This window comes from Oenanthe melanoleuca, chromosome 2, assembly GCF_029582105.1.
Source record: "Oenanthe melanoleuca isolate GR-GAL-2019-014 chromosome 2, OMel1.0, whole genome shotgun sequence".
In the NCBI taxonomy this organism is placed as follows: domain Eukaryota; kingdom Metazoa; phylum Chordata; class Aves; order Passeriformes; family Muscicapidae; genus Oenanthe; species Oenanthe melanoleuca.
The window spans coordinates 56929082-57073260 of NC_079335.1; the positions used below are offsets into that span (position 1 = coordinate 56929082).

General features: G+C 39.3%; 5 protein-coding genes across 7 annotated transcripts in view; 2 read left to right on the top strand and 3 right to left on the bottom strand.

The window, feature by feature from the left end:
• Nucleotides 1-8740: 8740 nt before the first annotated feature.
• Nucleotides 8741-35013, bottom strand: FBXO15 (F-box protein 15). 3 transcript variants are annotated; one of them, XM_056484709.1, is made up of 11 exons: nt 34914-35013; nt 33616-33705; nt 31447-31560; nt 29447-29551; nt 25646-25888; nt 25184-25393; nt 23231-23360; nt 20864-20946; nt 19594-19739; nt 13973-14097; nt 8741-10843 (listed from the first exon to the last, which is right to left on the bottom strand). In XM_056484709.1, exons 1-11 carry the CDS (start codon nt 34931-34933, stop codon nt 10574-10576), a joined length of 1536 nt encoding a protein of 511 aa, XP_056340684.1. In that variant the 5' UTR covers nt 34934-35013; the 3' UTR covers nt 8741-10573. The 3 variants fall into 3 exon arrangements, with proteins under 3 accessions (XP_056340684.1, XP_056340686.1, XP_056340685.1); XM_056484711.1 differs by lacking the exon at nt 33616-33705; XM_056484710.1 differs by lacking the exon at nt 33616-33705 and having other exon boundaries at nt 31447-31563; nt 34914-34985.
• A 987-nt stretch (nt 35014-36000) lies between these two features.
• Nucleotides 36001-41935, top strand: TIMM21 (translocase of inner mitochondrial membrane 21). The gene is made up of 7 exons (XM_056484713.1): nt 36001-36221; nt 36262-36561; nt 37760-37822; nt 37921-38018; nt 39283-39356; nt 41094-41199; nt 41293-41935. Exons 2-7 carry the CDS (start codon nt 36267-36269, stop codon nt 41383-41385), a joined length of 729 nt encoding a protein of 242 aa, XP_056340688.1. The 5' UTR covers nt 36001-36221; nt 36262-36266; the 3' UTR covers nt 41386-41935.
• Nucleotides 41936-77096: 35161 nt separating this feature from the next.
• Nucleotides 77097-92516, bottom strand: LOC130250043 (cytochrome b5). Its single transcript, XM_056485351.1, has 5 exons — nt 92166-92516; nt 82674-82802; nt 80979-81008; nt 79014-79048; nt 77097-78180 (listed from the first exon to the last, which is right to left on the bottom strand). Exons 1-5 carry the CDS (start codon nt 92439-92441, stop codon nt 78102-78104), a joined length of 549 nt encoding a protein of 182 aa, XP_056341326.1. The 5' UTR covers nt 92442-92516; the 3' UTR covers nt 77097-78101.
• Nucleotides 92517-95997: 3481 nt separating this feature from the next.
• Nucleotides 95998-114627, top strand: C2H18orf63 (chromosome 2 C18orf63 homolog). Its single transcript, XM_056485354.1, has 14 exons — nt 95998-96131; nt 96790-96868; nt 98268-98324; nt 99629-99740; nt 100676-100717; nt 101659-101735; nt 103121-103230; nt 103873-103969; nt 104065-104150; nt 104710-104893; nt 106378-107454; nt 108446-108562; nt 110158-110245; nt 113170-114627. Exons 1-13 carry the CDS (start codon nt 95998-96000, stop codon nt 110212-110214), a joined length of 2229 nt encoding a protein of 742 aa, XP_056341329.1. The 3' UTR covers nt 110215-110245; nt 113170-114627.
• Nucleotides 114628-138563: 23936 nt separating this feature from the next.
• Nucleotides 138564-144179, bottom strand: part of DIPK1C (divergent protein kinase domain 1C) — a 12919-nt gene continuing 7303 nt past the window's right edge. The window contains exons 3-4 of the mRNA XM_056484459.1: nt 142317-142481; nt 138564-140671 (exon numbers count right to left, since the gene is read on the bottom strand). Coding sequence (XP_056340434.1) covers nt 140456-140671; nt 142317-142481 — 381 coding nt within the window. The 3' untranslated portion in view covers nt 138564-140455. The remainder of the gene's footprint in view (nt 140672-142316; nt 142482-144179) is intronic.

Here is a 144179-nt window from a genome sequence, read left to right on the forward strand (position 1 = left end):
TCCCCAGTTAACTGAAGAAATGTGAAAGTAATGACACTGCAGCTGCTGCTACTATGGGGTGGAATTTCTGGATGATGATGCTAACTTGCTGCATCATCCTTGCTGTCTCTAGAAGAAGCTAAGCTGAAAGAACATGACTGGGGAGCTACTTGCCTATATCTGCATGTGACATTCCCAGGGAGAAGTTGCTGATGCACATTGCACCATTCTTGGCCCAGAGTATCTCTGCCTAAGGAAGTACTTTCCACAGCCTTACATTCTCTTAAAATGCAAACTAGGAAATGCATCACCTATAATATCAACAGGAGTTTTCTAAATCCAACTAATAAAATTAACCAATTTCAGTGTCAATTATAAAATTCCTTTTAAGCTAACTCATTAAACTCACTTATGTGCTCTCATTAAATTCCCCTTCATGCTAATGTTCTTTAGTGGCAGGAACACACACACACACACAGACACACTAAGGCTCAGTGAAGTTTCTTGACTGTTACCATGCATGACCACAAGCCCCAGCATGACCAGGTTATACACACCCTGCCAGAAACCCTCCTACACTGGGGTTTTCCTGGGAGTAGTGGCTCTCTGAGGGGAAGCCCTTCCCTTGGTGCTGGGATGCCAGGCAAGGATACTTCCTGGGACTGAGTGTCCTCAACATTCCTCTTGTGGGGGTGATTTTTCAACTGGATACCCTTAAGGGACCCTTTGGGCAAAGCAAACCCAGGCACCCTCGAGAGAGAGGGGCTTGGGAAAGGGGGCCTGTTGTTGCTTTTGTGTACCTCCATAACAATCAGAAGATGCCACAGAAGTTAAATTTAACTTCTTCACAAAAGCACCCCCATCTTTTCTCCCTATTTTATACTCTGTTCCTCTAGTTGAGATAAATCTCACATGCCTGTGTGACTTCTCTTGCTACCCCTCAAAGTTATGGAGTACAATGTAAAAATGAGCATTAGTGAAAGTTTCAGGGGGGAAGTGCTGATTTATGTCCTTTAGAGAGAATAGATGACTAGAAAGTTTACTATGTCCCTGTTGCCAGATTGCAGCTACATATTAAATTAATGCTTCAGTTCACATATTCCTTACAAATGACTGAAATCTATTCTATAACCTGTCCAATTCTGCCAGTAGTAAAAAGAAGCTACCCAAGTGACATACTTGGTATAAACTTCACTGTTGTATAAGTTTATATTACATGGCAATCTTCTGTCTCTCAATTGCTGTAATCCACTGGGCAGCTACCATTGTTTTCATCAAGGACATCAGGAACTGCCAACATGACTGCTTAAGATAGTTCCATGCTTGTGGGAAGAGATCAAACAAGATTTATGGTAGTAACTATGTGGCAAGACAATTTGCCTGACACTGATGAGGCTAAAAAAGATAAGGCAGCTCCCAGCAGCAAACCTGCCAAATAATTCAGCAGATAAATGAATCCCTCTATGATCCCCTCTATGAATACCACTAGGATTATGATAAAACAAATGCAGAATTTGATGTCAGTGTGGGAAGAAACAGGTAAAGAAGCAAAAGCAGTAGAACAAAATAAGAGAAAAAGAGATAAAGATTGAAGTACAAAACTTTTTTCCACCTTCAGCTGCAGCCCTTACCCATGTTGTTACACACAGTGACCTGCATCTTGCAGATTCCTGCTGCAGTTTCCAAGCTGCAAAGAGTAGTATATATTGGCTATGTGTACAAGACCTACACCACTTTCCCTGAATCCCTAACAGTGTCCCATAGCAAAGGAGATGGGTAGCATCAGCAACACAATTAAATCACAGACAGGCTTGTCAAAAAACTCCAGCAAATTACTGCCCAGGAAACTGTTCATGGGCAAACTTTGCATTCTGAGAGATATGCTGGAAATAAAACAATTCACTTCTCCATAAGTATTACAACAGACCAATGCATTCCATGGGCCATCCACAATTACTTTCTGCTTCTACCTGAACTCCATCACGCTTTTGGGATTTGTGCCATGACAAGCTCTTTACTCTACCTTGGTCCAAGAAAGTTCATGTCTAAGGCAAAAAAGGCCTTAGATTTATCTCACAGATTTCCATGAACCTTAGTGAGCTCCCTGTTACTAGAGTCATTTGTTACCTTCATGGGAAAGAAAGAAGTACCTGAAGGAAACCAAGGAGGGGGAAGCATTCATTATCCTCCAAGAGAGCAGAACTTTGGAACTCATACTCTTTGGATGAAGTCATAGACATATGAAACACTGGTAGCAACCTATGCTCAACAGTTATTACGTTCATCCTATTTTATAACCCCTTAGTAGCAAAGAAGGCCTTTGCTTCTCATACCAACACGTTTACAGGAAATAGCAGGAAATTAAAGCAGCAGGCAAGCATCTGCAAGCCAAAGTCATTAAATGGAAAGAGATTACAAAGATGGCCAGACCATTTTATGTTAGATCAGCTATTTAGGTATCTTACAAAGTACCCTAACAGTAGAAAAAATGAATGTTTAAACTGCAGGTGACCTTGCACAGGTGCCAGCTGCTGCCTTTGACAGATACAGAGTGAATTGTCATGGGCCATTCTCTGTGAGCAAGGCTTTGTGTGCACATTAGTGTATGTTACACATCACATTGAAACAAGAAAAAGGGAATGAAAAGATTAGACTGCTCTACATGGACATGCCAGGAATGTCTAATGCTTGGTGCTTCCACAGGACTAGAAGAAAAAATCTTTAAGGGAATAAACCAAGAATTATTTGCTACAAAGATGTGATTAGGCCTTCAGGAAAAAAAAAAAAAAAAAAAAAAAAAAAGAAAAAACTGGGGGGTAGGTAAGAGATATCTTTTGACTTAAATTCACATTGGGGTCTTGAAAAAAAACACAACTTCCAAAAACTCAGTCCTTGGAAATACATTTAAATTGCAGATTTAAATAGGCAGCAAATTATTTACAGGTAGAAAAAGTTAGGATTACTTGTTCATCAGTTTTCACAAACAAATATACACATATGGACTACCTAGGTAAGAATGTTAACATTATGAGAATATAAATCTAAAAGAGCTTGATAGAAAGTATTTTATAATTATTAATTATGGGTATATAAGGTTCTGTTACTTTTTTCTTTAAAATAGAATAAATTACTTTTTTGAAGAGGAATCTCAGAGAAAGGTATAGTAGCTCCTACAACATTTGGATGGTATGAAATGCTTTCAGTTACTAAGTCATAAATTTGAGGTAGTCTGGTAAGTGTCCGTAGATATTCTGGCCAAAAAAGTGTGATAATTAAGACTGTTTTTATGTGACTATTCAAGTATTAGTTGGAAAAAAAACATTTGCTTAAACAGAATTTTCAACAGTCAAGACAAAATATCAACACAAATCAAAAATTTAAACTTCTTCTTCATACTGAAGGTAATTCTGTCCAGTTTCACTGCAAGACAATTTATTTGAGCTCTCGCAGACATAGGCCATTATAAAGGACATCTTTACGGAAAATCTTTACTGGAAATCCTCACTGCTGAATTAGTAGGAATAAACATAAAGAGCTGAGCTAAAGCTCCAACCAAAACTCCAGTTTTAATAAATCCTGGAATAAATGTCCCATGTAACACAAATATGGATGTGTAGTCTGACTTGCAGATGGGACTCTTTGGATTTCAAAATTTGCAGACATTTTCTCTTTGCACTGTAATATTACAGTACACAATTTGCACAAAATTACTGCAGGTGCAAAATGAGGGATCAAGGCATAGCAGAAGAAATGAAGGAGAGCTCTGTGACAGTACAATTAAATTCCACATATAAGTGCACCAAGTAGCTGAAATGGAAGGCCCAGTTATGCTGTATTTGCAAACAGTGATTGTGGGGAGATGCCAGAAAAAAGCCTCTGTCTCTTGAAAGTAATGAACTTTGTGGCAGTTTTTTTCCCAGTTCTGCTTGCTGGCTAATGAGAATGAGGCAATGTACTTATCAGTAATGGATACATTCTGAATTCATGTTTTTTAGAAAGAGTTCACTGCAGGTTGGCTCTTAACAGAACAGAGCTGCATAAAACAAGTTTGCACAAATGCAAACTTTTTCATATACTGTTCAACAACAAACAGGTTAACTACCACTTCAATCCAAAAGAATACCCTAAACCAACCCACAGAGGTCTCCAGCTGCATTTATGATCTTTCAGAAATACGGGCAAGAATCCTTGTGCTCCACAAATTACTACATAGTTACAAAAAAGAGTGAAAATTGAAGGCCAAAGTAACTGCCTTCTGCTCATGCTTTGAATATTTAACTTGTAAACATGAAATGCTGAGTTTCTAAAGAAAAGCACACTATCAATTACTTCTACTACTTCCTAAAGACAGTGTAGTTCACAATTCAGTCTTTACCATGTGTCCTACAATATGTGAAAGCAAGCGCAAAACTTGAAATTAAAAAATTACTAAGCACTTGTATTACACCATTGCTTATTAAATGTCTGTTCAGGATGGCAGAACACTAGTCTTACAAAGTTCTGCCTTTCCTCAGACACAAGCATTCCATTAATTACTCTACAGTAGAATTAAAACTTAAATTTTAAGATCCTTATATACATGTGTCATTAGAACAAAACATGGTAGATGTGTTGTATAGTTACTACAATGAGGTTTTTTTTCTCAAAAATATTGTTTTAATTACAATCTCATCTAGGTAGCAAACCCAGAAAAAATTTATTTAGTTATGGAGTACTTTACTTCTTTTTAAAGGTTTTTGTTAAACGTTTTCACTAGGTACACAAGTGTATCTGTCTTTGCACACTTCTATCAGAAAAGGCAAAATTGTAATCAAGATGTTAAAAACAAATGAGAAAACAATGAACAAAGACCCACTGATAATCACAAATAACTAACTTTATTCATTATTTCCAGTTTTTTCAAAAAATTGAGAGTTTTCAGTATACTTTCTAAGGTTTTAGGGTTTTGTTTGGATTTTTTTTAATCTATAATCTTTATTTTCAGATTCTTCTAAATATCAAGAGGGGTTTTTCTGCCCTGTTTCTAAGTATTCTGTTTCTTTGGTACAGAAGAGAGATTGATGATTCTGAGCTCTGATATGGTAAGCATTTGCATTAGCTTGAGGGGTTTGGTGGTGATATTTTTGTTCAATTGTTAAATACTTTACAACCCCTGCAGATTTAAGTGTTTTATAGTATTTCAGTGAATAAACAGGGCATAACAGAGTTATTACACATTTTTCTCTACCTTGCATTTTTTGGGTAACCTTTCATCAAGACTGCTGAATTTAACTTTATGACTGATTCAGGATGGAAATAAATGTTAACACATATTCTAAGTGGCCTATATACAGAACAAAAGTAATTCTACCTATCAACAGATGATCAGTGTCTGACTGAGAAGCACATTTCCCTTCAAAAGGCTCATCTCTCTTCAAAAGGAGATCAAGAACTTAAACCCAGACAGAATAACTCCCATTTTAGTTTTATTCAATACATTTAAAAGCCTTACAGTTTTCAACTTCATTATAAACCCTTCTACAACTGAAGTGGCATTAACATAAAGTATCGTTACTCCTTTTTCACTAACATTTTTAGAGGCACAGCATGAGAAAAGAATTTAAGCCATTTAAGAGTCTGAGAAAGAATAGAATAAGCAGTGCTTTGACATTCAGAATGAAAAATTCCTCACCATACCCAGCTCTCTAGTGATTCTTGTTGCCACTGTTTCCCCCTCTGATTTATGATGGATGCAAGAGACAGGATTTAAGTTTTCATACTATGTCCTTCCAACTCACTAACAGAGATTAAAACCCATTACTTGTTCTCACCTTAGCTTCTAGAAACACCATTTTTTCTGTACGGTTTCTAATGCAATTATGTCTGACCTCAGATTCAGCTATCACAACTTAGACACAGCAGATCAACTGAGGCATAGTAACATGCAACAAAGGCAGAAGTGCAAATGCATTTACCTAAATCTCCTACTAATTGTCTGAGTACATTGAACACCCTGGTAAATACAAGGTAGGCTACTACATAACTGTTGCCAGGCAGTAAATCATTCAGATATACCTAACATATAAAACTTGATCACTTGCCTAGATTCTCAACCTGAAACAGAATTAATCTGTTTCATTTGACGGTATCCTATTCATAGATTTCTCTAAGCACTCATCCCCAGTATCAGGTAGGCATGTACCTGGGGGGAAAAAAAAGAGGAAAGGAAAAAAAAAAGGAAGATAGTCCTTATCTCAAAAAGCAAGCACATGACAATGAGAACAGTTTCAACAAAGACGATACCTAAACACCTAGTGGATGAATGAAAATCAAAACATACTTGCTAAACAGGGAGAGAGGCTAGGAAGGGAAAAGCAAAGTCAATGAGACTATCCACCACACAACTGCTTTGCATATTAAATCACAGGTACCAAAAAGCACATTGGAACTTAAATGCATTATAAAAGCAATTGCAAAAAGAAGGGAAGAAAAACCAAAGCAACTGAAAGGCCAGTTGGAAGAAAAATACTGTGATTACTTGCCTATGCTACAAAGACTTCAGAATATATAGCAGCTATTAGCTTCCCACTATAGTAAGCCAACTGCAGTAAAGAGCAATGATTCCAGAATGGCACTATTAAAATTAAAGACAATTGTTCAGATTACATAAACCAACAGTTCCAGCTTGTATCAATGGAAGATCACATTAAATGCCCAAAAATATTTACAAATTGCTCATTGAAGACATTTTACTTTCAGAAATACCTCCTAAAATAATTTTTAAAAAATAAAGAACACAGAATACAGAAGCATTTAGGTAGACAGCAGACCTCCAGCAAAACAAAGATAACTGGCAAAATTAACATTTAGTGTAGTTCTATTAGACGACAACTCCTCTACCATTACAATAATCTCATGAAAGCCCTTTCACTCTTTCCCACTGATTCCTTTTCAATGCAATTTAAACTCATTATGTTAAATGAACACTTATATTCGCACTAAAATAAAAATAAGTACTGTTTTTATGCTTCCCTACCACGTAAATCACCCTCTAAAAATATCAGTTCTGTCTGTTGCAGAGCACTTAAAGGGGCTACTCTGTTTTTAATTGGATGAGTTGATACCTGAAGTGCACAAATACAAGTGAAGTCTTTAACTTACAAGTGTTTATACTTCCTCCCACGGAAATTGTCTTACTACTTGTACAAAGGATAAAATTACAGCAAACATATTGCTCTGGCTTCAGTATGCAATACAAAATTATTAAAAGCGGCTGCAAGAAATCCTGAGACATTAAAGGAAAAATGTGCTGTAAGGCATATTGCCATGATCAGTTGTGACATGACCAGATTTTACCTGGTGCCTCCATCTTTCCTGTTTGTTCTAATCATTGTCTTTCATAGAACAAGAATCTTTTACTGTAGAGTGGTACATGCAAGTCACTCTACCATCTTTTAAACCAGGTATATAAAAGAGGACTTAGAAGACTAGATGATGATTTTATCAAAGCATCAGTTTTTGGAACAGATGCTTTCTTTCATTAAATGGGCCAGTACAGTTAACCCACTGTAAACCCTTTCCTTTGTGGAGGTTCAGCGTGTCCTTACCTATATAAAGAAAGCAAGATGCAAGTTGAATGGAAGCTTGAGTTAAGGCAGACATAACTTACCAGGTTTGATCATACAGGTGGTAGCTACTGAATTTACTTCTGCTGTGCAAGTTAAAAGCAACTGTCAGATGAAATCAAAGGAGTGGCATAAATATGAAATCAAGTTTAGATCCATCTGAGGCCTGTTTCAGGACACATCATTCATATCCTCAGAAAGGACACAATTATAGTCAGTGAAGATACAGGAGAAAAAGCTCTGCAACAGTTGGGCCCATTTTTTAAGATCTTGGAAGAGTTTGCTTGGGTAGGCTGAATACAGATGTTTATGAACAGCAGAGGTAAGCCAGCAAACTGAGGAAACTGCTTTGCTGTCCTGGTTTGAAAAGACAGGTGTGCTAGGGAAAGCAGGGCCTTCCCTTGAAATGGAGAAAGTAAAACCCTCCCTCTGAATTAGTATAATTTTGAAATTAAAGGGCTCTTAGACAAAGATATGGGAATAGGAATAACAGTTCTTTACTAATATATATAACAAGGCAAACCAAAATAACAACAACTATGAAATTAACAACAAACAGAACAGGTCTTTTCATTGTAGGCACTTTTCCCTCTGGTGCAGCTCACCATTGGCAGTGAGCTCTGGCAGGTTCCCGGTGGGCAGGGGCGGATAGGGCAATCCTGCCTGGCTTGCAGGAGTGCTGGGGGTGATGGAGGCTGTGTCCTGGACGGGGAAGGTGGAGGAGAGACTCTGCTCACGAATCCCTGGAGTGTCAGTTCTGGAGCTCCAACTTGATGCTTGCAGATAGCAAACTGAAGCAGGAGAGCATCCTAGCAGGGGTGCTGGGTCCAACACTAGGAGAGCAGTTCCCAGCATTGGGATGGTGGGGGGTGCAGCAATGACTGTTTTCCTCTGAAGCCAAAAGCGAACGAGCCAGCAACTGTCCCCCACCCTGCTTCGAATCTTGTGGTGCTCCCTCCTTCCCCTGCCCTGGCCCACCAAGAGAAACTCTCAAAACAATAGGAAGGCTCTCCCTCCCCCCATCTCAAGGACCTAGCCACCAGTGCTCCTTAGCATGACAATGGGAAAAAATTCCACAGAGAAAAGGAAAAACCGACTCGCAACATCTGCCTTGTATCAACGTTTAGGTTGACAGTGCTGCTAAAGACTTACTCTCATCCTAATCAATTCAGTTAGGAAACTTTCAGGCTACTAGATTAGCCTGTCAGGGGTAGGGACAGCATACTCGTGTTTCACCTCCAACAGTGATGCCAAAATTTTCTACAAAACATTCAATTGTATAAAATAATCAAATACTTTACAAATTGAAGTCACTTATGAAAGGAAATACTTTACTTTTATTTTAAAAACCCTAAATTCAGAAATGTTGGAAATACAATAAAAAATCAGCTAGAATGGACAGTGACAGACCTTTCATCATTTGATGGCTGCTGGGTGCCCATTGCCTTTGGTAGCTTCATAGCAGGGAAGAGAAGATTCTCGCACATTTCAAAGGAACAACGTAGCCAGAACATTTCTACATGTTTGTTTACAAGCTTAGCAGTAAGGCCAAAGACATTGGGACTGAGCTACCATTTCCTTGCTAAAGCTAGTATCCCAAAGACTAAATTTGGGCAAAACCAAAAATCTACACTGGCCACTTGTCTGTGCAGATCACTTTCAGTGTCTGTTCTGGCATTCATCACACCCAGCCCACATGTTAACATGTTTATATCACTTCAATGGATCCCTGTGCCCACCAGCAGTCAGTAAGAAAGACGACAAAATGCAGCTGATCGTTCTTGTTAGGTTAGCAAACGACCAAATGCAGAAACATCTCTGCTGCTTCTTTAGGTAAGGTTAACAAGGTGAACTAGAACTGTATCTGCCTCACCTTATTGTCTTTGAAAGTTAAATTAAGAAACAACTCTCTGGATGTAATATCTATTTACCTCTGTAGCATAGAAGACAAGTGCTTACATACGAATATTGTTGGCACAAATCAAGTAATGTATGTAAATAGAGATTTTATTTTAAGGAAAACACCAAAATAAAGTCAGAGCAGTCAACCACATAATTGTCCTTGCTAGGTAATGACACTGGACTCACAATATCATGTAATTATTTTAATTTTTTTTATACAGGAAGCAGAAACTTCTAAAGTTACACCAGGAGCTGGAAAGATCAGGCACATATATTAAATTGTTATACGGATTCATATTGTTAGATAAACACTATCAGATATGCATTGTTTTTGAAACAACTGAATGTTACAAGCATTCAGTAAGAATAGACATCAGCTCAGGCTGGGTGGTAACTGTGACACTTATACCTAGGTCAATATGTGAGGCAAGTATCTAGGCTCAAATCAGACAAGGTTAGAACATGGGAAAACAGAACAAACAGGAATTTAAAGAATGTCAAACGGATTTTACACATTACTTTTGTAATAAATGCCTTGACTGACATTTTTCAGACCTGGACTTCCCATCTACCTTTCAATCTTTTACTAAAATATATTTAAGTGAAGTTTTTCTGGGAAAAGCATTTAACTAAACCTGTCCTTTACCAATAGCACTCCCAACAAACCTGGAGGGAACAGCACACATGCTGTTTTATTACTAAACATAAAAGTTAATTTTCTCAAAACCAGTGTAGCTTATGTAAGGTAAGGCATCTTCACAGTATGGCTCTCAAAAGAAGCAATTCCTTAACCATAGTAACAAGTCTCTATAAAGAAAAATATTCCTAAAATAAATTCAATATAGCCAGTGAGAAACAGTGTGACTCTGTAATATTCAACAGAGAAGAAAACATCTTACTTTTATCAACGTCTCTTCAATTCCTCAAGCGCCTATTAAAAAAATTAGGCAATTGCACTTGTTACTGGAAAACTTGCAGAATAGTCTTGCTTGTTGGTGTCAATCTTAAGCATAAGAGGTTTATTGTGTTTGTTGTGGGCGGGTTGTTTGCTTGGTTTTTAAAGCAAGGAAATTAGTGACCTAATTAAGTCAGTAGTTTGTTCCATACCAGATATTTACCTTCTTAGTGCTTACATAAAGCACCAAACTGACTACAATATACTCCTTGGTTTCTTCCAACCAAACAAACTCAAGACAGACTTTACCCTCTGCATCTGAATAGTCTGCAGTATAGATATGGCCCATGTAGTCATAAAGGCCAGATGACTTGGTAGACAATTCCATGCGGACTGGAGCACTAAAACACCAGAAGGGCTTTCCAGTTTCATCCAAGAGAGTCAGATCCATCACAAAGCAGTCCTACAAACACAAGCAAAAGAGATTATTTCCCTGTGTCATGGGAATCCTGGGAATCATGTCCCTGATTTTAGAAGAAATACCAAGTGTTCAGAGAGTTTTGTACAAAGGCTAAAACCTGAAAATAAAATTCACTGACCTACTGCAACAAATACTTACTTAGAAGTTTCCTACAGAAATCAAAATTGTAACCTACAGACATCAAACACTGTGCTACAGAAGGTACCACTGCCAAACCAAATCAAACATTATTTCTTTAACATTTTTAAGCCCTAAACATCTGTTTCTCAATTATTAGTTACTTTACCATTAAAATAATGGCAGTCCCTTCAATATGAGAAAGCAACTTAAGTTTAAAGTCAGCTGCTGAACTTGTATGAATGCAGCAATGTTTGTAGTGATACTCAGGGACCACCCAAGGCAGTGCACACGCGATTATCCTTCCAAACCAGCTGTATACAGTACATTTTAAAAGGCACGTAGTTTCAGTTCCCAAACAGGTTATTTTTATCAATAATCTAGATGTAATTCCTCCTCTTACAAATTCTTGAAAATATTTCTTTATAAGATTACACAATTAGATAATTTCAAAATGTTAATTCCAATTCTTTGGTCTTTGATAGTGTCACATATCCCTTGTAAGCATAGGAGTTGTGTGTCATTGTTATTATCAGCTGTTCCTTATTCTTACGAGTTCTGAATCACTAATGAATCAAATTATCTTAATTGTGTTGTATCTGTGCTCCAAAAGCATAAACAAACAACACCACATATTCCATGCCAAAAAATTTCATTTGGAATGCTTTATTTCCCTGTACTACATAGCTGTGCTTCTGTTGCTCTAATATTGCTTTCACTATTACTTTACTTCAATCAAACAACACAAGGGCAGATGGCACAAACATGAGGCAAAACGATACACAGTTTCCCTATGCTTTTTACTGTAGACTATGCTGAAAATACAAAATTCAAACCAAACCTAATGATGGTGTAATAACTTACATGAGCTACAGAATCACTGGGAACAAGAAAGAATTACTATTTTCTGGTCTGTCAACTTGCCTATAAAAGACCAATCATGTAAAGTAAAGCAGGGTGGTGTTGGGTGGGGAGAGGGTGGGGTCTTCCCATGCATTTCTGTCCCAGTTCTAGTCAGGACCAGGTTAATTTTTGCAGTAGCCAGGAGGAATCATGGCTAAGACAGGGAGGTTGTATCCCCTCATTTCCAGGGGCAAGGAAAGGGCTTTTTTCTCAGTGGTCAGGGTATGGTGGTTGTGCTCCACAGTAAGCACATGAGTGGCATGGTCAGGTTGGGCTCCACAGTGAGCATTTGCATGTGAATCACTTCCCTCTCTTGTACGTTCTTGTTATTAATATTGCTGCTACTCTCCATTTTCTTACCTCATTGCTGTAAACTGCTCTTATCTCAACCTTGATCTTTACCTTTTGTGCCTCCAGTTCTCCTCTCCAGCCCAACACAGGGGAGAGGAAGGAGAAAGCAAGTCAATAGAGTGTGATTTGGAGTGGTTACAGTGAGAACAAACTGGAGAGTAACGTTCCTAAGCCATGACAATTTCCAACTACCTATACTTCAGCAATTAATTTTTTTATTAAAAATCCCAGAAGTGCCAAGAAAGCTTTTGGGTTTTTTGGTTTTTCTTAGCGTATTAAACAAAACTCAAATAAATTCAAAATAGTGCAATGTCCTACTTCTGTGGCTGATGTTATTTGGCCTTTACATGCTTTAAGAATTTTAGTGACTTACAGTAAAAACTACACTGAATTCAACTCACAGCTATATGTTGACATGTTCCATCTGTCACCAAAATGAGGGGTTTAAAAAAAAAAATACTGTATTCATTATTTTGCCCTAGAAACAAATATTCAATATATTTTATGCTGTAAGCACGTAAGAGAGACTAAAACTGAAAAACTAAAGACTATAGCTACAGCTCTGTTTCCTCTGACAGATAACTTCCTAAATTCTCATGTACTATTCAGGATTATTTTCACAAAAAATAAAAAATAAAAAAATTCTGCCAAGCAGCTGTTAATCCTACAGAATCACAGAATGATTTGGGTTAGAAGGGACCTTTATATGTCATCTAATTCCAACTCCCCTGCCTCACCATGCTCAGCATGGAAAATTTTTTTGCTTTTTTTCCTCACAATGTCCAATTTAAATCTACCCTCTTTCAGTTCAAAAACATTGCCCCTTGTTGTGTCACTACATGCCTTGGTAAAAAAGTCTCAAACAGTATGCCATTCCTCAGTCACATAGGATTGGCAGAAACAACAGTTTTATTTGAGGTTTTTTTCAAAAGAAGTGCCAAAGTTGAAATCAAGTATTGAACTAGATGGTTTTTCAGCAGTGCTTAAATTACATTCATCAGAATTTTAATGACTTTTAAAACATTCATGCTGATACAGTACATTTAAAAAGATGTGCCCTCACCACTATTGCAAAAGCTACAGAACTACTCAAACTTTGGTTGAAATTATTATTTTAGGAATTTTATCCCATAGAATATGTGAGCATCCCTCTGAAAAATAAAGGGCTAGTCCAGCTGACTGATGTACCTTGATTGGAGCTAGGTGCTGACTGTGTGGACGTGGACTGTAGTTTCTGCCTGTGTCCACTGGAATTTTAACATTCCCCAACAGTTCCTAACTTTCACTGCATATACAGCACAGAAGTACAGAGCATTTCCCCAGAGGTTCAAGGCTTATTGCTTGCAAAAACACCCCAAACAAGCAACCAACCAGGAAAAAAATAAACAAAACAAACCTCTCACACCAAACAAAAAAAAAAAACCTCACAAGTACCTCTGCAATACATTTTTTCGTTCAACATTTCTAAGCAGGGCTTAGGTCAGTCACAGCATCTCTGCTGAGTAATTACACATACATAATGGGTCTATCATGCAATCCAGAGTCTATGAGATGCAGGAGAAAACATTTTGCCTCAAAATTCACATATTTTTTGGAATATTGGAATAGAGGTTTTTCTCTCATTACAGACACTTTCTACAAATCAAGAATTGTTTAAAAATTAGCATTTTTAGGATGCACAAACATAATTCTTATGAAGTTTAGTGGCAAGCACTTCCAGAAATAAAAAGTATTTCTGACCTTTACATTGCCTTTAAACACATCTGTTTCCCAGCATATGCCAAGTGTCCCAATAATAGGCAAGTGTTTTCTATTATCCTGTAAGTTTACAACTGTGAGCTTCAGGTATCCATTTTCAATGTCACCTGAAAATATAAATATACAACATTACAGCAGTATAAATCAAATTCATCCCAAGTACAGTGTAAATGTTCTCTTATCTTCTTTCCATGTCTTTTTCTTCCCATTCACCAGTAAGTAACCCTGGAATACACCAACAGCTAACTATCAAGCACATTATAGAGAAATTAAATTGCAGTTCAGAGCTTTAAATCTGTGATCCACAGTAGAAGCAGCAGCTAAAATATTTTGTATTTCTTAGTATAAAAATAAGAATGCCATCTAAAGAACTTACACAGGGATGCATGGAGTAAATTCCACATTCAACATTTCAATTGCACTCCACCAGTGCCTCCACCACTGCCCATTCCCCAGAAGTCAAGCTCAACACTAACACACGAAAAAAAATTATGAGGTACCTCACCTAGTCTTTTTTTTTTTCCAATTTACTTAAATCTCTCAGCTCTGACTGCAAACTCAAATAAACCAACACAAAGGGTATACAGATAACTATTACTCCTTAGAAAGGATATTGCATCATTTAAATTGACATGCAATATGACTTGATTTGAATCAAGTTTTTAAATCATGGATTTTTCCTTTTTTAAAAAGCTTTCCAAGGTCTCTTTTTTTTTTCAGAATTACTATGATTTGTGATTTTTTTATTACTACATATAACCATATTTCTTTGGTGTCTCTTCCTCTCCTCTCAGAAGAGATAGACCTTTCATTTTTTATTGTCTTTTTTCCTTTGCTATCAGAGAAGGAAAGTTAACCAAGAAGTCCAACAGTAATTATAACTTGGAGTACATCACTGTTAACACGATCCAACTTCAAAGAAAAGTGAAAATAAAAGCATCACATCACTGACAAGCAGATTTCTTGGTAGGACATCCCTTAAACAAGTTTCCTTGAACAAGGGATACTCTCAAAAGAGCTAAACAAAAGCACTAGAGACCTCAGTGCAAAAAAGAAAGTATCCAGCACTTGCAGGAGACAGATGGGAAGGGAGAGAAGGAATTCCCAGGAACATAATGCTTGTCAGGATCCAGTAGCAGGTCTTGAATGGTAAGGTAACAAGGGAAGGGGCTTGCAGAGGTTTAAGATGCAAGTGACAAGAGTGAAAAAAATAAGTGTTTTGGTGTTTTGCCTGTGATTCTCAAGCCCAAGTAGCAGCATGAGGCTACAGACAGAAGAAGCAACATCAGAAAGGCTGGCTGTTAGTTAAATGGCTGCATCCAGCATGCAGTGGCAGCAAAACCTCTGCTTGGTGGCTGCTTGAAACAGTTGGAGGCAGTGATGGAGAAAGAAAGCCCACACTTTAACACAGAGGCCAAAAACTTCTCTGAATTGGTACTGTAGAGCCAAGCAACTCCCAAGATACAGCTGGCCACAAACCAATGCTGGAAAGGCATCACTCACCAGTGGGGATATACTATACAAAGAATACTTACTCTTGGGAGGATGCAGCCCAGCACATAACAGAGAACAGCAGCTGCAGGTTTTTTAATACAGACACTGTCTGGAATAGGAGTGGGAATACAGCAAAACCAACATGACTACGCCCATTTTTTAGGAAATATTTTGTATGGTTGAAGGAAAATTCAATCCTCCAGACCATGATACCCACTGTTCTTGCAGTGAAGTGCAAAAGAAATCAGCAAGGAAAATGTAAGCAGAATTCATTTCCAGGATCCAGCTCAGAGTAGAAAAGGGCCATTAAGTTGATACCTGTCCAAATGGTTCCACTCCAAAACCTCAGCAAACCAAATACAATGACAAAATTTCAATTAAAGGTAAAAAAAAATCTTATTTAAATAGTTTACTGTCTAACCACTGGACACATTTAAAGCTGGGTTTTTATTCAAGAGACTTGAAATTATTAGTCAACAAGCATTTTTCAAAATGACTATTTGGTTATCCACAATTCCAATCTGAATGGAAGTGGCTCTTGCTCTTACTCATTCAAATCAAATGAAGTTTGAATGGAACAAAAATGGATTGAAAAAAGCATTCTGCTAATAAATTAAAGAAGCCCAGGACATCACTACTGCATGGCATTAATACATCATAGCTAAACAGATCAGTCAGATAAGGTGTGTTACAGTAACTTCTTAATGTTAGCCAGAATGGAAATAGGCAACAGATCAGGAATCTGAAGGCAAATTATTAATGGGTTGGTTAATCCAGTCTTGATATGTTTGGGTTTTTTTAACATAAAAGCTCCATTGCAGTCCTCACATTCAAAAGGAAGGAAAAGTCTGCCTAGAAGCAAGCAAGAAACTGAAGGCTAAGCACTGAAATCTCCCCTTCCTCACCCCAGTCAGATGAGAAAATGAAATTAAAAGGCAAAACAAGCTATGTTAAACATACAAAGAGAAACACAGAGGAAGCAAATTGGGCAGGGCTTTCTTCAGCCTCATTCAGACTTTGTTTCATTGTCCCCATATAATATCTTTAGTCCTTGGTTTATGCAAGGTAGCAAAGCAAAAGAGTAAGCAGCAAAACAGCAGAGTAAGTTACAGGGAATAAATATTTCCAAATAAAGGTAATACCAACAAAGAGAATACATATCATGTAGACAGACCTCAGGGGAAAGGAACAAATAGACCAACAGTCCCAAAGCACTTATTTCAACTAAAAGCCAAGGAAGTTTGTTTTGCTAACCAAGCCTTTACAGCAAGTTGTCATTTGATTGGGATTTTCAGAGGAAAAGCTGTGCTTAACACATTCTGGTGCCAACAACCAGCCTTACCACACTGAAATTGTTATTTAAACTTGCAAATCAATCTTCAAGGTCAAGCAAAACATTTCAAATGTCTGATATGAAATTTTACAAACAAATCTTAAAAGCTCTCTAAATACACAAAAATTAACCCTTACATTTTGCAAGCAAAAATCAGTTTACATCAACAAGAAATGACATTAAAAGCGAAAGCTTAAACTATCATGTAGCTACAAAGCTGTGCTTAAAAAGTTGAAAACCTAGGTAAATACATCTCAAATATTCATTAAGAAGGTGGATTCATGACTTCTGGCAGTCATATGAAAAGTCCGTTGTAACTTCCTGGAAACAAGGAAAGTTTTCTAAATATTTTCAATTCAGTTACAAAGTATTTAGCATCTTCACCCTACAATATCTGTCAATGAGACCATATTACCAATTCTGTTTACATGAAAGGGAGCATAAAAAAATGTTAAACCCCAACCAAAACAGTCAGTTACTACAATGCAATTATAGTAACAAAAAAAAATCTGAAGCCACATACATTCCCTCTGCTTGGTTCAAAGAAGTGAGATAACCTTTTTTAATTTAATATTAAGAATTCTGCAAAAATAATTGAAAATAGAGTAGTAAAATGAAGCACTATATTAAAGACACTAACAAAAAAGCAGACAAAAAGTAATCTTCAACAAATAATTCAGTTATTCTGCAAAATACAAATGGGCATTCTGTGGTAACCTAGGAATGCCTAGATCTTCCTAATGAAAACCAATAAATAAGTAAAACAGTGTAATAGCTGACAATTGATCTGTGCCTCAAGTTGTGGAAACTGCCATAGGCATCTATAATCTAAAATAAAACTGGACTGGCTAGAGAATTTTCAGAAATAGCAAGATTTCTCAGTATTCTGCAGACTTCCATACTTCAGAAGCCTCCCAGAGGATGAGACAAAGAGCATTATTAGAATAGAGCCTAAAAACAAAAAACAAACCAACAACCACAACCAGTTTGGACAAACCTGGGCCAGCCACATTCAGCAACACCATGTTCAACAAAATGAGAAAAATTAGCAACAGATTACAATGAAAAAGGTGACAGCAGACAGCCATATGCTGTCTCACTACACCGTTTTTGGAGGAAGTCAAACATTTTCCATAAGGAATGATTGTGCAAGTACATGGAAGGGACTAGATGACAAATGAGCTTATTGTCTGCAGAACCATGTCTTCAGCTGTCTGATGTCCTGTGAGACCAGAATCTGGTAGCTGTCACACTGATGAAGGTCACAAAACCAAAGCAATTCAGAAAACACTTGTGAGCATAAATAGATTCTGCAACTTGGAAAGCAAGATGGCATCACAACTGCAGCTTATGGACATCTGCTTCAATTTGCATAAACATCAGCTTAATCTTTTGTGGAAGTAGGTTCTAAGTAGCATGAAATTGACACCAAGAAAGGAAGTGTGGCACTTAATACTTCTTCTTGTGCAACTGTATTGCTAGGAGCATAACATTTTCATTTTAGAAGACAAAACATGATGTTCAGCTAAATAAGAAAAACCAACACAATCCCAAAAACCCAACCCTCTGGCCAATTTTGAGAAGATTTTTTTTTAAGAACATAAAGAGGACTCTTGTACTGCTCAACACTTGAGGTAAGATTTCTTGCTACATGCATAGACTTTCAGTGAAGTTTAGCCTTTGAAGTATTCCTTTAATTCAGGCTTGGCTCTTTTCTGGAATCTGAAAACGTGTATATTTCAGGTTCAAGGACTACAGCACTCCACACTGTACAAGGCTGCAGTCTAAATGGCAGTTCTTGGAATCAGCAAACACAAATGAGAAAAACCAAACCACATCACGGGGAAATTCTGTAGCCCTGTAGAAGTACTCACGCCTGACAACAGCACCCTCTACTGACAGAAAAACAGTATGTTCTGAAATCCACACCGCTCAGGAGTGCCAGTAAAAAAAAATACTGGGGAGCAATAATTAACTCACAGTACTTAATTCTAAATTAAATTAATGACGGTGTTTAATTTTAATATTTTAGTCTGTCTCTGCTTACAGAAAGACAGCTGTGTAGCTGCTGGAATTTATGCTGAAGCTATGTCAAAAGAGATCACCCATGTATTTTTCAAAACCCCAGTACAATTATGAACTTGAACTGTATGACAACAACAGGGATGGACAATCATGTCTCATGGAAAGAAGTGCTGAGTACAGAATGAAGCAGCAGTTAAAAACAATGAATGAAGTTGTTTACCACGCAGTGAAAGGATGTCAAAACAGGCAACCTTAAGCTCACCAAAATAAAAGCTACATATCTTAAAGTTCATAGTAACTTCTACAAATTTATCTATATATTTAATCTGTCTGTGTACCCAAAGTATACTTGAGGAGAATTCTACAGAAACAAGCTTCCAAAATGTATGAGGACAAACTGCCTCTCCTTTATAAAACACAAGTGAAAGAAACATCAACCTGTACCAAGAACTGTGCCGCTGCCTTATTAATGGAGCACGGAACTAAAAGAAAAGACCCTGAAAATCTGCAGAATTTGTGTCCCAGGCCTGACACTGGGTCAATGCAGTCACACTTCTTACAGAACAGGGTTAGGACACCACACAAAGCACCATGCAGGTATAAAGAAACCACACCATGAACAGAAAGATAGCTTACTCTTAAAATTCCATTTCAGTTTCACCCCTTAAAACAGAGAAACTGGATGCAAGAAGGAAAGATGTAACAGCAAGCATCATTTTTAAAACAGACATTATTGTTCCATCAACTTTACGTTTTCTGCAGAAGAGGTACTTGAATGATCCACACAGGTACATGCAGTTCCTGCCATGCAGATCAAGATGCAGGGTGTAGTCATGCAGTCCATATTCTGAGTCAATATCATCCAGTAAAGGTTTATTAGGTGGAGGAACATATTGACTTGAAAAAAAACAAAAAGCAGAATTTAGCAAGGGGGAGATGACTTAACAGAGATATAACACATAGCCCTACATTGAGAGTGTCATCTTAAGACAGCTTCAAAATCAAACATCTCTAGCTCATCACGCCATTTTTTAAGCTAATACAGTTTCTAATATTGCTGATCAGCTGTTCAGCCTAGCCAAAGGCAGAAAATACAGCAGTCAACTTTAAAAGGTACACCTGTTAAACTTCAAGACAAGGACTTGTCTACGTAAAAGCATCAGTTTAACTAGAAATCTGAAAGCCCACTAGCTCTAGAAACTTCCCTGAAATACCAATTATTGAAATAATTCTGCATATTCCTAACTAAATAACTACTGCACACATGAGACCTAAAGAGACCACATGCCAGAGGCAACTGTGCAACTTCTACATAGGATCTAATTTGGTACTAAGGGAGATGGTGTTAAATCTTACATTCCGTGTGAGAAGAGCCACTCTAATTATAGTGGGCATTTAAGACTACTGGTAGATACAACAGTATCTGACCAGAAAGCTGCGTGGGAAATAAATTCCCCAAATACTATTCTAAAGCTTAAAAAAATTCGTATTTTTAAACAGTTTACAATGTATAAACAGGTATTATATTATACATTGGAGTATACACACATACAAACACTTCATTGGAAACCCAGCTACTTTCTCAATAGCAATAAAAGACAAATGCAGGCACCTCATCAGTTTACCAGAGCTTTCCCCCCGTCTTACACAGCCAAAGATTACTCCCCTAATTCCTGAAATGTCTCTCTCTTTTCTCTGTTTCAGATAGAAAGAGAAAACAATAAGACTGCTTGTGGAAAGGGGAAAAGTATATGCAGTGTATTTCTAACTTTCTCAATACACCAGATCCTAGTACACTTGTGTAACTAAATTCTCTCCTTAACAGCAAAACAATGGCAATATTTTAGTATGAAAATGCTTCTACCATTTTGTATTTAGTTACTGTAACTGTTGTTTATATCAAACAATAGTTAATTACTGCCTAAATATAAACCTCTTACCAGCAGCCAATTTTAACTGTAAAACTCAAAGCTTTATTCAAAAGGTTATCTTTATTACCCACAAAGGAAAACCAAACTTACACAGTAGCAGAACCCAAAATGCTTCTCTCAAGAAGTTGATTATAATGAAGATTCGCCATAACAAAAGCAATTTCATTTTTCTCCTGAAAAGTTAATTAAAAGTTGATGTATTTTCATCTGGAAATTCTTTTTTTTCACAAGGTCTTTCTGAGCATTAAAATTCATAGATAAATGCTGCTGCTTATTACTCTGTCAATTACTATAATAATGTTAGTAATAGCTTGCTTTAACATGTGGACTCCTAAAACCATTACTGTCTTTTTATAAGAGTACAGAATATATATAAAAGACTGCAGCATTTCTGTATTATGGGGAAAGAGAGAGAAACTACCTATGCCAAGGCAAAAATTACAAGAGCAATCCAAAAATTGTACTTCCCTAGCTTCTACTTACCACTTTAAAAAAAGATACCTAAACAGAATCAAATGGCATTTACTCCCCACTACTGAAGCATCAAGTTTTCTTTTTTATTTTCTTATGTAAGGAACTATTTCCAAAGAAGACTAACATCAGTGAGGAACACAGAATTACTCAACAGAAATTGTGAATTTCAAAGTAAAAACTGTGTCTTCACCAGATTATTTACTCCCAGCGAAACATTAAAAACATAACCTTCTATAGATGTCTATATAGCCAAAGCAAACACCAATGTGAAAACTAAAGAGATAGAGGTCTGCATTTTCTTCAAGAAGACAATGTTAGGACACCAGGTTTTTTTCTTTAAATACATTTTTTAAATCCTACATTTTCAAACACATAAGTCAATAAGAAAGTTATTTGCTGCCAGAAGTCTATTACTCTCCTGAAATGTGGGCAACTACTGTTTTCATCTCTCTGGGTACCAGAAAATGACATCCTCTATTCAAACTTTTGGCTTTTTAACTACTGTATTTTTATAGTGCAAAATTATAGCTATAAAGGATTTAACTAGGGAGATCTATCAATCACATAATTTCTCAGTCTTTCTCTATCCAAATACCAGGAGGCCTACGTAACCTGCCCTTGGTTTCTGTTACACAGTTATGTGCAAAAAACCAAGATGTGTGGCATTTACAATTATTACACCCACTGACACTTAACTACCTCATTTTACTCTGCCTACACAAAGAATAAGAGCTGCTGTTCAGAAAAGCAAGCAGGGCAAATACACTAGAGTGGGGCACTCAATTCTCAGCAACTACATGGAACTTGGTTATGACTGAACCATTTCCAGCTGCTGAAAGAGTTCTCTTTCCAAGCATGGATGAGACCAATGCATAAGCAAGACCACAGAGCCAACAATACAGGGACATCAGTCTACGAAACTTCTGAAAATACAAGAGAAATGGCTATTCATTTACAAGAGATTTTCACAGACTGAAACAATCTGTGACAGGTTTATGCTGGTCAGGCTGTTTCGAGTTTTTCCTAGAAAATAGACTAACTTTTACCTTTAAGTAAGAGTGAAAGAATAGTCCTTGTGCGGTTTTAAACATTGGTGATTGTAAACATTTGAGACAGCATGCTTGCAGCTGAAAATTAGACACAACTTTGAGCAGCTGCTCACAGCCTCCCTGAGCATAGTTCTTTGCCAGTGCCAAATAACCTAAGTCTACGTTAATACTATGGCTGAGGGGGTGGAGGGAAAAAGGGCCGCCACCTCTGGATTCAGATCACGAGCAGAACACCTGAAACAGCCTTCCATAACACCCAGCTCTACATAGCTACAGGCACACAGGTCCTAGTGCATTCCATGCAAAGATGCAAATTCCTTTTGTGTAGAAGTCTTCTTCAGATGTTCTGCACTGCCCTCTAAGTGTCTAAAGACATTCATCTCTTCACCCACCCTACAGAGGCTAGCTGCTTAACTTAGAATCTTATTACCAAGAATTTAATATCCCCAAAAGGGCACAATTTACAGCATTCCTACTGCTGGAGTAGGATATAGCTACCTGATGATGTAGATTAAAGCTAATTTGCTATGTGGGAACTCATCACTTTGAGTGATATGGACAGATAATGGCATGAATCAGAGGAAGAAGCAACCTCTCAAACCATTCTATCGAAAATTACTCTAGGATATCAAACTTGGGCACGTGAAGACTGTAAAAAAATAAAATTGAACACAGTATCTAATATAGAATCATACATAACAGATCTTTTAATTAGAAATGGATTTTTTTTAAAAGCTCTTTAGGATACAATAAATCATCCATTCACTGTCCCCCCATGTTTTGTGGTTACTAGTTTAGACAAGATCTTTCAAAATCCAAAGGGGATAAAAAAGCAAGAAAACAAAAAAAGCTATTCCCAAACACAAACTACAAGCCAAAAAAACAACTTTTCCTTCAAATCATAATAAAACACTGAAACAAAATGTTATCTTACCTTCCAAATTCCTACTAATAGTCCTGGACTCAGACTGAAGAGCTGGACAAACTCATCAGCACCAACTGCTACGCTACTTTCAGTCAGGTAAGCAAGATGATATTCAGCAATCAAGGAAAATCGACGAGGCCTTTGAAAAGAACATACAGAATGTAGCAAAAAGGCTATGACTCCTTATCCATATAAAAGTTCAGCCTAATTTCATTTTTAACTCTGAAGTCTGACCAGCAGCACATGATAAAAATGGTTTTGAAAGCATTTGGCATGCAGAATGATAAACTATACATTTGATCAACTACAGTGTACTAGCAGGATCTCAATCCCTAACAAGAAAAAAAAAAAAAAAAACACACACTAATGACCTGCTAAAACATTCTTAAAAAAAGAAGAACTTACATACTTGCCCAGTTTTTCAAAATACAGAATTACTTTAAAATTTGTTTTCGATACTTTATTGATACTAGATGCAATCACTGAACATTTATCACTGTGAAGCAAAATTCAAAGGAAAGAATCAAATTGTGCATATAATAAATTAAAAGTTTGTGTTACAGGAAGCTTTCCTTTTTTAGAATTTTTTTCTGTATTTTACCTATTATTAAATCCATTTAGCTCCAAAACACTTAAAGATAAAGTTCATGGACACTCTTACTAACTGATGATATATTAAAAAAAAAAAGACCAGAAAGTAGAGTTTGTATTACCTTTTCAGAATTAAGAAAAATATTTCTAAAATCCTTTTCAAACTTAGGCTCTTATTATATTCAAAACATTCCCTAGATGTCCATGTAGTATCACTGTAGCATCACCTACAACTCCACACTGAACACTGCCTGGGATGGGGCATCCACAACCTCCCCGGACAACCATTGTCACTCCACCCTCACAGTAAAAAATTTCTTCCTAATCAACATCAGCCTTTTCCACCTTTAAGTCAATCAGGCATGTCCCTGCACTACTGCCTTCCAGTCTTAACAATGACATACTGAAATTGGTGAAACCACTGCTTTCATCTATAGTCATGATTTCTAAAAACTTGTAACTCTGTGAAATAAATACATCAACTGCCTGCAAGCTTTCTTTTTTATTTTCTACATATGACTCATACTCTTGGTAACAAGAGCTACAATTCCCACATAATTTGACTGCAAAACTTGTTCGGCTAACTTTATACAAAGGTTTCTCCTGATATCTTTAAGTAAATACTTTGCTTCTGGTTGAGCAACCAGGGGTTTTGTAGGTGAGCAGTTCTCTCTTTTCCAGAACTCTATGCTTGGGGGATTTGTATAAGAAAAACATAGATGACACTGTACCTACTGTACACATATGCCCAAATGTGTGCAAAACCCCTTGACAGCAACCAAATACCTCAAATAGACACTTCTCATTTAAATATATTTTTAGAATATAATGACAAAAACCATTGTACACATTTAAGTTAAAAAACAAGGGACATGCTGTGGACTGTGTGACTTCATATGCATGTACTGAAGATTGCACACATTGTTAAACACCAAGTTCCCTAAATTCACATACACACCTAACCAGACACAAAATAAATTTTAACAACATAGACTACCCGATTGTAGCCACATAAATGCTAATGAACTTTTCCAAGCTAAATTTCTCACAATAAATTCTCCTAGATTTACATTTTTCTTTTGTACTTGTGTCTGTCTTAGATTCAGCTTTCCAAGTCAGGACCTATCAGTCTGCATATCCTACCAATAGCTACATTAACCTATGAATTACTGTTATAGCTTGCTGGATTATACCGTTTCTTGCTAAAAGGCTCTACCAAAGAAGAGAAGAACATAGAAAGAAATACTGCAGGGAGGCTTTCTAATGAGAAGTTAACTTATTGAGTCAAACAAATGTCAGCTAGGCCCTACAGATCACATTATCAACCAGTTGCACCCAAAAAATCCTCATAAATCCTATGTTTAAACTCACCCATTCTTGTTGGGAGGTCTGCTTTGGTCAGGAAGCAAAGGTGTAACTCCAAACAGTTTTAGGGTTGACAGGATGTCTAAGCACGGCCAGTCTGTACCATACCAAAGTATGGTCACAGATGTGTCCTTAAATGATAGGTTTGGCTTCTCTACTACATGCTCTTTTCCATTTTTGTCCTTTAGAACAATTATCCAACACAAGCCAGAGACTCTGTTATTTAGGAATTGAGAGGGAAGAGGGGTGTTTAAAAACAAATTCCCAAAATGATAAAACAAACTATGCTTTCAACAGAATTGTTCAATTTCTACTGCTACTTATGTTCAACAGTTTCAGACACTTATAGATTATCACTGTATCTTCCCATTATGGTATACATTTTGTGGCTCTAATTCTACACCCCCCAAGTCATTAGCATTTGGTACATTGTTCTCAAGTAAATCTTTGTGACAAGGCATTGCTTACTTCATAGCTTCTTTGTTTTTAGATGGAAGACCTGTATAAGGATCTAGAAATTTAACAAGCCGCATTACTCTAGCTTTGAAGGCAGATGTTTGTTTGAAGATGTATTCTTTCTTCCAGTACCCAGGCTTTTTATCGTGTTCGGCAGCACAGCCCAAAGAAACAGTTTCTGTTTGCTTAGACTTCATTTTCCAAATTGTCCATTTTGGATGCAAAGAACTGGAATAGAGATTCAGCCAAATTCCACTGAAAATAAAAATGGAATAGAGAGGAATAAATTTCAAGAATAGTAATTTCATTTTTTTTTATATGCACATTTCAGCTGCCACTGAGCATGGTGTTAGCACAAAAACAATCTTGTCTATCTTCCTGAAAATATGGGATCCAGGATGAAGCTCTGTGACAGCACAGTCATAGTCAGAAAATTAAGTGAAAACTGATAAAGGTTAAGCAAAAAAATTTGAAAATTCCATCCCAAAACAATGATGTGTCCTCCTCACAGTAAGTCAGCTAATAGAGAAAGTGGTTTAATAGCTCCTATTCAACAAAGATAATCTATACTCTTCAAGTTTCTCAAATCCAGTGAAAGTGGGGTGGAGGAAGACAATTAGAACCATCTTTGGTGGTACCAATGTCATATCAATCCCTTCTGCACTCTTTGGAAAAGCAAAGACATGACTTTCTGAAGTCAAAGAAATATGTGACTGCAATGATGGGTTCATCCCTTTCACGCCAGGAAAACTATGAGGTCACATTTTAGCCCCCTACACCCCAACAACCTCTAGGGCGCTTCACAGAATATTGAGTACAGGAACCTACAAGAATTCAAAGTTATCTGTGAATACAGGTTGCAAAAAAGTTTTCTAATTTTGAAGTGCTAGACACACAGTTTACATAACTGCAGTAAAGAAAATGAATAGCAAGGGCAACAAATTCTTAAGAGACATTTTCTATCATTTATCAGCAAGATTACCTTCACCAGCTCTCACTTATCCTCAGGCAAACTTACACTAGTGTGTATTGTATGGCATCTTCCCCTCTCCTTAAAGCGTGCAAGGACTAGATCCATCCCACACTGCCTCCTACCCATCAAAACCATTCTCAATTCATCAGCTGCTGAAAGTCCCCACATGCTAAGAGCCTGGTTATTGACGCAGACATACTCAGGAATTTTGCAAAAACCTTCCAGCCTGCTCTGGAGATATATACAGAATTCCCTGATGCCATTTTTTGAGACAGAAGTGTCTAAAACACACAAACCAATAAGCTACCATGACTGGTAAGGGTGGGTTCACAGTCAACATCAGTTTTCAACCTTCCTTTCACCAAAAGCAGGGTGGGAAGGGTAACAAAGAACAATTCCATAACTGAAACGAAGTTTTAAGATATTTCTATTTTAAACGGCAGCCAAGTTACCAGATGGTATAAAACATTTCTGATGGAGGGAGGAAATTCTTTTTTAACTCTAAAGCAGTTTAGAATTGTCCAGTGATGAAAAAAAACGGAGAGATGTCCTTAACATAACATCACATGGGGAATTTGAGCTGTGTATCATCCAAATGGTCTTCATCAGCCCAAAAGTCCAGTGAAAAAAACCTCCTATAAAACTCTCCTGTTAACTAGAAGATGCTTCCCAAGGGAGACATCCTTGGATGGAGAGAGATATTCCACATCTTCCTCTATGATGCTGAAAAGACAGGGCATAGTAGTATGCATCTCTTGCATTTTGAAGTTTCAGATTCAGGAAATTTAGTTGACTGAAGACAGACTAATGACAAACACCTACCATCCTCATTCTCAATAACATATTGCTTCTTTCTTTCCCAAAACAGTGTTGTGCAAGCAAAGAAATTAGTTGAAGAAACTCAGAAATTCAGCTAGGGCAGGGAAACATAGAAGAAGGTTAAGAAGGACTTGGAATTAGAAGTGTTTAGAAAGGTATCACTGCCCCTTCATCCTCAACCTCTGAAGAATCCAGGGCAGATAAATCAAAAAAGCATCCAACAGCTAAGCACAAGTTGGCCAATTTCACAGTAGAATACAGCCCTTCTTGCCCCAAATTGTTAATACTCATCTCAAGGCCTCTTACTGGACATTACTATAACAAGGCAAACAAACCTTTTATTGCTAATTCAAATGCCAGAATCAGACACATCATCATCAGTCATCACTCAACCACAACAGCAAAAAGACCTTTCCCTGTGCTCTCACTTCCTCTCACACAAGCACCTTCTACTGGTGATCAGAATCCTCAGGCTTTTGCAGGCAGATTATATCTGTGAACTGCTCACACTGCATGATAGGAAGGCTGGAATGCCCCATTCTGGGGCAAGAAGGGTGCAGAAAGGAGGGGTCAAACATTTCCTTATCTTCAACAGTTATATTGGAGACATCAGTGCGAAGAACTGCTCAAGTGCACACATTATATGAACAGCCCAAAGACAAATCACAGCATCAGGCAGCACAGACATACCACAATGAAAGACTGATGGTCCTGTTGCAGACAGCACCTTGTACATCCAGGACAGCAGAAACATCCTAAAAAATATATTCAGTCTAAAGAACAAGGTCAGATTTGTCATAGAAATATGCAGGGACTTCAATTAAAGCTTCTGTCCTTTCACTGCAAGATTCAGGGTCTTGAGAAGGTCCATGAAAAATCCATCAGGAAAAAATGACCTGGTCCCACTGAACCAGTCAGGCTCCTAGATAAGGGAAAGTAACTCTTACCCAAGTCCCATTTGTGCACATACACTAATCTCCGTTGAGATTAGAAAATGGAAACAGACATCATCGAGATGGAGAGAGATGAATTATCTTCTCCTGGACAGCCACAGTGATTTTATCCTGCCTTACCACCCTAAAGTGGAAAACACATACCAAGATTGGTAATTTGTGTTAACTATGCAATTTTTATCTACCCTTACCTGCTGAAGGTCTCAAAACCTAAATCTGAATTAAGATCTTCCCCTTAAATTCATCAGTTCTAAAGGCATCAATGCCAAGGTAAAAATTAGTTCACCACACAAGTTTTAGCAAATAAGAGAGAAATAGATTCATAACAGATATAGCAATTTTCTATAGAGGAAGACATTTTCTCATTCAAACAATACTAATGCAGTAGAATCCTAGACAGAAAGGGATGTCCAGATCCTAGTTATCACATATCAACCCAGGTCTCTCTCCTTTACCCTTTCACAAAATTATCATGATATCAGTAGGAGCAATTATGAACTCTGCATAAGCAATCCTTATAAAAAATGTGTCGGTATTTATCTTCATCTCTTTCATTCTCATTTAGAAATCACCAAACCTTCACAAACAGAGCAACAGATAAAAACCAGATAAAAAGAGATAAAAACCAAAATTCATTTGATTGAATCAATCCCTCTGTAAAAACCTGATGAAAGAATTAAGTAGGACTTCAAAATTGTGAAAGCTACGACAATTCCATAAAGCTACTGGCAACACACAGTTACGGCTCACCTAAGAAGTGAACCAAGAAGCTTGTGCCAGTCCAAATGAATACAAATATATGCAAGCTTTAAAACAAAAAAAAAAAGTGCTAACAACAACATTTCAAAGCACTGGATTTAGTTTTTGCCTCATAACTCCCATTAAACAACAGGCCCTACACAGCTCAAATTCCATGCAACACGTACTATGGGCTATGCAGAGCAATTTCAGCACAGTAACTGCCCACAGGTGCATGCATCAGTGCTCTGGCATCAGAGAAACTGAATTAGAAAGACTCATAATTCAGGTAAACAACTGCAGCACAACTGAGACCTTCCTCTTTCTTACTTGTCATTGGCCAGCTCATAGAAGCGCTTATTCACACAACCAACAGCCAGTAGGGACACAGCATCCAAATAGGAAAATATCTTCAGTAATACTTCTGATGGCATGCTAGAAAATAAGAGAAAGAGGAATACTGTTAGACTTGCCTGCAAACTCCAGAAATGACAATGGCAGAGAGTTTTAATTTCAAACCAGACATAAACAGAAGAGGTGGAAACCAGCAGGTTGTAAACAGATGAATCAAAAACCACCTGAAGAGTTGGAACTGTTGAGTTTGGGTTCTAATTTCACTCTCTGGTATGTGGCATTTGCCTAAAATAATTCATCACAACTTATTCAAGTGGCACTGCACAATTACATGAAAAGCTATGGGTTTGCATTTTCATTAAACTTCGTAAACGTTAACTGTGTTTGACATGAAACTACATCATTTAGCTTCAGTTTCTTACTGCTCGTACCATGATTTTAACATTTATTCCACAAGCACCAGCATTTGCAAAACTTTTGACTGCAGTGTCAGGTATCAGGATGCACCAGGACAGAAATGTCCTAGTCTAACTGCAAGATCATGCTCTATTTCATCATAATCTTCAAACTGTATGTGCTCAGGGGTCTTGTGCAGTTTTCATTTATGTCAACAGAAAGATGTGAACTTTAAAGTAAGAGCCAAGTGATATCCTGAAAATGTCAATTTCTCTGTGCATCTGGAATTCTGCCTGAAATGTAGGTGCCAGTCTAAGCATGACAAGCAGAACATACCCTGGAGATAAACCAACATGATTTTTGCATTAACAGACAGGAACGTCATACCATTCAAGCAGTACCTCATAACTGCACAGAGTTTAAAATACATGCACTTTATACTCTAATTTTCTTGAGCACTGAACATGGTCATCAAAATCACTGCTGAAAATAAAAGGTGCTGTGAAAGTCAACACCCCGGCTGCATCTCTGGTTTTTTTACTACTGGGTTATTTGCAACACTTGTTGATTTGTAACACTGTTTCAAAAGCAGAGAGCTTTAAAGGATAGCATGACAATGCCAATACCTCAATGTTTGTATTAAACTCAGAATCTTAGCTTAATCGACACAGAAGTAATATGCTATAACTTGCTTTGTTATTACGTGAAATAATTCATACAGTGTAAGCCCAAAGCAGTTAGTGCACTTATTACAGAGATAATTTAAAGTGCTATCTTACAAAGCTGCAAATTAGCTACAATAATATGCTTGATCCAGAATTTTCAACAGTTTTTACAACCATATTCTTTCTCCTTTGAAGGAAGCTATAAGGTTTTTTTTTTTTTTCTCACCATTTCACCAATCTGACAGCATAGAGGTACTGAACTGGCCATCCAATGACCAGGGAAATCACTACATAGGAAACTATCAAATGTATAAAATGAGGAAAACTAGTTACTTTTTCAGGTACCATATTCTTAGATTTTCTTTTGTAAAAATGTAACTCATTTCTAAAGACAAAAAATCCTCACAATTATATTAAAAGTGCCCTTTCACTGTAAAACAGGAAGAGAAACATTTACCTTGCAGCAAATATGCAAAAGCCACTTATTCCTCCCGCTTAATCCCAATCCACCATTCTCAGCCTCTCTATACACTAAGATATACTTAAGGATAACCAATAACCAAGAGAAACATACAAAGCTTAATTCTAAACTGGCTTTCATTGCAGTAATAAAATAATTTTTATTCTCAAGGAACAACACTGCCCATGACTTGCAAAGGAGCTGCTGAAGGCTTCATGCAGCCTGGAAAACCTATATATTCCTTATGAACTTATAAAAGAACAAAAAGGACACCCATGACAGAAAACATTAGAAGGTGAACACAGGATCTCAAAGTAGGCCAGGAAAGCAAATCTTTTCAGCTCAGAATATTTGACATAGAAACCCCCAAGATATGAATATAATTACTGCAAGCAGTCAAAAGACAGCTTACAGGAATACTTTCACTCTTACTCCCAAAATAAAGACATACTCACCTCTCAATACACACATTTGGTTTCGGCTTTATGGAAGGTGTCAAACACAGACTTTTAATTCCAGCATTTACAGTTTCAGAACATTCCCCAGGCATGGCAGCCAAGGTCCTTAACCTACTTGTAAGGAGGAAAGTCACATATTGACAAAATGAAGAAACATGCACATTGTGTACACCTAGACACAACATTTCAACCAAGGCAGGATGCAGGGAATACACTGCATGGCAATCATTATGATTTCAACAATTATGCCCAAGTTAAAATACCTGGCATCAGGAATGTTCAGATTTGAACTCACAGCTGTCAGATTGATCTCTCACAGCAGGCAAAGGGAACAGTGTTGCTCCCCCAAATCAGTTTGAATCCAATAGAGATCTACTTCCCTTAGACCACTGCACCACTGTGGCCATCACAACCAAGCTCCACTGAGCCTGGAGCAAGTCAAACTCACTGATTAATTTTCTGTTTCACAACACTACTTCAGGGACATTTTTGAGCCACCCAAATTTGATAAGCTATTAAAAAAATACCAGATGAAAACAGTATCTTGAAACTTCCTTAGAAACTGTTGAGGTTCAAAAAGAATTTGTATACTTTCAAGCATAAGCAGCTAGAAAGGAGATTTAATCCATGAAACAGAGAGCAGCTATCAAGCTCTAAGAGATGTCCAGGCATTAGACAGAAAAATTACTTGTCGGTAGAATTGCTTTGTTAAGGTTTAGGGCTTGACATACTTCAATGATTTCAGACCTAGGGGGAGGTTAACAAAGCCTGGGAAGAAGGGTGGCCACTGATAGTGGACACAAAGAATGCAGAATTTTCAGGCCACAAGGATACCTGGAACAACTCCCAAGACAAGAAAAAAAATATTCAAGCCAACTCAGCAATTGTACGAAATCAGCTCCAGCTTCCGGAAGTGTGAGATTGTGATCACCGACCCAAGAAACTTACTGACTCTAAAAAGAGAAAGACTGAGCATGAAAACTAATTAGCATGAGAAGCAAAAGAATCATAAACCAATAGAAGATTGGTTACCTAGCAAAGAGAAAATTCATTAATAAGAGAATTGTGTAACTTGTAGCCAACGAAAACTAATTTCTTCCTTAGCTAAAATGTATAAAATAGTAAAACACTTTGATGTAGTAATGGCTTTGTGGATTTCCCACCCAGCATCCCCTTCTGTGCAGAACTGTAAATATATCAAATACCTCAACTCTGTATCTGAATTGGCCTCCTGCACACCACAGTGAAAAACCTATTTTGGCAACATTTCCACATCACAATTTGGATAGAAAATAAAGGAACTTTGCATATTTCCAACACAAATTCTTACAATCCAACCACTCACACATTTTTCCAAGTTTCTGACAGGAAGGACTTTGTAAGCTGTAATTGCAAACAAATCCTATGATTAATCCACAGAGAAATACAGAGTTTCAATATTAAACTAAATCCTTATGATTCATACCCACTGATGCCACCGAGCAGCCAGAGCTCCCCATTCACTGCATTACTGATGTTTTAAATTGCCAGCAGATTTCCAACACCTGGTCTAACCAGCTCTGGGTTTCGAGGCAACCAATCCATACGGGGGGAAAATAGCTAATTTTGAACTATATAGGTACCATATACATTCAATACCTACTGTTCTTGGTTCAAGATCGATTTATAATCAAAGGAAAATTAAATCAAAATAAATTAACAGCTCTGGTCTACATTGCCAGCTGTGCTATGTTAAAAAAAAAAATAATCCAAGACACTTTAATAAGAATTGTTGTAAGCTTAACTAAAAGACAGACATGCAGATTTCAGCTTGGGTGCCAACCAGTGTTAGACCAACTAAATTAACAACTACAAAAAAGTAGTCTTTTAATAAATACAACCTGGAGATCAAACAAGGGTTTTACTCATGTATCATTACCAAGAACACTCAGATGATGAGGCACTAACAAACTGCCATTAAAGGGATTGAGACACACAAGCTGTGTCAACAACAGCAGAGCTAACACTTCTCTATGTTCCAGGGCAGCACATCCCAGGCTATTCTGCCCTGAATTCATGCTAAAAGCAGATAGTTTGGCCATACTTTATAGAGATACAACTTCACAGACTCCAGGCATAGGAATAATTCAGATAAGAGGCTGGATTCTGGATTTTAAAACACACTACCTTGGACAAGCAGAATCTGTGTAGCCTGTTTTCAGTCCTTCTTGCTCATCTAAATCACTCTTCCCTCTTCTACACCCCAGGGAGAAATATCTGAGGAAAGAAACATTTTGCCCACACATGCCTTGAAAACTTTAATGCAAAAGCTATTGTTTTTGTAAGTGTCAATTTAAAAAATTCTACTGAACTTTTACATCTTCCAAAATAAAAATATTCTCAAGGTGTGAAGAAACAAACAACAAACCCAAACCATAAATTACTTCTCAAGTACTGTGCATGCTAAGATTTTAAATTAGCATTAACAAAATGCTTTTACATTGCATTGACATAGTTTGGGCAGATCAGCCTAAGATAAAAGTCAATGACAGCTGTTACACTCTCTCTTTAGAAATTTCTAGAACTGAGATTATCTTACTTAACAGGCACAATAATTTTAATTGCTTTTTCATTAGCTTTCAACCCGTGGGGCTCAGTTTTGGACCAGAATTTTCACTTTCACACCCTAAAATACTTGCAATGTGCCTTTTTTTTTTTTTGATGGTCAGTAAATAATTGCCTTTGGAGTAATGTTTCAAAGTTTTAAGTAGTGCAAAAAGCTGTCTCCTCTACCTGTTAAAGCATATCTAGGGATAAACAAAAATTACAATAATGCTTTAACATGGGTTGGTTGGGTTGTTTTTCCCTCAACTAACAATTTCACTCTTTTTAAAAGGTGGACATTACCCCAATCCATTTGCAGGTAAAAAAAAAAAAAAAAAAAAAAAAAAAGAGAAAAATAAAAAACAGCAGGGGGAATGAAACTGCTATGAAACATAAGGCTGTACAAATAGGTTAGCAGAAAAAACTGCTTTCTCAACTTTGCCTCTAAGACAGATGCTTTAAAATTTTGAAAGCTAAACTTGTACTGTAAGAATTAAGGTAATCACACCTTCCTCAACGAAACCCTCCTATTTATTACAAAGGCACCGCCCTGAAAACATAAAGTAGCCATTAAACTAACTTTGTGAAAGCTCGTTATACCAAGTTTTAGCACTCCTCCAAGCTGAAGGACATACCAAAGTCTAAGATCCCCTTCCCAGGCAGAAACAAAAGTGTTAAACCCTGGCCTGTGTGCACCTGGCAACACCGGCCCAGGAGCAGGGAGAGGAGGCACCACGGCCACAGCCCTCGCCGCGAAGAATCGAGAGCTAGAAGAAGTAGGTGAAATAAGTTTCCCAGAGGAGCAATGGGAGCTGAGGGAAAACAACACAGCGCCCGGGCAGCCGGGCCGGCAGAGCCCCGCTCGGCGCGCCCGTGGTTACCTGCCACGGCCCGTCGCCATGGCCGCTCCGCCGCGGGACAGCGCCGGCCTCGCACCGCCGGCGGGGAGGGAAGGGAAGGAGCAAGCGCTGCCTCCTCCCGCGGAACGCCCCGGGGCGGGGGGGACGGCGCCAGCCCGAGGGAGGCGCTGCCGGGAGCGCTGGCTCGGGAAGGCGGGGCTGGAGCGCCCGAGCGGGGCCCTCGGGAAGCGGGGAGCCTTAATGTCCTGCGGAGCGGGGGCGCTGCCGCCATGGGCGTGCTGGCTCCGCCCCCGGCCCACAGTCAGCTAATCAGGTTGGAAAATGCCTCTGAGATTAGTGCAACCTGTGCCCAAACACCACCATGTCAATTAGACCACGGCACTAAACACCTCCAGCGACAGTGGCTTCACCACTCAGCAGCCTATTCGAATGTCTAATCGCCTTTTCTGTGAAGAATTTCTTTCTCGTATCCAACCTAAACCTTCCCTGGTACAACTTGAGGCCATTTCCTCTTGTCAGAGAAGAGCTGACTCCCACCTGGCTGTTCATCAGGCCTGTGCTCCAGACCTTTCACCAGCTCCATTGCCTTTCTCTGCACCTGCTCTAGCAGCTCGACGTCCTTCTTAAATCGAGGGCGTCAAAACTGAGCATAGTACTGAGAGTGTGGCCTCAGCAGTGCCTACTTTTGGTATAGGCCATTGGTCTCCTTGGCCACCTGGGCACACACTGGCTCATGTTCAGCCACTGTCAATCAGCAGCCCCAGCTCCTTCTCCACCAGCAGCTTTCCAGCCACTCTGCCCGAGGCGCTGCCTGGGGCTGTGGGGGGCAGGACCCGACACTTGGCCTTGTTGAGCCTCAGGCCGTCGATCTCGATCCATCGGTTTAACCTGTCCAGATCCCTCTGGTCGTCTCCATCCGTGGAAACGTCACCTGCATCTCTTTAACACATATACGTGTGCAAGGCCAAGAAAACCACGCACGAAAACACACATTTTAAAAGGTGAACGGCACCGCAGGCACCGCCCCCTCCCCACGCCCTAATCGAGCGGCGGAGGGAGGGCTGTGGCTGTGGCGGCGGCGCTGGGCATGGCGGGCGCTGTAGTGACCTCGCTGGAGCCGCTCCCGGCGGCGGGCGGGAGAGGGAGCCCGCTCAAACTACGGCTCCCAGGACCCGCTGCCGCCGCTCGCCGCTCCGCCGCCCCAAACATTTCCGCCGGGCCAGCGGCCAGCGGCGGCCGCCGGCGGGGAAGGTGCAGGCGTGCTCCTGAGCTGGGGCAGCGGCGCTCGGCGCGGGAGGCTGCCCGGGCGCTTCCCGAGGGTTCCCGGGAGAGCGGTGGCGAGCGGCACGGACGCTCCGTTGGCCCGCGGGAGCCATGCCCGGCATGCTGCCCCGGACACTGCCCGCCTCCCTCGGGCGGGGCTGCCTGCGCCGCTGGCTGCTCGCCCCTCGCGGCTGGGCGCTCCTGGGCGGCGGCTCCTGCTCCTGCTCCTGCTCCCGCTCCCGCCCCAGGTGGCCGCCCCAGCCCCCGCTGCTGCTCGGGGCCGCCCGCCGGAGCATCGGGACGCGAGCGGGAGGGCTGAAGGCTGCAAAACCTGGCGGGAATAGCAAGGATGTGTCCGTGCAAAGGGCGCTGAACGAGGAGACGCTGGTGTCGGCGGCTCAGAAAGGTAAGGCGGAGGATGCTGTGTGCTGCTTGGAAGGGCTGGAGACGGTTCCTTCTGCAGCTGAAGTTTTGTTGTTCCAAATATCAAGCATCTAGAAAAAAAAAAAGTCCCAGCACACCTAGCCCGTTTATTTTCACATCGTATTGTTTGGAGCAGCTGTCGCATTTCTGTGTATGCATTGCACAATCAAAACAAATTATGTGACTTCTTCACGGCAGCTTGTTGATTTAAGTAATTACCAGGCACAAGATGTAATACCCTCTCATTTTCCTTTTCTGAAGGAAATCGTATCACATGCAGCCTGTTTGTAGGGCTGTTGAAATAAGTTCACGTCCAACAAAATTGTCAAAGCTCTACATGTGATGGTAGTTTCTTTATGGATTGCCTTCGCTTTAGTTGGTCTCATTCACTTCAGTGAAAAGTAATTACTGCATAATTAATCTCAGATAATTTAAGTACTTTGAAGTGACTTGTGAAAAACACCTTCAACTGATTAGAAGACTGCAGAAGTAAATCCATAACTTGTACTCCACTGAAATGTACACTTTATCACTAAAAGATAGTCTCTTTCCAAGTATTCAAATATTTTGGAACAGTGAATCTCAAATATTGTGCAGTGTATACTGACACTTTAGATCAAAACTGAATGACAAAAACGAATCAAACAACAGTTAATTATGTTAATATGGTCTAATATTCCCCTTTCTATTGTTCTATTGATCACTAATTCATAAAATCAGTTCTTTTTAGTGTGTGCAACTTAAAAGCTTTCACTTTTTTATTTTTACATCTTTTCTTTGCATGAGGATTGCAGTGATTGTGGGTTTAGGTGGTAGCATGAATACTGCAGTGCTAAACACCTCATTAGTTCCTTAAAAATCTACCTCTTATGTACCCAAAAAGCAACAGTAATTGCTACTTTGGACCTTGAAAACATCTGGCAAACAGAAAGTAATAAGGTACTTGTAGTAATAAGACATCTCTCTAAACAGAGATGTAAACATGCCCTGTACAATATGAGAGATCTTTTCCATGGTCTCTTTTACAGCAATGAGGCATTATGGAAACTACTACTGAATTTCTTTCTTCTGCTAAAATGTTACTTGAGCTACAAACTAACAGAAGAGCATTTATGTGAGAAAGTCATACAAGTGTTATTAGCCAAGGTTGTAACTTATGTGTTTTTTCTGTTTAATTTCAGTGAAAGAAGCTGGAAGAGACTTTACCTATTTTATTGTGGTGCTTGTTGGAATTGGTGTTACAGGTTATTTTTTAAATTACATTCTTTATCAGAAGACACTTTTCATTAATTCCATCTGGTTTGATAAAATTTCATTCCATCTGCTGTTGTTTCTGTTACAGGTGGTTTGTTCTATGTGATTTTTAAAGAGCTATTCTCTTCTTCTAGTCCAAATAAGATTTATGGAGATGCCTTGGAGAAATGCAGATCTCACCCTGAGGTTGGTTTTTGAACTTGTGTTTCTCAGTAGTTACTGCCTCTCTTCAAGTCAAAACTTTGTGCAAGGAATCTCACAAGCTACGTGAAGATCCATGTGGTGCTTTAGCAGTTCTGCCAGTGCTTTTAGCTGGCATGGGGTGGGTCAGCTCCAGAGCAGAGCTTACATTAGGACAAGTCAGTGCAAGATTGAGCTTGCATGAACTAGCCTGCTAGAAGCCAAGTGAGTGTGCCACAGCACAAAAACTGATGGAAATACAGTCTGCCCTTCAGACTGTGCTTGTGTCACCACACAGAAAGTCTTCAGGACTTACCTGAGTGCCTGCTAAATGTAGCACTTGAATTCAGTGGGTCAGAGGGGCAACTAGTAGTTCTGCAGATCTAACCTGCTGCCTTTTCTCAGTACACTTACTCCATTGTGACACTTCACTATGGTTCTGTCATTGTGTGATGCACTGCACTGATACCCAGGAATTTAAACTCTTCGTTTGAAGCACAATTAGCATTCCTTTGGCTAACAGGAAAACAGGTGGAGAACAGTCATGGGATCACAGTCATCATAGCTAGGTGTAAATAAAAATCAATGTGAAACTAGATTTTAAAAACCACTACTTCAGACAAAACATCCTGCAAACAAGGTTGCCACAGATGCCTTTGAGGATAACCTAGAAATGAAGTGACAAGTTGTTGCTTGAATAAAAATGAAGACTGCTTTGGAACAAGGTTGTAGAATTAAAACTTCTTTCTGGTACTTGCACGGTAAAACTTAACCTTCCCTTCTAACCAAATTTAAAATAAGTTTAAGAACTAAGTTGTTCTACACTGACTTCATAGATCAAAAAAAAAAACCCCATTAAATTTCTTATTCAGTAGTGTTTTTTAGATTATATGAAGAAGAATGCATTTGCATTTTAAACTTTGTAGCATATTCTCTTAGAGGAGAAGTGAGCTAATATTTTGTGCTCTTTTTTTCTTTTTACACAAAATGTCAGTTTATATGTCCTCATCTTAGAGAACAGTACAAATGGAAGATATCAATAGGGTTTATTTTAGGCATTTAATACAAGACTGTAAAAAAAGGACTGGAATACAGAGGAGTTTTCCTTAAACTGTTTTCTTTCATAAACACTTCTATCTTGACATGTTAGATTCTCCAGGGGCATTTTTTGTTACAAGAAGATGCATTGACAGCAGAGGCATGAGCTGATACTGGAGTACCTGTTTGTATGTGATCCCTTCTGACAGCTCAAACCTCTTTTCTCTTGTAGATAATTGGTGTTTTTGGTGACTCTATCAAAGGTTATGGAGAGGCAACAAGAAGAGGAAGACGACAGCATGTCAGGTACCTCTTGGTGTTTTTGCACAGCAAAGATATTTTTGGATCACAAGTTAGTTCTGGGGTGATGAACTGTATGTGACATATCCTGTCACACTTGATTTAGCGTAGAAGTTTTTTGCAGTACCTCTCTTATACCACGAAGTACAGCTACATATAGTATAAAATGCCAATTCTGAGTGCCTCAAAACAAGCAATGGTCATCGTGGTAGACATACAGCTCTCCAAAAAATAGGATGAGTCTGAAGAGTAGTACAGAGGCCTAGGCTTGCATGGGGGGAACAGTAATTTGACAGAAGTTTACAGTCTGAAACTATACTGAGCTGATATGCAGAATGCTTTTTGGTACTTGAGGCAACACATCTACTGTGTATTTAACAGAACATCTATCACCTAAACTTTTCATGAGTGTGTCTATTTATTACTTTCCTTTTGAAAGAAACAACATAACTATTTCTTACTAAACCGAAGTCCTGCCTGCTTTGCCTTTATTGGCTTATTTGGCAGGAATATATTCAATGAGGTTTCATATAGAATGAGATACATAAGCCCAGACATAAGTTGAACCATGAAAGTGAGATTTTTTTATTTTGTCTGAGGAAAGCAACTTACTGGTTGAAGCTTTATCTCTTCACTGGACTCTGAAAAAATGTTTCAAGTGAAGCTGCTAAATGAAATTGATGTGCACAAACATTTTGAGTACCTGTCTGTAAATAAGTAAATGTACTATGAATCAGCTTTCCTAGTATTTAGTTCTCATCATTCTGAATGCCTAGTAATTTAAATAAATTTTTGAGCTGAGAGCTGTGTAAGATGGTAGTGCTTGCACCTGCAGGATAAGAATGATCTTAAATGTCTCAAAAATTTACAGGGTTTTTGTGTATGAACACCTTGAATGTAAATTTACTGCAGTAAAGCTCTTCATATTTGTCCTTTCTACCCCATCATGTCACTTAAACTGTGTTGCAAGTTTATTTTACAGCGTGTACCTGGACATGGCTGATGGAAATAGATTGGTACTAAACAGCAGTTAATAATTTCAGTAGGAAACATAAACTGGCACCAGAACTCTCATGGGATCATTAGTTTCCCAAAGTGGTTACTTTGAAAGTGATGTGTTATTTATTTAATACTTGAGCATAACCCAACTCCAGTCTAAATACCAGCATTTCTGTTGGAGATCTCATATCAGTGACAAAGTTATACAGTTTCAGCAGAACAAAATTATTAGCAAAGGAAACCCATAGTAAATGTTTTTATGTTTGTGTTTAACCAACCCGATAATTAATTTGGAAAAACATGCTGTGTGTGTTTTGGCTTGATAACTTAAACTAAGTGCCTAAAAAAACTCTGGAAGTCTCGGTGAGGTCCCTTTCTAGATGTCAGGCTCCAAATCTGGAGGTTTTTTAGGATAAATACAAGGAATTTCCATAGTTTCCAGCACTGGATCACTTTTCAGTTTTGAGGGGAGGACTGGTGTGAGGACATTTAAACATTTCATCTCTTAATCCCCAGCAGCTAATTAGCTCTTCTAACTCTGCTAGTCCTTAGGCACTCACAGTAAAGCTCAAGAGGAGCAGTAGAGGAGGACCCCAAGGTAGCATAAAGACACCACCAGAATACACTTTCTTACAAAATAAGTAAGCAACTCCTCTAAGTAAGTTTAAATTTGAAGTCTTAACTAGCATATAATCAGTATTCTTGCTGGGTGGTTGAGTTTTTGTTTGGTGTTGCTGTTTTTAGTCACATTGAATACGTAAAGGACGGACTGAAACATATGCGTTTGAAGTTCTATATTGAGGGCACTGAATCAGGGAAACAGGGAACAGTCCATGTGGAAGTCAAAGAGGTATGTACAATTGCTTGATACACCTGACAAGCTTAGTCTTGAATTTAAACTACCAAAGAGAAAAAAATACTCTGAATTATTTTTTCTTTCCAGAATCTTGAAACAGGAAGATATGAGGTTCGCTACATATTTGTGGATGTTGAGACCTATCCAAGAAGAACCATTGTCATAGAGGACAACAGATAGCCCACGATCAAAGCTGCTGCCTTATCTCACATTGGATAATGTTCTTGTAGCCAGTCTACACGTGAATTGTGTGGTGTTGCCAATTGTGTCTCACAGCTTCAGGGCTGTGTTACAGGAAGGAGCCTCTCAGGGCCTCCACTACAGACTTTTGATAATAACAGATCCGGGATTTAAAGAGAAACCAATGAAATATAGCAGAACTATCATGGTGGATATTCTTGACATAGGAAAATAATGCTTCCTAATAAACAGTTTAATGCTGGATAAACTTCTGCACACCCAGAACCTGAGTTTTCCAAGGTTTTAGGTTTTTTGTCTTCCTTGGTTTGGATTTCCCACTACCACTGCAATAAAGAAAGGGGAAGGGGTAGTTTAACTGTATTCATTTTGGATACCTTTGTGGGTAAGAAGGTGGAATAACAATGTTAGTGATGCAAAAGATATCTAGGCATGTAAGGGTGGGAATGGTGGAGGGACATACCTATGGCAAACAACCGAAGATACAGACTTCAATATTGATGTCTTCTAAATAAATTACCAGCAAACAGAACATCACTACCATCTGCTCTTTCCAGTGTTTGACATGCTGCTACACAATTGTAGCAAGGTGGGGGTTGGCCTTTTCTCCCAGGCAGCTAGTGACAGGACAAGAGGCCATGGCCTCAAGCTGTGTCAGGGGGGATTTGGGTTGGACATTACCTTCATAATGTTTTGAAAACCACAGTATTCCATTTAAACTTCTCCCTTTCCCACCTTATCTGCATCTACATGTGATAAACACACGTGTGGTGTTTATCAAGACATGTCTTTCATCTGTAAAGTGTTCCACATTATTTTCTTTAACTACCTGCATCACCTTGCTAGCTAAGCAGATATACCAGGATGCTCCTGTATGTTTCATGAATGGGGGACACAGCAGTGAAGGACATCACTTCTTCTGTGTTGTGAAAAATCTGAGGCTATGCTTGCTAAAATGAAGACAAGTAGCAGAAGGAATTCACCTTTATCTGACCTTGGATGTATTATTGTTAATTTGAACAAATGACAAATACAAGGCTCAAATGCTTTCCAGTCCCACTGGAGGAAAGCTTTTTGGAATCCTTTTTCAAGGAACATGTCATCAGTGAAGAAAAAAAATTTCTTAGCTTGATTTATCAACTTTCTACTAGCTAGGTACCTATCACCAGCAAGATTTTTTAAGCCCCTTGGAACTTCAGGAGTATTAAAGCTTTATAGGATCATAGGTTTTCTGCAGAAAAAACAAGTTAAACTTTTTTTGCTAATAGAGGTCTTATGGGAACTGATTACTTCTTTCCATATTTCTCTTGAGGCTGAAGTTCTCTTGGTCTTTATGGACAGGGCTAGCACCCATGCTTGAAAAATTTTCTTGAATTCTGTTTCATGCAAGCACATATATGGAGACACCTTAAAGCTAGGTGAAAATTAATTGAACAAGATATCTGGAAGAGAGAAACTTGATCTCTTGTGCAGTATCACCTTTCCTGATGGTAGTTTGCATTGCTGCATTCACTGAGGTTAAACATAATGTTTTAGAGTACCTCTTTTGTAATTCTGAAAAATGTTAGCCTCATGTTTTTTTATTAAGCAGCTGCCCCTGCTTTACTGGATCATTGCACTACCAGTAAGTCATCAGAGGTTCTTCATAAGTCATCAGAGGTTCTTCGTGGCAGGGAGCTCAGTGTTCCTCATATTAGGCTGGGGAGACAGCAGAATAACTGAAAGGTTTGCCTTCAGTTGTTGATAAGCACAAGCAGTAACCATTTCACTGTTTCCTTTTTAGAGCTCTTGCTTTTTTTTCTCTTGGGAAAGCACAAAATTACAGTGTATGCCAGTTACTTTCTGAAGTAAAAGTGTCATGTTATTGATACTAAAGCATTGGGAAAAAATCACTGCTAGCAAGTTAGAGCCCAAGGAATGATGTTTTCATATAAATTAAACACATTTTCCAGAGTTCAGTTTTGATTTGTGCAGAATTAATATATGTATCTAAATCCCTTTCCCCTTTAGGAAGTGAAAATACATCACTCAACAGTGAAAGGTTGTTTTTTCAGAAACACTGTGTGGCAGACTATTCAAAACATGTTTTATGTAGGTGTACAGCTTGGTCTTAACTTTCCCATCTCTACATTGTTTTGCAGATGCCAAAACCTGTGTATGCAGCATAGGCAGCCTGTATCCTTAGAGGTGGTTTGTGGGAATAATGTTTCTAAGTCATCTCTATGGCCTGGGTCTGATTCTAGGTCCTGTGTATACTTGCTGTATAGTGACAAAAAGAAATATCCCTCCAGGAAATGAACTCAGTAGAAACTTGAAAATATAAAGAAAAAGAAATTACTCTTTCAATAAGCTTCAATAAACAGGAGCTCTTGCAAAGAAAATGTAGTTGTAGACTGGGAAGCAAAGGTGATGTTGTGCATGACTGAGTTTAAAAATTACCTTGATACCTAAATATTTCCTGTACAGAATTCAAGTTTCAGCAACTGATTTATGCAATAAAGATCTTAGAAATAGTTGCAAATAAATGTATGTCTGATACAAGAAACTTCAACAAACTCATTTAACAAGCAGAGAAGACAGGAATGTGAGTAAGACAATTATGGCATCACATGCCAGCTGCAGAGATAAAAAGACAAAGAAAATGTGCTGGGAGTTTCCACAAGTAATTTCAATTCACTTTGCCCTCAGTCTCATTCACTATCACAGTGGATGCTATCCACCCTAATACTTGTGGGATTATTCCAATATGTATATTGTCAACAACCTCACGTGTTGCAGATTGTGCCCAAAAAACATTGAGGACACATTTTGAGTCCAAGCCCACTTTTAGTATTCACTGCAACTTGTAAACTGACAGAAATACATGAGGCAAGCACAGAGATTGGGGAGAAAATTTAAAGGAAAAAAAGGTTGAAGGGACAAGCTTAAAGGTGACAGTGAAGGCTCATAACTGGTCTCTGTATATAGGGTTGTGAAGTCTGCTTGAAGGTCTGGAATACAGCTGGCACTGGAAAAACAAAAATTTGAAAGCCAAAAAATCTTCCCCCTCTTTATTTGAGAGGGGGAAAAAGGCTAGTCCCCAGAGAGATGTTCACTTACTCCGAATAGGGAATAATAGAACTCTGGTAGAAATTTTCCTTAGGCTTTTGGGAATGTATGTTGTTATGATATACAGTGATTCCAAACAGTACTATAAATAATTGAGCAGCAGAACTATGTGATAATTTTTCTTAGTAAATTCTCAGGATTTTTTGTTCTGTATTTGTTATGTAAAATAACCTATAGGAATTAAAGAAAAATGTGAATTAATACCATCCTATATTAAAATTCAGTATATTTATATTTTTAATGATAAATAGTTAAAAGCTGAAAATATAGTAAAAATGTTTCACAGTTTAAAGGAAAGAAAGGAAACAGAAACAAAAAGCTTTTTGGAATTCTTCCGGTTGTCCTGGGAATAATATGCTGTATTTGATTCCCTTCATCTCATACAGGTCATTGTGGAACATTTTTAACTCAGAAAATAAAAATATTAAGCACAAATACCCATTTCAGTAAAACAGATCAGTGTGGAACACATCTGTTTGCCTAGTAGAGTATCAAACTGCTGCATTTCATTTTAATATCCGTGAAAAAATTCTATCAGTTCTGGAAAAAGCGTGGTATGGGAGGGATGCCTGCTCCAGCCCACAGCCATCCTGCTGCAGATCAGCCTTGGCCAGCACCCCCCACAGCAGGATGGGGGTGGAAATGGGGACCAGCAGAAGTGAGAAATCTTGGGGAGTTGTGAGCAAGACAGGGAGATCATTGCCAGTTAGTGTTGCAGGTGAACTGAACTTCAGACTGAGCTCAGTTTATGGCCTGTGGCTGGCCGGAGCAGCAGCGTGGGCAGCGTGCCGCAGTGGTGAGCCCAGCAGGGCTGGCAGCATGGTGTCTCTGCTTCCAGGTCACGTACAGGCTTCTGCCTCCACATCTTGAACCTCCCAGTACTGCGCTGGAAACCTTTTCAGGATAATCGTGTTTATTTAATCTCTCTATTTAATTACAATTCCCCTTTATCAGAACCACAATTATCTTCTCGAGCATGAGTTGCTGTCTTGTATTACTCCCCACAATTAACTCTATTAACCTTTTATCCAAGCACATTTTTACCTTTTATGGGAACTGGGTTGTTTTTCAATTTCAATCCTTATTCTTCTTTTTTCCATTAAAAACATAACAATCTTGGCCATAACAACATTTTATTACAGTTATACACGTACTAAATCATGGCTATGTTCCCTGAGATGTGATTTGCTTCATTAGTGCTACAACCTCCATAGAGGAGCTAAAAGTGAATTACCGTTTTGTACGCTGGCTGGGGCCATGCATTATCCTGTGTTTTAATAAAATGGAGACAAATCCCAGTGTTGGAGTGCAGATCTGCAAAATGCCACCAATTGCTTTTTGCTGTGATACCTAATGAGCTACAGATGCCCTCTCCTCCTCTGAATGTCTGCAAAGCCACCACATTCAGGGGTCTGACACTGGTGTAGGGGTAAGAGTGGTGGAGAGAAATAACTGAGACATCTCAAGATTTAAAACAGCAGCTTTCTCTCAGTTGCCTTGAGCATAAAAATCCTCATAATAAGTCACAACTATTTTTCCCTGAAAACATCCATGAAAAATGTACTGCTGTGTTAATTTTTGTATTTTTCACACTTACTTTCTTTGAATTTCTCTTCTAACACCTTTTTTGTGGGGAGCCCTGCCAGCCTCTGGGTATATTTCTCTTTTCCTTCAAAATACTGTGCTTAACTTCTGTGTCTGCATGTGTCTTCTTAACCTATATTAATTTAGCAGAATAAGAGCTAATCTCCCTCAACTCAATTATAAGAACGTTTTCTAGACCCTTCACCAGCTTCATTGCCCCATACATTTATAGACCTATGCATAAAACCACTATAAATATATAATGTGCACCATATTTATTACAGAATATATATTATGTAGACAAAATAATACCTATCTATACATATGTATATATTTACATTCTTGACTTCATCTTGAAAGCTTATCAAGTAACATTAAAATAAACCAGCTTCTAGGGCCACCTCAAAACAGACACCTCCCATTAGTGACCAAGTCATGTTGCAGAGCTGGTCTCCAGGGATGTTCCTGGAAGCACTGTGATCTTCCTCAGCCACATGGAACAAACAAGTCTTGAATTCTGGGTGGCTGGTCCAATTGACACCTTCATTTTTAACTGATATCCAGCACCAAATCCAAACCTTCCATGACTGACAGGTACAAAAGCTCCAGACATCTCTCAGTGGCAAATACTTGAAGGTGAATTATGAAGAAATCAGATAAGCAAAAGGATGTGACTTGTGCTAAGATTAGAGCCAGTCAATTCTAATCTCTTCTGTACTGGGTGAATCCTGATGGCAGTTCCTTCTTGATAAGCCATCCTGCATTAGAATGGTAAAGGCCAATAAAGTAGTCCTGCTTTGCTGGTGATTGTCAGCCTTTGGGATGGAATTAGAAGTGGAAGTATATGAATATGGCTTTTGTGCTTTTGTAAAAACATGCATTTTTCATGTGGGAAGTATTAATCCTACAGCAATCATCAGTGTCACAGTCAGCCCCATTTACCCACAGGCTATGGCCATCATGCTGTACTGCTCACACAAGGGATGGGACACAGGGACTTCCTTTTCATGGAGGACAAGCTCTGTGCATCCTGAACAAAGTGTTCCTGCATAATGTCTCCAAAATAACTATCCACCACAACATCAATGTCAGTGCATACACAAAATCAAGGGAAAACTAATACTCTAAAAAATGAAACCTCAAGAAAACAATATGTATTCCATGGCCTGAAGTCCATGTTTTTAGATTTAGCACACTTCTGTGAACATTACCAGGTAATGCTGTAACCATTAAGCAAACCTGCTGTGTGAGAGCATTAAATACTCTGCCATGTGCCCATTTGGATGTGGTTACATTGCTGTCCCTTGCCACAGAGTTCAGGAGCAACCAGCACATACATATCCCTGTTGAGGTCATTGTGATGACTTTTATAAAGGATTCTGGTGCTGTGCCAGCTGGTGTCCTGCTCGTGGGAGTCTCCAGCTTTCAAATGGCAGGCATGTGATGGCTTTCTAAAAATACATTCTTCTCAGTCTTGGAGCCCCAGGGATGGTTCTTGTCTGTAATTCATCTCTTCTCAGGGAATAAGAGGCCGTTTGCTGGAGGACAACTACAGGCTTGTCTTTTACACCTCTGCATACCACACATGTCCTTCAGGCCAAGCTTTCTGCAGCAACTCCATGCAGATCTCACTGGGATTTTAAAGATGAGAAATAACATTAGTATTTTTGGAACTGCCTGTACATTACCACTGCTTCATACAGGGTTACGTGCAAATCACACTTTCACACTGAAATAATTTACTTAGTAGAAATAAGGACATGTTAGTAATGATACTGATTTTTTTTTTTTTATCACACAAGTGGGTAATGAGCACACAGCTGCACTCAGAAAATACTGATTCTGTGAGAAATTCTATCACCCTTCTCTTCTGGACCAGGAGTGAGTATTTAGGTCTTTTTCTCTTCTATAATGATCACCTGTCCCAAATGTGAGAATCAGGTAAGGAACTGCACGTGCAGACAGCCTGAGCAGGTGAGCAGGAGCCCTCAGAACAAAACAGTGAGTCTGAGGAACCTAGAGGGATCAATTTTCAGAAATTCTTGATTTCTAAACACATTTTAAGTCAGTACTTGAAACCATTTTTCCAGGAAGAAGATCTCATCACTTCCATCTATTAAAGCTATGAGTAAAGAAATTGTTGATTATATGTCAGAACATTAAGGAAACAAACATTATTACCTCTTTCTCCGGCCAATCCTCAAAAAAAATCCATTATTGTATAAGAAGTTTGATAGAAAACTGATAATATTAGCACTGATAATGAAGGGTCAAACTGTCCAGTAGCCCAAGCCTAGCATTCCTGGACATCCCACGTGCCTCTGCAATCAATCTCTGGTTTTAGAGAAAAAGTCTTCAGGCTTGAAAAAGAACATGCCCAGAAGCAGAAGCTCACTTTCAAACTCAGTTTAAAAAACAGCAAATCAAAGAATTTTATGCATAGCAGAACAAAACCCATCACTTGAGGTCAGTATGAAATTCTTTATGCATATGAAGAATAAAATATATTTCTCTGAGCTGGATGCAGCTTTCTTATGATGCAAACAGCAGCCACAGCACTGTGTGCTGTGAGTAGGGAGCACATACATCACTCTACATTATAAACAGTCTAGAAGCCAGAAATTGAGAGCAGATCTTGATTCTGACTAACAAAAGTAAGAGATGCTGCAGAAAGGATTGAGCTTTCCTAATGCTGAACCGGGAACTTCATTGGGAGATGATAAATAATAGTATCCTAAGCCTATTCACCTTCCTTTTTTTGACTTCCTACAGCATTCCTTCTACAGTCTTTCTGAATTTTAAGGAATGGCACAACCATCAGCAAGTCCTTTAGCTGCAGGGAGTGCAGCTCCTGCAGCTTTTTCCATAATTTGTAGTTTAGCACCACCTTCCTAGACACCAAAGAATGGCAGCTTTGCACTGCCAGAACATTTGGCTTGAAAGCCTTAGAACAAAAAGGAAAGTGCAAAGAAAGGTGGTTATTTCCCTTTCTGTTTTAATTACTAGACTTTTTTTTTAACAAGATAGCATTTTCTGTTCTCAGCAATTTTTGCAGCTCATCAGTTTTCAGAACCCATCCCACAGACACTTCATCCCTGTAACACTTCATTTATGGCTCTATAGCTGTGGCTCTGTGCTGTCACAATTCCTGGGCCCATTGCTTTTGTTTCCAGGTCATGAAAACTGAAGTTTCTAATGTAAACTGCATTTTATGCTGAATATAGTATATTTTAATGTTTAAAAATAAGCTTGTGAATGCTTGATATGAACATGGTACTTTCACTCAACATTCATAGGCAATAAACTTCAACCTCTTTTCTGCACTTCATGATAAATAGCTGTTAAGGAGAGAGTTTTGATGTCTCATTGAAAAACAAACAGAATTGACAATGGTAGTCAGTAGCCTCATAATATAAAAATATAGTCCAAAATATAAGTATTTTCTTCCATAATCCAAGGAGTTGGTAAGAAAAATGGTAAAGGTGACAGACACATGGGTAACTGACCTACATTGGTGCCAAAGACAGACCCATACCTAAAAAAATTTCATGCAAAGCATGTAGAATTTTTTTTAAATTCATTCTTCAGTTTTCCCTTTCTGTGTGTTCCCCAGCATGCCCTCACTTGCATGGGGTATGTCCAGGATCAGCTACCCAAGAATAAGCTTAATCACAAAATTACCTTACAGTCACCCCCTGCAAAACCTCCTTCTAGGCTGAGCTCCTTATCTTGTGACCCAGAAGCTGCAAATACCCACCATGACATAACCTGTTTTGCAAAATTCTCACATACTATCCCTGAAAACAATCTAGGGGTCTGTGCTTGGTGCTTGGCCTGGTGCTTCCCATCAGCACTGTGTCAGGAAGTCCCAGGTGCTGCTCCCCAAGAAGTGGTCACAAAATTCTGGGTGACACATCACCATCACCCTATGTTTCTCAGGACAGTCTGGTGGCTAAGCTGCTCACTGCCGTGTTGGGTACTGAAGTTCCATCCCTTCTTAAGCCTTTGCTTCCCTCTCTGCTTTATTCACCAACTAGAAAACACTTTTATTATTGGGGAGACCTCTTTGGCATTTTGTTCTTTCATTTCTTTGCCTATGCAACCACTCAAGTATAGTTTGGCCACGAATATAAAACCACCCCTCATTTTTGTGTCTTTGAGGGAAGAAAGAACCCCATGATATTGCATATTAAACAACGTTTTCCCTGCTAGGTATCCACCCTCCTATCACACAATTACTTTCCCAAAATCCTCAGTGATGGCAGTTTTAATTAAGGTAGTGAGTTGAGAAATGGACACTCATTTAACATCTGCTGACTGTGGGCAACAGCACAGAGAGAAAAGTAAATGATAAGAAAGGAGCTGCAGGTGTCAGCCTTTAGCCTCCCTAAGCTCCACGTGTGAATCAGGTAAGGTGTCTGGAGGCAACTTTAAGAAAATACACGTAAATTAGTCTGTTAAGGTGTATTAGTTTAATTTCTTTCCACTTTTATCTGGATATTCTCATTCAGAATTTAAAAAAAAAATCTAAAGTGGCCTTAATTTAATTTATTTAATTTCTAAGGAGAACTAAAGCAGATTGAATTAAGGAAACTGAAATTCTAGCTAGAAGTATCCATATAATACTTTTTAATACAGTTTAATTCTTGACTTTTCAGTTCACATCTTTAATTGTTGGTGCTGCGTTTCCAGTGCAGCCCTGAGAAGCCAAACACCAAATGCATTACTGAGAAGAATGTCATGATGGCAATGCTAAACAAATATATAATAATTTTTGTCCCTATTAATGGATTCTACAAATATTTCCACAGACATTTCTACTCAGTAGAGGCAACTGCATGAACACATGCAACTGTGTGCTCATATGGCACATATTTTTGATGTTTCTGTTAAAATTTGAATTTTACTGTAATTGCAGCTGGAGTTTGCATAGAAAATGTGTTATATAAGAGTATTCTTTCAACTGTATATGATATTCACCTTTGTAGGAACTACTCATTTTTATTCAAACTTGCCCAGTGTAAACAGATTAACTCCTATGCAGCAGGGAAACTGTTTTTAGTTGTGTGTATTTCTCTGGCTGTCCAGACATTCTCAGACACCATTTATTATCTCTAAAACCCCCCTGAGATTCTCCAGTACCAGATCCAGACCAGCCACAGTGTAGGACAGGTAGCTTAATTAGAAAAGCCATGGGGATGACTCAAGCATCATGGCATTTTCCAGTCATAATATTTATATTCCTAGTTCATAAAGTTGATTTTGGTATGCTCTGGCTTCTCTTTGTAAAACCTTAGCTCTGTAAGTGAGCCACCAGATATCTCAGAGGTGTTAGCACTGGGTAAAAAAGCCCTTTACAGCTGTGATCCATTAAAAGTCACAGTCCTGGCAAGCACAGCCACCAAAGCAGGCAGCTGCCCTGGGCTGGCAGTACTTCTTCTTCCTCCCCATCTTCCTTCTCACATAGCATTGCTGGCAGTGCCAGAGGCCACACAGCAGCAGCAGCCCCTGGGGACTCTGGGGTATTGTGAAAGAGGAGTCTGGAGAAGGATCTGTGGGCTACCCATGAGCAGGAGTTATGGACTTCAGTCACTTTGATTTAATGCTTTTCTTCAGTCCATCTCTTTTCATTAATGGCAGGTGAGAAAGTCAAATTATTGTGGGCAGTGAGATATGTCTACCTAAATGTACTGGCCTGGTGAAGGCATTTGTTTGCCAAGCAGTTTTCCATCTTTCAGGTAAGTGAACTTACCAATTAGCTCCTGAGTGTGGTATTTGCATGAATATCATTCCATTAACGACAATTTCTTTGTCTACAGCTGCTGCACTTCAAATTTGATGGTATTGTGTGTTGTTAGAAATTTGAACAGAACAACAAGCATACAGAGAGAACAGAAGGCACACAGAATTAGCAATTATTGTTTGATGAATACAAAGTGATAGTGCCAGCTATAAAAGCTGAAAAAGTTGTGCTTACAGTTCTTTAACAACTTGGAATTAAATTTTACACAATGAGCATCTGTTATCACTTGATTTTCCCTCACACTCCAAAAGCTTCAGTCAAGACAGGTTGCCCATTTCTGGGGCCAAGGCTGAGGAAAAAATGTGTCACTTTTTCTCTGCCTGATGCAAAGTATCAAGACTTTTACCAGCTACAGGAACCTCAGATTTGAAGCAGAGATTTGGATTTGCCTGCAGACAGTTTATGCAGCAGATATCTGCACTTCTATTACCATGAAAATCCAGGCAAACATTTCCAATAAATAAAAAAGTGATGATTTCACTTGTCTACTTTGCACAGAACAAAGCCAAAGCCCCCTGCCTGTGACAGGGGACAGCTGGGACGGGGCAGCCACCAAATGCCTTGGGGTGCTCAAGCCCAAGCAGCTCAGGGTGACCATGCCCCATGCTGCTGGGTCATATCCATGTGGATGTCCTGCTGGGCAGCAGGAGATCCCCTGGAGCTTTGTGAGTAGCTTTTCTCACCCTTTCCTGCAGCATTTATAGCAAACAACAGGGAATAGCTTTTCTGTGGGTTGGAGGGCAATAAAAGTGCTGAACAGCTATAAAACAAGTGTCAGAAAATGACATCAGAGAAGAGCCAGTTGCAGTAAGATGCTGGAGACATGCTCTTTGTCTCTCCTGGTCTGTCACAACAAAATCTAAATGTGGCTTTGGGTCATTCCTTCAAGCTGTAAAAAGCATTATAGTTATCTTCTGATTTATGGTGGCAGAGGTAGGGGTTACACTGTGACTGCTTTGGACTACACATTCATTTCAGAGTGATTTGAGGGATAGAATTAAAATGTCATAGTATTTCTAGGATTTCTGGGTAAACCTGATTCTTGTCTTAGTGTCAGTTTTAGCTCCATGGCATTCTGTGTCCACAGATATTAGACACAACATAAAAGTATTGCAAGATACAAAATAGTCCATTCCCCAAAGTGGAGCTAAGCAAAGAAATTAAGAACCCAATGCAATGTTTTATCTTTTTGGATGCAGAGGGCCCCAGAGCACTCACAGGTATGGGAATGACACCTTTAAGGAATTCAGGGAGCCAGATAAGCTCAGTCAGAAGCATGCACTGAGCTCTCCCCCACTATGTGTCTACTGGCAGGCAGGAGTGCAACCTCCCTGCTCTGAATGCTCTCCATTTGCAAATACACAGCCTTGGGCAGCTGGCTGCCACACAGTGCTGGGAAGCATTGCCTAAAGTGGGTGGGTCTCTGATGTTGAAAAAATAAAAATAAAAAAAACAGCCCTTGGAAAGCATCTGAATGTTATCCAAGGCAAGAGCCAGCAGAACACCAAGCTGGCCGCAGCGCCCCGCGGATGCGCTGTGCCAATGCAGATTCCAGCTGGGACTGGGGCTGGTGCCTTCCCCTGGGCCAGGGAGGGGACCCTGTGCTCTCTGCAGGGGCCATCTGCTGGCACCCAGCACAGGAGCAGCTGGGATGGCTGTGTGAGATGTTACATAGTGATTTGTGTCATTATAATCAATATAAACAAAAATACTGAATCCAAAGTAAAGCATAGACCTGAGACACTAGAAAATCTAATTTCATTATATTTGTTTAAATCACTTTGTTATAAATTGTTGATCTTTTTTGTTTTTATGTATTTTTATTATTTTGTGACTATTATCATTAATAGTATCCAGTTTTATGTATAAGGGCTTGTTTAAACATGAGCAGGCTTGCCCCTGCTTGCTGAGAGTGTAACCTGAAAACCTGTTCACAGCCTTGTCCAAACCTTGTGGAGAGTTCTAGCCACTGCTGCTTGGGCCCTAGCCAACATGTTTGGGCTTGCTTGGACTTGTAGCCAGCACACTGGGCATGTCCCAGCCACCAAGAAACTGCCTATAAAAGGAGCAGTGACCCAGGATGGATGTGTTGTCAGAGCACAGACTCCCCATGTCCCCTGTGCTGCTTGCCTGTTCCTTATCAACAAACTAATAAATTGCCTTATTGATTGACCTACCTGATTTTGGTGAGTAATTTATAACAAGGCAAAGTACTGGAGTTTTTCTGGTGCTGGGAGAAGAGGAGCAGACAACAGCCCAGAGAGCTGTGGGGGACACCCACATGGATCTTCTCAGCAATTCCCCAGCTTTCAACCTGCCTGGGGCAAGATGCCTGGGGCAAACTGTGGTGAGCTCTTGGGGAGACCTGAGGCTGGATCCCCCCAGCCCCTAAAGCACTGTGCTCTTCACCAGACACCAGCTGGATTAACACAGGGCACGTGCCTGCAGGAGGTGCTCAGAAGACAATTGAGGTTGGAAAGGACTTCTGGAGGTCACCACGTCCAAGGTCCCCACTCAAGCTAGGTCAAGATGTACAAATACAGATATTAGAGAGAATTTACTTGAATTTATCTCATAAAATTTTTATCATATTCTGCCAGGTTCTGTCTTTTTGGTCCTCATAGTGCCAGTCTGCAGTTGAGTGATCAACAAAAAATACAATTAATTGTTTTACTGGAAAGAGGCCCTGCCATACTCAGCATTCATCCTTCATGAGCAGCAGCAGTTGTATGCTGTATGTGTTAATGAATTCTTCATCCACCAATGCTTAAGGCTGTGAACATTCTCAGTGTAAATTTGGAGCAGACTAACACACACCCTGAATAACTGGTTTTCCCACTTTTCTATGTGTTCTGCTCTGACTTGCCCTGTTACACTACTTCCATGCAGAACTGGAAAGAGCTAGCCTTCCCTACCTGGGTAACCAATGGCAATTCTCAGCTCCTGATGTGCTCACTCATATATAAAAATATATGTTTATTAATTATTTCAGTGATACAACTCTTTGTCTTTCTAATGCTACCTGAACTTCCATGGTCTGTGACAACTTATTTTCAGGCTTCTGTAAAAAATATTCTTAGTAGCTATTAAAATTACTAATATTTACATTATTATTTTTAAAGTTATTACCCCTGATTAGCAGTTCAGAACTTAGTGAAGAACTGTGAAATATAAAACTTCTAAATGCTTCCATTTTCTACCTACTCTAGAAGACCAGTAACTTTTTAAATAAATGTAAATGTATCCTCATTATCTGCTCTCCAGTAACTTTGAAAGAGTCGGTAGAATTCTTAGGTCCAACTTTCCCTATTCCAAAATTCCTTGTGTCTCTATATGTCTTTCTGTCTTCCTGGATCCCTGATGACTCTTTTGAGACATGATGGATATAAGAAATCTTCTTGTCTCCAGCTGTTTCAACGAAAAATCCAAAAAGGAAGACTCTTCATAAGGAATAAATGTTACATTTCAAAAGACATTTCTAGATTTTACAATCTAGAATTTAAGACTTTGAAAAAACATTACACTTTTAGGAAAATGGAGCTTTATCAACCACATCTTTTATGAAGTTGTTCTTTTGTTTTGCACAACTAAACACTGCCTATTCACTAATCATGGATTAAGGCTCTTGAAAAACATTTCTAATCCTTTTATTTTCCTTATTTATCTCTTTAGGCTTTGAATTACATATCAATATGCTCTGATTTTCATCAGTCACAAAGCCTACAAACTCATAAACTGAGAATCTTGAATAAATCACCTGACTCTAGAAATGGAAGATTTATGTGCATCTGTTAAAAAAAAGTAGCACTGCAAGTAAAAGCCTATAAACTGAAGGGGAATAAAAGTTTATTACCTATTTGTAATCAAATTCAAGGGAGAAACAAGAAAATAAAGTAGGAAAACAGGATTAGATACTTTAAGTCTTTTTTTTCTGAAAGAATTCTTGGTAGACAAGATGAAGATTATTTATAATTGAAAGTACAATTTAATTGTTTAATCTTCACTGTTGTGGCTCCATTGAGAGTTCCTAGTCACATATGTTGGCCATGGAACATGGATGTCTTGGAGGACACATAGAACTGTATGGCAAGTCCTAAAAAAGTAAAGCAAGGCTTCTTACTTCATGTAGAAGTACAGAAAGCCTAAGCTCACTTCTCTGGAAATGGAAAAACCTCTTCCCTTTTGTTGTTTCTTTAGAATTTATGACATTCAGGAGAAGGCTTGAGTTTAATGGCAGCAGAAGGGATCACATCAACCCTGCACCATGATGTCTGACTCAGATCTGCTGATGCTCCATTTTGAGGGGGATTGATCACCACATAAAAATCAGTCCTGTGAATTGTGTCTTTGCCTCAAAACATCTTTGTGGTTATCTAATGCTTCCCACTACATTGCAGTGTTGCAATGACAGCCTTTTTACTCTGAATGAAAAATAGATGAAGGGTAGCTGGAAATGCAGTTTCTTTGGGTTTTTTCCTGAACAATATCAATTTTTTTTTCTCTATTCATAACCTAACTTGTTCAGCTGATCTTTACAAAGAGAAGATATAAGATTTCATAGTGCTTTTGTGTACATCATGCATCACTTTTTACATAGCTACAGTGACATAGTGTAAAATGGGAAGACAACTTACAAACAATGCTCAAAAGTTTACAAACTTTCCCTGATAACCAGCAAATTTGGCTAGACATTTAATGATTTTCCTTCCAATGCCATATGTCAAGAAACTATGACTCATACCAAATTCACATAGCCCCTAAGAGGATAATATTAACTCTGACTGAAGCCAAATAAAGTCTTTGTGTGAGCAGGAGACAGATTCAACAAGAATTTTTGTTAGATTAACATAGCAATGAAGGGGCAATGGCAGGCAGAGGAGTGAGCTGTTGGGTTGGATATGTCTTTGTGGTTTCTGAGAACTGGCAAAATGTCTTTCAGAGCCTATGGGTATTACCACAGAATCATAGGTCATGGCAAAGTCCTACTGACTTAACTGAACTACTGCTGACAGTATGGATGTTCCCAGATATTTAACTGCTAACTTGCCTGGAATTCATCCTGACAGGTCAGCCTGCAGGCACTGATCCTGAATAACACAGAAAAATTTGTGATAGCTACATTGGCTGTGCAGTACACATTGTGTACTTCAAGCATAGTAATAAAGTTGTGTTACACTGCACAATGAGCATAAAGAACATACACATGAAACCATAGTAACTATTGAGAGTTAACAACTTTTAGTCTTTCCTGTTGTGCCAGTAAAGCAGAAGTAACCTGTTAGTTCAAAACATGCACCTTTTTTCTACTGTAGCTGCAAAGTATTTTAGTGTCTCATCACAAAATTCAAGAGAAAGTGTTTATTTGTTTAAATGACCATATACTAAATATACTAGCTATGCAATAGTTGTTAATGCAATTTTTAGCCAGTAAGGAGAAAATGTTAAAGGAAATCACAGTAGCTTTTAGGTACTTGTACAGTCCTCTCCTAATTTCCTGAAATACAGTCATTCATCTTTTCAATTAGTAAATACTTTACTAAAGCTGGAGTTTTTTCACCCACTGCTGTTTGGTTTTTACTACTGTTGGTTTCCACAATGAAGCCACAGAGCCAGCAGTCACTTGCCCTTATCTGTGATGCTGTGTGAGGGAACAGGGAGAGTGCAGGGAAGTGAAGAAGAGTTTGGTCCTCTGCTGCTGTTCATATTGCCCTTGCTCCAGGATCCTTGGAGGCCACCAGTCTGAGTGTACAGCTCCATACTCTTGCTTCTTTCACAAAGAAGAGCAAAGGAAAAAGTTGAAATTCAATCCCCTCTCACCATCTGAGTATCTAGACAGGCATTGTATAAATACACAGAGATTGAAGCTTATTAGGTGACAGCATTATAAAAAAGAATATTGTAATGGGGTTCATTACTAAAGGGCTCACTCAGATTAACTTTTTCACCTCAGCTTCTGCCTGGCAGTTATAATAAATGAAAACTCTACCAATTACTGAACAGGCATCTGATTAGTTTTATTCCATACATTTCAGTATTTTATTTGCAATTGGAGCTGATGTGTTATGTCTATTTTCCAAAGTAGTACCTGGGAATAACCTACCCTTTTAAGATTAAACACTTGTAAGAATTGCTTAGCTTTGCTACTAGAGCACAGGAGCAGAGCATTTGGCAGATGTAAATTGGTGTTTCACTGAAACTTGTTTGTGCAGAAAGTTGCAGCAAACAGGTACTGAAACTAGTTAGCTCCACTCCTGTACACTCAAATGGGGGTTAGAAAGAACACAAGATACATGTGCTGAAAGCATATTCCTCCAGGATTATTGTGGCAGCATGAAAAAATAAGAATATATCTTTAATGTACAACATGGTACAGAGGAGGTAAAAAATAGCTGTTTAAAAAAAATAATTTACTTTGGTTTAAGAGTCATCAGCACCCACAGAAACTGTGCTCAACAGCTTTGCTCCAGCTTTGCCCAAAAGCCCATGCTGACCCTGTGTGGGACCTGTCACTTTTGCACAGTGCAGGGAGGACACCCTACAATGTTTCCTAAATCCATGGGCCAGACAAGATGAATGTCTGTGATCCAAATCGCTGCTGCTACAGCCTGCTGTAGTTTCATTGCTGAATTTTCCTCTCTTGTTCATACTTCCTTTGACCTTAGTGCCTAGATCTCCATTTGCTAAACTCATATTTATAGACAAAGCACCCACAAGACAGCACAAGGTCATGCAACAGAGCTGTTTTGTAAAACTACACAACATATCTTTGCACACACTGGGATATGTAGCCTCACAAAAAAAATCTGGAAATGTGTGGGACTTGCCCACGCACACATCAGGTTATCATACTCCTCTCCATATCCCACTTCTCTGTTTTGCAGGAACCAGCCATAGCAATTACTCAGTCTCTCCTGAGCAGCTGTTCTCAGTATGTATTTAGCTGCACAGGTTGCCAAGAATTTTAAACCCAGAGACCTTTTACTGTACTTGCACAACAGAATGTTTGTTATGGAAAGCCAGTGCATGCACACCCACCCTTTCAGCTTCCACTGTTTGTATCCTGATATTGCAAACTGCTTTTGGACCTGAGAAGTCATGGGAAAGACAGACTACTCTTATGAAAGTAATCTGAAGCTAACACATCCCACACCCACAGCCAGCACTGCCAATACCAAGCAAATGGTAAATGACAATAAATGAAAGGGAAGTGTATTGTAAGTGAAATACTTGCAGACTGTTTATGAACAACAGTTAGGAACTTTCCAGAGATGTAAAACAGGATAATCTTTTTCCTAAAGACACTAAGAAACAAGGACAGAGAAATGCTGGAGGATTCTTATGTGCAAGATACAGTAGAAAGCAACTGGAAATAAATTAGAATGTAAAGAAAAAATAATTTTCACAATCAGAGGAAAAGTTGTTAAACAACCTATGAATGCAGGTGAATTATCTTTTACCCAAAATTATCCTTACAAAATTTGTTGTCACATACCATATTATTAACGGCCATGTTTAACAGGGAAAGAACTCCTTGCTTTGAAATTCTACTAATTTAAAATTAATCAGTAGATCATCAGATGCAATAGCAAAAGCCACAGCAATGTTGTAAGATAAGAACTTTCCAGGCAGCAAGAGGGATTTCCTGCAGAAACCTAAAGGGAGCTGCAAAACAACTCTGTTGTTCTGTACCTTCTCTAGGACATACACAATGTGGAACAGATATCAGAATCTGTCTTCTACAAATGTCAGCAACCTCATTGCTTGTCTTGGTTTTGTGTGGGATATCAACTTTTGATATGGTAAAAAATGTTTACAAAAATGCTTTATGTGTATGAAAATTAGGTACCAGTATGAAGGGCAACTCATTCTTGCTACAAAACCCATATATTTTTATTTCTGTTACTTTAAATACTTTTCATCTATAGGTACAGACTGTTTTCCTCCTGGGTTTTAGAGGAAACACTCTTCCAAAATTGCCATTAACTCATATTGATCAGCAGCTTATAAATGAGCCATTTGTATGGACTGCTGCAGTATCTGCTGCCATACTGGAAAGAAAGTTTGATGGCATTTTTCTCATCCATGTCCCTGGGAAGTGATGGGCTGTCTGAGCTCACTCTGAGCTCCTGCCAAGGCCTGGGGTGACAGTCTCAGAAGAGAATAAATCCCACAGAAAAGAAATTGCTGGCCTCTTTTTGTACATGATTGATTTGATAGTTTGGAGCATAGAAATATATTCCTTTGTGTATTACTAGCAGAAAATTAATAGTCTCTTTCTTTTATCACAAGAGTATTAGGTGCTTGCCTCATGGATTCTGCCCCCTTTCTCAGCTTAGTTAGCAAGAATGATTTTAGATGAGAGGCACTTTGGCTCCTAAGCTTTAGCTGATGATTAATGTTTTTGGGACATTTCAGTGTGGTAGTGTTTCAGGCTCTCCCCCAAACATATGTGATGTGTTCACCCTTCTCCAAAACATCTCTGATTCTGTAACGTGCAGTGACACACTACTCATCTATTGGAGCAGCTGATTTTTACAGTTGTGTATGCCTTGCCTTGGAGTACTCTGACACAGGTAAATTCACATTCACTGAACACATTTAACAGCCTTCTTCTTGTATTTATCTAAAACTTTTTTTAAAGTGGTCTGTTCTTGTTGTTCCCCTACACAGGAGTTAATCGATGTGCCAAGCAAAGCTGCTTTGAAATCTGGCTGCTGAAATGTAAAGCTGTAAAGTACTTAGGAGCTGATCTGACTTTCCAGGTTTAAGGAAAGCTACTGCATGCCTTAAGTCAAAATGTCTATAGGAGAACAATTCTTGCCTTAAAGGGACTGAAATCGTCAGCATTGCATAGATGTAGTTACAGAAAGGTACTGACACAAAATAGGTGCTTTGGGTACCATTCAGTAAAAAAATTAATTTGGCCAAAATCGACTTCTTTTTTTTTTTTTTTTTTTTTTTTTTTTTTTTTTTTTTCCAATGAAGGTTTATGTGGACTTGGATACGTAAGTTTGAAGCAAGTGTGAGAATGAATCTTGGTACCTACCCTGTCCTTCAGAGGCATTTTGGATCTGCTGAGTTTACAAGGTCAAAGAGCTCTTACATAGTCAGCCCTGCAAAGCCTGCCAGAGAGCTGTCAAATTAGTGGGGTTTGTTGTTTTGCTTTGCTTTTTTTAAAATTCTTCATTAATTAAGTTCCCACAGGAGAAAAGGTTTCCATTTCTCAGTACTGGCAATTGTATCCTACTATTTATTAAGCCATTTAAACTATGCTGAAAACTGTGAAGTGGCTTGAGGGTTTTTGACTGGCTTCCTGATTACAAATAACATTGATTCTTGTCCCAAATGCACTTGCAGTAGAAAAATAATTTCTTGTGAGCACCTTAGTTTATAGGTCTTGCCTATAATAGGGATTTTAGGAGACAAAAATCCTCAGTCACTGCGAGTAAAACAGAGAAAATATATAGTTAATGTGCTCTTGAAAAAAAGTGAGGTGCCCTTAAGTTTTGTATTGGCGATATATCCAAAATTAACATTGGGAGATGTGATCTTATTAGAGGGAAGGAAAAAATCTAATTATAGATGTTTTTTTTTTATATCAGTATTGTGATGCTAACAAGTCTAAAACACTGAAATAATTTATTTTCATTTCTAAAATATGCATGATTGATTTCAAATATAGCCTAGATGCAAATTTACTGACACAGAGACACCATTCTTGTCATGTGCAAAAGAAGAATTGCTCTTTAAATATAATTAAAAACCTTAGAGAAACTTGTTCAACTTTTTAATGATTTTCAGGTCTTGCTAAAATTATGCTGATTATATTTCAGATTCAGATTCAGCCTTCCAGCTTTGGGAGACATTTTTACTGTGAGTGTTACATGTTCACATAGCTATCTCATGACCACTGAGACTGAAATTTAACATTAACAGGATGGTGGGGGTTTTTCCAATTGTGATGACCACAGTACACAGAGTTTGCAGAGTATCTGGTAACTATAGTGTCCTTCCTTCCTCCTCTTTAAATGTTTGTTAACACTGTCTTTCTGCAGTGCTGAATGTTCTGTGAAGAAAACCACATTAAATAATAAGAGTATAATGTGTGGGGAGGAAGATGGGGGCAGAGGGAGAGGCAGATGACTTAAGGAGCAAGCTGGAGGGAAGAAATGAGATGATGTATAATGAGTGCAGGTAGACAGCTGGTCCCTGGCCTGAGCTGATGGCATCTCTCTGAGCAGGACACAGAGAAATTGCTGGTGGTGACAGATGACAGTGGGAGAAGCTGGGTTTCACAGGGGACTGAGGAAAAGGTGTGTGAGCAAGGGGCAGACATGACAGCTGAAGGTTGTGCTGGGGACTTTTGGGCACCTTGTACCTCCCAAGACCTGGGGATCCACTTTGCTAATGCCCTCCAAGGCTGAGGATGTCACCAGTAGCAAAGTTGAGGTAGGATGCAGCAAAACTGGGAGCAGACAGGAAAAGTGATTTGGGGCAGGCTGTTCATCTGAGTGGAGATGGGGCAGGTGGGGAAGGGGATGTGAGAGGGAAGTTGAAAAGGTGATCAAGAAAGCAAAAGGGAAGGGGTAAGAGAGAGGAAGAGAAGGTATGGAAGCAGTGCTGTCTGGAGGTAGTTGAGAGCAGCCCAGTCCTTGGCCACAGGCTCACAGCACCATTGAGGAGGTCTCAGCCCAACCCCCTGCTCACAGCCCTGAGGTCAGATTTAGTTGCTGCTGGCTTTGTCCAGTTGAATCTTGAAAAACTGGAGATCATCACTACCAGGGTTCCTAAACTATTATCAGCTGTCTCACACAAACCAATTTCCCCTGTGCCTCCACAGCCCAGATGGCTGGAGGCTGTGGGGTGCTTCCCACAGTGCTGGACACATGGGCATGGTCCTTCCTTACCAAAGCTGCCCTTGTGGCAATGCAACCCTCCAAACTCTGTTTGGCATGTCCCCAGTGACTGTTTGAAAGCATCTTATCCTTTCTGCCCCACCTTGTCCCCATATCTTAGGTGATCTGATGGACACAGACACAGGGGAGGGTTTCTCAGAGGTGAGTGACTCTACAAGTCAGGATCAACAAAAAAATTGCTGCCATTCACCTCACTTTAGCACTTGGCATCAAGCCTTTCCTGCAAAACTAAGGTTTACATATAAGAAAGTAGTGTTTAACCACTTTAACCACCTTTTAACCAGGATACAAAATATTTATGCAAACCAGGCTGCCTATCCAGTGTTACAATTTTAATAAGTTGTGACCAATTCATTACTGAAATCATTAAAAATTTTGGCACCTAATCATGTAAACTCAGTTCTCTGCATTTGTCAAATTAACCAGGACTAGAGAGGCCCAATTTCCTTACCTTTCATTTTTGATTAACTGTTTGTATGAAAAACTCTTTGATCCCAATGCCACCACCTCATCCTCAGGCAGCAAACTTTAACCACAGGAAATATAATTTGTGCAGCCATAGGGCAGTAAAAACCTAAAGAAGTCACTGACTCTAGGTCCTGCATCAAGGCCAGGGAAAATTACACACAAAAATTAAACTGCCTAAGCAAACCTTTGGCTGTGTTAGCTCCACAACCACCCATGCAGGCTCTTCCACTGCTTCATATCCTTGGGTCCTGCAGCACTGCTGGACCTGCAGTTCCCAAATGTCCTCTGATCCTTCCCTGTGCAGTGACAGTACTCAGTGACTCCTGCCCAACTGTACCACCTTTCTTTTATTACTGTGATAAAAGTCATTCCTATCTCAAATTTCTCAGCATTTTTTAATTCTAACCTTGTTCCCCTCTGCTCACATCTTCTTGTGGCCAAGAAAATCCGTGTAAGAGACACTTTGAGCTGGGTGCAAATTGCCTGCTCTCTAATGTGCTGTGACATGCCAGTGAAGGTGTGGCTGGGTTCTCTCCATGTCAGCCTCCCACAGGCATTCTGTGTCCACACAGACTCTACAAGTGCTCTGACACCCTTCAGGGCATTCTTTAATTTTCCTTTGTAGCTATTTAGTTATTTTTACAACTAGTGTCAGACTTACTATCTCCAAAACCTTTTTCCCACTGCCAAATTCATTTGACAATAGCCAATAATTTCATAATTATTCAGACTTATAATGCCAAAAGTGGCAGTTCTTTGGAAAATAATAAAAGATTGGTTAAGGCATTTTGTGCCCACGTTAGTTAAATAATTTCTTCATTAACTTAGCAAGATTTAATGTACCCACTTCTATTTCTGCTATCATTTTCAAGACCTGTCATAGAATGATAACTCTTAAAGTAGTGTCTCAGGCTTGAAGAAGATGAGATATATTCTAAGTACTAAGCAAACAACTGATGAAAGAGTTACTTGTTCCATCCAAAAATCTGCTGTGATACTCAATTTAAGAGACAGCCGTTTTCTATCCAGAATACCAAACTAAATATAGAGGTGTGTTTAGTGCAACATTTTGTTTCTAATTTTAAAGAGTTACTTTGAAGGTAGTTTTTTTGATGGTTGTTGTGCGGTTTTGTTTTGGGTTTGTTTTGTTATGTTTTGTTTGGGTGGTTTGGGTTGTTGGTTTGTTTTTTTTTCTTGAATGGTTGTTTGTTTTGTTTGATTGCTGGGATTTTTTTTTCATGGTAGAGAGTGCTGTTATTCTTTCTTTGACTTCATAGTGTTCCAGACAACAGTAAGCTTCTGATTCTCTTTTCTTCCCCTCCCAAAGAGTGTGTTCAAAAGAAGGAAGAAACAACTACTTGTACTGTGCCAGCACTTTAAATATGTGGAATAATCTGTAGTTGACATGTTCCATCACTAGAGGGAAATCATCCCAGTGCTCTTCTCAGTAATGCTGGTAGGCACACTGCTCTCTAGAGCTGCAAAATGTGCAATAGGTTTCAGTTGGGATGCAAAAGTCAGCACCCACCCCAGGCCCTGTTCCAGCCCTCACATCCCTGAGGGTCATCTACATTCCTATGAGAAAGACAGGAATGAAAAAGAAATGCTAACAAGGGAGAAAACCTGATTTTTAGTGCTGTCTCTTTGGGATTTTATAGTACATTTTACCTTTGGCTTCATTTGGTAGAAGTCAAAGTGAATCAATGAGAGAATTTCTAGTTTAAATATTTAATTTCAAGATAATTTTGATTTCTGTCTCCAGAAGCACCATTTTCACTGTTTTTACAGTGATCCTTCTGGGGTGAAGTACTACAGAAATAGGTATTGCATATGTAAATGGCATTAATTAGGTATTTAGTCAAATACTAATTTTTAAGGGAAGGGTTGCCACAATTCAATTCTTACCTTTTTTTCAAATATTTAACCTAAATATCAAGATATTTCAAACCCTGAACTTGATGCTATGAATGAAAGAAATAATAAAGAGATTTCTGAGTGATTTCTTGATAGACAAATCCTTACTTTCCCATCCATGCTTTCAGGGCTTTTGTTTTGCTTTGCTTTCCTCTCCCTTGCAATCCTACACATGAGTAACTGCTGCTCTGGCATCCTACTCACACATGCTGAAAGATGGAATAAATCTTTGGATTGACACAGAATTACATTGACTTATACTGGGATCACCCTAAGCTCTAATCAGGCTTCTATATAATTTCCCAATTATATTGTTCCTTTAACCTACTGCAGAGTGATTTTCATCTTCTTACACAACTCTCTTTGAATGCAGCTGAGCATTACATTACAAAATTTTCAGTCTTCACAGATGACTGCCTGAACCTAAGCCTCATTAAACCCTCAGAGATCAGACTGAAGAAACACTTGCTATAATTCCAGTTTTGAACTGCTGTCAAAATCCATCCAACTTTCAAAGTTTCTTATTCTGTTCCAAAAACTGGAGTAGCTCTGTGTTTGCATGTTGAAAAACCAACACACAGTAATACATCATGTGTCCTAATTTTCTCCTAATGGTGTTTCCTCTCCTGTGAACAAATATTTCAGCAGACATATTGCAGCCATTTAAAAAGGACTCAGATGGCTTTGGGGCTCTCTTCCTAGAAAACAGCAACTAGCAGAGAGAAGAACAAGATGAATCAGAATGGATGAGAGATGAATAAAAAAACTGGGGACATTGCAATCAGGTTACCAGCAACAGTTGATCAAGTCACACTGGTGGAGACCCCAACAACCTTCACCCACATTGTCTTAGGCCACCACCTCTGTCTTGTTGCTGCAAGGTTACTTTTTGCTGTGCAGGCAGGCAGGACTTCTAAATTTACCTCTTTTGGAGTGTGAAATACCAAAAAAACAAGAATTCAGGACTGTTTCTAGTTTGGTTTTTTTCCTCCAAGAAGTAAGTATCTTGAGAAAAAGAAGTTTAGCTTGCAGAAATCTTCAAATACCCTTACTCACATGGGCTTGCTGCTCTGTAGCTGATTTAACTGCTTTTAATGCATTAGAATTTAATTCAGAATTTGGAATTTGAATGCTTTGGAATAGCAAGATAAATCATTTTCTCTACTCACTGATTTAGCCAAAGTGCCCTATGACAAATTTCATAGTGATGCTTTCAGTACAAAACCTTTATCCTTAGCCTGGAGCCAAGGAGTAACTTCCTTTAGTAATTGTCTGCATACACATGTATACACATAGAGAAACTCAGAAAAACCTCAGTCAGAAGTCAGTCCTGATCTCATCTAGTCTGATCCCTGCTCAGAGCAGGGCCAGCCTTGAAGTTAGAGTGAATGTTAAAATTAGATCGGATCGCTCAGGGTTATGTCTAGTCGAGTTCTGATTATCTCCAAGGATGGAGATATATGCTCTTTCCATAATAAACAAGTGGCTTAGATCTAGAGCACTGACAGCTCAAGGACTTAGCCTTTTGGGGTTTATCTGCAAAATAAATTAAGGACACTAGTGGAAGGGATCATGTAAAAGCATAGATACTTCATCCCATTCACTAGACCCAGACATGGGCTTAAATTATAATCTCCTGTTCTGGTGATTGATTTTGCTTTTTCAACTCCTGCATTTTATTCTCACTCTAGCATCACAACAATCATAGGTATTTTTCCCCTTAGGAGAAAAAATTAATTACATTATATACAGGTGTGCAATTTAAGGGCTAAAATTAAAATAGTATCAAGATATTTCCTTTTTGGTTCTCTCTCACTCACAGATGTTAAACCACTTTCTTTTACTGATTAATAGATTCTGGCAATCAAACAGTCCAAAGTTTTATTGGCAGGACTGAACTCTTTTGCACTTTATTAATGATGAACCTTTTCAGAGAGCCATAAAAGTAATTAGTTAGGCTTTTTAATAAATTACCTGGGGGAAAAAATCTTTTTCACCACCCCAGAGTTGTCAGTAAGCAGAATAATAAAATCAATTGGTGAAAATAAAGGTTTATTTCAAGGTAAGATTCAAAATCTGGCATTTGATCAGTTCCACATTTATTTTGGAAAGCTATGCAAAATATCAATACTTTACATTATAAAATATAATACTTATATAATACAATATAAAATAAAAATATAATACTTAAAAATACAACTGTCATGAGATAAAACTAGCACAGACAATATTTTAAAACATTCAAAGTATTAAATAGCTATGTTAATTTTTTCAGATAGGTAAGACTCAAGTGAAATAAAGGATGAGACAACAAGGAAAACAATGGCTGCTGTAACTTATGTTAAAATAATTTCAGATGTTCTTTATCCTGCTAAAGGTCTCTATTCACCAGTGAAGATTGATGAGCCCATGGAGACATTGCCATCTCCATTCTTCATCCACAAGTCATGGCCACTGCAAAACTCTCACCTATGAAGATGGGCTTGTGCTAATGTGCTGATCTGTAAACTGGGTTATATACCCATGAAGCTGACACCTCCAGCAGAATGGGCCTAAATCCACCAGTCCCTGACTTTCACAGATATTAGGATCAGCAGAATGTTTTAGAGCATTTCTTCCCAAATGAGGGAAAAAACCTCCAGATTCCTTCCTCCTTTACCTGCCTCTCATCTCTTAGAAGAAAAGTTGAACCCCACCTGTATAGCACACTGAGCCTCAGCCTGCCTGTGCTCTCAGAAGATACCAAGACCATTCCTCCCAGATTGTGCCCTCGGCGACTTTACACAGAACATCTATTTTATGGTTCCTATAATCAAGGTGTCAATGAGATCAGCCTGATTAATTCCTGGGAATTCTCCAGATACACATAGAGATGCTACTGCAGTCTTCCAGAAACTGAAGTCAGATGGGAAAGGTTTTTTGTGGATACTTAGAGGCAACACCTAGGCATGGTTTTTAGAACCTTCAGTTTTGGACATTGGACAATACTTTTCTCTGGCTTCTGACACCCTCAGCAGCAGCACATCAGCAGCAGGAAATAGAAGAGGATCAAGGTCCTGGCCCCCACTGCACAGCCCTAGTCCAGGCAGCTCTGTTCATCTCAGGGGGTGTGGGTGGCACTGCACCCACAGCAGCAGCCAGACTGAGGCTTTCCATAAATAATTTTGAAAAACAAACAAACAAACCTGCAGAATAACAACTTTTCTGTTCTATTTCTATTTTCTATTCTATTATTTTCTTGGACTAATATAAAGACTTCAAGTTACACTAATGCTAAATTCTTGGCTAAAGCTGGAGTCAGAGTTTGGTTTAAGGTTGGATTCATAGCTCAGGTTTGGAGGGTTTTTCCAGAACAGCTTAGGCTGCAAAAAGGCTGTCAGGTGTGGCTGAGCTAAACCCATGTCATTCACTGTAATCCCTTCACATCTGTAGCTACGTTCTTGCTTGTATCCCCCACTCTAACAAAAGCACTGATCCCTGTTCAGTGGCCCTGTGCAGAGGCAAAGCTCAGCAACCCTTGTAGGCATCAGCTGATAACTTAACCTACCACTGCCTTTTCTAACTTATCAGTTGTCTTGGTACATCCCAAATTCCAGCTGTGGCCAGGTTGTGGGTGAGGATGATGGCTCAGGCTTGCACACACCTGTGAGTAGCAGTAGGCTGGGGCTGAGTCTAACTGGTACCACCAGCACTCCCACAGCTTCCCAGCTGCTCTGTTGCTTCTGCCTAAATCTGGAGGCTTGGAGCTTAGTAAAGGCTGATGCTGGGCCAAGAGGCAGGGAAATGGAGAGAGGCTTCCCATGGAGACCCCAAAACAGTCCTCAAAGCAGTCTCAGTATTCCTTTGGGCTTCATGCTCTCTTGTGTCTCTGAACGTGGCTTAGGTCTGAAGGAATACATAACTGAACATTTTTCCTTCCAATTTGGATACTGGACCATGACAATGGCTCTTAGGCAACACAAATAGATAATTAAGCAGTGAACCTCTGAATGGAGTTGTCATGCAACAGGGTCAATTTAACTCTTTTGCCTTGGACTCTGTCCCGAGACTGTTGCCTTCACATAGTCCAGAAGGACACAAAGTTTAAGTAAACAAAAGATTATTGGTCTGCTTGGGCAACTAAGAAGGACAGGGAAGATAAACTGCCTGGATAACCATAAAAAGATTGATTGTTGCCATTAGTGCAGGGCAGGGATAGAGAAAGGATAAGAGGTTTATCCAAGTTCACTGGTGACAAAAGATAGAGAAGACAACAAGAACAAAGCCTTTCCACTTTTATTAATATGAAAATTATTCAACACATAGACACTGAGTTTAAAAATTTACTGAATATGTGGGAAGGAAAGGTTTCTTATCATTTCTTCTCTTTTTAAAAAGAAATCACAACCAAATGTAAAGATCATACTTACTTTAGAAAAGATCAATCAAACAACACTACTCTGATTCAAAATGCTAGCTTCATTATGTCTCTGCAGTTAAGCCCACAGCCTGACATAACTATATTTCTCATCCCCCCCAGAAAGCCTTTTTGACAGTTAATCAACTTAACAAGACTCCTGCAAGGATCCCAGCATATAGTCCCTTAGCACAGCCTGGTGATGCCTTGCTTCTAAGGTCACTGGGTTTCTCCTCATTAACATCTACTTGTGTGACACAGCTGATCCTGGCACATCTTCAAAAGAACCCCTCCAAGCCCTCGGGGAGGTGTTTGCTCTGAGAGCTGAGCAGCCTTCCGAGGTGCCTGTGAAAGCAGTCTGGCAAATAAAGCCATGCCAGAAGAAAAGCAAGAATTACAGAAACACAAGAGGCAGCCCTGAACAACCCAACTCGCTACAGCCAGGCTGTGTTTAAAAACCTTCAGCTGTAGCTTTTAAACCCTTGGCCAGAGAGGAGTCAGCAAATGCCTTCAGCCAACACACCAGCACTGGCAAGAATTGCAAAAACACAAAATACATGATATGAACCTACTGTGGTGGTTGTGCAGCACATTTTCCTCCACTGAACCATGAGTTCTTAAATACAAAAAAATCCACTAGGAATGTAGGAATCTTCCAAAAACTCCCCTGGACACAGACCAAGCCCCTCTATGGCTCAGAGCCCTGTTATTTCAGCAAGGTCAGAGGGAGTTAGCCTGAACTTGTGGTCAAGAAGCATTCGGCCCAACAGTTGTTAATGGCAGAGTTTCCTTCTGCCTCTGCCTCATTTTCAATTAAAGGCACAGCAATACTGGGGATTGAGTGGGATGTTTATACAGATCATCCTGCTGCCCCTGGCATGCTCTTTTCCATCTGGGGATGGAAAAGCTTTGAAAGAAGAAAACACTGCAGCAAAGCTCACAAAAGCCATGTAATCCCATATGGTATAGATGTAAAGGAAAAAATTAATGAATCAGCTCAATCTCTTAGAAAACCTTTTGTTCCTTACTGCTCACATTGTTTGGCAACAGACAGCTCTGTGTTGGGGCTGAGTTCTTTGTATTTTGGCACAGCTACAAAACCCAGACATAGGTTTTGCTCCACAGGAGAAGGCATTAAGGACCTGCAAGAATGTGAAAGAGAGCTAATCATTCTTAAGTAAAAATGTGAACAGAAGTTTTCAAAGAGAAAAGAATTGTTCAGTGCTCAGTACTCACAGAGGAGCAGCTAAGTCTGAGAATTCGATTTATAATGAGAGCTTTCCCTTTTTCAGTTGTTAACATTTATTTCCATATATGCAGCTAGATAAACAATTGGCAAGATTTCAGCAGCACAGAACAATAATCCAGCTAGGCTTTGGCATTAAGCAGCCTTAGGACTGACTTTAGCTCAGTGAATCTGTTTACTTTGCTCAAGTGTTTCTAATAAATACTGTCTCTCATTCAAGTCTGTGCCTCCAAGAAGTGCATCTACCTTAGCACTAGGTTTCAAGAAGGTTGGAGTATAAATGGAAGAAGGAGGTGAAAGTAATCTTGTCTTATCAGCACAAGGTATCTCATGAATGCAGCTTCACTGGTACAAAATATATTGAAACTGAGCCAGTGGCATCCATTTCAAAGGGACCAGAACGGTCAATGCAACAAAGCACTGCCAAAAGCTCAGCATGAGAATATACTCTGATGTCTGAGGAGGCTGCAGCAGCCAGAGCGTGGTGGCTTAGCACAGTACAGGAGCAACACGGGAACAGTCACACAGGACGACTGTCACTACCCAAAGATAACTTCAGGGATCCTCTGCATTTGAAAATCAGCACCAATGAAATGTTGCAGGACTCAGAAAGTGGCATAAGAAAAGCAACTTCTATTTATTGAGAGGAGTTTCTAAGAGTTTTCAAATCCATGTGCTTTGCCATTGATGCCCATTGCCTGAAGCAAAACTTGCTTTCTTTTTACCAATTAAAAATTGTTAAAATTGCCCTTACCTTCCTTATTTTTTCTATTGCCAGCAATTTAAAGAGCTCTGGTGAGCCCCATGCACTTTTCTGTTTTGCTATGATACTTCTAATTGCTGAACTGCCTGGTGCAATGTTAACTCATAATATAATTAAAAACTAGAGGACCTTTTGGATACAGTATTTGAAGTGCTGGCCTTCCTTTTGTCTTTTAGAGTGGAAATCAAGTCAAGTTCTCACCTTGCGAAGTCATAGAATGTACCCTATGAAATTTTTATTACTAGGGCAGAGATATAAAATGCCTGTACTCTGACTTGGGCACATTAAATTGTAATAAGAAGGCTCACCCTATTTCATTAAATGGAGGAACTGGGAGGAGGGTGATAACCAGGGTATATGGTGTACCTTCCACTAAGGTCTGAGCCACCTAAACAAAAGCCACCAAAACTTGGTTTTATAATTCTTCTTCTTTTATATACTTTCTGTTTATAGTGTAACGCATTGACAAAGATATGTTAATTTTGTTGTACATACAGGAGACAAAATTTGTCATATGCCAAGCAGCTGCTAGTGGCCTACACATCCTACAAGGATTTGTGGCCTACATATGACTGGTTTATGCAACAAGATGCTAAAAATACATATACCTAAGCAAATGTGTTTCTGGAAAAAGACTGTTCTTTTTCAGGGCATTTTGATGGCACTTTGTTGCACAGACGGGGTTGATCCCTCTAAAATGAACATTGTTGCATGGGTTTAAAGCTTCTTTGAAGTTTTAAATTAAAAATAGAGAAAGTATGTTTATTATATTGGATATAATTTTTGTGGAAATCCTGTTTCCTTCATGATATTCCTGGTCACTGATCTCCAGCGTTAATATCTGAGCAAGGATACGACCAATGAATAATAGAAATCATGATATTTGTATGACATTTCCAAAATCTGTAAGTCCTTTTTCATTATGTTAATAAAACAAGTATTAAAATAAATTTAGCCTTCTTCTAATAGCATTCATTGGATTCAAAATGAGTGTATTAAGGGAAGTTTTCCCAGAAGACAGAATTACCAGAGGGCTCTGTGCCAGAAGAAATAGGATGCTGACACACAGTCCCCTGGCTTGCTTTTCAGTAACACAGCACAGCACCGCTCACAGCTGCACTGCCTCACATGCTCACACTCCAGGGCTCAGTCCATGCTTAGTTTCAAGACAAAGTTTGTTGTCTTAATTCATTTTGTACTTACCATTTTTAATTGTGCTGGTAGACTGCTTAGTAAACAAAAGAAAAATCTAACAGATGCACAAATTTTTGTTTATGAGAGAACTTACACTCATCTGTTTGCTTGTAAGCACCTTTTTCAACAGTGTTACTAGAAACTCCTAAGCACTCCAAACAAAATCAGAATCTGTTTCCTAGGGTTTTCTTTTACACACAGGAGTGAAGTCCCTGCAACAGTGGATTTAAAATATGTGAATTTTTAAAGAACAAAAGGAACATAGTTTGGTGACTTGTTTTTTTAGCGCTATGCTGCTTTGTGATTTTTTTAAAATTGCCTATCAACAGTTGGAAGTAGGAAGGCCATCTATTTCTAAGGGATTCATAATGAGCTTGTGATGACTTCAAGAACAAACTGAAAGGCTCCCACATGAAAGTGTGTGACAAGTCTGGAGCTGCATTCTCATGCTTCATGCAAACTAGGAGCGAGGCCCAGCAGAAACCGGTGAGGTTACGCCTACAGGAATGATGCAGACATATCCAAATTCACTCTAAACTAGGCTACAGTCTGCCCAGGCTGTAAAAGTTTGTCCAAGAATCAAGATAAAAATTCAATCAGTTCATCCATTCCAGTAGAAACAATGCTGGATTCATAGCAGAGGAGAGAGTAAAAATCTCTGTACTTAGCAGTTAGGGCACAGAGCTCAGAAAGAAAATCGTGGACAAGTCCTTGTTTCACAGGCTGTTTCTCTTGTCTTCAGCCACCACTCCTGCTCTTCCTCACCTCCTGACACTTATTTGAAGACACCAATTTACTATATGAAAAAGCATAATTTGTTTTGAAGAGTCTGATCCTGTAGATGTGTGTTATATGTGATCTGAGACACAATCCCAGATCAAGATTCCTCCGGGCCTCGAGGCAGGATAATCTTGTCTGATCAGGCTGACACATCCAATAGATGCTGAACTTCTCAAGCTTGTGATTGCTTTGCCTTCAGCAAAGGTGCAATAAATATTCTTGCATGCAACCAAGACTAAGAGCAGCCCATCACCACAAGCTGCCTGAGATCAGCTAGTTAGCCCTAAGTCTGCATACATCAGCTTGTATTCTAGTAACTTGACCTGAATTCTCAAATGTCTTTGTGACTATCATAGGATCAAAAAGTAGTTCTAAAGCATCACCTAAAACAAGGTTTTCTCAGTCCAACCCCAGAAGCTGTGACTGCTCAAATACAAACTCCCCTTGAGTGCTTTTCAATTGCTTAGCCTCCTCAGACTGATAGAGGATGCTATCAATTGCAACACCACTCTGAAAATGGATCCAAATACAAGTTGTGAAGCCACTCAGTTTACATGTGAAAGGATGTATTTTTTAGTTTCTAGGGACCAGCTCACCACCCTTGTTCTAAGGCTTATAAAGCCACAGGTTAAACTCTTCTTTCATGTCTACCCTCAAGCACCCATGCAGAAAGCACACCTCTAACAGGTATCTCTGGAAGCCACAGTAAGATGAGTGACACTAAAAGCATCAACTGCCTTCAGAAACCTACAATAGGAGAATGATGACTTTTTTGATAAAAAGTAATTTAGGAAAGCACACTCCTTGCTTGGCTTACCTTTTTCTCTCTATTCATGCCCTCTTAAACCTTGAAGTAGTTTCTAGAACATATTTCCCACCAGTGAAAGGTAAAACATCTATTAATTTCAAAAAATACATGGCTGTATTTATCAAAGACCTAAATAGGTGGGACTCCAGAGACACAGTGGAGTGTCCTCACCCTGCAATAGTCAGGTTTATCCATGGACCAGGGTCTGCACAAAAAGCAAAAATTTCTGTGGTGGTTGTATTACTGGGTACAGTTCCTGGACTCTGAAGGTCTGCAGGAGTTCTCTGGTGCTGTCCAGAAACACCAAAAAAACTTCCCTTAGGCTTTCCTATGTGTAACTCTTCTTGCCTGACAGTGCTGCTTTCAGTGAGCAGAACTGACAGCCATGGGCAGTACTTAGGCTGTCTCTGCCTAAGTGAAGCAAACTGTTTAAGTATAGGCACAGGAATTATACTATACAGGATAAAAGTAAAAATCTGTTCCCTTACACGAGACTGCAGTGCAGTTGTGTCTATTCTGAGCTTTGTTTTAGCAGCATTAATGTAGACCATTGCATGTTCTCACTTTTAGAAAGTTGCATTTTATGTCCCCACTTAAAAAACTTGCAAAGAAAATGTCAAGGATTGCTTTATGCACACTCCTACATGTAAGAAGATTAAGAACAAGTCTAACTAGTTTTCAGAAAGAACAGAAAATCAGCATTAATCATCTACCAAGATCTAATGTTCCAACATTTTCTCATTACTTCATGTGCTTCTGCCCACCTACTTAAGAATTCAAAATATTTCAACACATAATGAATAAATCACAGGGAGAATCATAATGAAGTATGAAAGTGGAATTTAAGTTAGTTATCCATCAGTTACTAGCTTCACCATAACTGTGGACAGGCATAAGAGCTAAGCACAGAGGAGCATGAGCTTCCTCCTGTTTCTTGTTCCTTCTACACCAATTCTGAAATCCTTTTCTATATTCAGGAGAAAAATGCTATAATACTACTAATGTTCTATATATTTTGTGCACACTGATATAACTCACTCATTCCCACTGAGTTTCAGTTAAGTCATTGCCAGCCTTGCAGAAAATACAGGAACTCTTTTGCTTCAAATGTCCATGAGTTTATAAACACCATTTTACCCTCAGTAGTCAAACATACAGAAAATAAAAATAGCACTTCTGCATTTTTTTCTCTCTGCAGAAAATTTGTGATCAGCTTCAATTTCACTCCCTTGCCAGCTTCTCTCTAGCATTCTGCAAAATCCTGATTGCAGCACAATGACTAGGGAAAAGGCACCTGACCAGCATGATGGAGCAAAAAGAGAAAAGGAACAGCACACTATTTTTTTCGTTGTCATCTCAGAGGGAGCAAGTGAACAACTTGTGCTGGCTCTGCTCCACAGACACTAAGAAGCAGCCAAGGCCATCTCCATTTAAGGGGGAGCTCTCCATCACTGTGCATTCTTGTGAACAACAGAGGACAGGCAAATAAAGGCCAAAAATGCAATGCCAAAATAATTTTAGGCAGTGTAAACATTACAAGGTTGTACAAGTAGACAATAAAAGATGACAAGTGATTTAAAGCATCAACCACTAAAGCAAGCCTCTTTAAACAAAAATTAGTATTTATTATCAGACAATTAGAGCAAATACTTTTGAATTGGATCTGTGGACAAAGGACTTTGTTCTGAAAAGAAAGCAGATTGTCAATTCTTTTATTTTTGCTGTCAGACTGTAAAAACATTGACTACCCTTAATTCACTTGCTTTTACAATAGCACAGCCATTCATTCCTCACCACACCCATATGTATTTTCTATTCATACTCAAAAACTAAAGTAGTATTCACATAAAAAGTTCTATATGATACCTCTAAGGAAAGTAGCTCTAACCTAAAGAGCATTAAAAAGGATAGTAAGCCTGATCATTTTTCTAGTTTAGATCTTTCTCTTTTTACAAAATAAGTTTGCACTTAAAAACCCAAAAGGACTGTATCTCTGAGGAATAACTTGTATCCACACAGTGGAGGGGAATTCACGTCTACATGAACATTTTTTATTAGCATCATTGAAGCACTGCCTACTTATCTGTACTCACCATGCTTCTGGTTCACACTGGAAATTTCCTGCACACGCCAACTTGAATATTTTTAGATGGGACTGAGCTTCCATAGTTACTCCAGGGAATTGCTTAAATATCCAGTATACAGGACCAAAACAGAGCTACATGATATTAAAACACCAACATACACAACATGGGAAAAAAGCATTTCCCCAGAAGTGTTTCCCATTTCAGATATACTTTAATTGCTCTATCTGCTCATTTGGATACTTATATCTTATCACATACTCATCTGTCTGAAATTCTTGGAGGGGGGAAGCTAAGCTTTCTCAAGTTGCCCTTTTTATTTTTTTGCCTTGCCTAGATATATGGACTCAAGTGTTTTTAGAAATGAAACGTGATTTGTGATTCTAAATACCAACTCTGAGTTATTGTATCATTTTTAAAGGTTATCTATAAAAATATCAAATCTTGAAGTTTTAAACTCTGTTTCACCACATTCAGTGAGAAAGCCATGGCAAACACAGGACAAAAGTCACTGCTTGACACAAAGTTGATGGGAGTTACTGTAAGTGCACTTCTGAGAAGTGCCCCAACAGGGCATCCCTTTCAAGGCCTTCAAAGAATTTGGAAATGAAGGTGTTTGAGCCAGTAGGTATAAGCAATTAAACTTTTATTCATGATCATTTACATAAGACTAAAAATGTTCACCACAAAATGCAAACTTGTCGTTATCTTGTATTCAGCAGTGAAAACAGTTGCCTCTTCATAGTAAAGCACCAAAGCACATCACAGAAGAGTCAGAAGTAGATTTAATTTATCAGTTTTCCCCCTCACAATGTACTTGACAAAGTTGATTTTTATCAAAGGCTAAAACTTCCAGAACAAATTCTACAGTCACCTGAGTGTTTGGCAGGAACAGTACTATTTAGCAGTTACTTTTTTCTGCCTTTCTTGAAAAAAAGAGCTATTTTTCACAAAAATGAGAGACATAATTGGGCCAAACATTGAGTTTCATATTTCACCTGAATTTTTCAATGGGAGACAAACAGAACAGTTTGCTAGGAGAACCTACAACAACTATAAGAGCAGTTGTCAAAACAAAAAAAAGAAAAAAAACCCAGTTCATTATAACTGCTTGGCAGGGCCCAACCCACTTCCAGGCACCTATAACTCCACTCAGTTTTACTCATCACATTTAACTTGCATTTCATTCATACTGCATTTAAAAAGACAACATGATTTTTTTAAGTTAAGTTGTGTACATGTACACAGTTTTGGTAGTCTTTTAAAGCTGTAAAATATATACCTAAAGAGAGTCCTAATGACCCTATTACAGATTAAAGAGAAATAACCAGAATCAGTGTTACATACAAAATAATATTCTACCACAGAAATCAATACAGTTATCGTATAATTCATTACAGAAAAAAAAGTGTTATATAAAAAGAGAAATGATGCCTTTTTATCACTTCACAGCAGCATGTAAGAAGGCAACATTAAGAAAAGTGCACAGCAGAAAGAGAATTGTGTCATTTTCTGAAAAACTTGAATTTTTCTTCAGACATCAGGCTTTTGTCCAGGAAAATATTGGGTTAGGATTGCTTATATTTTCTCCCAGAGAATGTATTCTCTTCTTGCTTTAATTGTCAGTAAGGCGCTTACTCTGACATGTAGGAACGATACATCAGGGCCACGATAATCGCTGCTATTGCCGGGATCACCCAGTTGGACCATGAACTAAAGGGAAGTTTTTGAAAAAGCAGTTTAGGAAGTGATAACCAGCAAGTTATAAAAAGAAAAATAAAAGTCATTGCTTAAAGAAGTCCTTCCTCCCCACTCCAACAAATACTTCAAACTCAGGGCAACAGAATACCTGGATTGACCTGTAATACTCCAGACAAGGGAAGAAGCTTGTACAGCATGGCTTTGTATTAGAGCTTACAAGAAGCTTGCTTCCTAAAGAAGAGTAAAACCCTAGGCACATTCAAAGTCATGGTGTGCTGCCCAGAATGTCATTCATTCAAAAGCTGTTTAAGTAGCAGCATCACATGACACTTCTAAGTACCCAACCTCCCCACCCAGAGGGTCACAGAATTCCTCTGAGGTTTCAGCAGTAGGCAACTGTCAGCAGGATATAACTTTACAAAGGTTGATTCAGTGGTATTCCAACCCTCTCCCAATTCTTTCAGATCTTCCTTCTCATACGCAGAATCCTCTTTTTTCCCTTAGATGCAACAGCAATAGCAGGGCAAATTTTAAAAGCAAGGCATCCAGGTCAGTAAAATAGTTGGCAATGGCACTTAGTCTTCCCTTCACATGGCAGACTCCAGAAATAAAGGCCTGTGCAAAACCAACCATTTGGTAGATACTGACACCTGTCAATATGAGAAAAGTATCTACCTAGTAAGCTGACACACTTCTAAAGTGGTACATAGATGCCAACTTGGAGTTTACACAGAAATTTTCATGCACCACCCCCTGATATCTCAGCTTCCAGCAGATAAAAGCTATTCAGCTTTTTAAGCTTCAGAAAATAATCAGGAACTTCGAAATCAGATGTCATACTGTACCTGGAAGTAGACTGAACAGTGGTAATAAGAGTTTCCTGGAAAACAAAGCATAAGAAGATATTTACTTCAGGAAGACAACCCTCTCCATCTTAACTAGCCCCAGAGTTTCTCAAAGCTCACCAAATGAAACTAATTCAGAAACAACTCAGTGCATGCATTTGAGAGCATTTTCTCCTAATTCCTACAGCAGTTCTGTTGTATTATAAACTAGTTAGTAGCAGTTTCTACAGCCAACATTGCATCAAGTTCCTAAAATATTTTCAAAATTTTGCTGCAAGCTTTACGAAACTAACTTCAACCTTAAGTTACATTTGAAAAGTTTGTCATCTCTAAGACAAAAATCCCGTCCTTGACTAAAATCAAATTGAAAAAACTTGAAAATCATTCAGAAATATTTTTTTATATCAAAACTACATAAAGAAAGCTACTAATTTACATCTACAAGGTTTATTAAACTCAGGGGTTTTAGTGTGCTGTTTCAGGTTGTGCAAGAATCAGTCAAATTGTTATAGCTGTTTCTGATACTGATTTGGACTTCTTTTTCAGTTTCCACAAAAAAAGCAGCACTACAAGGTCAAATTCCAGTTGGGTACCTGTGCACAATTTACATGAAGACTTATTAATCTGAATAACTCTAATTGTGTATGACCATAAGTTTATTTTAAAAATCCAAGAATTAAAACCCTACCTAAATTTAGTGGCACAAGATCCATCACTGCAAAATTACTTGCTTTGGTATCAGAACATTTGCAATTAATTTAAAGCACCTCATCTTCCTTCTAGAATGACAGGGAACAAGTGTAGTGTATCTATTTGGACACATCTTAACTCCCACCTGACTATGCATTGGCCAAGTAATATTCTAAGTACCTCAGTTTGGTAAATTCCTCTGATATTAGTCAAAGGATTATCTGCTACAAATTGCACTGGGCAGTCTGTTCTCAGTTGCATTTATCATTACCGTTCTTAAAGCTTAAGTGTAAACTGCCCTAAATGTCAAAAGAAATCTGAATAGCAGACACTGCTCTTGGTGGGAAGAAGCTCAGAATTTCAATCATTATTCCATTTTTTACTTTTATTAGTATACTAGTTAAAAAATTAATAGCTGATTTCAATGCATATATATGCATAAATTTCCTCTCTTTCCTTTAAGTGATTCATATCATTGGAAGATCTCAGGAAAGTGCTACTTCTAAGAAACAATCTCTCAAAACAAGAAAATTAAGACCTTATTCTTACTAAGTTTAATTTAAAAATATTTTCCAATTATTTCCTAAGCATACTGCTCTACTGGTAAGGCCAGTGCAAACATCCTATATGGACACAGCAGCAACTGTACAAATTAATCCCTGAAGCACCTTCTCCTTTAAGGGACACATGAATTTTTTTTGAGTTTGACAGCTGAGTGCCAACACAGATTAATTCTAATAAGGATGGAAAAAATCCATTAGAAAATAAGTGCAACGCTGCATTTACAGGATACTCAGCAGAATCTAATTAAATAGTCAGGAAGCAAACAGTAATTTCACCTTGAAAAGGGTTCACAATTGCAATTTAACTGATTTATAATACATTGAATGCCTCTACACTTTCTATCTACTAGCGTGACCAATATATTGTTAAGCATCACATTTTTCCTCCCACAAACACTTACTAATCTGTTCTGCCAATACACTGATTTTTTTAAACTGAACACTAGAAGACCACTGACTGACTCCAGTCACTTTTTTGCTATAGTATAATACACTTAATAACCCCCTAGTATGAAGCCAGACAAATAAAAGAAAATAACAGTTAAGGAAAGAACAATTTGAAGCAGTATCAACAGGTTCAAGATTTAAAACTTGAACCATCGCACTTAAACTGAATTATTTCCTATTTCTGAAGGTATACCATTCATACACAGACACTAAGACACTGCAATGCCCAAAAGAAACAACATGGCATTTCAAGAAACATACTTACTGTTGGTTTCTGAATCTTGTTTCTATCATCCTGCAAGAAAAAAAAAAAAAAAAAAAAAAAAGCAAGGAACATTTAGACAAAATCTGAAAGCATTAAAAAACAAAACCAACTCACACAATTTACCACTAAATTCAGTTTGCAATTCATTCTGTTAATGGTAAGTATTTTTCACTAATAAAAACAGACTTGCAAGAGAGCAGATGTCAGTGATTGATTTTGAGCTAACATAAACAAGATCACTTCCTTAAATAATACTTCCCAGATTTCAAGGAAGAAGTGAAACCTGAACCTCCAACAAATTTCACTATTCTTTGTGCCCATGTTTTTATCTTTCCTTTATCTCTGGAGAGTACATAACCTTAGCTTATACACTGACTGCAATCATATTAATTCTGCTTAGTGTGCTTGTATTATCAGGTAAAGTCAACTAACTGGCTGTGGTCCCATGTCCACTGGACCAAAGGTCCCAGATTCTAGGGATCTTTCATAAACTCAAAGTTCTGCTTGGCATAGTCACATTCATTACAAAAAAAACCAACAGTACATAATCCTGTTAGTTTTGTATTTGTACATTAAACTACCAAGCTGCTTTTTTCATATCAAGTGAAAACAGGCACTTGCCAAACAAGGAGGAACTGGACTGACAGCCAGGTTAAGAACAACATTAGTGGCACAGAAATAGATTGCAAGCCTGCAAAGCCACAAATGTGCATCAGAGCCAAATCACTTCTTATTAGGACAAGCTACACTAGTAATATTTATCAAAAGATAACCTGAGACAAGCAAGATTGGGCATCTTACTGTGAAATACACTACTCAAGACAGTGACTATTTACCACAAATGCAAGACAAAACATACATGAAATAAGTGGGAATGAGGTAGGAATGAACAATAAAGTACAGCAGACAGGCACACTAGCAGGCTAAACTTTGAAACAGTGGTTTTCAGCTATTAAGATGCAGGAGAGTTTAACTATGGCCTAGCTGAAAAAAGCCAAGGCAGCAAGTAGCTAGAAAGAAATGCTACTTGAGACAGCAGAAAGGTGCTCATTAAAAGTACAGGAAATAGGACTGACAGTATAAAAGAGAGAATGTGTCAGATGATCCAGTGGGAACTGATCATAAACAATCCTGACAACCACAAGTAGAGAACCATGATACAGCTAAAAGTGGCAGGAGCCTGAGAGGGGAAGACAGAGCAACAAACTAGAAATACAAAGCTTGTAAATAAGCATTCTCTAAACATACATATGAAGAGCCAGGATTGTACCTTTCCATGCAGATGGAAGCCTGGCAGATACACATTTACAATGAAAGCATTAAAGTGGTTATTAAGTAGTCACTGCATTCTTGCATAAGAAAAGGTCTAGACATTCTGACATACCACCTTCAGGGGCTACAGAGTTTCATTACAAAGCTTAACAGCGAATGACAACGATTCCATGTTCAGTTTATTCAAGAACTAAGCTGCAAGGCAATTTAAAGCACCAAAAGATGTGACCATCCTTATGCTACACTAATCAAATCCCTTCACATTGGGGGAACTATCTCAAACCTAAGTCCATCCACAAACAGCTGCAGGACTGGCATCCAACCAAACTAGCAGTTATTGATTTGGAAGTAATTACCAGACAAGTAACTAGATGCAAAAACAGTATAGTAAACACAAAAGTAGAGACACTTTCATATACTCACGGGATGAAGTTCCCCAACAATAAAGGATTCTGACAGTGTCCTTGCATCTGTGGAATGGCCAACATCTTCAAAGTTCTCAGTAGCATCTCCTCCAGCTTGCTCCCTAAGGACCTCTTCACCTCCTGGGTGCTGTAATTTTAATGAGTTTGAGTTTGTTACTGAAATACATTTCATATTCTAGAAACGGAAATTCTGCATTTTTCCATTTCTATAATTAAAAAAAAAAAAAAAAAAAAAAAAAGCAAAATCAACTGCCAGACTTTCTAGAGCAAACATAAGCCTTTCTGAAAAACTAGAGAGCTTTATGTACCCTCTGAAGCCAAAGTCAAGGAAGATAAGTCTCTATTTCATTGGCCAAGAAGCAGTAAGAGGCATTACCCCTTGCAACTAAAGCATTTAGAAAGTTGTGCGGGAATCAGTCTGTGTCTTTACAGCCCAACTATCACCTGAAGTTACATTCTGTGCTTTCACTTCTTTAGGAAACGTGTATTTTCATCCAAGCAGTGCTTTATACAGCAGAAGGATAAAAGCCAAAAAGGTATAAGCTGCAGCAAGAACATTCCAGCAAGATAAAAAAATCTGTTCACAAGAAGCGCAATCAAGCATTGGCAAAACAAGCTGGCGAGGTGCTAAGGAACCTGACCTTCTAGTTAATCCTGGTTTGAGTGGGGAGCTGGGCCAGATAACTTTAAGGATCCTTTCCAAAACAAATTATGGCACAAATATCAAGAAAGACAGCTCCTTTGGAAGTGATTAAGCACAACTGAAAGCTCATTTAAGACTCCAGAATAGCAATTTGGTTTTCATAGAGTATGGAATCCCAAAACCACATTGTTGATAAAACCCCTGAGGTACAGAGAAGTCATCTCCCAGGATCTTCTAATACCTCAATTCATCACCATTCCCCTAATATAAACACCTGTTATCCATTAACTTTTATTCTTCCCCAGGATGTACTTTAGGGATTTTATGAAGTTTTTATGAAGTACATTTTTATCTACCAAATAACTCCACCTGAATATACTGCAAGATCTATCACATCTTCTAGTTCAGTGCACTTCCTCAGCTCCAAGTTACTTATTCATGTAACAGGTATCATGCCACAAAAATTCACCACAACTTTCAAGCAGCAGAGTACTACATAAACACAGGAAGTGATTAGGTAAACAAGTTAAAAGCACTTACTAGTACTGCCTTGGATTATGGCAACCTTGGAATAGATATTAGCATTTTATCAGCAGCAGATGAGCTAAAAAGCTTTGGAACTTAAATTTTTAATGCTTCTGAGTACAAGATATAAAATTACAGAAAACAGGGAAAAGTTTCTACAATTTATGGTCATCTGGTGGGGAGCACACCTCACCAAAAAGCCCACAGGTTAAAGAAATGGCATTTTTATTAGTCTAGGCAATTCAGGTAAGAACTTACTTAAAATCCTGTTGATCTCCTACCAAAACTTCTCTTCTGACAAAAACAGTATTTGTTCATACAGATGAACCAAACTACCACTATGAATTTCCAACAGAACCAGAACTCCACAACTTGAATCTTCACATTAAAGGCAGACATTTATTTTAACAGATTAAGGAAGCTAAGGAGAAAAAAAACAAAAAAAAACCCAACACAACACTTTTCAAAGAGCCAAGATACCTCAGTTATTAGGGTAAAGGATCCCTACCATGACTAAGCAAAAGCAAGATTAGGCAACTGATAGAGAGATTAGACACAGCAGCTGAGCCAAAAAAGGTCAGAAGAGTACAAGCAGAGCAAAGATTATGCAAGCAACCTGCAAATATGGCATGCTCAACAAAATCCTGCCCTTGAATCCATTCTGGTAAGCATTCAGGGAAAAGACTGGACAAAAGCTGAGGGAGCACTCAAGTTCAATATTGCCTTGAAATGGCACTTAGCTGAACTTGAGCCTAACCAGCACTCCAAGACATTACCTCAACTAAGTCTTCATAGAATTTCTTTAGCAAAGTGGGTTTGGGTTTTTTAATACCATGCTGAAGAATTGTGCCCCCCCCAATAGAAAAACATATGTACCAACTTCAGCAGAAAAGGTTGCACAATTCCTTGGAAAACATGGAAATGGAAAATGTTTAACAAACAAGGTATCAACAAGCAGCAGAAGGCTCCAAAGTTAAACCACCATAAAGCACCAGCAGCATGTAAACTCCTCTTCACACACTGCACTGAAACCAAACCCCACTCATACAAACACATAAAATACCAGTTACTCCAGCAAGTCATCAAGATCACATGGTTTACACTAGCTCACAAAACAAAACTCACTATCCAGCCAAACAAGTGGATATCTAGCAATGTAACTGCATCTACACTAAAATTACTTCATGGAGTACTTCAAAAAACTACTCACAGGTTGCCAGCTGCAGAATGATCATGTACTAACTTGTGTTCCCAAATCCCTCCCTTGTGCCAGTACAAAGCAATCACGTAGCAGTATGGGCAGCACCATAGAGGCATTCCAGCTTTTCCCTGTAGAACTAGTTTTTTGTCTAATTAGCAACTGATCCCACTGTCTACAAAACCACAATATTAGTGTCAAGACAGCGACTGCAACCAATCCTCTCTAGCAACCCTCTGACTACCACAGATCAGCTGAAGAGGACAAATTCACCCTGATCTCTGCCACTACAGCTGGAAAACTGGTAATTATTTTTTATGACATGAGCAACACTAAGTACAGAAAATCACACAGAGAATTCCAAACTTAAGCCATCTACTAGATGTTAATAATAACCTACTAGGCTTTGATGGGAGTACTTTGAAACAAAATGCTTTGCTTTTAGATGCCACCTCTGCTTAAAAATATGAACTTACAGACCCTCTGTAAATAACTAGCACATAATACACACAATTAATGAAAAGATTTCATTAAAATCTTTCATTAAAACCTCCCCTAATGAAAGAGAGCAACTGTAATGTCTCACACAAAGGGCAAGAACTGACTTTTCTATCAAAAGATGAGCATCTTTCATGGCTGGATGAGTTTCCCAAAGCTTGTTTACACAAGGCCTTTGTTCATAATTCTGTCTGATAAATAAAGCCTGCTACCAGAACTGCTACTTTAATGAAGATCCTCTGGATAGACCCTGGAACTGGAAAGCCCATAAGGCTATACAGATAGTGACTCCTAAACTAAAATCCTGTTAATAAAAGTAATTGAAGAGCTCTTGCAGGTAAACCTGTGGTTCAGGGGAAATGAAAAAGCTTTTGATGATAAATTAAGACAGCCTAGCTCATTCCTAGGATATTCTCAATATAATAAATAATCTAAACTACATGCATAACAAATGCCTATACAGAGCCAGCACTAGTACACAGCACAGACTAACTCCTAACAGCAGCACATTAGAAAGTTTTAGACAAGGTAAATATGCAGTTAATCTTGCTGCTCTCATCCGGGTCTAAAGTCCAGCTTACCTCATCCTGAATGCTACCTTTTCTACAGTCATGTAGATTTCTCAGTGTCATAGTTCAAGACTCTATTAAAGCATAACTACCTTAATTTGCAACTACTGTGCCCTCTCCCTTCCTATACCGAGGAAAGGAAACGTAGGGTCCAATTTAACTTTTGGGGACATCACCAAAGGTCTTCATTAGTGGCAGTCTCACAAACTCACTTTCCACACTACAGGAATGAAAAGCAGAAAGGGGGCAGTGACAGAGCCAGGAACACCCAGAGAAGATCAGCTCTATTATGCAGGACAGACAAATGCTTATTTCAGGGGCGTTTTTATGCAGCCTGAAGAGAGTCTTCCAAATTGTTTCTATCATCTGTTTAAGTTTCAGGACAGAAATCATCAGCTCATGTAAAACGTCAAGAGCCTAGGAAAGAAGATCTCTCTCTGAAAGTATATTTTTGAAATCTATCATTAGGCTTTTATATAAAATCCAAACAAAATGCCCAGTAGCTTGGTGCCTGCCCTGATTTCAGCTGGGATAGAGCTGCATTTTTGTCTTTGAGGCTGGTACAGTGCTTTGGATTCAGTATGAGCATAATCAGTGATAACACACTGATGCTGCAGTTGCTGCTGAATAGCACTTACCCTAATTCAAGGAGTTCTCAGTGTCCTATGTCCCGTGCTCTGCCAGAAAGAAGGTGAACAAGAAAGAGCACAGCCAGGACAGCTGATCAGAACTAGCCAAAGGGGTATTCCATACCACGGAACATCAACCTAGTGTACAAACTGGGAGGAGCTGGCTGGGAGCTGCAGCTTGCTGCTTGGCAATGGGCTGTGTTAGCCTCTCTTTTTGTCTCTCTTTTTATTGTAATTATTATATTTTATTTTATTTCAGTTATTAAATTGTTCTTAACTCACACATTTTATCTTTTTTCCCTAATTCCCTTCCCCATCCCACCAAGGGGCTGCGGGGAACAGTGAGCAAGGGGCTGCAGGGCACTGAGGCTAAACAACAGTGCCTATTTCCCCCCTTACAAAACAGTTACAGCTCACGGAGTTTCACATAAAAGTGCTAAGAAGTACTATTTCTTAAAACATTTTCAGATTCTCCTGCAAGCTTCATCAGAGCTTAAGGAAGCACTAATACTGGGTTTAATCCTCACACTTCAAGATTCTGCAGGAAAAGTTCCCATGGTTCACTGGCAGACTCCAAATGTGCCAATACAGGCATCTTTCAATGCAAGCTGACCATGACTTTAAACATGAAAGGCATTATGCTACTCCTCCACAACACCACCACATGCATGAATTAACTTATTGCCACATAGGGGAGAGAACATTTTTCATCCTGATGCAGTAGAATATGATTTGCTTTTTGCACTTTATTTGATCAGCATTACAAAACACACTTAGTGGGAGCTGTCCATTCTAGAAGAAGTTTAGGGAAAGTGCTATGGAAGCACAAGCTTATATATATATATATATATCTCTTATGGAAAAAAAAATTACCAATAATGTTTTTGCTGAACTTTTAGACCACCCACAACTGAATTAACCCAAATAAAGTCTGTATTAGATTAATATTAAATGCATGCCATAGTTAGTTTCCAAAACAAGAAACTCCACTCTGGCAGAGATGTTCCTATACATGTCAGCTTTTTTGCCTAGCTTAGGGAATCCAATCAAGTTCCCACAACAGCAAGTAAATCAAGACACAGATCATCCATTTTTACAGGCCCAGCTATTCTCGTTTAGCCCATTAGATTGATGCTGAAACCTGACTAGAGTGATGATCATATTAAATGTGTGGGGAAATACTATAGAGCATTGCCAATGTACTTTGTCCATTCATTGACATTTAATGCTCTTCATATCTGTAATTATCTATAATACAGACACAGCCAAGCTGTGAGTACACATGCATTTCTAGCAGTTATTTTTCTTTAAATGACATAGGATCTTATCCTGGTTTCAGCTGGCGCACAGTTAATTTTCTTCTTAGTAGCTGGTACAGTAGAGTGCTTTGGATTTAGCATTGAGAATAACGTTAATGAACTGATGCTTTGGTTGCAACCAAGCAGTGCTCACCTAAGTCACTTTTCAGTGTCCCATACTCTGCCAGTGAGGGAGCACAGCTGACCTGAACTGGGCAAAGGGATATTCCATACCACAGAATGTCACACTCCATTCACAAACTGAGAGGAGTTGTCTGTGAGCCGCCAATCACTGCTCAGGAACAGGCTGGACATGGGTCAATGAGTGGAGAACACGTGCATGGTGCACCATTTGCTTCTGCTGGGTTTTAATCTTCTTCTCTCCTTATCATAACAATTGTTGATACATTTACTTTATTTCAATTATTAAACCATCTTATACTGATCCACAAAATCTTTTTCTGATTCTCCTCCCCATGCACAAAGTAGGAAGGCGAGTGAGCCGTTGCATGGTACATGGGTACTCCCTGGGGTTAAATCACAAGACCTGAAGCTAAGGAAAAAGTTTCCCAAATCTCCTGCAACACAGGTCTGACAGCCTTTAACGACAAATCACATAAAAGTTTCTGGTTTCAAGAATACCCTTTCTTGCTAAGACCTTTTAAATATTGCATTTCGAAAGCTGAGGTCTCTTGATTTCTTCTCCCAGACTTGCAAAATCAAAGAAAATTCAGAGATGAATATTCAAGCTATTAATTTTACCCAATATCTGCCACTTCAAAAAAACCAAAACAAAACCAAAAAACCCCACCAAACCAAAAAAATCAACCTGATTAGAAAAAGCAGTTGCTGGAATCTTCATTAACTCCAAGGACAAGATCAAAGCACACAATTGTTTCTTCCTTCAGAACCTTTGCTATATTTCATATGATCTTTTTTAAGCCTTGTCCTTTAGGAAGTCAAGCTACCATGGGTCACACCACACAATGCCTCCACTCCCAACACATACATTTCACCATCCCCAGCCCATTTCCTATCAACCATCAATCAAGTGTTCAGAGGCTGATTGTTCCCCAAAACGGAACAAGTTCCACTAAACATCTGCAAGCTCTATGAAGACACCCTTAACTACTGTAATGGAGTGAAAAGAAGCACCACACCTTCACATATCAAGCACAAGAGCATCCAAGGTGTCTTCAAGACTGAAGCACAGTAAAGTTTTCAATTTCATTACTAATAAGAAAATACTTTCATAGGTTAATGCAGTAGCTGAAAATATGGCTCTACTGGTTTAAGAAACAGGACTGGTGAGCTTAGCTGCTGCTCCCATTTCTTCACTCCCCAGTAAGCTGATACTTATGTACTACTTGGGAAGAGCATGAGTGAGGTGATGCTTTAGCAGCATACCCTTTTTAATGCTTTTCAACTTAAATTTCAGTAGCCCACATTAAAGTCTTAAAATACGTTACACTTTTCTACTTCCGAAAGGAACTGCAAGAAATAAACTTGAGTTTAACCAATAATGCTACTCAAACAGCTAACACAATCCCAATTTGGAGTAGGGTTTACTGTATTCTGGAATGAAGCAGCAAGAGGCTAGCTTCAATTTCTCCTCAGCTGTCACATCCAAAAGCCTCAGCGTTTCTGACAGTGTCAAAAGAATTAGCATAACACTTGATAAGTTAACTAAGTACTAAAAGCATTTAAAAAAAAAAAATGTTTAAGAAGTGCCCTATGAAGTATCTTAATCAAAGGGTTCCATAAGAAAAATCACCAACATGATGAATATTAAAATGTCAAAGAACTTTCCCTCAGACTAGCTTCACTTAAAGTATTTCGGGTAATTATTTCCAACAATGTCATCCATTATCTCAGAATGTCTTCAAAATTTCAGCTCAAAACCAGCCATGTTCTATTGAAAGCTGTTCAATGTGAGGTTGAAGTCTGACTTGTGTGTCCCAAGACATCCCCCACATTGTCCAAAGCCCAACTATTTAAATACTTACAAACAGAAGGATGTTCTGAAGGATGAAAATGAAGGTTCCTTGGAGAAATTTACACAAGGTGATGCCTCTTCATATTTACCAATATCACCTTACTTACTGAAGAAAGAGGCTGCACAACTACTTAAACTCAAATGCTCATTCGATTCTGAATTTTTTTTCATCAAGTGTTATGGTTTTTTTGTTAGGTAGGGTAACATTTAGGCTTTTTTTAAGGTATGAGTTTTTTTCTGCCTCCTCAATCTGGAAAATACGTTACAACAATACAATTATGTATCAATCAAAACTGGTAAGTTTCCAAAAGCTAATTCAGTTTTGCAGACTACATGAAAAGCTGCATTCTTCTCCAGAGCTTCTACAATTAAACTGGTCCTGACTGCATAACCATACAGCAACACCCATAACTAATGGATGAAGGTGACCAGGGGCAGAGCTAGATGAAAAATAATGAAGGAAGAGTCAGTAGATCAGTTTCACAATCTGCCTTGCAGAAAAGCCAAACAATTTGCGTTGACATGCATCTTAAGAATGAAATACTACCTGTGTCAACACGGCCTTTGAAAAATTGCTTGTCAACCCTCCTTTGCAAAACACCCAGTTTCTCCTTTGAATTACAAGTGTTTACAAGCACAAAAATCAAGATGGGGCTATAGAACTACTGATGCTTCAAATTTGTCGCGCCTCTAACCCATCTAATCTGTATTCTTTAAGAAATTAAAGAAAGTCTATCATGCACCTTTCAATTGGTTGCTTTTAGGAAGAATTTCTTCACAGAAAGGATGATTAGACATTGAAATGGACTGCCAAGAGTGGTGGCAGTCCCTGTCCCTGAGAGTTTTAAGGAAAGACTGGATGTGGCACTTACTGCCATGGTCTAGTTGACACAGTGGTGTTTGGTCAAGCACTGGATGAGATCTCTTTATTAACCATGACTATCAATGCTTACACTAACTGCTTTCTGCCAGAGATCAAAACCATCAACCACTAACTGGAGAAGAAAAAAGCCCAACAAAACACAGCCAAAGGAATAGAACTTGACTCTAGTGCTCTACTCTGGAGTTTGAACTGGTGCAACTTTGCAGCACCACACTGCACCCCCACACGGAACGGGCTAGGGCAGCAGTGAGATCTAATTTTCTGAACGTTGCTGCCTGTATACAATGCCAAGTCTGCCATTTCCTGCAAATAAAGACCACCCAGGTCTTTAGGCTACCAAGGATGTATTTATTTGGCAGATAGGAACACAAGCAACTATGACCAAGAGGCTTTACCAAGGACTGGATATAAGGATGAAGTTTTTTTACAGTGACAGCAGTGAGCACTGGCACAGGTTGCCAGAGAAGTTGGGAATGCCCCATCCCTGGACACGTTCAAGGACAGGGGCTGGGAGTGACCTGGTACAGTGGAGCAACCTCTCTCTGCCCTTGGCAGGGGGCTGGAATCAGATGAGCTTTAACGCCCCTTCCAATCCAAACAATTTTGTGATTCTGTGACTATTAGAGTAACCCCAAGATCTGTAACATTCTGCATAGTGTGGTACTTTCCTTCCACTTTGTGAAGTTTCTTTCCTGTTCCACAATACAACACACACTACAATAGTGTGAAGAGAGGAGCTGCTGACCTTTTAGTTCACAAGATAATATGGCTCTGGGTCCCAGCTGAATCATCACTTTTAATTTTGTCTTCAGTTGGCACACCAAAGCAAGAAACAGATAGACTCAACCCCATTCTTGGTACCCAAGATTCACACAGCCAGCCCGCCTATCTCAGCCCTCAACACCGACTCCAGTTTTTTCTCCTTGTCCTTAGTTACTGGAAATTCAAATCAGAATTCAGACCCGAAAGTTTGGGGCGGGCGCGGGCACACAGCGGATGACACACACGGTAGCGCAGCCGGCGTGCGCGCCACTCGCGGGTTTCCCCGGCCCGAGAGGCGCCCGGAGCCCGGGCCCGCCCCGCGGCTCTTCCTCCAGGGCGCTATCGCGGCCCCGAGGGCGGCTCCCGCCCCGCCGTGCCGCACCCGCGGGCCGGAGGGGAGCCTGCCAGGGGCACAGCGCGGGGAGCCGCCGGCGAGCCCGACCCGCGGGGCGCCGGTGCCCTCAGCGTCCCGCCAAGGCGGGCACCCACCTCGTCCAGGAACTTGGTGACATCGTAGACTCGGTTGTGGATGATGATCCAGGTGCTCTGGCTGTTGTTGTGCTTCTGCACCTCCTCCAGGCGGTAGTAGCGGCCCCGCCACGACTCTTTCCCGGTCTCGCTGGAGCCCACCATGTCCTGTCCTGTCCTGTCCTGTCCCGCACCGCACACGCCACAGGCTGACACGCCACGCACCGCCGGGGCCCCTCCGCAGGCCCTATCACCGCCAGCCGCCGCCCCGCCCCTCCCGCCCAGCCGGCCGCTCATTGGCGGAGGACAATGCCACTCAAAGCAGGCGGGCAGCCTGGCGGCGGCCGTGGCGGTCGGGGGCGGGACTTTGCCGCCTTGTCCCGCCCTTTCCCCGCCTCCCCGCCGCCCCACGTGACCGGGCTCTGGCGGGGCGGGATGGGGCGGGGCGGGGGCGGTGCCGGGCCAGGCCAGGCCAGGCCAGGCGCTGCTGGCCCCGGTCGCGCTGCCGCCGGTGCTGAGCGCTGGGGTCACGGATTCTCTGTTGTTCACTTCCTGGGGTGGTCACCCCCGCTTTCGCCGCCTTTGGCAGCGCCGAGCTGCGAGGCTGCCGGTGTGCTCTGCGACGAGCTAATCGCTGACATGCAATTTAGAACCACATTGGAATGGTTTGGCACCATGGAAGGCACCTTTGGGGACCACTAGACAAGATTGTTCAAAGTCCGATCCAGTCTGGCCTTGAACACTTCCAGTACAGGAAAGACAAGGAACTGCTGGAGAGTGTACAGCAAAGGGCCACAGAGATGTTTAGGAGTCTACAACACTTATGGGGAGAGACTCAGGGCACTGTCAGACTCCTTGCAGTGAGACAGCACGAGGAGCAATGGTCAGAAACTAAAAAACAAGAAGTTTCACCTTAACATGAAGACCTTTACATGGAGAGTGGCAGGGATGGGCCGGTCGGGGCTGTCCCGGGAGGTCGTGGGGTGTCTCTCTCTGGAGACATTCAAAACCCACCTGCCCGTGTTCCTGTGAAGCCTGCTCCAGGTGACCCTGCCCTGGCAGGGGCGTTGGACTAGATGACCCCCAGAGGTCCCTTCCAACCCTAACAAGCTGTGATCCTGTGATTCAGGCTCCCTGGGCAGCCTATTCCAGTGCCTCAGCACCCTCACAGTAAAGATTTTTTCCCTAACATCTGAGCCGAATTATGCTCGTGCTGCTGTGGTGAAGCCGGCTGGCGCCCCGGCTCGGCGAAGAGCAAAAGCGCCTCTGCCATGGGCACACATAGCGCGGGCTGAGTTCCACCCGGACACAAGGTGGCTGTGCCGGAGCCCTGCCGGCGCTGTGGCCGCCCGTGCTCCCTGCCCTCTCCCGCCGGTGTCCCAGCCAGCAGGGGCTGCCCGGGAATCGCTCATCCTGCCTGGCGCCGGAGGCGGCAGGGCCCGAAGGCGGGAGGAGCCCGCTGCCGCTTTTCCCGCGCAGCCCGTGAGGCGATCCCGGCGGGAGCGCCCCTGACACAGGCGCTTCCTCACGGCTCCGCTAAACCTCCCGGCTGTCGCTGGAGGCCCTCGCCCCGCCTTGGGAGAGCTCTCCCGCGGGGCTTGTAGCGAAGCTTCTGCCCTGCTTTGCTGCCAGGGGGGCTGAGGGCACAGACAGCAGTGCCTTCCCCTTCTCTCGGCGAGGCTCTGTCACCAATCCAGCATCCTATTTCCCTGCAGTTTTGGCTGAGGTAAAATATGTTTCCTTTGCGCTGGGCTCAGATGTGTTCGATGGCTTTGTCTGTATTTCAGCCCCGTATGGGTTCCCACATCCCCATGTCACGTCCATACACAACTCGGGTGCCTCGGCAGCATTAGCCCTATGGACACACCCAGGCGTGATTACAGGCTGGATTTGCGGGATTTTTTTGTAGCATAAAACGTACCCAGCGTGACCTGTCACTGTTCCTGAAAGCTGGTGCTTAACTTCTGCACCTGAGGCCGAGTGCAGGACAGCTTCGTACTTCGCTGAGAGCCACCATCTTCAAATCCTGCCACAACTTTTCAGTCAGCCTGACTGTAGGATTAGTTATTCTCCCTCAGACTGGTGTTGTTCCTACCTTTTAGTAAGGAGGTTCTTCATTCCGACTTCCAGGTTGTTACTGAAAATTGTAAACACTGCTGCCAGGCTCTGGGGTTTAGTTGCCTGTTCTGACAGAACAGACAGCGATAGCCATTCCCGGACTGGTGCTCTGTTCAGCTTAGCAGGAGCTCAGCGAGGGTTTCAAGTTCACGTGCTGCGTTTATTGACGTGTAAAGCGGCAATTTCTCCCACACACGTAAAGTCCTCTTGTACAGAGGGCGGTTGTGTTTATTTCCAGTGATTTATAAGTAGCAGTTCTTTCTTAACCGGCAGTTCCGTGTTAACTGCTACTTTTCTCTTTATCCTCTCCCCTGAAGGGAGAAGCCTTTTGTAAGCACTCTCTCCCATTAGCTTTTAAGATGTCTGGGAAGATTTAATTTAGGCTTAATGCAGCAAGTTGTTCCCACAAGGGAGTCATCCTCAAACAGCAACAGGGCACTGGAGCATTGCAGCATGTGTTTTACAACACCTCTGCCACAAAAATCCCCAATAAATATTATGAAAGCTGAGGACCCAGGCTTTCTTTTCCATGGTTGCATAAGGACAAGATTTTTTTCTTATTTGTTTAAAACTGAGCTTTCCCTTGAGCTGTAGCTTTTGGAATTCTCTGATGAAGTGATAGTCTTGGCTGGCATTTAAAAAAAACCCTCCTTGTCATGACTGCTGAAAAAAATTTTAATGTGTTTTCCTTTAACGGTGAGAAATAAGAAAACATTTACTTTTAAAGGAGAGTTATAAAACACTCACCTTGTGATTTTTGTCGGATATGATGGAGGTTAATCTATTTAAAGTACTACACTGTAAAGAAAGCAAAGCAAAATCAGAACAGCAAAGTTATTTTTGACATTGTACATCAAAATATCCTTCCAGTTCATAATTGTTTTATCACAATTTACAGAATTTCTTTTCAGGATAATACTTGGTGAGTTCATAAAATTTGAGATCTAATACTTAATGCTGTCTTCACTGTGCTGGTGAGACCATTTCCTCAAATTGTTTTGGGATTTGGAGAGGGGAGAAATATTAAACTAACTTTTTCTGGTGTTCAGTGCGCATTCCTGGCTTTCTAACTACCTGACTTTCTTTGAGATACTTCGATTAAAAAAGTTCCTGCAGTTAAAAGGTGTGTTTTTCTTCAAATAATGAAATATTAGATTTTTTGTTTGTTTGTTAGTTAGAATGAATATTCTAACTCATCACACTGAGCCTGGCCTGTGCAGCAGGGCAAAGGAGCACACGACAGGCATCCAACAAGATGGGTACTATGAATTCGTGTTATTTCTATTCACATGTAATTTATTAGTACTACATCAAAGAATTATATTCTTACCCTGAAATTCTGTTTCTTTGGGTTCTTTTCAGTGGTTTTTAGGAAGTTCCAAATAGGACAGAGTTCCATTGCCTGTGCTCAGTTAATATGGCAAGGATCATACATGTACTTTGTATTCCTATGTCCTTGTCTTCAGGCAAGCCTTATTTTGGCTCTTGCAAGTAATTATTTTTTCAAGTATAATGCATTGCATATAGAAAAAGGGATATCCAGCTGTTTTAGCTGACCAAATTAAGTTATATTTTCTCTATATTCTTAATCAAAAGATAATTAATTGTTCATTTACCTAATAACATATAAGGTTCTATAAACAAATACCTTTAATTATTATTGAATTATTTTTAATTTTAATTTAACTTTAATTTTAAGACCCAGGCACTGCTTCAGGGCAGTCAACAACATACCATGAATAGCACCAGACACCAGCCTCTGTTCTTTGTCAGTCTGCCTGAGCTGCAGAAACTCTGTGCTGCTACGGTAACACTGAGTTCTCAGATACCAGAATCTGAGGCAAGGAGTACACAGATAAAGACTTGCAGGTAAAGAGTTTTGAGTGCTGTTACTTCCAGAAGTTGCTAGTGGTTGTTGTTCAAACATTTTATTAGCCATACTAGAATTAATTGTAATAAAATCAGCTAAATTTTTATCAGTGGCAAACAGTACAAAATTGTTTAAAATAGCTTTTTTTTTTTTTTTTTTTTTTTTTTCTTGGGCAGGGGTCTTGCTGGCTATTGGGGAGCAAAAAAATCTATTATGTTTTAAATTTCTTAGTCTAAAACTAATGAATACACATACATTAAATTAATAAATGGTCAAAATTAATCTGTGATTACTTGCAAAGCTGGGATGCTTCATGTAGATTGAGACTAAGTGAAAAGACTATTTGGAAAGTAAATGTAGGCTCCTTAGCATCCACCAAGCATTATGTTATTCCCTTTAAAAGAAAAGGGGAGAAATGAGAAATTCTGCCAAAAGGAACACTCTTGGAGAACTCCATTTGTGTGCCAAAAGCCTGTAATCTTTTTCTTAGACCATTGTGGGTCATCTAGAGCAAGTAACTTGGACTAATCCAATTTACTATACTGAACCAATGAAAAATATTAAAAGTGGAATGTATTGTGTCTGCAAAAGGTGAAGAAAATAAGTTTAAGCTGAGAAAATAAAACATTTTAAATTTCTTTCTCACCTTTTTTATAGACAATTATTGTTCCGGTATCAAGAGATCCTTTCTGCACCTGTTATGGGGACACTGAATCAAATTTCAGTTGTGATGGCGGTCAGTATCACTGTGTCAATAAGTATGTGTAGTTACAGACTGCTGCAGATGAGCAGAGTACACCTCACTCAAAAGAGAGAGGCAGCACTGTGTTTTATTGAGGTAAAATGATAACTTGACAGAGTTTCATGGGTCTGATGGAATTTAGCAAAGTTTTAATGGTGTTCTGACAAGATTCAGGATGTTTGATGCCAAGGTTTACCTTAATGATTGCACATGGAAGAAAGATGAAAAGAAAAACTGAGTTAGAATGACTCAGAGAGACACCAGAGGTGCAAAAAGTAAAGAGGGCCCTCCTGTGGAGACATGACGTTCGGAGTGGATCCCTTTTTGGAATTCATTTTTGTGTGGCTGTATCCAATCTTTGTCTCAGACTTGGTCAACAGTTCATGCCTGATGGAATTACCCCTACAATGTTTATAGTATCTGAGTAGTTGCATGGATTAGTAATTCTTCATAGCATGAATTCAGCACTTACTGCAGATCACAGGTAAGGGGTCTCTCAACCTTCTGTAAAGAAGGGTCTCTTAACTTCTAGTATGTAATCTCTGAACTTGAGAGGAGTCCCTGCTCAGAGTCACCTGCCAAGCAGGCCAGCTGTCGTACAGTCTGGCATTCAGAGAATGCTCAGATTGGGCCTATCCTGATTTTAATATTTAAAGGGTGAAGTAGTTGGCTTCTAATCAATAGTATTGGCAAGATAGATGTCTTTGGTTTAGTGCTGATAGCTCTTTCTGTACTTTGGTTATCATGTACTTTCGGGTTTCAAAAACACCTTTTGAAATATTTTTCAAGACACCTTCACTTCCATGTAGATGATCCAGGGACTTCCCAGCTTGTAAGTTCACCCCAACAATGTGAGGCCTGTTGCTTCTTGGTCAGTCTGGACCAAAGTATGGCTAGGGGTCAATTATATTTGTCACACATACATTTATGTTTTTCTAAGAAGTGCTTTGTTTGAGGATCAATGATAAGTAAAAATATTTCATTTAAAGCAGACTATTTTTGTGCATTAGTGATGTAGAAGGACAACTTAAGTCCTTTATTCTTTTGATGGAATGGCCTTTTCAGATGATGAACCAATCTGTGGAATGAAATGGACTCAGCTGGTAAGGTGCCACCCAATTCACAAGGAGAGAAGCAGGTGCAGAGTTCTGCAGCTTTGTTTTGAGCAGCCTTTGGCTTGCTTGGCTTGCTTGTGAATGTATCTTCAGCTAGAAATGAGATTACACTATGACAAAGGCCTGAGCTAATTTTAGTTTTCTCCTTTAAAACCCAGGATAAAGTGTTTGCTCAACTCTTCTTTTGCATGCTTTTCAAAGGCAAATTCACTGTTGTACCAGAATTTAATTTATGCTCAATACCAAACACTTGATTTTTTTTTTATTGTTACTTTTAGAAACCATTTTACGAATCAGGAATATGTCAAGCCTATGTAGAGAGACACAGAGCTACTGTAAGTGCTGAAATATGACACAGTTCTTTAGACTGTTACACTTTGCAACTGCTGTTGCAGAGATCAGTATTTTTCATAAACCCTGCAGTTTGCACTGCAAAAGCCACTTTTCAGGGTTAAGAAGTCCTCCCCATAGACAAAATGTGTCCTGTGAATTGAGTCATGGTACATGTACTTTGTCAGACTCAACAGTTTTAAGAAGTTTGTGAGCAGTACCTCTAGATTTCTCTGCTGCATTGGCATCCTGCTGCTGCTCAGAGGTATTGGAGACTGACCTCGAGACAACCTCTAGGCCACAGACCTGCAGCTCTCCTGCTGGTGTCATCCCCTTCATCCAGTGGGAATGTTCAGGCAGCTGAACTGTCTCCCCATTCACGTTTGGGTTTACCCAGACTGTACAGGACAGTCTCAGGGAAGCAAAACAAAAGCATAGAGACAAAATGGAACCCCTGAGCTTAACAGCTGCTATATTTTTAGACCATTATGCATATGATTTACTGTCTTCTAGTATGCAACATCTGTGGGGTTTATGAATGTGTGTGTGGGTTGCTAAAGTTGCTGAGTCAGAGCACTGATTGTAACCAAAGCCAGTAGCTCTCATAATTCATTTGCACAGCCAGCTGGGTGTACTTTAATTTGTTCCAAGAAGTGCAAATGCAGATTAGTAAGACATACACTGTTCAAATATGCTTACCTTACAGAACTGCTTTATGTTGATATGTGTAGGTGATCTGCCATTGTTTGGTTTTCAACACCAAGCAATTCCTTGCAGGGTTCATTAGAAATATCCCTCTGGAGGTGTATTACTTAACTCATTTTAAACTGCTGTAGTTGGTTTCTTGACTAATGTTTATGTTGAAGAGAAAGCTCTGCAGGACAGGTAGAGCAAAGCTGTACTTACCTACTGTGATTGCCAGAAAATGTCTGTGGTGTTGACTCTGACAGCAGAGGTAATGTTAGCTTTGGATGTTGTGCCTGTTGCCTGGAGGGAGTTGCATATTTTGTAAAGTAGTCCAGAGGGTTCAACTAATCTTTCCCCAAGACTATTATCAGCCCTGTGAAAGCGTTCTAGGAACTGTGTGCACCTCACTTTAATGGCACTTAAAATCCAAATGCCTACATCAAATACTGTGCTACCTTCCTCTTGTAGCTAAGTAGATGAAAGCTAAACATGTGTGGCACATACTAGGATTTGGCTCCAAGATGAAGTAGCAGTATATTTGCTTAAATTTTGACTGAGACATTTTAAAAAATCTGTTAAATTATTAAAATTGTACGTTTCTTTTTGTCTCTGTTGTTATTAGCTGGAAGCACCACAAACAGTTACTCCAGATCTTCTCCAGACCTGTCTGTCTTACACACTTACAGCCAGACTTGCACCCACATGGAACAAGGCTGGTCATCTCTTGGTGCAAGGTATTTGACTCACTTGGGTCAGGAATCAAGCATTTAGTTTTCAGTTCTTTATTGTAACATTTATTTTTCATCATTTAAATTCCATAATTATTTCATTGTTTATGAGAACTTGTTTCATTCCTTTACCCTATTACTTTTTTTCTTTATTTGCATTTTTATTGTTTTGTTATCCAAGTTCAATGACACAAGTTAATATTCTGAATGGAAATGCTGTTCACCTTTTCATCTTCTTCCTTATCTTTGTAATAGATCAAATAATTATGTCCACTGAATGCAATGTACCAAATGAAACCAAATATTGTTGGACAGAGAATGTCCCACAATTCTAAAAATTTGGCCTGTTTTTTGGCTTCATGCTTTCAGCAGTGACACTTCTGCATATGATTTGTAGGCTCTTCCAAACAGAAATGGTTTGCTGTCAGACCCTCTCCTGCAAAGCTCTGTCTTTTTTGGATCATAGTTGCTTTGCCTGACATCTCTGCTAATTCCTGTGTAGTATAAATATGAATTACCGAAGTATAAAAACTGTACCGTGCTCGTAATAGTTGGAGCAATTGTATACATCATTTCAAATATGAGCTGAGAAAAGTGTGCATATTGTTATCTTATTTTCAGCCACAATAACAACAAAATATGGGTCTCAGAATGAAATCAGCTGGAAGTAGAAGGTTAGGAGGAAAAAGTGATGTATAGATTGCTGTCGCTAATATACTTTTACATTTCTCTCTTTCTTATAGAACATGTTAATGAATCAGTGAAAAGTTAATTGATAGAAGGATTTTCTCTCCTTAGAAGGAACACACCTTTCAGTATTTGTGATAGACATGAACAAAACTATGTGATTTCTCTTTTTTTTTTTTTTTTTTTTTTTTTTTTGCCTAAAGACTTTAGACATATGGTTTAAAAAATAATTTCTGTCTATTCTATTTATTAAGGGAAAGACTTTTTGTCTCATTCAGGAAGGCAAAATGCTGTTGGTAAGTGCAATATTTGGTTAATGGTCAATTCAATTGAGAGAGCTAGGTAAAGTTAAGCACTTTCATACTGCCACAATCTTGGTATTACCAGCACACAGTCTTTGATTTTCATTCTGAAATAACTTCTGTCAAAATACAGTTGATGGCAAGTGATGTTCTGACTGTAACAGTTGTCTGCTCAACTGAACCTTTGAAAAATTACTCACGAAGAAGATCATTTTTATACTATTAATCTACCATCTTAGACTGACATTTGCCATTTTAAAGTTATAATTATTGCAATTAAATGCACTTTCCTTAAATTATGAGTCTTGCAAGTGATGTGAAAGTTCCATAATACTAGATAGAAAAATGAGCTATAGCAACTGTCCAGTATGTACTGTTTGCTGTTCACAAAAGTGAAGTCACAAAGCATGCTGGTTAGCTATTGCAAAAATTACAAGGTAGTATTTTTATTCCAATATAAAAGTTAAAGATTACATTTGGGGATATTGGAGGCTAAATTTGTAGCAGTTGATGAACTCAGAACTGAGTGGAAGTTCTAGAGGTGTGTCCATAAATACTTGCATTGTGCATTTAGTCTTTCCTATTGACAGCTTCTGCATGGAAAATACTGGGCTGAATGACTCAGTGCAGCAAATGGTTGTATGAGCTACATTTGCTTTGAAAGTGGGTGTTTGATTGTCAAGGATATGAGTATCAAGCACATAGTTGCACAGCCAGCCTTGAGTTTCTGAATTGCTGTATGAGAGTAATTCATTATTATTTTTATTTTTCACAGTTTAAATGCACCTAATTTTAATTTCTGTGCTGAGAAAGTCTAGCGTTTTTTATTTTCAAACACAGCATTGTGACTAACAATTACCTTAAATAATAAGCTTTCTGCCTAAGAGATGAGCTGTAATTCAAAGCAGGGCATTGTGCTTTTTTTTCCAATTTAGTTATAGACCTCAATGTGTCAGAGAGACAGCTTTGCATCGGTGTGGAGCCTTGCTCCATTCGGCTGCCACCCCCCAAGGTATAAGCTAGTTATATTTTCTGTGGCTGTGTTTGCTTTATTAATCTAAATCTTCTTTTCTGTTGAGTGACTTCCAGTTAGTGTGATGGGGATAGAAGTGCTTATTTCTGCTTGCATTGAGACATTAACCACATTCATTGACTATCTGCATAGGTTATGGCATCCATATTGCATCTATATTGATACATTTTAACAGGCATTGTAAGGCCAAGAGGGCTTTCAAAAATGCTGACAGAATGTAGCAGTGAGGTGTCTTTGTGACTAGATTTCCTTCTAGCATTGTTTTCTAGCAAGCTTTCAGTCACACTGTAGTACATAGACAGTTTTGAGTAGCAACAGAGCAACTACATGTGAGTTGTTGGCAACACGTTCTAAGTCCCTTTATATGGTTATTATAGATCCTGCTTAATTTGTATGCAGCTTCCAAGATATTGGAGCAGCCAGGACTATGCTGCTTGTAAGCTTAATTTATACATTGTTTAAGAAATCATGGTTGAGGTTGAAACTTATTATCCTTTTTGACAGCCATGCCACCTGCAGTGAATATGTCCATACATGCAGGGCATATTTATCAGCCTTGCTGGTTTCTTCTAAAATAGGTATTTCTGATCCAAGCTCTTCTTTGTTGAAATAGAAGAATAGGATTTCTTCTGAGACCTGCTTGGGGCAGCATAAATATTAAAGCTATCTATAAGAAACTAGCTCCCAAATTATATAGACCAACGATGGAAAAGATCATGATGTGGCTTTATTATGAGTTTGATCCTTCTAATACTCTTCTAAAACGGAAGTGGCCAGATTTTCTCGGTTAATAAATGCAAACCCTCATACTTTATAGAAAGAGAAAATGTTTCTTCTATTTCAGTCTTTGATTGTCTACTATAGTCAAATTCTGACACTGTGAAAAAGTCTGGTGCTATTTGACCAGAGGAAGTTTTTTCTCAGAGGATGAAACTGCATGTCTCTTTAATTCTGTTCCTTGGATGTTTGCACATGCTTAGGCAAAGTGACACAATTATTAGAAGGCTGAAAATGGGTATCTGATTTAAACTTTTTAAAAAATGTGCATGGAAGTGAGACAGCTCTCCGTTTGAGAAATTCCTTCTATACTATTATTAAAGCATTTCAAATAAAGTTTGTATCTCACTAATTTCAATAAACTTTAAATCTTGTACTTGCATGGCTTGTGGAAATGTAGGTTCTGACATAAGATAGTGTACCATTTGATGATGGGAATATATTCTGAAATAATCAATCTGTGAAAGCTGATGAAAGAATAATAATATATCAAGTTTCAGTGTGTCATGATACACAATTACTTTTGAAATGTTAAATTTGTAATGCTGTAGAATTATTTGCAAATAAACTTTCTTTTCTGTTTTAAGCTGGGAGATTTTGATGTTTCAGCAAACACCATAAAGCTGTTTGACAGCAATGAAAATACAGTTATTCAGCAACATTCCATATTAAGTAACTGGTGTTATGTTTTGCCAAGGTAGGAGTCTGTTCACATTTCAGCAGAAATAAACATTTCTCAGAATGTTTGCCTTACAAATTGTGAATTTGATACTAGTGATAAGAACACTTCAGTTTTACAGTCTGTTTTAAATTCAGACATTTATTGTTGTCGTTGCTTTTATTACTCATCATTAAGGAAAATAAGAAAAATTAACCAACAAATCATAAATTACACATTTAAATAGTATTTCAGTTTTATTAATCTTTGTGCTACTGATGCAAGAGCATCAGTTTTTCTCAAATATACTTTTAGCAGAAAGTCAATTGAAATAAGTATTTCCACCTTTGCCATGAACTACGTCCATTTTTGCCTAAGATTTTTTCATCATTAAATACAGGAGAAGTAATGATGATATTTGCTTTTGTTCTACATTCACTGCTAGTGAGTGTTGAAGAGAAATGGCACTTGCAATTGTCACATTCTTTATAATACTTCAGGAAATATTGCTATTGTTATGTCATAATCTTATGATCTAAAGTTATTAGCTCTCAAAACATAAAAATAATCTCTAAATAATTTTAAAGCCAAAAATAAGATCCCCCCCCCCCAAAAAACAGTATATTTTCAACTGTATTTTATGACACCCTTTCTAAGCATCCCTTCTTTACCTGTGCACAGCATGAAAATGGGTCAGATCATAAACATCAGCCACATAATTCCTCCAGAATCTCCTTTCCATTCATATAAGGATTTTCAGATGCACTGGAAGAGTCTGGTAAGAAACACATACACTGCTTTCATTTTTTCCTCCCTTTTTTGTGCCTATTGAGTTTGTCTTTGTAATGCCTGTTTGTATTTGGTTTATCTAAGTATGGATATATTCTTCCTGAGGATCTCGAAGAGACAAAAATATACTTGAGTGTTTACTTCAAACCAATAGGGGAAAGGTTCTTCACGTATCCTTTCAGAATATATTTGTTACATTTCCTCTCCCACACTTCTAGCAAAGCTCTGCTTTTCACTTTTAAGTGTGCCACATTTCCTTCTTTCATTATTTCATAGTAGTCAGTAGAGGTGTTTTACTAGACAATTGAAACAAAATGTTTCATCAAGTCTCTGTCCCAGTATTGAATAATAGGAAGTCAAATAGAACAATTTGCTTCATGGCTTCCATAAATGTGATAATGCCACTTTAAATGTTGTGTAAGAGAAATTGGTATAAAAGAAAGTTAAAATGTGGCCAACAAAGATTGCTCTTAAAGGGAATTTTCCTGCCAGGAAGGACTAAACTAAGGGTTGCTTAAACTGAGTAATCTTTGCTGCTATATGTTAGTGTGGTAAAATTGTGCTGAAATCCTGTAGCTTTATAAACTTCAGGCACACAAGGAATTAAGTGCTTTTGTTCACCTTTTTTAAAAAACATTTAGACAAACTCATGTTTTCTTCACAACAAAGATGATTAATAATGATAGAAATGTTAAGAAACTTGTTATGTATCCCTGAACACTTACTCAGGTACCCTTTAAGTTGTATCCGAAGTCAGCCAGTGCAGTATTTCCCCAGAACAGACGCAGAAAGTGTAGTGAACTCTTTTCTTGCTGACATGAAGAGCAATTTTTCACAGCTGTGTGGATTTCCAGTAAAGATTTCAAGTAAAGCACTTTATGTTACAAAGGAACTCTCCAGGGCTTCAGTGCAAGTAAGGCTTTTTTTATAAACATATTGATGGCACATACTTTTTCATTGCAATAAGTGATCTTTATCATATTCATAGCACAGTAAGAGCATATAACTATGCTTTTCACAACAAACTATCAGTCCTGTAACCTTTAATTAATGTGTAAGCTATAGTATATGAATTGTAAAGTTTTTATTAAGATTATAAATACAAAAAGAATGGACTTGACATTAATTAGTTGCTAGCAGTATTTGCAATTCTGTAGGGTTTTTTTAGTCAGATATCCAGAACTTTCTCAAATTTCTTCCATAATAAAAACAGTAAGAACAACAATAATAATAGTAACATTATTAGTATTTTTACTATTACAAGGGTTTGTAATGACAGGGCAAGCAGGAAAGGCTTTAAACTGACAGAGGGTAGATTTAGATTAGATATTAGGAAGAAATTTTTGCTATGAGTGTGGTGAGGCACTGGAACAGGTTCCCAAAGACGTGAATGTGTGGAAGTGTTCGAGGCCAGGCTGGATGGGGCTCTGAGCAACTTGGTCTGGTGAAAGTTGTCCATGCCCATGGCAGTGGGGCTGGAACTAGATGATCTGTCAGGTCCCTTCCAACCCAAATTATTCAAGATTCTGTAATAATAATAATAATAATAATAATAATAATAATAATAATAATAATAATAATAATAATAATAATAATAATTTTTTTGTAGTAGTAGTAGTAGTAGTAGTAGTAGTAGTAGTAGTAGTAGTAGTAGTAGTATTACAATTTATTTAAAAATGAAAAGAGGACTGTGTGGACATAAGCATTTTAAAACACGCAAGATGTAAGATTTCTTCCATGTCTGGTAATGGAAAGGAAGCAAATAATCAAAACTCCTATAATTTGAGGTTGTGACAAAGGCTGAGGCTCAAATTTCTTTGTTAGTAGTGTGTGAAAAAAGAAATGAAGTAATTAATTCTGAACAAAGAATAGTGACAGAAGTTGCAGAGGTTCTAAAATACTAAAATCCTCTTTCAGAAAGCAGTTCCTGTTTATGTCTCTCCAGTGATCAAAGCTAGAATAGGTCCTCTGTGTCATCTGCTGTTTTTATAGACATCCAAACTATCTTTTGTTCAGAATACAGATGCTCTTAGAAGTCTTAAGAGATGAGGAGCCCTGTCAGTCAAACCCTCTGCAGAACCCCTCCAAAGTGGTAGACATTATCCAGTTGGAAAGCACTAAACCAAGATAATTAATGTAATTTAAGCCTTTCCTTCTGATAAATATGATATTCTAATATAGTTTATAAAAAAACCTGGGAGGATAAAAAAAGAAACTTAATTTATAGCAACAACTAAATATAGTTTTAAAATACAGTCATTCTAATCCAAAACACAAAATTGTATGCTTATATATTGTGATATGTATAGGGTTGATATCATATAGCAATGCATTAGGTGGCACTATCAGATCTTTCAATCCAGTTTATTCAATTTAGCAGCTCTTGATGTGTTGCAGGAAATAAAGCCAAAGCACCCGAAATTGGACGGTGAAATGGTTTGTGCAGTATCTCTAACGCAGACTCCTCCAAGAAAACCGACTTTGCCTGGAATTCCTTCAGCGTGCAGTACGGAAAACAGCCACTGGATGGAGCGTTTGATCAAAGAGCCGGGAACACACAGTATTTCGAGTAGCAGTAAGAGTACAGGAGGGGCTAGCACTGAAGTAACAGAGAAATCAATTGGCAATAAGCAAATTCCAGGCCTACCAGGATTACCAACTGGAAAATCTTTAGGAACACCTGTAAACTCAGCCTTTGAATCCACGCCCCCAAAAGTCAGCAAAATTATACCAATTTTCAAAGGAAAGTTGATGCAAATGAATGGAAAGATCACAAATCAAACAGAGAGGAAGAAAAGGGAAAATGCTGAAAGGCATTCACCAGTAAAAAGTGTGGGTATTTCACCTTCTATGCTGTCTATGCACAAATCCAGCATAACTCAGGTTTTCAAACACGTTCAAAATATGTCAGTCAAAACTCCTACTGACAGCAGCGTGCTCCAGGTAAAGAATACGAAGACACACACAAAACATGGTACACCCATATTCCGATGGAAAACCCAGTGTAGTGAACAAATTGCTAACTCTGAATTTTCTGAAAACTCAACTTCAGGTGGGAATCCAAGTGAAGTCAATCATAAAAAGGCAAATTCTCCATTCTTTCTTAAGAATGTTGGGCCAGTGCTTCAGAAATCAAACACCAGCCTGTGTATGAATATACATGACTCTCCTACTTCCGGTGCAAGAAGGGGGAAAAAGTTTGCAAGTCAAAATACTACTGAATTTCTTGAGAAACACCACCAGTCAAAGGAAGTGCATTTGCAGATTTGTAAATTAGACAATGAAATGACAAATTCCAGTTTGTCACTGCAACAAAGAAAGAGATCAAATAAAGGAACTGGGTTAAATATTCATGAATCTGTCTTCAAAGTTACAGTGTGCATGGCCAAAAGTGAAGGAAACAAAGCAGCTTGCCACTCTAAGGACTGTACTGCTGAGACAACCAGTCATCATTCCAAACCTAACTTTGAACAGGTACAGTACAGAACAGGGCTCATTCTCACTGCTCCTCACAAATTCAAAAACAACGTTAAGCAATAAAGAGCATGACTTTCATCATGTTCTACCATCATTCTCAATATAGTTTTCTAAAATTCTATCATATAACCTAATGTTTTCAGCCACTGCTGGTTTTTTTTTTCTGAAAGGGAAGATGATTTACTGCATTTTGTGACATAAACACTTCTTTAATTTGGACTTTTATGGTGGCGTAATTGGTTTTCCTTTGTTTTAAACAGTTTATCCAGGTCTGGGTGAGGTTAACATGGTGACATTTTTTTGGTGTTCCGTCTCTCTCCATATAAAACCATATTAATGGAATAAGTCCTTCCTCCTGGAAGAAATCTCAAACCTCATCAATTGTGTAGTGTTGACAGCAGTTGTGTGTAAGGCATTGTGCTATTAGACAAACACGAAAGTTTTGCAAATACAAGTTTAATTACAATTTCTCAAAAATCACAAGTTGCAACAGAAAAAACATCCCACTGGACATGAGACAAAAAAATCTTCAGTGTGAGAACAGTTAGTCAGCTACTAGAACAAGTTGCAGAGGGAGGTTTTTGGGTTTGTTAGCCTTCCAGATTCTCCAAACTTGACTGAATTCGGGCCAAAGCAAGGTGATCCATCTTTGAAGTTAGCTCTTTTTTGAGTAAAAGTTATGATTACGTGATGGCTAGAAACATTTTACCACCTAATTTTTCTGATTCTCCCTGCATTTCAATTAAATAAATAGTTGAGCTACTTCAATGCAATTTTTATGAGGATGATATTTCATATATTGGGTACACAGATGAAGTGTCTTGGGCTTATCACATTTGTCATCTATACAATGTAATTTGGTGGGTTATCCCAGCTTTGCGTGATAAGGGCACCTTTTGAAAAAGCAGGCAATTTTAGAAGTTAAAGATCTTGTTCAAAATGTTGTGGGGTGTTTTTCTAATGAAGGTGTGAACTTCTATACTTTAAGATGATGACAGGGAACAAGTATCTGACATGTGAAACATTGTCCTCGAAACCAGCTTTGCCAGTCAAGGAGAGCAACATGGAAGCATCTGTAAAGAAAGGTTGTGCTGGAAAAAGACAGGTAAACCCCCGACACACACACATACACTCCTTAATCCAGTCTAGAAGGACCTGAATTAAGAGATAAAAAACATATTAACATTTTTTTAGTATGTTCCAATTAAAATGGGCAGGTTAAGAAATCTTACTGATCTCTCTGGATAAAATTAACCTTAACCAGGATAAAATTAACCTTAACCAGGATAAAATTAGCAGTAACCATCAGGTATGATGCTGTCACTTGAAAAGTTCATTTTAAATGTTTGTCTCCAGCAAAAGATGCTACTGAAATGTTTAATGATGTTAGTGTTTCTGAAGCAGATTTTCTGATTCTACAGAAAAGTTCTATCCTGCCCAGTATAACTCTGGGAATTCTCAGTGGCTCAGTAAGTTTTTCATCTCAAGGACTTGAATTTAGCAACATTCTGTAGAAGTGGCTTTTTGTTTTGTAATGCTTTTAAGGCCAAATACAAGACAATTTTGGACGTTTTAACTGTAATTTAAAGAACATAGTCTGTGCTCTCTGTGCAGATCAGAAAAGGCCAATGCAGCAACCCCAGGGGCCTGCTGCAGGAGCACACACACATACCCCAGAGCTTGAGCTGCAGCACGGAGGAGAGGAGTTTGTGTGGGAAGCACCAGCCCAGCTGCTCCGAGCTGGCCCCATCCAACTTGCAGCTGGGAAAGGCCCTTCCACAGGGCCACAACTGAGTCACTGGTTACAGGCCCAGCACTGCAGTGCTACAGCAGTAGAGTCGCTCTCTCAAAAAGAAGAAAAGCAGCAACTAAAAATAGCTGTTTATAGAAATAACAACCCCAGGGGTCTGGGTATTGAGGAGGGATTTCCACCACAATACGAATTAATGAAGTCCTTTGCCTGCCACTGAGAATGACAGACACACCAGGGCTTGTGAGCATGGAGAGCTTGTAGCTGCCCTGGCAGCACTGCTGGAATGGAGATGAGACGCTGCCCTGTCCCAGTTAGGAGCCACAAGTGCCCCATGCATTCCTCACTCTCCACTCAGGCTGTGAGTAGTACAGGTACCTGCCTGTACAGGGCCCTGCAAGCTACTTTGGGAAGTGTCAGCACACAGCAAGTTCTCACTGCCACACTGCCACTGCAGTGCTGCCATTGCTGGTCTCAAGAGAGATGGATGCACAGCTGTCAGGAAATTTCATTGATGTGTCAGGAATAGGAAAGAGACTTATCTATTAATTCAGGTAGGGGTGGACTCTGATCTTATTAGGCTGATTACCCCTGTCCCCAGAGTAAAATATAGTGGTGCTAACTGGAGACACTGCTAAACACATCTCTGAAGAGTAAGCCTTTGTCTTTGCTGATCATCAGAAGTGATAGTTGGTTTTGAAAGTCATGGTTATCAGTATGTAAATGGTATTTTCAAAGTAGCTGTGGTCCTAATTATTTAGCCACTGTACCTATAAACATACTTTAAATTATTTATATTGGAAAGCATAAACTTTTATTACTTACTCCCTTATTCAACCAGGCATTTCACTTGGAAACAGCTTTTTTAGTTGAACTTTTAGCTTAGTATTGCTGCTTCATTTGCTTTATTGGTTTTTGCCCTTTTCTGTTTATCTTGTTTTTGTAAGCAGAAAGAAGAAGGTTATTCAAAGTTAAAGAGAGCCAAAAGAAGTAAAACTTCTACTTAAGGTGTTCTGGAGCATTGAAAGAAAACTCTGGGTATGTTTATTACAAATCTAAAGTATTTTCTTTTATTAAAATAATATCACATGTCTGTAATAGTTCCTACACTTTTGGATCAGCTGTCTACAAAGGAATCACTTCACTAAAGAAATGGCTTCTAGACCAAACTGATGAGGTAACAGATGCAAAGGACACTAGCAAATAAAGCACTGTGCTTTTTTGTGAAACTAGCAATGTTTTTAAAAAGGCATTTTGTACTTACTAGAACTTAGAGTTTGACCTAAATTTTTACTTTGATGCCTCTTTTTTCAGACTAAAATAAGCCTGATTTTTGGGCTTCAAGGTTTCTCTTGAATCTGAGCTGAAATTAAAACCAAAACCCATTAAAGTGGAGCTGTATATATTATTTGATGTTATTATAAGAAATTTAGCTAAATGCTCTTGCATTGAGATATAATCACAGGACAAAATTGTCTTGAAAAACTGGCATGAAAACTGACTACATTTAGTTTTGTGACAAGATATTTCAACCCACATTGTGGGTGGTTGTCGATAATAGTCTTGCAGGGTAAAACAAGCTTGTCCTTTGAACATTCCTTTGAATATCAAGAATACAGCATTAGGATATAGTATGTGCATTTTGTCTCAGAGATGCACTTTATGTCCTTCCTTTCCTTATTGGGATATATTTCCTCCAGTATCAATTGTCTGCTTTTCCTAAAGAAAGTCTCTGATATGAATTGAAGCTTTCTATTTCTGGCCATCACACTTTAGTATTCAGCATATTCTGTCCCTAAGTTTAGCATTTCATCTCTCCTGCTTCAAGCCAGGGAGTTCAGGCATGGTTCTTCTTCAGATGTGATCTGTTCTAGTGATCAGCACAGATATCCACAGGTGCAAAGTCTGTGGCTTTCACTGAGGACTGATGAGCAGAAGTGGTGTCTTTGCGAATGGTCAGAACTTTACTTTTTTTACTCTGATTTTTTTTTTCTTATTTATGAGTTAAATGCCACAGCATCAAGTTGATCATTGTAGACAAGACTTAAACCCCAGAAAGAAGACCATGTCTTCCATACAGTGTTTAAAATATGATGTTCAGGAATCTCACTGCTAAGGGTCCTTCATTGGTGTTGATGATTTAAAAAGAAAACTGGAGCAAAAACAACTTCTGCTGTTGGATTCTTGCCTACAGTTTTGATTCTGAAAAGCTGGACTCTAAATTCCTTTATTATGTATTACTACACATGCATTCAGAGTGCATGTTTTCATTTGAACACTTGGGAATCACTTGTGAGTTTTCAAATTTACTGTGTAGCAAGATTTATGTGTGAGAAGTCCTTACATTGGAATTCAGTGATGAAGTCAGCAGGAAGGACTTTGTTCTATTATTCATGACAAAAAAAAACCAAAAACCACCAAAACATTTTTTACAATTATTTGAAAAAAGAGTTAGTTTTTATGACTTATGTACCAAATTGCATGGCCTCTTGACTTGCCCAGGAAATCACAGCATAATCCTAATATTTTCTTCATTTCATTGGAGTGTGTTAATAAAGCAATGTGAGAGAAGTATTTAACATTTTAAGAAGCTGAACATGTGAATCTAATACTAAGAGTCTCCATGCTTAGTTCTTTATTAATGGAACTCACCCTATCATTTTCAAGGTCAAAAACTACTGTGAAAGGGAAATTTGTTTTCTAAGACAAATCAGAAGAGCAGAGCTTCCAAAAGACAGCATACACCACTGTAGAAAGATGCTTTAAGAGAAGTATTTGCAGCATTGCAAATGTTGGTGGAAGAACAGACATATTAAAAATGGCAACACTGAGGCTTCCAAGCTTTTGCCAATGATCTGCAAAACTCTTGCTGTTGTTCTGTTCCTGTGTTAGAGCGAGATGCTGACCTTTGGTTTCACTTGCCAAATTTCATTTAGCAAAGGAGAAGATACAAATTCATCAGAGACGATAACAATAGCAAGGTTTCACATGAAAGTATTTGCTGCTATTAATGTAAGGATATTGTGTGAATATAAGAGTAAGGTAGGAGGTCCACACAATTGGAATTATATAAAAAATTCTCAGCAGTTTTGGGCTGAGATCTATTGGACTGTTTCTTCTAAAAAGTGCATCCCTCAAACCAACATTTAGGAATTGATCTTATAATTTGAAGGCTATTTTACAGAAATTTCAACAAAGCTCTTTCAAATTATTTCTTCATGTGAAATAGTAGGCTAAAATAACATCTTTCCTATGCAGTGAAAAAATTTGATTTCATTAAAAGAAAAGATTCAGAAAATGTTCAATCTTTCAATGAAAAAGCTATTTCTTTTACAATGGGGGAAATATCTTAATCAATTCTAGTAGCAGAAATAACCTTTGGACTGTGTACATCAGTAGGTTGTTGGTACCTAAGTAATTAAGACATACCCCAAAAAAGAGTTGCTATTGTAATATTTTTTCTGTTATCCTATCCATTTTCTGTAACTATGGGGGATTGTTTCAGGCTAGGACTTAATTTGTTGCGCAGTCGACCATTTCTAAATATTAAAAAATGGTATTTTAAGATACCATCTCTTGCTTTCTTGTAGGGTTAAGAATGTGGTTTGGCTGCCTGACCTCAGCCAAAGGTTAAGAAGGTGTGAATAGACTTCTGCAACAGAAGTTCCTTCTTCCAGCACCACAACTGACTTTTGAGGGCTTTAAATTTAAAAAGCACAGATTATAAAAGGATAAATCTGTGCATAATACAACATAATTATGATGGAGAGAATTCTTCCTTGTTCTGTATAAAAATGTAGACATTTAATTTGAGTAGCCTGAACCCAAAATTTTTAAACGGAATGCAAATACAGATGTGGGAATACTGCAATATTTTTTTCCTTCATATCAGCCATAGAGTTCTCAGTTGTCTTTTGTTTTCTTCTATGATATAAACTCTTTCTATGTTTTCCTCCATTCAGGTTCCCAAGAGAGCAGTAACATACTTGAGAATCTCTGAACTTTGTGTATTTTGCTGTTTGTCATTGGTACCTGTGTCTGGATGAAAATTTGAGGGTTAAATACAGTCAAGTGAATCCATGTATCACCAACTTCTTCAGACAGTTCAGGTTAATAAGCCTCTAACGCATTTGAAAATTTAACTAAATTGTTTCATTTTTTAATCATATTATATATGTCCTGCTATTGCTTACACAGTTAATTATTCTTCCAAATTATCTTGTTGCTTCTAGTTGGGTTTTTAAAGATAAAATATTTAATTCTTTGTTACAGTGTCTGGGCCAGTTTGATTCTCTGCAAAAAATTTCCAAATAAGTTTTCCTTGTCAAGTCAAATGATTGGACTATAAACAATTTTATTCCTACATGAATAATTTATAGGCTGGATTTGACTCAAGCTTCATTAGTTCTTTTTGTAACTTTTCATGACTTTTCAGATATGAAACCACTCTGTAAAAGATTTTTTTAAGTTTAATTGACAACCCCATTCTTCAGGAGTTCATAGACAACCTGTAGTTGCCCTTTGAGTTATTTTGTTGCCCTAAGTGTGACTTCAGTGACTTACTTCAACATGCAGATACATTTATAAGATTGTTGCCTCATAATCACTGCTTTGAAGTGAATATTATTGTGTTACGTGGAAAATAGCTCTTAAATTCAAACATTACAGCATGGTGGTTTAACACTTGTTTTGGACATACATTTGCAAATAATTTTTTTCTAAAGGGATTAATTCAATGGGACTTTATGCACTTCATGAAATGTTTTGTTTTTTTTTTTTTTTTAAGGTTTATATTGCAGTAGCTGTATTTCTCTTCACTTATTTTTCCAAGCTGTATTTTGTCCTGCTACTATGACAACTTTTGTTTTGTTTGGTTTGGTTTGGTTTGGTTTTTGCTTGAATGGTTACCGTCAACACGGCTCTAATTTCATGGTGCCAGTGTTTAAAAGAGAGTTCTTCAACATGTCATTTTGTCATACGTAATTTAAAAAAAAACAACAACAATAACAAAAAAAGCAAAAACAAAAACAAAAACAAAAACCAAAAAAAAAAAAAAAAACAACTACAAGCCAAGACAAATAATAAAAGAAGTTAATGCAATATGACCAGCAAGAAGTCAAATTATAGTTACAGTTTGTCTGGAAGCTGGTATACAAGGCTACTTTTCAAATGCTGTGGTTTCAATGTATGCGACTGATCTTTCTTCTGTCCTGGAAAAGCCTGTAGAGTAGAAATTAGCAATGCTATATAGATTAGTGCTTTGCCTGATCTGTTTCATATTGTTGCTTTTAAAATACTGCTGGTTGCCAACATTTGTCTTGTGTTATCACAGAAGTAATTTTGCACTAGTTTTGCATTTTTGAATGTTTACATCATTTTGTGTTATCAGTTCTAAAACTCAAAATACAGAAAAACTTATTTATCTCAGCTCCAATGTGTTCCATTTAAATAAACTACTGAGTTACTCATCTGTGCTAAATTGCCAGCTACTTCCTGGTCTAAATCCTGTTACTCCACCCCACTCACCCACTTCTTGTAAGTGCATGGGAAGGTGTTGATAGTGAGCAGAACTGTGCTGGGTGCAGGAGTGGTGGTGGTGGAAATGCCACTAGTGGGAAGGAAGGATTAGTGCTGTGACTGCCTTGGGAGCATTTGGTGATGCTGAAGGGTCCTTTGCTGCCTCACTCTTCATTGTTTATGTGGAGGGGCTGTAAGAGCCCACCTCAGTTTCTGCTTTTAGTCAGTTCTCACTAACTAGGCAGAACACCCTCACTTGTGGCAGTTGCCAGAACCTTTCAAAGCACAGGAAACCTCAACATCCAGGATCACATGGAGCTTCCACATGTGATATCTGCAGGCTTGGTTTCTCGAGATTAAAGAAGCAGACTATTCCACAGGTCCCAAAATATATAAATGTATGCAGGAGCAAGTGAAAATGTAAAAGGTTAAAACAATTCCCATGTGTGAGAAGCTGGTGAAGAGGTCAATGGGCAAAAATTACCACTTACCCACTGGCATCTGATGGATTTTACAGTGTTTTATAACTTTGCCATTAGTTCTCAAGTAGTTTGATTCTATATCTAAGTCAATTCAGATTTACATTTTTGCCAAAGCTTTCTTTGGCCTCTGTATTAGAGGATTCAGCAAATATTTGTTGAGTTGAAGTATTCATGATGAGTTCACAATTTTTAGTAAACATGCATTTCCAGAGAGCAATCTTTACTTGCATGTATTCCTAAACTGACACTGTTCTTATCCTCCCTCATCTTCACAGATGTAAGCCAGAGGGAATTTTATGTACTTTAAATTGGCGTATGCTCAAGCATTCTGTCAAATCTCAGTTTACAAATTTACAGATTATCTTATAGGTGCTTAAAACAGCAGGGCAGCTTGCTGTTTAGTTCCTTTGCTGCCAGCTTCATATCAGCTTGCTAAAACCAGTTGGTTTAAAAGTAATCAGATTAAGATCTCTGGAAGTATTATGTCACTGTATCACAAAGTAACTTAGCAAATACAGCATTTTAAGAACTCTGGGCTGCATATGTTGTTGCACCAACATGCTCATCCTACCTTCACAGAGAACCAGGTACTGAAAAATTATGAAATCTCCTCAACTACTTCAGGAAAACATCTTATCCCAGCCCTGAAAACCATACAGTGTTCTTCTGTCTCTTTGTAAATCTGAGTGGTTCTGTTGATGCATGCACAGTACAGGGCAGCAGCTCAACCTCTCATTTAAAAATTTGCAGCCAGGATGAGCAAGTCTGCTTTCCCTGGGATCTGTGCAGAACTCGATGCAAACTCTGAACATGTTAATCTCCCCCCAGGGTAGTCTTAGAATCTGGAACAAGGCAGTCCAGCTTTGCTGGAAAAAATGTGAAAATTGTTTTCAAAGAACTTACCGATCCACCAGGAACACACATAGCTTCTTGCAACCATTTTTTATTGTTTAAAACAGTGACAACAAATTTTTTATTTAACCCCCTATGTAAAAGGGATTTAAACTTGTTCCAGTGGGAGAAGTTCAAAAGTATTGAAGGCTAATATGTCTGATCTTCTTGCAGGAAACTCCTTGTCTGGGATTAAATAATCACTTTCAGAGAGACACTTTAGTTCCATTGTGTTAACAGCTAAATATGTGCGTATATTTATATATAAACATGTACACACATATCTGTTTATATTACAGCATGTGTATGACTATGCACATACATGCATACAAATGGCTGTGCTTCATTAGAGATGCTAAAAAAAATATGGTGAGTGTGTGTAAAGTGAAAAATGTTATTCTAGAACAGACAGTTCAGATTGGGCAGCAGTGTTGGGAAGTGCCCTGTTGCCAAGTACCAGGGGGTGGTGCAAGAGGGATAATTTTCATCTTGTTTCCCTGATTCCCCTGTCCACAATACAAAACTTGATATGCAGTGACAGAAGTGGCTGCCAAAGCTTAGCTGGTTTTAACTATGCTGAGCTTCATTAAATACTATTATACAATACAACTGCTATCTAAATAAATCAACAGTAAAAGAAGTGTGCTGGTAGCTGCAAATTGCAGAAGGTTATGGCATGAAATCTTGGGTGAGGCCAACTCAGTAATAAAGGTAAAACTTTGACTCTTCTCTTTGTGCCAGAACCTATCTGTTCCAACCCTGGTCTGTTAACTTCAGGTGCCTGAGGGTTGAAAGTGGTCACCTGGATGGGTGATCCAAAGCTGAACTTTAACATAAATAAACACATTGCATGCTGTTATGTGCTTCTCAGCTTCCACAGTCCAATAAAATGCATTTCCCTTAATTATGCATAGTATCACAGCACAGATTTTGGTAAGAAGGAACATTTGTCTTGCAAAGCAGTTGGCAACCTGTCTCAGTGCAGCCAGTGAGAACCAGGGAACAGTGACCAGCAGGTTGAGGGAGGGGGTTTTGCCCCTCTACTCTGCTCTCATGAGACCCCACCTGGAGTGCTGCAGCCACTTTGGGCCTACCAACACAAGAAGCAAGTGGACCTTTTGAAGCAGGTTCAGCGTAGGGCCACAAAGATGATCAGACTGGTGGAACATCTCTGCTGTGGGGACAGGGTGAGGGAGCTGCAGTTATTCAGCCTGGAGGAGAAAAGGCCCCAGGACCACCTCATAGCAGCCTTCCTGCCAAAGGACTCCCACAGGAGAGCTGGAGAGGGACTGTTTACGAGGGTGCAGAGTGCTTGGACACAGAGTAATGGCATTAAACTGAAAGAGGCAGGTTTAATCAATGTTAGGAGGAAATTCTTCACTCTGAGCGTGGTGAGGCACTGGAGCAGGCTGCCCTGAGATAGCTACCCCATCCCTGGAAGGGTGCAAGGCCAGGTTGGATGTCCCTGCCCATGGTAGAAGGGGTTGGGACAAGAGGATCTTAATGGTCCCTTCCAACTCAAACCACTCTGTAATTCTATGAAATCACCTAAAACTGCTCAGTGCTAAAGTGTTTTCCAGGATAAAAATAAGAAGAGTTATTCTCCTGGGAAGTACAAGCAAGAAACCCCTATATCTACACATCAAAAAAAAAGGTACCTATTTAATTTTATGTCGCCTTTTTTATTACATTATGCAGCAGAAATATTTTTATTGCAACTGGAGCTTCACGTCTCTGGGATATTTCAAAGCACATGAGGTAAATGAAACTAAATTAAGCCTCTGCTGAAGAGGGAAAAAAGTGGTGGTAAATCATAATTCAAAATTATAGCATGTAGTTCTTAGCCTTCAAAATAAATTTAAAAAATCAGAACACTACATTAATTTCTTTTCCATTTATACAATGGAAAATAATATGGGAAGAATTAAAATGCAGCCCTGATAAAGCAGGCAACATTCTGCAGCTTACTGTGCAGCTTTTAATGTGTGTGGCCAGCACTGTAAAGTACTGAAGTTTGTGTAAATTCAAACATTTGTTAACCAGGAAAATTCTGTAGCACTCCTTGTATTGCAAGACAGACTTAAGTCTCAGTTCCATAAGTTTGTGTTTTCTGGGAGTTTGGAGACTTTGAAGACTGACAAAAGCTTTTCATTGTCTATCAGATTTTGCAGCTCCTGTAGGAATGCCCACAGTGAAATGCCACCCAAAGTGAGCACTTTGTGAGCACTAGTGAGCACTAGTCCTAGGTTATTATTGTTCAGTCTCATACTATTACTTGAATACTCTGTCTCTGCAGTTTTTTTATTTTAGAAAAAGTACCAATGAAATCCAAAACCTGCCCATCAGTGCAAGTAAATGCATTCCAGTAATGGAAAACACATAGCTCCCAATACCTGGGCACCCAGCCAACCCAGCTTGGTATTAATCATACATATTCATTAATTCTCATTTAGAGATGAGTCAATTGATGTTAGCAGTGTAAGTGCACACAGTGTGAGCCACCATTCAGCTGTAAAGGGAAAAACAACACCAGTTTGGGAATTTCATATGCACTGGGAATACTGGATAAGCACACATCCCTTGGCCACTGGCATGCCTGCATCTACTGAAGTCTGAGGCTGCAGCTGGATGAGGGGTGCTGAACTCCACTCCCTCATGCCCTGCACTCACCTGGCACAGCCAAATCTGCCATCTTTTGTACCAGAATGCCAATTTCACCTATTGTCCCAGGCCTTTTCTGAGCTGGAGGGAGCCAATTGCGTGGGAGCGGACAAGAAGTTGAGTTAAATCATAGACACTCCTTTAGAGAGCTGATTTACATGTTTGATATATGACTACAGAGATTAATTTATTTTAAATGACTTAAATTAAAAGGCTAAAAGCTACTTATTTGCTGCATTGTTAGTTAGTGATAATAAGCCTGAAGAAATTTGTTATAACAATTACACTGGGAGTTTCAGTACTCTGAATGCCTTAACTTCTGCAGCTTTATGGAGAAAAGTTCTCATCTACTGGGATCTTTTCAAATATTAATGGAAATTTTAACATGTGCTATAGAAAAAGATTTCTTTTGAAATATTTGGGGTTTTTTCCAAACTTCAGTTAAAAAAAAAAAAAAAAAAGCTATTATATGGAGTTTTAAACCCAAGATGGAGATCTAAAGCAGTCATATTGACAACTGGAAAGGAGAAGAGAGATCTCACAGAAAGTCTCTGTAGATTAAATAGAAAATGATACAGAGAAGGAAAGGTTTTTTGTGAACTAAGCCCATTCCCTGCTGAGGGGGAATATGCCCCCCTGACTGAATACCCACCTAGCTGGAATCTCATCTGAACCTACTGAGTTGTGCATTGGTAATGAGATAGCACGGAAAGTATGCATCATTAATTTTTAAGAGAGCTACTGTTATAAGAAAATGATCAGACTTTTTGAAGAGTGTAATAGACCTGTCAGGGCCACATTTTAACGCCAGAACATTTTTATTTTCATGTCTCCAAAGAGTCAGTATCTGTTTAAGTTAGAGCAACACTCATTTATTGTGCAGTTTCTCACAATACCCAGGGGAAACTGCACATGCCTGCTACTGCATAATCAGGGCAAGTATTTTAGAATAATTCAGAATAATAACAATAGCCTTTAAACATGTTCATTACAAAAAAGAAAAAAAAAAATTTAGCATAGACTGCACCAGGGACTTTTTTTGGTATTTTTGTGCTAGGCTAAAATGCTTATCAGTAACTCACTATTTTATTAAGATATAACATGTTGCATTTTCATTTTCAGATATAACAGTCACATAAGCTCAGAAGGTGTATAAAAATTTAAGAGTCACATAGCATCAGTGGATGTGGCACTTGCATTTCTGATGAGCTTGTAGTCAAGCAGGACAGACACATTTTTGGCGGCACAGACTATGGACAGGAATAGAGAGCTGGTGAGTTTCAAAATTCACAACTGGTTCTATGTCACAGTTCCCATCAAGCTCTTTGCACATTTAATCACCTCCCTTTATGATTATGGTGGTACTTCCATTAAAGACAATTGATCAATCACTGAATTCTGTGTAATTTTTGTCACTCCACTATCTCACAAGTTTATGCTTGCTCAGTCCAAAGGTGTAGTTCTCTGCCTCCATCCAAATGAGGGTCTTCCCACCTCTCTCTCATGAGCTACAATAGGCTTATACCTACAGTGTGAATAATGCACTTTTGGGAATGCTCTACAGAAAGTAATTAATGGGACTGGCTCTCATTCCTAGTGAGTCATGTTTGGGCCAGTAACAATTTTCATATGGTTTAGGTTGCTCAATCTTGCTTAATAAGACAGTGGTGATTAAATGCATTCAGAGTGTCCAAGCCAGGTGTCTTTTGAAAAGGAAATCTAACAAGAATTGAAATAAGCTTTAGTTTTCCCATTTTGGTCTTTTGAGATTGAGGTACTTTGTTCATCACCAAACACATTAGATTTCTTTTACCTTTTCCTTCTAACATTTCTTCTTGGAGGGAAATAAAGTATTTTTACTTAAAACAAGACTGTGAGCATAGGTATTCAGCTCATGTATTTGCTCAGGTCTTTGTTCATGTCTTTTTTATCCTTGGTCTTTTTGCACCAGCTTCTGCAGCTTCTCATTTGTGCTTACAGTGTGTTGTCTCACAAAGCTGCCAAATCCCATTTGTGATGATATTTTGCTGCTCGCTGCTTTTCCTCCTGCTTTCTTCCCAAATGGGTCACCCACAACTGCAGTTCCTTGGGGTTTCTCTGCCCAAGGTGTCCCTGTGCCTGCCCAAGGGTGTCCCTGTGCCTGCCAGCATCTCTCTGGCCAGGAGTGCCAGCCCAATTATGCAGTACAAAGACCATCATCTCCTATGAGCAGACATCCCTGGGTTGGCAGGGCTCAGGCAGTGTGACACAGCTGCAGCCCTGGTCAGACAGCAGGACCCTGCCTTCTGTGCCTCAAACTCTGCTTGTACATAGTATCAGAAAAGATCTTAACACAAATGGTCTTTGGATGCAAACTCGTTGTTCTAAAGTGCTGATCCCACTTGGTACTCAGGCTCTGGCCAGCTGGATGCCCCCCATCATGCTCTGATACCCATCCCTCCATTTCCCCATCCCAGGCTTGAAGTGATTATGCAGTTGGGTTGATGGTGCTTCATGGGTTGCATGGTGATGATTGCCTCCTGGGCCAGGGAGGGCCCAGAACCAGCTAATTCTGTCTGTGAGTACATGCCAGAAATCTATTTCCGAGCAGCCCAGTGCGTGCCAGAAAACCAGACAGCGCCAGCATCTCCCACAAGGATTGCTCTCTCCCACAGTCTTACTCCAGTCTGATGTTTTCTTATTTTCCCAGACAGAAATCTCTGTCACTAATCAGTGTTTTCTTCCCCCTATCTTGACTTCCACAATTGTATCTGTCCAAAGACCCAGGGAGGACCAAGAAGTTTTCCAATTTTTTACTCTTTCAATATTTACTTTAAAGAGACCTTCAAAAGAGGGAGTTTGAGACATGTCTTTTAGAGCAGTGGCTTTTCCAGCATGCAAGATTAAGGGAATGTGCTGCTGATTTCAGACAGATGATGCTCTTCCACTGACTGCACTACTACCTTTCTTCCAGCTCCTACAGCCTTTTATGACCAGTGATCTGTGATCACTGCCAAAAAGTATGTTCTTCCCATTGTGTATCTGGATATCTGGAAACTGACCCTCTAGAATCCCAAGATGAGGTCACATACCAGCACAACCTCCCCATTCCTGCCAGAGCTAGAGGTGACACAGAATCCGTGTAACAGGAAGGTTCCTGGTGGCTGTGCTGACTGCACAACTTTAGGCAGCACCAGAGCTGCCCAATGAGCAGGCACACAGAGGGCATTAAAGGCTTAGAAATCCCAGAGGAGCTGGATCCATGACTGACACTCATCAGTAGCCCTGCAAGCAGCTTGTTTTCCATACATAAGATTTGGCCCCTAACTATTCTTAGTACTTAGGGAATATGTTTTATTGCTTAGAGCTTGTGATTAAATGGAGAAGTCAGTTCTCAGGCCCCTTTGTCTCCCATTCATCAGCATGGCTGCATCAAAACTAAAATAAATGGCCTTAGAAAGGAGAACTTTATGTTACAAAAACAACCCTACAGAATGTATGGAAAGCATGTGAATAGTTCTGAAATATGATCAAAACAAAACCCAGATGACTGTAAGAGGTTGAAGTAACATTATCTTTCCTTTATTCAACCCAACCAGAGTTTAAATCTGCTGCAGGCAGTCTCTAGAAATAGCACTTAATGCAATGCCAGAGCATCCTGCAGAAAAGGTACAGCACATTAATGTGCATGGATTGTCTTTGATTTCCTTTTGCTCTGTGAAAAGGCTTAATTGGACAACTGCACTAATGGTAATTGTGTAATTGATTCATTCACAGCAATTACTTAAGTGCAGTGTTGTTCTTCCATGGTGGAGAACAAAAACAAGAAGTTAGACCATTGAATCAATTATTTAAATAAATCTTGGCCAGTTTGGTTTGTAGGGGTCTTTGAAACTCGAGTTAGAAAGATGACAACTTTCAAGAGTAGTTCTTGGGAGGCTGTTTGGAGGGATTTTTAATATTTTTACTTTTCCTGCCCTTGCCCCTGGGCTCTGCTTGATATGACATCTCTGTGGGCCCTGAGGTTGGTGGATTGTCTTAGATTGTTGGTATGTCCTTGTCCTGCCATCCTTCCCAACCCAGCCTGTAAACAAAGAACCAATGGATCCACTCCACAACAGTGGTGCTGACAGGGCATGACGCTGACAGTCCTTGAATCTCAGGGGACTGTGAAACAGAAATATTTCAGCTGAAGTAGTAAAGCATATCTTAGCACTGAAAGCAAAACTTCCTTCAGTTCCAACAGATGTGACACAGATTTTTAAATTCTTTTATCTGCTGTATGTTTAGTATTTTTGAGTAATTCCTATTTTTTTCTGAATATCTGAGGACTTGGTTTCTCTGTCTATCCTGATTTCAGAGTAGATTTTGCAAAGAAGAAACAGCGTTCTAATGAAAATATAGTTATTTAGTTATTAAGTGCTATGGCTGGGTTTTTAAGAGGTTTTTTTGGCATGAGTTTTGTTAGAGATAGGTGAAGCTTTGAGTTTTATTTCATTCTCTTTAGTCAGCCAATCATCTGGAATTTCTTTTGAGTTTTCAGTACCATTCTGGCCTACTCTTTATGTAGTGAATTTCTCTAACTTCATAAACAGACACTTGAGTTAAAAAGGAATGCAGATGTTCATTATACAAAGCAGAAGAACATATTCATAGGGTTTTTTTTATCTTGTCAGTTCTCAGTAATACCTGCCTAGAGAAACATTAAAATAAAACCATATGCTTATAGAGCATTTAGTGCCTTTTAAAATTCAATATAAAACACTAATCTGTTGTGGTTTTGGGGGGTTTTTTGTTGTTTTGTTTTGTTGTTGGTTTATTATTATTATTATTATTTCTATTAATTTAAATAAATATGCAGAGAGTTTTTCAATTAAAAATGCCAACAAGCATTCTTGCAGAGCATTTTGCTTGAGTGGACATAGCTGGCCAGTGCCTGACCCTGTCTTACCCAAAGCTGTCTTACTTCATGAGAAAGACACTGGAAGAATAGGTGGCTGGAAGCCAGCATCAGGCAGACTTAATTGAGAAACAAGTGAGGGTGATTAGCCACTGGAACAAACTGGGAAGAGAAGTGAAGGGCTTTCCATGTCTGGATGTCTTCAAATCAACAATCAAATCTCACATGGAAGAAATGAGTAATCAAACAAACAATTTTGGGGCTCAACAAAGGGTAACTGTATGAAAGCCTGTGATCTGCAGAAGATTACAATATTTAACAATTCCTTCTGGATTTAAGCCTGAGTTCGGGGTAAATTAAAATACTGATAACATGAGTGTGACTTTCTGAACCCTGAATTTCCTTTCGGAGATGTTTTTCCTCAAGCCTGCCAAACTCTGAGCATCCAATTATTCAGTGAGTATGGAAATAATTTTCAAAAAGACCAGTTTTGAAAAGTTGCCAAGAAAATCATGGGCCCACATGTTACAACAGACATATGTAGGTGCAAACTCCTCACAGCAGAAAGAAGCTGTTTCTATCCTGATGGGCCATCAAGGAGCCCGACTGAGAAATTTTCTGCTCTGTCTTTGGCCCAGAAACCCTTTTGTTGACCTCAAATGTCAGACTGAGACAATTCTATTACTCAGTAAGTTGGTCTGGATGGACATCAAATGCAAATGCTGCCAGGATTTGATTGTCTTCATGCTTGACAAGGACAGAAAAATGGATTGAGCAAACTGACTGGTAAGCTATCACCAGTTCTCCCAATCCCATTTTCCATCTAAACATTAACTTGTGTGATAAAAGCATTTTATCATTCGATAAAACTGAGCTGTCAGGGTTTAAAGTGCAAGAACAAGTTACCACATGGCAAACAATTAATTCCACACACGTATTTCATCAGGTGTTTTTGGTGGTGAAGTCTGTGCTCTGAGCCCAGCCAACAGGCACCCCTCAGGATTGCCCTGGCAGTGCTGCATCGAGTGTGGGGAGCACACTCCATCCAATCATCCCTCTGTGGGAATAGCTTGGATAGTAAGCTGTGTCAGTATTTCAAATATCATGGGAGCAGTGGCACATCTTCTGTCCATACCTAACAAATTAATAATAATTAGAGGAGGAAGAGTCCAGTGGCTCCTCCCTTAGCAATAAATTATGATCTGCGAGATATTAAAAGAACTTCATCTCTTTCAACCCATTTTTTTACTATATCTATTGCAAAGTAAGTAGATACATATTTTAATTTCAGGCAAGCACTCTATCCAGTGGGGTTTTGTTGTTTTTCAAAATTAGAAAAATTAGTTCCTTTGCTGAGTGGATTCGTGTGATCTAAAGCTGCAGTGCCTGTTATCAGTATGCAGCTGCTTGCTTTAAATCACTGACTTCTGAAACACTTTCTCAAGCATTCCTGAAATAGAATATTTCATGTGGAAATAAATGAGTTTGTGAAACCCTTTTAATTATTTTACTTCAGTAAAAAGATTAAAATCTAAATCTCACTCCACATCCATGTTGTAACTTAGAGAATATAAAAGAGATTTATAATTTTCAAATACTAAATACAGAACAAAGTCTATTTTTTCCTTTTCCCCACACAATTCGAAAGCCCTCAAACTCCCCCACCCACCAACTGTGTGTATGAGTTGAACATTGTCAAGTACAAATTAAGGATCTGATCTAGCAATTGCTTCTGAGCATAGTCTTACAGAGCTGTGCCAGCTGCACTGGGGAAATCTCAGGCTCGAGTCAAAGCCTGCAGAGCACTTCCCAACCATCAGGCATCTCAGAGGAATAAAAAGACTCTGAAACTGCAATTATGAGCCATATCTAATTGTGTATCTAAATATATATATATTGCTTTCTCAATTGTAGAATTTAATTTACAATTATTTATTTAACAATAGGATGGCCTGATGTGGTTTTGGAAGGGAGGGTATACATGTCTTGAGGGGTTGTTTCAGACTCAGGTTGGTGAGAAAGTAGACATCAAGATTTGAGTTCATATGGTCTTGCAGTGCCATTTATTCCCAGAGAACACAGTAAGCCTCCTGCCCCACAGCCAGGGAAGTTGTTCACTGGGAATACATTAGGAAACAAGGGCTTATATGTAGCCTAGGCTACAGCTGGTAGCTATGAATGCCATGTCACTCACTGCAGAGCCATGAAAACCTTGATTGCAGTTTGGATCGCTGTAATTAGCACTTTGTATTTGCACTATGCATTTTAAATCAGGTGCTCATTAATACATCAGTTATCGAGAATGAGCAGCACAGAGCGTCAAAATTTTTATAAAGACTTATTCAGAGCTAGATGATTTTTAATGTGTGTGATTAGTTGCAACCAAAATTACAGTAATAAAAAAAATTATATACAAAACAGGATAGGAGACTTCTACATAAGAATGAGGCAAATGGTACAACAAATGCCAAATGGATTTCTAATGCTGGTTCAAATAAAATGTTTATAGGAATTGCTTATGCTTTGATCTCAGTACTGAAAAATGAAAAAAAGATTTTGTTTATTAAAAATATTTTAAAGCTACTAAAAGCTTTAATAGCTTTAAAATATTTTAAAATACTTTATATGCACTCCGTTAATATAGGGCATGCAAGTATTTGTAAATGCTTTAAAGAGTGACACTAAAATTAGAGGTTTGTTTATGCAGCATGGTGATGTCATTCACAGCAACAGAAGTATCCTAAATGTTATGGAGAGTTTTTTATCTCAAAGTCCCCATTTACTCAAAATTTCAAGTTTCCAAATGGTGGGTCTGTTCTCTGAAAATCATTATTTGTATTGGGATGTCTACTGTGCCAATTTTGCAAAAGGGTTTTAGAAACTGGGGAAATACACTTTGAGACAGCTCACAAATTGGGCTATTCTTAGGTATCAAAATTTAAGCATTTGCAAGATTGCTCCTGTTGCTGAGAAGCCACAGATCAACAGATTCTAGGCATTAGGCATAGTAGGTAGCTTGGGCAAAAAAAAGCGCACTAGTTCCATGCCATTTTTGTATTCTTGTGGACATATTTCAAAGCAAATACCATTTTTTTCCCCCAAAATATTTGCTTTAATTAATTTGTATTCCTCATTCTTTAAAAAGTTGCTAAACCATTTCCAAAAGCAGCTGGCTGTTAAGGCTTTGTACTAGAAATAATACTGAAGGACCCTTGAATCCAATCCTCATGAGCACTGCACTTCTTTAGAGCAATTTATATCCAGTCTTTTGTAGGGTCTCATCAACTGTTTTCTGTTTTCCCTGGCTCTGCTCCACACCTTGGAGTAATTTCTGTCACCAGCTCTCTCAGTGGCTTCAGCCTGAACAGATTTTCTGCTCAGTTTCAGATTTTTCCTGTGTCTCTCAGGCATTGTGGGTTTCCTAATGGAATTAGTCTGTGCCCCTCCAGCTATAATTTAGCTGATAGGAAAAAGGGTTTCTTTTCTCTGTATTTTGTATTTTATGTTTATTCACCTGTTTCTCCATTTGTTGCATATGTGTTTCAACATATTTCATCACCTGCTTCCCTCTGGAACACTGCCAGATGCCACCTCACCTTTCCAGCCAACAAAGGAAAGGGAATGAGCTTGCAGTGAGCCTGCTCCTGACCCCAGGGAGGCTGTCCTGGGAGACAGCCTGCCTGGCTGTCCTCTTCCCCCTTCCAAAAAGAGTGAAGGAGAGAGGCACAGACATCTCCATGGACATCCCCACCACCTGATTTCCTTCCAGTGCTGCAGGCCATGGAGATGGTTGGTTCTTTAGAGCTGTCAATGCCAGCACTACCTTGGGTTTCTATGTGCTTTGCTGGGCAGGCAGGATGGCAGCCCAGGGTGGCAATGCAAGGCATTGTCGTTGAATACTACTGGGAAAAAGTAGCCTTGAGTCCTTGCCTTTCTCAGCCTTTACAAGGTCAAGGAATTATAACAATGATTATGCACCTGCAGGGTGCATGAGATGTTTTGCAAAAGTATGTTTTTAGAGAGGTGCTGCCTTCTTTGACCAATGAGTCTTTTCTATTTTGTTTTTCAAGTACTACCCTTTATATATGTGTAGTATTTCTTTAAATAAAGCTCTCCTTCTCTCTTGCTTCTCCATTACACTAGGAACTATGCTGCATTATCTTTTTCGCTGTTCTTATAGCCTTAAAATTCAACAAGGCATGGTACTGCTGCAATCTTCAGGGTGAAGATGCTGTCCCAAAGGTCAGGGATACCTTTCTTCCTGTACTTTTTGTATACTGTTTTTGTTCTTAGTTTTAGGGAAGGCCAAACCCTCGAGGAGTTCACTTTTAAATGTCACCTGCACATTTCTCATTAATAAAAATGAATTTACTCTTCTGCCCTGAGGTAACCAGTAACCAATATGAAGTAGTTCATAACAAATGCATATCTCAGAGCACAACTTGACTGTGTAATTTCGCTTGCAACACTAGACGAGATGTTAGTCTGTCACTAGAACCATGCCAGATTGCAACCAGTGAGGATCTGACTGCTAATTTTTCTCTCCCAATAGTATGTACTGTTTTGCAAAGAAGTTTTCTTTAATGAAAATTCCATTAACATTATTCTCTTTCACTCCTGTTGCCAAAGAAGGCTCCATTTATTTTATTAAAAAATGGTTTTTCAATTACATTTATTCTGACACTTTCTTGTTCTGGTGATGAGAAAATCTCTGAATAATGTGAGAAGAATAAAAATGCACTCCCTTTTCTTTTTCTTCTATAAGTAACATATTGTAAAAGATACCAGCATTTGTGGCTTTCCTGCTAGCAGGGCTGCTAGACAACTCTTTGGTCTGACTCAAGAGTTGCTGACATGTCTTATTTGATAACTGATGCAACTGCACAGCCAGTTTAAAATGCTCAGCACCAGGTCCTCAGACCGTGTGAAAAGCCCCAGCTCCATTAACTTCATAGAGATGTGTCTATTTATATCTGCTGGCATAGTGGGAAATGCAGCTATTGTCCAAGGAGGGAAGGGGGTAGGAAATGCTGGACAGGCAGCCACTGACAAATCGATTGTCTCTGACAACAGAAGAGGAGCAGAATGAAATTCCCTTCTCTTTTTTCAATACTTCTATTAAATGCTGATCCACTAAGTAATGCCACAAATCTTTTTCCTCCTACAAGCAGCAGGCTTGCAGCACAATTTATAAGGTGCTCACAATATCTGAGGGGACTTCCGAGGAACATCCTAAAGTAACTCTCAGATATTTGCAACAAAATTACATCAAAGATCCTCAAGTATTCACCCTGGATGTTAAAAAGTCAAAATGCTGTTGTCAATGGTCACAAACCAGCTTGTATCAGAATTCCTGGGAAGCCTGTGCACCTACTGAGGAGAGTTTGATAGGCTTCTGTGCTGTGGCCACTCCAAGTTCTGGTTCAAGACAATAAAGCCCCAGGGTGCCCCAGAGATTCAGCAATTCCTGCCAGCAACTTCCAGCTGCTAACTTGGAGGATATCCCTAATTCTCAGCAACAAGCCTTTGCTCTCTCTCTCTGAGCCCACTGATTCAGAGGAGTTTGGTTTGGTTTTGCTTTTAGCAGACACCCTTCTCTGTTTCCTCCACCAAGAGGCAAAGAACACATTGCCAGTTAGAAAATGAGGGGATTTACTGCCCCTTCTCTACAGATCTGATAAGTTATGACAAGAGATACGTAGTCTTCATCCTTTCTGGCATTCTGATGAACTGCCTTGATGGTTTTTTGGCAAACCAAACTGCCCTTTCACTACAATGGAAGGATGAAGGCAAGGCATGAGCATCTGTGCCTACAGCTGAATGCCCTTGCAGCTTCAAGCAAAGGAGGAATCCCAACCTGACTGAATTTGTTCCTACTTAGAGACTCATGAGATACATGCAGTTCTCTCCCTCATCTCATGTGGGTCAGATTTAAGAAGAACTAATGTTTTTGCAGCCTTGCAAGTGGTCAATTTCAAGGTCTCCAGCACTGTTTTATTAATGAAAATCTAAATGGTAGAAAACTGCTAATTAGGAGATCTTGGCATTCTTCAATTTAATCTTCAGATCTGTTGTAAGTTATGTATGAGGGACTATTGTTTCATGCCATTATAAATTAATGAGGAGTGCATTATTAGTGACAATGAACTCTTTGTGGTTTATAGTTTACTGAAGAATATTTTTTAAAAGAAGACTTTGTGCTCTCAGGGCAATTTATGTTGGAACAAGAGTGTGTATAAACTGCAGGTGTCTCATTAAATTCTGCTGGTGATTAGAAGAAGCAGCCATGTGCAGAGATCTTCATCAGGGGCTCCGTGATTTGTGTTGTCATGCTCAGTTTTTCCCTAATAGCTACACATTACTTAGCATTGATGCTCAGCTGTTGTGAGCAGAGCTCTGCAAAAATAGTTGGTTTCCATTCAGAAGCAAATGGCATCGAGCCAGCTATTGATTTATAGACTGGCATATCCCCCATTAAAATGGCTATATGAATATTGACTGCTTACCTGTTACCTTTCTCTGGAAGTGTGTTAAAAATAATTTTCCACTTGATAAATGGAAACACAGTGTGTGATATTTATACTGGTCATTTTCACAGAGAGCTCTGAAAAGGGCTACTTTATACAACTGCACTAGAGAGAGAGAGAAGGGTTGAGAAAGTTTGTCAGTATTCCCAGTTCTGGTTAAATGGTTTGGCCTGAAAGCAAGATGGATACATGCCCATTTCTTCCCAGCATTGACATGTGTTTGAAAACAGCAACTTGGCATAATGTTTTAAAAAAAACCAACACTAAACACAAAACAACAACCCTTTTGTGTCTGGAACATATACTACTTCTTTGGGGGATAGAGGCAATAATATTCAAGCTTGTAACAACAGTAATACATTATTTAGAATCGTGCTATGTCTTATTCATCCGAACAACTAAAGAACATTTATTTTCATATTCCTATAGAATCCATTTTATAATTTTCTGCTAGTAATGTGGTAGATACTTTTTAATATTTTTATACCTCCAGTGCTTGGCAGGTCTTTTTTTTTTTGTTGTTGTTCTTAATTTTGCAATTGTGCTTGGGATAAAGGAGGAGTACTGGGTTTTTCTGAGGACAGAGGTTCTGTTTGGAAGAGAGAATCTAAGCCACATAAAAGAATATACCAAACTGTTTGGGGTGATTCTGATTTTTTTTCATGTTGAGGTCCTGCAGTGGACATAGATTATACTGATATAACTCGCAGGTTCTCTCAGAGAAGCCCAGACATGAATGCAAACTCAGGCATTGTTTATTGCCCTGGTCCTGTCCAGCCCCTGGCACAGTGAGGCCCTTATGCACTTGGCCTGGGACAGATACCAAAATATTTAAACCATGATCATATTTTCCTAGAAGTTCAGATGTATATTGTTTTGGGATCCAAGAATTTTGCAGAGGATTCACCCTATTAGCAATGCAACTCTGCTGTTCCTTGGCATTCACGGAGCCCTTGTTCTTCCCATTCCTCAGCTTCCTCAGCTAGCTTGAGCTGGCTTTGGCTAGGCCAGGGTGTGAAATCTGTACTTCAGCTGAGAGTAGAAGATGCCTGCAAACTGATGGGCCACCTGTTAGATGGAGACCTAGGCCCTTGGCTTCTTCACATGAATGAAAGCCACGGTTAAGAGAAATATTTAGGTATTTTGAATAACAATAGTTTGCAAAGGCCATTATGTTTCTTTGATTTTCGAAATGTGGTTGACATTTCTGAAAGGCTCCATGCTGCTACTGAGGCATAAAGGCCACCTAGTCCAATCTCTAGCTCAAAAGTGATCAGTTAGACTGGATTTCTCAGGGTTTTGTCCTGTCAAGCTTCTTCTGTCTCCAGGGGCATATGTTGGAGTCAGTGAATCAGGGGTCTCTCTGAATTCTTCAGAGAGAAATCAGACTGCAGGGATTGAACTCTACAACCTCTTTGGAACACTATTCCAGTGCTTGTCCCTTTTCACTGTATAAAACCTTCTCTTAATACCAAGTTGGAATTTCCTGGGTTCCTGCTTGTGCCTGTTGTCTCTTGTCCTGCCATTGTGCACTTCTGTGGAGGGTTTGGCTTGATTTCCTGTACATGCCTCCATTAGCTGTACACAGGAGTCACTGCTTAAGGTTAAACAAGCCCAGTCTCTCAGCCTCTCCTCATAACAATCTTCCCTATTCCTATGCAAGACAGAGGGTGTGAGGTTTTCTGTAGGGCTTGCCTCTTCTAATGAAAATCCACTGTTATCCTCTGCTTTTAATAGCAAGCACTTCACAGTACCAGAAATGACTGCAGAGATCCATACAAGCACCCTTTCAAAGCCCATACCTATTGATTTGGCATGGCTCCAGCTGTGCTCTGCTTTCCAGCATCTTTGCAGCTTGAGAACATGCACTCAGAGCAGCCAGTTTAAATATTTATAGCTATGTAGTTGCACAATCCAGCTACCAGACTTTTATCCAAATGCCCAGACAGGTGTGCGTGCCTGCATTTAAATCCCTGTTGCTTACAGAGATGGCATCTGAGCTGGCTGACAGCTTTGTGGACTCTTGGACTTAAAATTAGACACACCCTTGCTGTGTTTTGTCATCTATAATATAAAAGGATGGAGCCAAACAAATTCTTTCTCTTCCTTTAAACTTAGAAAAAGAATACTCTATTTTGTACTGATTATTCAGGAAATCCTTCTCAGTTTCCCACATGGAAAAGCAGGTATTAAATACACCCCCACAATTTTTTTGCATCAGTCTATACTATGAGAGTAGGTCTTTCTCAGTAAAGTTTGTGTAAAGGCTGTGGGATAGGGTGATATCAATAGATGAGGAACATCCATGGTGCCACATTTGTTTTGTATTCTTTCACTGCTGCTCTTGGCATGAATGTGATGTTCCTCTGAAGTGCCAGTCTCATTACAGAAAAAGTTGTTTCCTTCTCTTCTGCAGCCAGAACAGAAGGGTGGCAGGGGTGAGCTCCTCATCATTGTGCTGCGACTGGGAAGGGTCCCAGCTATGAAAGAGACTTTCCTGGGTGAGACACTTCAATACTGGGAATGATGCTAGAGATTCATCCTCCAGTATCCTATGGAGATCCATTAGAGAAGTAGTTTTTATTTCCCAGTGAGTTTTCACTCAAGAGTTGAGAGAGTGGACACTTGTAACTCAGTGCCTAATGGTCAGTGCAGTCAGAGGAGAGGGGCTGAGATTCAGCCCTCAGCCAGCAGGGCAGTCTGATCTATCTGCTCATTTTCCAGGTGCAGGAGAGAAGAATTCTCCTGAGCTGCATCTCGAAGTCCTTTGTCCTGCCCCAGAGCCAAGAGGAGGTGCCTGCTGTGAGAGTAGAGCCCAGCCTCTGAGCCAGGCATCATTGGTCAGTGTGTATGGAGGGATAGCAATGGGCTGTGCCACAGTCCTTGAGGAAGATCCCTGAAGATCCAGGTGGGTGCAGCCTTTCCAAAGAGATTCCCACAATGGAAAGGAGAAAAGCACTAGGCTATAGTTAAACATCTGCGTTCTCACTTTTATTAAATGAGTTTATTGCTCATGTCACTCCTACCTCTGCCCATTTAAAAACACAAGGAGACCCTGCTCTCCTGCTGACATGAATCAAGAGCACACACTTAAATGCCACTGAATTATGTTGGTGTAAATCCAGCCTGAGCCTTCAAACATGCCAGTATCACATGTGACTTCGTATTCGGGGGGAAACTAGTGCAAAATGAATGAGGTGGGACTGAAGAACTGTCCTTGCACAGTCCATTTCCAGGCTTTTCAATGGAGCTTATCACTGTCCTGTCCAGCTCTTGGCTTCATTTCTTCACTTTTGAAAGATATTTACTGAAATGGCAATGGAAATTCAGGCAGGATACTTGCATTATCTAATGCCTCTTCCGTGATATTGCTTTGGCTAATATAACACTGTTTATCCAATATTTTCTAAGAGTTGGAGACTAGAAACTGATCCAAAAAAATGTAACTCTTTAATAACTCAAGAAAACACAGTGAAATCAATGGGTAAAACCACAATAATTGATTAAGCATTCTGTTAATTTTTCATTATTTCTGTGTACAGTGTGATGCTCATTCATGTTGGTAATTATTCTTGCATTTCCCAATTTATATAGAGTATAATATGAAAAATAAAACCCCAGGCATTTGTCGTCTGCCCACTGAGCATTTATAACATGAAGTCACAGTTCAACAAAGGAACTGCTGAATATCTGTCTGCACACTGCCTTTACTCTACAAAAAAATAGAATACAAAGACTAAAAGAAAGATGGCTATAACATTCCAAGGGATGGTTTGTTCCTCTGTGCTCTGGTCACAGCTTTGATAAGAGTCAGATGAAGGCTGAATCCATGTGAATGCACATCTGGACATATGTTTGGCAAACCACTTACACAGGCATATATCATCAGATAGACAAATACTGGTATCATTACATTAAAAAAATTCTGAACTCTGCAGTAATTACTTGGATATTTATTTAGCTATTGTTAGACATTTGATTCCATTAAATAGGCTCTGGTTCATGTAATAAATATTTAGCCACTGATAACTCCCTGCAAGATTAGATTGGTACTTAATAACCCTTTTACAGCAGGAAAAAAACCCAAAAAACTGCCTTTTCCCAGCTATTCCCTTTCTTGGGATAAGGGAAAAAATCCATTTCCTAAGGTCAAAGATAAAACCTGAAAAGTCTCACATAGAAATGGGAAATAATTAATTACCATACCCGTGAAATTTGAGTAGCAGACACATTGTGCTTTCTAAATTTTCTTTTGACTTGGAAAGAAGCAGAGGGCTTTGAATTATGCAAATACAGAGGAATGTTAGCTCATTAATGTACATGGGATATTGGCTGAATTTTTTTTTTTTCACTACTTATATTTAACTTCCTCTTTAGAAATAAAAACTGACCTCTGTTCTTTCCTGCATGTCGTACCTTTAAGAGAATGAACCCATCCTGAACTCAAGGCAGTTTGTTCTTTTCCTGCTGTAGCATGAATCTTGGAGAGATTATAACCAATTTGAGCAGGATGGGGGATTCTGTTTCTAACTAGCTAGAAGCAAACTGCTGAAGAACCAGCAAGGGAAAATGAGAGGTATTCACAATAGTCTCCAGCTTGGATTACATGTATCTTGAAAGCACTAGCAGCAGATGCTTGTGGAAGTGATTATGCACTGGATCATACACACATCCTTCTGGCTGCCAACATCACTTAGGCACATTTTGTAGTGCAGGAAAAATCCCCTCCAGTTTACAGGAGAAGGAGCTCAGAGTACACTGCAGAAGGCACCAAGAATCATGGTGTTTAAAGGAGCTCAGAAGTCACTCTGCTGCTCTGGGGTCCAAGTCTGCAGGATCAAAACTTTACCCACAGGATTATGGACTGTAGCCTTTCAGGAATTTCAGCATTTTGCCATACTTTAATTTATAGATAAAATAACACTATCAGTGAGAAAAACTCTCCTTTCTCTCTTTTTGGCTGACATTGTTGCTAATTAGGGCAGTTTTATGCATTTATGTAAATAGTAGTTCTAAAAGCTTTTTCTAAGTGATTTTATTCCGTCTAGCCTTCAGGCTGCAGATGTCATTATACAGCTCTGCAGTCTATTTGACAGATCCTTAGACACATACAACAAATGGCTTTGGAGATGGCTGCACTATATCCCCTGTGCTACAGCACTTTTTTATTTTAAAGAACTACAATGGAAATGTTGGATTTTTTTTCCCAATCAATTCATTGACAATCTCTGAATTTTCAGTATGGAGTTTCTTATCTCTTTGGTTCTGACTTCAATTGTTCTGGATTTTCATTCTTCCAAGCATCTCATTCTTTCCCTCGCCATGTGTTGCTGTCTTTTTGCTACTGAAAGCCCAGTAGCCTTTCTCCTGATTTCACTGAGGATCCAGGAAAGTGGCAGCAACTGAGGCTCCTGCAGAGTGACTCTGCTATTGTGTGGACTCACTACATGTGGCCCAGACAGAGGAATTTCATTTTTCATTTGTACTAGGCTTCAGAGGGCATCTGCCAAAATAGCTAATCTGATTGTTTGCAGCCACTGATACAGGCTCTGGGTTTGCTTTATAGTTGGCTGTTCAAATGTATAGACTGGCATCACAACTACAAGGCTCCCATGTCACAGCCAGAAACCCATTAAAAATTGAAATTTATTACCTTCCTGGCCATTACATATTACAATATGATCTGCTGAAAGACAGGCACCTGGTACCTGGCTTAATTTTTTAAAATTTAGTTTGTTTTTTATTGGGTTGGGTTTTTTTGTTTGATTGGGATTTTCTGTTTGTTTGTTTGTTTTCTCTTTTTTTTATCTACACAAAAATAGGCCAGCTTTATAACAAAAGAAAAAAATATCAGTGAGGAGTCCCTAACTTCTTTGGTCCCATTTAGGAAATGTGTTGTTCAGTCAATGTTTTAAATTAAAAAAAAAAGGGAAACCCTTCCCTCTCTTTTCTCCCAAAACCAAATATCTGTTGTTATTTCTAGTGATGCCACCAGCAACATATCTGAATGCTGTCAGTGAAGGGGGAGTCTGGGAAGTCACATAGTATCTGTAAGAACAACCCTGGCTACAGCAATGACCTGCTTTTCTGGGCTAGTTACCATTGAGTCAACCTAGAAACACAGAGGGGACAACATAACCCCTTTGGGACAAGGAGTTCTGCTCTGTTTTATATCATCCTAGTGCAGGACTATTGCTTGCAGATGTTTTTTTGCAGAGCATAAAATGCCAGTTGGAGAAAATCAGTAGTTCTGTAAAAATCTTGAGCACCGGGTTGAATTTATCTTTCCTAAAGATTTCCTAAAGATGAAGTAGACCTCCAACTGGACTCTCCTCTTGTAAAATGTGGGAACAGACAGTGTATTAGGATTATTGCAGAGTTGAAGCACATGCTGCTAACTGAGATGCAAAGAAGGAATAAACAATGACTTAATGCCATTCCTGTTTCACAGGGAGCCATAAATATGGGGTAGAAGTTGCTGACTAAGGCATTAATTCAGCAAGTGGTAGAAATTAATCAGGAGGTAATGCCACTTATATAGGGCAAAAAGGATATGGGAACAGACTGACAGAGCAAGGGGATGGGGCTGAGATCAATTGAATGGCAACAGACATCTTGGACTAAAGTGGCTGTTGCCAGTGTAACCAAATGCTATTAGTGAACCTGTGTAAGACATCTTTTATATGGAAAGGATGAGCAGTGGGAAGAATCTTATACAGTCTTTGCAAAGCTACAGTGCACTACCAAAGAGGGGTGGGCAGTGCTGCCAGGGCAGCATGAAAGGGGCTTCATCAGAAAGGAGCACCAGTCCTGGCTCTTCCTGTTAAACACCTGTAGAGATTTTTCCACCCAGAAAAAATATTTTCATCGAAAATGCGGTTGTAAAATCATACAGGCTCAAATTACAGCAGTTTGCACTTTTCTCTTTAGGGTCAATGGCCACTAAACCAGGGCCTTAACTTTTTCTTTCTGTCCCAAGGAGATAAATGTACAACTACGGTTTTATTCCTGTTTTGGTCATTGCTACCTGTGTTAATTAAATTGCAATATTTCATTTGCTTCTCTGGTAGTGCTTTCTCTCCTGTTTCCCAGGATTTAGTGACTTTACAAAGCACGTGGGGGACTGTGAAGAATCAAGCCCAGTGTTCACAGAGCATGTCAGATTCTCCTTGCCTCCTTGAAGGTGTGCACCACAGCCTGCCTGGAGCTGGCTGCATCAGTGATATGTAATCTCACAGCCCAGCCAAGGACAAATAACCCAATTGTGCCGATCTTAGAGGTTTCTGAGGATTATTCTCCATACCCTGAAAAGAAGTGAAACCTAATGTCCTGGGAAAGTGTGGTGTGGGGGAAGGAGGTCCCTGCCAGGTGGAGGTGGCTGCAGCCAGGCCCTGAGGGGGTTGGAGAAATCTGTCAAAGGCAGCTTGCCTTCCTATATCCTGCCAAGGAAAAAGGATCTTCTGAGCAGAGTCACATTCCACTAGCATTTGGCTGCCACCAGTGTTCATTTCACTATGTTTTTTCCATTGGTTTTAAAAGTGGAATATCCCACCCAACAGAAATTTATCCTGTCTGAAATGGAAAAACCTGGAAATGGGAAGGGGAGCCTTGCCATGGGGGGAGCATGACTCTGTTGCAAAGCACTGAGGGTCTATATGGTGCCTGCTTTTCCCTGAAGGTACCCTGTGAGCTTGGGAAGGAGGAAAGAACGGGACCAGGGAAATAGGAACACAATGATATATAGTATCTTCAGGTTCCCCAGCAGAATATATCCCCAGCAAAAATATATCTGGGATATATATTGAGTCCCTCCTGACCTAGCAAGGACCAGTGCCATCAGTAGGGAGGTTGTATGGGGGAGACAGGATCACACCAGCAGGTTCTGTAGGGTCATTTGCACATGGAATTGTGAGATCATTGGAGATCTCTGTGCCTTCCCTTCATGGGGGAACCCACAGATTTGCATAGATAAAGGGAGAGATATGTATTCTTGAGTCTCAGAAGAAGGGATTTGTTGTGAGGGAGTCACAAGAGCACAAATGCTAACTAGTGATAACAGAATCACATGACTTGGAGATAAAAGGTTACCTCAAGGCAGCATCACTGACTTCATGTACATAATTCCTGACAGGCACTCACTCTTGCCTGTAGTTAAAAAACACAATTTATGAAGTCTGAAGCTTTCCCAGATGATTTTTTTTTGTTGTTTTTGGTGTGGTACCTTCACTGTTCCTTTCTTCAGAAAGTCTGTAGCAATTATCTTACCTGTTTTCTTCCTTGCTACAGTTTAATCTCACTGCTAGCCATATCCACCAAGGAAATCTGGACAGGGCAGTTTTCTCCTACTCTCTTTTTATCAACCTCTTAATTTTTTTAAAGAGATTTATCATGTTTATCTTCAGTCTCTTCTTCCTCAGACTAAATGTCACTTTATTGAATCTTGCATCACAAATCAAGAAAGCTTTTCTACAAAGGCTGACATATTTTTACTTCATTTTTTTTAAAAATTTTTCCTTCATCTCTCTTTCCTTGTGCTCTCTTTAACTGATACTTTACCAATCCCCACTCCTTTGCCACAGTCTGATTCTGTCCTTAATTATTTTCTCCATCTATTTCCTTACTTTGTAACAAGGCTAGTTCTGGAATTCGTGTTTCTTCTTATTCTGCTTTTCCTTCCTACTTTTGCAAAGAGTGATCTTAAAGTATTGAAACATTCTTTGCCTGGCTGGCTAAAGGAGAAGCATGGACTGAGAGCAACTTTACCAGTCAGGAGCTCCTAAGCTGGAGTTCCAGTCTAGCAGCAGCTTGTCCAGCCCCAGGCAAGGCAGCTGACCTTGTTCTTGCTTTGAGTTTCTTGAGGGCTTGCATGATTTTTAAAAATATGATAGCTTATTGCAGAAAATATATATATATATATAGTACCAGTATGAAAATTTGAGCTAGGTTTTAAGGGGTCAAGGTCTTGTAAGCAGTTCCCATTTTTCTGGTCACAGGCAGTCTTTAGCTTTACTTTAAAGAACCACTTGAGAAATAGAAAGTTTATGTCTAATTAGTGCTCACAGGCTTCACAGCTGTCATAAGGCTGAGGGACATAAAGAAGGAGCAGATTAAGTGTTGTTACACTTCTCACATCCACAAACCAGTATTGCCAGTCTTAACATTGATTCTTCAAAACTGAATAGGCTGCTGGGATCCCTGTTTGTGGGGTTTGCAATGCCCTCATGCCAAAACCAGGTCCTGGAGACATTGGCTGGTACTGGGCCTATGCACTTGTAGTATCTCCTGAACCCATGTTAGTTTCTCCATCCACAGCTCTGCACATTTGAAAGGCAAAGTTAATGTTTTTAAGTTAATCTTGAGATCTTTATTTATGTAACTGATTGCAAAATAATGAATTTGTACCAAAAAATTTTCCTTTTGTTCATTAAAAAAATACCGTGGAAGAAAACTCTGGGTCTGGATATTGTTCTGTGCAAAGGACAGATTGTTGACATTCCTGGGCAATTCTGCTCTCTGGCAAAGGAGTGCTTCTTATCAAGTGCTCTGATGTACAAGTGCCTGAGGGCTTGTTCACATGGGAAAATCCAGTAGCATTATTCATACCTCTTCACTGCAGAATATGAGTACCCACATGGGAGCTCAGCAAGGGTATAATTATTTTGCTCTAGAAAAGTCCAAAGCACCTTTATATAATTTTTCCGCAAAAGAGTTAGCAATGGCACAGGTAATGCAATGCCCTGGAGAAAATGCATTTGGGGACATCAGAAAGGACTGCTTTGTACAAAAGCAACCCTTTTCTTATGTCACAGTACATGTTCCTGTTTGAGATCCCCCTCTTTTTTTTTCATACAGAATTCTCTGTCTCTACTGTAAAAAACCCCTCATTTGACAGAGAAACTAAAACAAACACCATACATGTACACTTTCACACCCACTCACCCATTCTTTTAATTATTGATAGAGTTTTGCTGCACTTACACTTTTCTTCTGTAAATGCATCCTCTGAGCATCACACTCAGACTGATGCTATCTGAGCAGTGACTACAGCTCAGAAGTTTGTGCTGAATGCTGATGGAGAGGAGTAGTGCTGGCTCAGGAAAATAAGCAAGAGCAGAACCCAAGTAATGTAAAGCAATTTAACACTTGACAGGATATTATCAGGGCATGCTGCACCAGCAGCCATGAACTTCATTTGCATAGCAGAAAAGCAATCTCTGTGCTGTAAAAGTACAGGTTTAGGAGAGATGGCAGAGAGACTGGGATGTGGCCTTTGCAGTTCTGCCTTTTGTGCCTACTCTGCCCCTTGCAGTTCTCGCTGAGTGACCCGAAGCAGGTGGTACAGCTCGGAGAGAGATCTCAGAGTCCTCTGGTGCCCCGTGGCACCCGTGTGCCCCGGCTGAGCACACTCCTGCACGGCTTTCTGCAGCTGCAGCTGCAGGGGCAGGGAAACCAGTGGTCCTCTGAGGCTTGGGGAAAACCAGCGACGGAATATTTTGTCACAGATTACCTGGGGAAAGGAAAAAGAGCAGATGGTTGTGTTTCAGAAGCTACAACTAATGCCCCACTGCATCCCTGGGACTGTAGCAAAATGTCATCTGAATCCAAAATGCCTTCAGCCATTTGAAGAGGGAGGTGTAGAAAAGGAGCATCTACAAAGGCTACACTCTAGCTAAGGGGTGGCCCTTCTGCTCAGGCTGCTCCTGCACTTCACACATCTCCTGAGTGGCTGGGGGAGCTGGGGTTGTTTAGTCTGGGAAAGAGGATGCTGAGGGAGGACCTTATTGCCCTCCTGAAAGGAGGTTGTAGCCAGGTGAGGATCAGCCTCTGCTCCAGAGTGACAAGCAACATAAGGGGAAATGGCCTCAAGTTATGCCAGGGGAGGTCTAGATTGGAAAATAGGATAACATTCTTTACCAAAATGGTTGTCAAGCACTGGAATGAGCTTCCCAAGAAATCAGATGAGTCACTATCCCTGGAATATTTAAAAGATGTGCAGATGTGGCACTAGAGGTGTGATCTGTTGGTGGACTTAGCAGTGCTAGGTTAATGGTTAGACTTGATGATCTTAAAGGTCTTTTCCAACATACACAATTCTATGATTCTGCATAGCAAGTGGTGAAAGTGAGGGGATGGGAGGAAGCAGGCAAAAGGCCGACAAGCTACATCCTCCCAGCCTCACTGTTGTATCAGTGGCTCCCACCAACACAAGCTGGGTGAGCTGTAAGACACCTCATCCCAAAGCCAAGAACTCCATGGACACCCCTTTCCACTACACACTACATCTGTAGAGTGGAGAATCACAACCACTTCTTACCCTCAGACAGCCTCAACTTTCACAGAACCGTAGAATCACTGAGGTTGGAAAAGCCTTTTAAGGTCATTGAGTCCAAGTGTCAATGCAGCACTGCCAAGTCCATCACTAAACCATGTCCTCGAGTGCCACATCTACAAGTTTTCTGAACACTCACAGGGATGGTGATTCCACCACTTCCCTGGGCAGTGTGTTCCAATGCTTGACTACTCTTTCAGGAATTTTTCCTCATATTGAACCTAAAGCCTCCCTGGTGCAACTTGGTGTCATTTTATATCGTCTTACCACTTGTTACTTGGGAGGAGGCCAACACCCACCTCACTGCAACCTCCTTTCAGGTAGTTACAGAGAGCAGTAAAATGTCCCTGAGCCTCCTTTTTTCCAGCCTAAACATCTCCAGCTCCCTCAGCCACTCCCTACAAGTCCTGTGTTCCAGACCCTTCATCAGCTCTGTTGCACTTCTCTGGACAATCTCCAGCACCTCAATGTCTTTGTTGAAGTCAGGGGCCCAGAAATGAGCACAGGATTTGAGGTGCAACTCAAGGATGTGACTTTACCATCAGTGGAGACAGAAGTGCTAATCCCCTGCCCCTACTTACTCTGCTCTCCTGTCTGTGGCACTAGGCTAACACCTACAGAAAACCATAAACACTACATATAGTGAATATAAAGATCTGTTTGTGTGTCTCAAGACAAGATTTCTGAACAGGACTGACACTTATGTGGACACGTTTAAAAACCTGGCTGTCTTCATCTCACAGTCTCCTAGTACATACCATGAATTTTATAGTCAGGGTGATTTTAAAAGGAATGGATGCATAAAACAGCTGTGTCTACTCACTTGCAAGTTGTTATTGGCTCTCTGTGCTCCACATTTTCTGATTTTCAGATTGCATTTTGAAAAGCAATCAAAGAAATTACAGTCTTCATCTCCTGTGCACTTCTGTTCCAGGATGTCCCTCATTTTGGGTTCAAAAAAGGCCATATCCACATCAATGGCCACCACCTGTGAATCAAAACATCCCATCAGATCTGGCACAGAGCAGCCTCTGGGACAGGGCTGAGCAGGCATTCTTTGCTACTTGATTTTGAGAGCATCTGCTGGCAGAGAGCTGGGATCACAGGGGCTTTATTTCACTCAACTGGGCCACACTAACCTTATAAACATCACTTTTTAAGCAGAAACAGCCAATGCCTATGACACCAGGAATGGAAAAAATATTTGTGAACAATATGCATCTCTGTGATCAATTGGATTGATTTGCCTTAAGGTGGAACTATCCAATCTGAAGATTGATGTGTTTGCTGGTGCAGCATATGCAGAGGGCTCCTCAACCTCTCAATTACATGGTGGTGCACAATTATCCATGGGCCAGACAGTATAATTTAGAACCCAGCATTCAGACTAGACCCCTGACTTTGCCACTGTGGAGAGGAGCAGTGGGATGTGCAAGGATAGCTGCACTGGTACAGCTCCTGCAAACCTGTCCTTGCATTCTGTGGGTTTGAGCCTGTTCAGCTGTAGAAAGAGATCCCTGACTTTGCTGAAAGCTGGGTCTGGCTTCGTTCAGTCTTCTTTGCTATGGTTTGACAAATTTGTTGTGCACAGTTCTTGTTCATATGGTCCAGATATACATCCTGTAACAGAGCCCAGCCAGAAGTTGGTCGCAGCAGAAAAAACCTGAGTGAAAGGGGTCAGTCACTTTCCTCCCTCTGGCATGAGGCTCTCAGAGCAGTGTGTACACAGCACAAAGTGTTTCCAGAACTGCTACCTGTGCTGGGAGTGAGACCTCTCTGGAAGCAAAGGGTTGTGGTCTCTGTTTCTGCCACTCCACCCGTGAATGCTTCACTTAAAGAAATCACAGCAATAAAGAGGGAAAGAAAGAAATCCAGTACAGGGATGGCAGCTGCTTGATGTGAGCCAAGCTGTGGGTGACCACAGGGAAGGAAGCCTGTGTCCGACACCATGGATATGCAGCCAGCGGATGCTCACAGCTGCATTTCACACTTGACAGTCAGGACCAGGGATGCTCTCTTGCAGCATCTGACACACATTTTCATAGAGCAAAATGTCTGGGACCTGGGCAAAGCAGAGTTACTTGGGCTCAAAGGATAGTTTAATTTTTCAGATTCGACTTCCCAAGTAACAGGAGAAGACGAACTGTGTGACTGGAACAGCAACTGGATCAGCCCCAGGAACTAAAGATGTCTGGTTTGGTAGCAGGCCAAATAAACCTTCCACAAGCAAAATAGAGAACATGGTCTAATCTTCATTTTGTTCTACTCCTTTTTCCATAGGGAAAAATCTTACAGAGATGAGGCATATCTTAAAAACATAAGAATTTTTAAGCATTTTGGAGTGCTCTATAATGATGATGTAGCCTAAGGAATGTTACATGTTTATACAAATTGTTGTTGTTGTTGGTTCTTTACTTCCCTAAGCTTTCTGTGGTTTTGGTGTTCAGTTCTTTGGAGAAGAGACAGTGAGAGTAGTGCAGGGTTTCCCCAGTCCCAGTGTCACTCGTCGACCTCCCAGGTGAGGTCTTTTCCAGCACATTTGATCCATTGCTCCACTAGGAAAATCAGTCCTGGTTCCCAAATACGCAGCTGCCAAAGGGTGCAGTGGCTCCACTGAAATTCATCTTTTACAAAAATGTGTGGACATCCAGTTAGACACTGTGAAGCCACATCTGGGTGACACTGC

Excerpts from the sequence above, each read along its gene's own strand:
- FBXO15 (XM_056484709.1), bottom strand. The coding sequence starts at position 34,933 with ATGGCGACGGGCCGTGGCAG. Across the intron at positions 33,706-34,913 it reads ATGGCGACGGGCCGTGGCAG|ATATTTCTCCCTGGGGTGTA; the intron begins GTAACCACGGGC and ends TTCTTTCCTCAG. Across the intron at positions 31,561-33,615 it reads ACAGATTCTGCTTGTCCAAG|GTTAAGGACCTTGGCTGCCA; the intron begins GTAGTGTGTTTT and ends CCTTACAAGTAG.
- TIMM21 (XM_056484713.1), top strand. The coding sequence starts at position 36,267 with ATGCCCGGCATGCTGCCCCGGACACTGCCCGCCTCCCTCGGGCGGGGC. Across the intron at positions 36,562-37,759 it reads GGTGTCGGCGGCTCAGAAAG|TGAAAGAAGCTGGAAGAGAC; the intron begins GTAAGGCGGAGG and ends GTTTAATTTCAG. Across the intron at positions 39,357-41,093 it reads GGAAGACGACAGCATGTCAG|TCACATTGAATACGTAAAGG; the intron begins GTACCTCTTGGT and ends TGCTGTTTTTAG.
- LOC130250043 (XM_056485351.1), bottom strand. The coding sequence starts at position 92,441 with ATGAGCGGCCGGCTGGGCGGGAGGGGCGGGGCGGCGGCTGGCGGTGAT. Across the intron at positions 82,803-92,165 it reads TCACCAAGTTCCTGGACGAG|CACCCAGGAGGTGAAGAGGT; the intron begins GTGGGTGCCCGC and ends TTAAAATTACAG. Across the intron at positions 79,049-80,978 it reads ACAAGATTCAGAAACCAACA|GAAACTCTTATTACCACTGT; the intron begins GTAAGTATGTTT and ends TTTGTTTTCCAG.
- C2H18orf63 (XM_056485354.1), top strand. The coding sequence starts at position 95,998 with ATGAATAGCACCAGACACCAGCCTCTGTTCTTTGTCAGTCTGCCTGAG. Across the intron at positions 98,325-99,628 it reads TAGAGAGACACAGAGCTACT|CTGGAAGCACCACAAACAGT; the intron begins GTAAGTGCTGAA and ends TGTTGTTATTAG. Across the intron at positions 107,455-108,445 it reads CCAAACCTAACTTTGAACAG|ATGATGACAGGGAACAAGTA; the intron begins GTACAGTACAGA and ends CTATACTTTAAG.